Source organism: Chiloscyllium punctatum, chromosome 18 (assembly GCF_047496795.1).
Source record: "Chiloscyllium punctatum isolate Juve2018m chromosome 18, sChiPun1.3, whole genome shotgun sequence".
Classification (NCBI taxonomy): Eukaryota; Metazoa; Chordata; class Chondrichthyes; order Orectolobiformes; family Hemiscylliidae; genus Chiloscyllium; species Chiloscyllium punctatum.
This window is the reverse complement of record NC_092756.1, coordinates 95668057-95806764: the sequence shown is the minus strand read 5'-3', so window position 1 is coordinate 95806764 and position 138708 is coordinate 95668057. Positions and strand designations below refer to the sequence as shown.

The 138708-nt window shown below is 43.5% G+C and overlaps 15 protein-coding genes and 1 pseudogene across 15 annotated transcripts; all 16 read right to left on the bottom strand.

The window, feature by feature from the left end:
* Window positions 1-3979: 3979 nt before the first annotated feature.
* LOC140489121 (ferritin heavy chain, oocyte isoform-like) lies at window positions 3980-6282 on the bottom strand. Its single transcript, XM_072588356.1, has 4 exons — window positions 6181-6282; window positions 5112-5258; window positions 4371-4496; window positions 3980-4126 (listed from the first exon to the last, which is right to left on the bottom strand). Exons 1-4 carry the CDS (start codon window positions 6280-6282, stop codon window positions 3980-3982), a joined length of 522 nt encoding a protein of 173 aa, XP_072444457.1.
* Window positions 6283-11394: 5112 nt separating this feature from the next.
* LOC140489014 (ferritin heavy chain A-like) lies at window positions 11395-13711 on the bottom strand. Its single transcript, XM_072588244.1, has 4 exons — window positions 13610-13711; window positions 12550-12696; window positions 11810-11935; window positions 11395-11556 (listed from the first exon to the last, which is right to left on the bottom strand). The coding sequence occupies exons 1-4, from the start codon at window positions 13709-13711 to the stop codon at window positions 11401-11403; spliced, it is 531 nt and encodes a 176-aa protein (XP_072444345.1). The 3' UTR covers window positions 11395-11400.
* Window positions 13712-21102: 7391 nt separating this feature from the next.
* On the bottom strand, window positions 21103-23960 carry LOC140489012 (ferritin heavy chain, oocyte isoform-like). The gene is made up of 4 exons (XM_072588242.1): window positions 23859-23960; window positions 22220-22366; window positions 21526-21651; window positions 21103-21249 (listed from the first exon to the last, which is right to left on the bottom strand). Exons 1-4 carry the CDS (start codon window positions 23958-23960, stop codon window positions 21103-21105), a joined length of 522 nt encoding a protein of 173 aa, XP_072444343.1.
* A 4135-nt stretch (window positions 23961-28095) lies between these two features.
* Window positions 28096-30403, bottom strand: LOC140489013 (ferritin heavy chain A-like). The gene is made up of 4 exons (XM_072588243.1): window positions 30302-30403; window positions 29234-29380; window positions 28492-28617; window positions 28096-28263 (listed from the first exon to the last, which is right to left on the bottom strand). The coding sequence occupies exons 1-4, from the start codon at window positions 30401-30403 to the stop codon at window positions 28117-28119; spliced, it is 522 nt and encodes a 173-aa protein (XP_072444344.1). The 3' UTR covers window positions 28096-28116.
* A 5073-nt stretch (window positions 30404-35476) lies between these two features.
* LOC140489120 (ferritin heavy chain, oocyte isoform-like) lies at window positions 35477-38297 on the bottom strand. Its single transcript, XM_072588355.1, has 4 exons — window positions 38196-38297; window positions 36558-36704; window positions 35865-35990; window positions 35477-35623 (listed from the first exon to the last, which is right to left on the bottom strand). Exons 1-4 carry the CDS (start codon window positions 38295-38297, stop codon window positions 35477-35479), a joined length of 522 nt encoding a protein of 173 aa, XP_072444456.1.
* Window positions 38298-42474: 4177 nt separating this feature from the next.
* On the bottom strand, window positions 42475-44776 carry LOC140489011 (ferritin heavy chain, oocyte isoform-like). Its single transcript, XM_072588241.1, has 4 exons — window positions 44675-44776; window positions 43618-43764; window positions 42889-43011; window positions 42475-42642 (listed from the first exon to the last, which is right to left on the bottom strand). The coding sequence occupies exons 1-4, from the start codon at window positions 44774-44776 to the stop codon at window positions 42496-42498; spliced, it is 519 nt and encodes a 172-aa protein (XP_072444342.1). The 3' UTR covers window positions 42475-42495.
* A 6285-nt stretch (window positions 44777-51061) lies between these two features.
* LOC140489119 (ferritin heavy chain, oocyte isoform-like) lies at window positions 51062-60483 on the bottom strand. Its single transcript, XM_072588354.1, has 6 exons — window positions 60382-60483; window positions 59336-59482; window positions 58596-58721; window positions 52210-52356; window positions 51504-51629; window positions 51062-51229 (listed from the first exon to the last, which is right to left on the bottom strand). The coding sequence occupies exons 1-6, from the start codon at window positions 60481-60483 to the stop codon at window positions 51083-51085; spliced, it is 795 nt and encodes a 264-aa protein (XP_072444455.1). The 3' UTR covers window positions 51062-51082.
* A 5483-nt stretch (window positions 60484-65966) lies between these two features.
* LOC140489010 (ferritin heavy chain, oocyte isoform-like) lies at window positions 65967-68814 on the bottom strand. The gene is made up of 4 exons (XM_072588240.1): window positions 68713-68814; window positions 67070-67216; window positions 66377-66502; window positions 65967-66134 (listed from the first exon to the last, which is right to left on the bottom strand). Exons 1-4 carry the CDS (start codon window positions 68812-68814, stop codon window positions 65988-65990), a joined length of 522 nt encoding a protein of 173 aa, XP_072444341.1. The 3' UTR covers window positions 65967-65987.
* A 3995-nt stretch (window positions 68815-72809) lies between these two features.
* Window positions 72810-75624, bottom strand: LOC140489118 (ferritin heavy chain, oocyte isoform-like). The gene is made up of 4 exons (XM_072588353.1): window positions 75523-75624; window positions 73879-74025; window positions 73189-73314; window positions 72810-72956 (listed from the first exon to the last, which is right to left on the bottom strand). Exons 1-4 carry the CDS (start codon window positions 75622-75624, stop codon window positions 72810-72812), a joined length of 522 nt encoding a protein of 173 aa, XP_072444454.1.
* A 4084-nt stretch (window positions 75625-79708) lies between these two features.
* Window positions 79709-92391, bottom strand: LOC140489009 (ferritin, higher subunit-like). The gene is made up of 6 exons (XM_072588239.1): window positions 92290-92391; window positions 91222-91368; window positions 90484-90609; window positions 80803-80949; window positions 80112-80237; window positions 79709-79876 (listed from the first exon to the last, which is right to left on the bottom strand). Exons 1-6 carry the CDS (start codon window positions 92389-92391, stop codon window positions 79730-79732), a joined length of 795 nt encoding a protein of 264 aa, XP_072444340.1. The 3' UTR covers window positions 79709-79729.
* A 5030-nt stretch (window positions 92392-97421) lies between these two features.
* Window positions 97422-99735, bottom strand: LOC140489008 (ferritin heavy chain A-like). The gene is made up of 4 exons (XM_072588238.1): window positions 99634-99735; window positions 98574-98720; window positions 97832-97957; window positions 97422-97583 (listed from the first exon to the last, which is right to left on the bottom strand). The coding sequence occupies exons 1-4, from the start codon at window positions 99733-99735 to the stop codon at window positions 97428-97430; spliced, it is 531 nt and encodes a 176-aa protein (XP_072444339.1). The 3' UTR covers window positions 97422-97427.
* Window positions 99736-107115: 7380 nt separating this feature from the next.
* On the bottom strand, window positions 107116-109974 carry LOC140489007 (ferritin heavy chain, oocyte isoform-like). The gene is made up of 4 exons (XM_072588236.1): window positions 109873-109974; window positions 108233-108379; window positions 107539-107664; window positions 107116-107262 (listed from the first exon to the last, which is right to left on the bottom strand). The coding sequence occupies exons 1-4, from the start codon at window positions 109972-109974 to the stop codon at window positions 107116-107118; spliced, it is 522 nt and encodes a 173-aa protein (XP_072444337.1).
* A 4283-nt stretch (window positions 109975-114257) lies between these two features.
* LOC140489117 (ferritin heavy chain, oocyte isoform-like) lies at window positions 114258-116557 on the bottom strand. Its single transcript, XM_072588352.1, has 4 exons — window positions 116456-116557; window positions 115388-115534; window positions 114648-114773; window positions 114258-114404 (listed from the first exon to the last, which is right to left on the bottom strand). The coding sequence occupies exons 1-4, from the start codon at window positions 116555-116557 to the stop codon at window positions 114258-114260; spliced, it is 522 nt and encodes a 173-aa protein (XP_072444453.1).
* Window positions 116558-122072: 5515 nt separating this feature from the next.
* On the bottom strand, window positions 122073-124584 carry LOC140489116 (ferritin heavy chain A-like). The gene is made up of 4 exons (XM_072588351.1): window positions 124483-124584; window positions 123151-123297; window positions 122461-122586; window positions 122073-122219 (listed from the first exon to the last, which is right to left on the bottom strand). Exons 1-4 carry the CDS (start codon window positions 124582-124584, stop codon window positions 122073-122075), a joined length of 522 nt encoding a protein of 173 aa, XP_072444452.1.
* A 4588-nt stretch (window positions 124585-129172) lies between these two features.
* Window positions 129173-131290, bottom strand: LOC140489115 (ferritin heavy chain A-like). The gene is made up of 4 exons (XM_072588350.1): window positions 131189-131290; window positions 129768-129914; window positions 129460-129585; window positions 129173-129319 (listed from the first exon to the last, which is right to left on the bottom strand). The coding sequence occupies exons 1-4, from the start codon at window positions 131288-131290 to the stop codon at window positions 129173-129175; spliced, it is 522 nt and encodes a 173-aa protein (XP_072444451.1).
* Window positions 131291-137518: 6228 nt separating this feature from the next.
* Window positions 137519-138708, bottom strand: part of LOC140489114 (ferritin heavy chain, oocyte isoform-like) — a 1666-nt pseudogene continuing 476 nt past the window's right edge.

Here is a 138708-nt window from a genome sequence, read left to right as displayed (position 1 = left end):
CGTACGAGGATAGGTTGAGAGTTCTCGGCCTTTTCTCGTTGGAACGGCGAAGGATGAGGGGTGACTTGATAGAGGTTTATAAGATGATCAGAGGAATAGATAGAGTAGACAGTCTGAAACTTTTTCCCCGGGTACAACAGAGTGTTACAAGGGGACATAAATTTAAGGTGAAGGGTGGAAGGTATAGGGGAAATGTCAGGGGTGGGTTCTTTACCCAGAGAGTGGTGGGGGCATGGAACGTGCTGCCCGAGGGAGTGGTAGAGTCAGAATCATTGGCGACCTTTAAGCGGCATTTGGATAGGTACATGGATGGGTGCCTAATCTAGGATAGAAGTTCGGCACAACATCGTGGGCCGAAGGGCCTGTTCTGCGCTGTATTGTTCTATGTTCTATCTTCTATCTTCTAAGGGGAGTCAGTTTCTCTGCTTGTTCTGTTGGAAATGGGTGAGAAAGATGTGCAGTTTTCAATGGCGGGGAGTTCAGAGTTGGTGGTGGTGGGTGTGGGGTGACAGTGTAGTGACACGGGATAAGCTGTTTAGACCTGAGATGAGGAGAAATGTCTTCACCCAGAGAGTGGGGAGGCTGTGGAATTCTCTGCCACAGAAAACATTGAGACGAAAAGATTGAATGTTTCCAAGAAGGAGTTAGGTACAGCTCTTAGGGCGAAAGGGATCAAAATGTTGGATGGAGAATGGGAAGATGATCTGCATCTGAACAGTGTTTCCCTGCCTCTATCTCCTGACTGACCTTTCTGTGGATTGTCACCTCGCTGTGATGGAGAGCCTCGTGTGTCCCGTTGAGTCTGAGAGCGATACGTCAAGAGTTTCCACCTCCTGGCAGGGCCACCCAGGATGGTAAGGTCAGAGGGGAGGATCAGATAAAGTGCAATGCAAATCAAATCCTCAACGGCCATGCATCCAGGCAGAAGATATTTGTCTGCTAACCACGGGGGTGGGTAAAGGCTACAGCAGGAGGGAGATCACAAATCAACATTTCCTTGCCACTTGAGCTGGCTCTACCTTCTGTGAAGCACCGTGTCAGTGTTGTGAGCTGTAATTTTGTGTGCTTGTGCATGTGTGTGTGCATTCACTATCCTTCGTGTGAAGAAGCCATTCCGAACATTATCCTGGACAGTTTAGTTCTAATGTGAAGATTCTAATCCCATTCCACATCCTCAGTTCTATTTGACCCCATTGTGAAGAAACAGTTCCCCTCTGTCTACTCTGTCAAATCCATTTATCACCATAAACATTTCAATTATGCTCATCCCTTAACTTTCTACCCTGAGGAATGTGGGCAAACTGTTGATGTCATTTCACCAGCTCTTTATCTCTGAGTTCATTCAGAAATTCAGGGCTGCACCATTAATACCAGAACTGAGCACTCCAGATGTGGTTGAACCAGAATTTGACACTTTCACAAAGAACCTCCATCCATAGGGATTTGAACCTCTTTCAGATCAGGACTAATATTAAATTAGTTCCTTTGTTTTGTGTTTTTACGTCAGTTCACTACATTTCTATCCAATTGTCTGAATAATTTCATTTTGATCATTAGTTTTGATAACAAGCAGAAGATGTCACCTTTTATAAAACACTGTGAATTGTCTTTCTTGGTCAGAAGTGGATCACTTTACACTTCCCCTCAGTGTCCTGTATCTGACAGTCTCGTCCACTCCATTAAACTTTGAACATTCTGCTCTCATGGTCATGTGTCACCTGATGTAGAGTCATCATTTTATTGATGGCCCTTCATTGATACCATTTACGAATCTCATGAACCGTTCTGGCTCCCAGTGCCTCTCCTTGGGGAAAGTAATCAGATCTTGCTATTTTTAATTCACTCCCTGGCTGAGGGTGCTGTTGGCTAGGCCAGTATTTATTGCCCATCCTTAATTACCCTTGTCAAGGTGGTGGTGATTTATCTTCTTGAATTGCTGCTGTTGTCTATTTGGTAGAGGTAGACCCACAATCGTGTTAGGTAGGGAATCCAGGATTTTGACTCAGTAACAGAGGAAGAACAGCAATATATTTTCTGAGTCAAAATGGTGAGTGGTTCAGAGACAAACATGCAAGGATGGAGTTGCTATGTATCTTTGCCCTCTTCCTTCTAGATGGGAGTGGTCATGGGTTTTGAACATGTTGGCAAATTCCTACAGCATTTGGTAGATGGTACACCTTGCAGTAGTTAAGTGTCAGTGGGTGGAAGGAATGAATGTTGATGGCTATTGTGCCAATGAAGTGAGTTGCTTTGAAGTGGAGCGTGTCAAGATCGTGGAGTGGTGTTTGTACACTCCCCATTATAAAGACTGACAGTCCCTCTCCCAAGCCAATTCCCCAGCAATGATCATGAAATTCCCTGTCAATGAAATCATTAAAGGTGGCTGCTTTAAATTAAAAGATTCAAGCCTAAAATCAAAATGCACACAGGGAACCACCACCACCTGAGAACTGATGAACATAACCAAATCCATAGATAGCCTTATCACCTCGAGCATCATTTCTAATATCAACATTCAGAGCCTGCTCAAGCCTGCAAAATGGACTCTCAGTTTGCACACTGGGGGAATTGGAAAAGAACATTTGACCGAGCGGTATGTGCAAATTTAAAGCACATTATGCATTTTCAATCCCAATAGTATTGATATGTAAAGCATCAGAGCTTACATTTGTAGCAGACATTTATAGAATACCAATGGAAATGGGAAATACTGTCTCCCCAGTCCCCAAAGACACCCACCTGCCCCATATATCTCAGTTCAATCTGAGAAAAATGAACAGTGTAGCCTTATGATGATTGAGCAGTCATAACCGAGTTATTTAGTGACCCCCTTATTCTATCATGGGCTGTGATTATGATACACCCGATCAGTACTAGTCACCTGTTAGACTTCCCTAGAACTAGGTCAATGTCACAGTGACTCCACACTCCATGCAGAGTACAATCGAAGGAGAGCTGATTTCATGTAAATTAAAGGAAAAATAATTGGAACAAAAGCCTGCAAATACTACTCTGGTCCTCGAGCTGCCTTCAGTATTTGACACCCCTGCATTGCAAGAGCCGTAAAAATGGAATTGCTATATTTGTCCCACATGGGACAATGTTGGCACTGCTGCATTTCCTCACGTAGAGGATAGTTATTAACCAAGTAGACTAGAGACACTGATGCCAATCAAAAGCAGAATCTTCATTCTCCACAATAGAACGTGGATAAAAGAGAAATCATTTCCCAGCTTGGGAAAGCCACCATATAAATCATCAAGTATAGCTTATCCAAGAACAGTCAAAGGTAGTGTACCTCCAAGCAAGATATTCAACCTTTATATTCTTGTGAAAAAGGAGTAATTTTAGATGATTGGTTAAATCAGAATCTAAAAATTAAACCAAATAGCTGGAATACAGAAGAAAAAAATATCAATATTTCAGGTCGAGCAACTGTTCTCAACTGATTTCACTCCATCCATACTGCCAAACCCAAGTATTCCCAGCAGGTCTTCTTCCTGAGTTGTGGCAGCCAGTTTTTTGCTTCAGTCTTAAAAAAGTTGAAAGAATAGCTCAGAGTCTAGCAGTTGTATCAAACATTTAGACTGGGATTAGATTTCGAACTGTTGACGAGAGGCTGTTGCTGTAACCTTGTTCCAGTGAGCACAGGCAGATAGTGAGTATTCCTTCCAAGTCAAAAAGCTTAAGCTGTTGTGGAATTTCCAATTATGAGAATTGCTCACTTCGTCCAAAAGTCCCTCTACACAGAAATAAAACAGAACAAATTATTGGGACAATCATCGAAACAAGGTTGAGAGAAAAGGATTTAATAATCAGCTGTTAAACATCAAAACCCCAAGAACCCAATGAAACTAAGTAGTTACACACAGTACTCCGTTCCATGGTGAACACTATTTTAATTTTGTTCAGAGCACAACCAAAGTCATCCACGAGAATGAAGTCACCATGTCCAACAGATGGAGTCCTTGAATCCCACTCAGCTCAGGGTGAGCCTGTCAAACAGGTACTCTCCCAGGCCAGTCTCAGGGGCTCCCAGTCTCTTCAGGTTGGTGATGTGATCTCCCAGCTTCTTGATCATCTTCACTTGCTCATCCAAGTAGTGCCTCTCCAGGAAGTCACACAGCTGGAAGAGGAGACAAAGATTAGCCTCAAGGAACAAACCATGCACCTGAATGTGACATCCCATTACAGACATGACCATCACCACCACATTGTGGTGAGGGAGGGGGACAATCAGGGATGCCTTCTGAAAAGGCTTCTGGATTTCAGCCGCAGGAGGCAGGGAGATTAGATTTGGAATTGTCCCCCCCCAGGGAGTAAACAAACAGATTTCCTTCCAAACTTTTGGAGAAAAATATGAAACTCACATGAGGGTCAGTGTGGCCAGAGGAGAGTTTGTGCAGATCCAGCAGACTCTGGTTCACATCCTTCTCCATCTGCAGAGCTCTCTGCATTGCCTCCAGACCATTGCCCCACTCATCCTGCTCTGGCTTCTGGAACAAGGGAAGTCAGGAGAGAAAAAAACAGCTCATCTCAGACAGATGGATCACAGGCTACATCTGATCAGTTCAGTATTCCACCAAACATTGCAAGAGTTGGATTCCAGGCCAATTGTTTTACTGACCCCTTTAGCTTTCACTGTTCCTTGAGCTGAAAGCATTTTAGAAGATCCTACTGTAAAACTGTTTGAAGATACTATAATCCAAATGTATCTAAAAATATGCACCAATGGTGGTAATTCCTTGCTGTACTGTTCTATCCCTTTCGATCCTTTTGACCAGCCCATTAGAAACATCTTGGAGGTGCAGCTATCTTCCACCCCTATGGATTCTCCCATTCTTACCTAAGATTACTAGGTGTGTTGGAATTGACATCTGAGGTGATATAGTGGATCATTCTTACATGGGAATGTTGCTCTCCTTCCAGTATTCTGGATCATCCCAATTGTCTATTGCTGTTTCACAAGTGTTAACTAGTTGTTTTTTTTAATTCAATGCATGGTATTTGTGAACAATTTATTCAAATCTGGAGACAATAAACAGTTTGCATGATACCAGTCAATTCGAGTTCACACAAAATAAACCTTCAAAAGGTTTACAGTAGCCAACCTTGACATCCTGCAGGAGTACTCGGCCTCCACGTTTATTCTGGAATGCCATCAGTTTCTCAGCGTGTTCCCGTTCCTCATGGGACTGCTCCTTGAAGAACTCAGCGAAGTGACGCAGGGCAACATCATCCCGGTCAAAGTAAGAGGACTGCAAGTGGAGATAAAGTGGGAAGCAAATCTCAATCTTATCCACGGTTCAATCAGAAAGTGACCCATCCCACCATTTCAATTCACTTCCAATTAATTGAAGTTAGTGACAAAAGCAGAAAGTCATCTCCTGTGACTTTTGGCCCAAATAACAGACATTTGGATCTCTCTGAACTGAAGATCAAAAAACCCAACTGCAACCCCTGGCCTGTATCTTAAGGAGGCAGTGTGCTAATGTGGCACAGTACTGTGAAGGTCCCAGTTGAGGACAGCCATTAGACATCCCTGCACTGCAGTTTGGAAACATTCATGCTCAATGCTGGAAGCTGGTGAGGTCATTCACCAACTGAAACTCAGGACGTGAACATATTGATTAACATGTGAAGTCTCAGTCAGCTCTCTCATTACCAAGCTCACCCATCTGAATAAGTATCCACTCTACACAGAATTTTGACTGTGCTATTTTGTAAATCAATCATTCACATTTCAATGTGTGAAAGTGTGCCATTTAACCACCTTTCCTCATTCAAAGTTATGAAACTTACTTCAACAGAAATAGCTTTATTAGGACAACTTTTAAAATTAATACATTTGGTTGAGAGAAATTTTCTCAATAAAGTTGAGTCATAACCAACTAAAGAGAATTAAGACATCACTAGCCTCTGCAGTCAGGAGGGTAATTGCCAGTGGTTACACTGTGCAGAGTTACAATAAACTGGGGACCCTCACCCAAAGGAGGGTTATAATTTAAGGGCCATCCTAAACAGGGTTTCAGGGTCAAGTGGGTCCAGGGAAGGGGACAAGGACAACTGTCTCAACACACAATTTGCTCAGACATATGACCAAGGAAATTCCGAGGTACTCCATATAGCTACATCACAGTCTTAACTTTAAAACAGAACCTTCAAGACCACAACCCTCACCATGGAGAGGTAAACATAGGAGGAATAGAGCTCCAGGTTGATCTGCTTGTTAACAGCATCCTCACAGTCCTTGTGGTAGTTCTGACACACTTGGGCGGCCATCTTCACTATTCCTGCTCACTATCACTGAGATAACTCCAGACCTGAATCTCACTCCCATAAGCTCTTGTATTTATCCCCCACGGAACATCCAGGGAGCAGTATCACCAATGATGATTGACAATTCCTGACACCCAATCAGGAATTTCCCATGAACATAGGCCCCAATGAGAGAGTGGGGATGTGTTAACCAGAGCTGATCAGAGGTGTAGATTAGAATCAGGTCTGGATGATTATTCTGTGATTGGAACAGTAGGAGGTCACTCAGCAGAATCTCAGTCAGGTCACTATGAGATTGTGTCCTTTTGAAAGAAATAAGTTTGGATTAGGAAAGGTTTTCAAGTTTTCTTTTAAAATAAGTTGTGACCAACTGAAAGAGGGGCTCAATGAAGAAGGGGAGTCAGTTTCCATGCCTTTTGTGTTGGAAATGGGAGATTGGTGCTAGGACAAGGCAATTGTAGCAGGAGCAGATGGGGCAGAGACTATGTTCTCAATGGTGGGGAGTCCAGAATCCGGGGGGTGGGCACAGTCTCGTGACACTGGGTAGACTGTTTAGGACTAAGATGAGGAGAAATGTCTTGACCCAGAGAGTGGGGAGGCTGTGGGATTCTTTGCCACAGAAAACATTGAGACTAAAACATTGAATGTTTTCAAGATGGAATTCGGTCCAGCTCTTAGGGCTAAAGGGATCAAAGTTTATGGGGATGGAGTGGGAGATGGTACTGAGTTAGATGATCAGCTTCAATCACATGGAATGGGGGAGCAGGCCTGAAGGGCTGAATGGCCGACTCCCATTCCTTTTTTTTCTCTCATTCTATGTTTCAATAGCCTGTTTAGTAAGAGTCTTGTGGCATGGGGATGTGTCCCTTTGTCTGGGCCAGGAGGTCTCTGTACAAGACCCTACCTGCTCCAGAGGTGTCTGACAACATCTCTGGACAGGTTCATAAGGAAACAACCAGAGCTGTTGCAGGTCCAATGGACCAAATGGCCTCCTCCTGTGCCATAACAATTCTGTGATTCTGTGGATGATCTGTATCTGAACAGTGTTTCCCTGCCTCTGTCTCCTGACTGACCTTTCTGTGGATTGTCACCTCGCTGAGATGGTGAGCCTCGAGTGTCCCATTGAGTATGAGAGCGATACATCAAAAGGTTTCCACCTCCTTGCAGGACCACCCAGGATGGTAAGGTCAGAGGGGAGGATCCCGATAAAGTGCGATGCAAAACAAGTCCTCAACGGCCATCCATCCAGGCGGAAGGTATTTGTCTGCTATCCACAGGGGTGGGTAAAGGCTGCAGCAGGAGGAAGATCCCCAGTCAACATTTCCTTGCCACTTGAGCTGTACCTACCTTCTGTCAAGGACCGTGTCTGTGCTGTGAACAGTATTTTTGTGTGTTTGTGCCTGTGTGCGCGCATCCACTATCCTTCCTGTGAAGCATCCATTCCTAACGTTATCCCGGACAGTTCAGATCTAATTTGAAGACTATAATCCTATTCCACATCCTCAGTTTTAGTTGATCCATTGTAAAGAAACAGTTCCCCTGTATCTTCTCTGTCAAATCCATTCATCCTCATTAAAATTTCAATTGCACTCCTTCCTTAACCTTGTACCCTGAGGATTGTGGGCAAACTGTTGATGTCATTTAACCAGCTCTTTATCTTGGAGTTCATTCAGAAATTCAGGGCTGCACCATTAATACCTGAACTGAGCTCTCCAGATGTGGTTGAACCAGAGTTTGACAATTTTACAAAGAACCTCCATCCAGAAGGATTCAAAAGAACAAAGAGAACAAAGAAAATTTGCAGCCCAGGAACAGGCCCTCCAAGCCTGAGCCGATCCAAATCTACTGTCTAAACCTGTCGCCTGATTCATAAGCATCTGTATCCCTCTGATCCCCACCTAATTGTGCAACTGTTCAAACGCATCTTAAATGAATCTACAGTGCCTGCCTCTACCCCCTCTGCTGGCACCGCGCTCCAGACACCCACCACCCTCTGTATAAAGTACTTGCTGCATTTATCCCCCTTAAACCTTTCACCCCTCACCTCGAAAGCGTGACCTCTCGTTATTGAATCCTTCACCCTCAGAAAAAAACTTAACTCTATCTACCCTGATATTACCCTTCATCGTTTCAAAAATTATGAGGGGCATGGATAGGATAAATAGACAAAGTCTTTTCCCTGTTGTCAGGGAGTTCAGAACTAGAGAGCATAGGTTTAGGGTGAGAGGGGAAAGATATAAAAGCAACCTAAGGGGCAATGTTTTCACACAGAGGGTGGTACGTGTATGGAATGATCTGCCAGAGGATGTGGTGGAGGCTGGTACAATTGCAACATTTAAGAGGTATTTGGATGGGTATATGAATAGGAAGGGTTTGGAGGGATATGGGCCAGGTGCTGGCAGGTAGAATTAGAATTGTTGGGCTCAAGGGCCTGTTTCCACTCTGTAGATAATCTAATCTTAACGCCCCTTGTCAAGGTGGTGGTGATGATTTGCCGCCTTGAATTGCTGCTGTTGTCTATGTGGTGGAGGTAGACCCACAATCCTGTTTGGGAGGGAATCCAGGATTTTGACTCAGCAACAGGGGAAGAACGGTGACATAGTTCCAAGTCAAAACAGCAAGTGGCTCAGAGGGGAACTTGTAAGGGGTGGAGTTACCATGTATTTCTGCCCTTGTCCTTCTAGATGGGAGTGGTCATAGGTTTGGAATATTTTGTCTGAGGAGCTTTGTTGAATTCCTACAGTATTTGATCGATGGTAGACCTTGCAGTTGCTAAGTATCAGTGAATGGAAGGAATGAATCAAGGGGGCTGCTTTGAACCGGAGGGTCTCAAGTTCCTTGAGTGGTGTTGGCACACTCCCCACTATCCTGACTTTGACACCCCCTCCCCAAGCCAATTTCCCACCTCTCCCCTGTGATCATGTGATTCCCTGTCAATAGCATAATTCAGGTGGCAGCTTTAGCTTTTCACAAACTGACGCAACAGCTGCTCTCAGTATTTGACAGCACTGGATTGTTAGAGCAGTAAAAAAAAATTGTTACAGTTGTCCCACATGGGACAAGGTAGGCACTGTTGCATTTCCTCACGTCGAGGATAGTTATTAGCCAAGTAGACTAGAGACACTGATGCCAATCAAAAGCAGAATCTTCATTCCTCCAGCATGGAACGTGGATAAGAGAGAAACCATTTCCCAGCTTGGGAAAACCACCATATAGCAATCAAGTATCCACAAACTGAAGCTGATAACATCCATCCTCCAAATTAAAAGATTCAAGCCCAAAATCAAAATGCACACAGGGAACCACCACCACCACCTGAGAACTGATGAACATAACCAAATCCATAGATAGCCTTATCACTTGGAGCATCATTTCTAATATCAACATTCAGAGCCTGCTCAAGCCTGTAAAATAGACTCTCTCTGTTTGCACACTGGGGGAATTGGAAAAGAACATTTGACCGAGCGGTGCGTGCAAACTTAAAGCACATTATGCATTTTCAATCCCAATAGTATTGACGTGGAAAGCACCAAAGCTTACATTTGTAGCAGACATTTATAGACTACCACTGTAAATGGGAAATACTGTCTCCCCAGTCCCCAAAGACACACACCTGCCCCATTTATGTCAGTTCAATCTGAGAAAAATGAACAGTGTAGCCTTATGATGATTGAGCAGTCATAACCGAGTTATTTAGTGACCTCCTTATTCTATCATGGGCTGTGATTATGATACACCCAATCAGTACTAGTCACCTGTTAGATTTCCCTAGAAATAGGTCAATGCCACACTGATCTACATGTGACTCCACACTCCATGCAGAGTATAGTTGAAGGAGAGCTGATTTCATGTAAGTTAAAAAGGAAAAATAATTGGAACAATATCCTGCAGATGCTACCTCGGGTCCTATAGCTTTCTTTGCTCCAGCTGCCTTCAGTATTTGACACCCCTGGATTGCAAGAGCAGTAAAAAGGGAATTGCTATATTTGGCCCACCTTGGTTAAGGTAGGCAACTGTTGCCTTTCCTCACGTAGAGGATAGTTATTAGTCAAGTAGACTAGAGACACTGATGCCAATCAAAAGCAGAATCTTCATTCTCCAGCTTGGAGCGTGGAAAAGAGAGAAACCATTTCCCAGCTTGGGAAACCACCATATGTTATCAAGTATAGCTTATCCAAGAACAGTCAAAAGGTAGTGTACCTCCAAGCAAGATAGTCAATCTGTAAAAGGAGTAATTTTAGATGATTACATTTTGATTTTGTCAAACATTAAACCAAAGTGCTGGAAAACAGTAGCTATTGCAAGAAAAAAAAAACCCCAACATTTCAGGTCTAGCAACTGTTCTCAGCGGATTTCACATCACACATACTGCCAAACCCAAGTTTTCCCAGCAGGTCTTCTTCCTGAGTTGCAGCAGCCAGTTTTTTTGCTTCAGTTTTAACAAAGTTGAAAGAATTGGTCAGAGTATAGCAGTTGTGTCAAACATTTATACTGGGATTAGATTTCAAACTATTGACTGGAGTCTGTTGCTGTAAACTGGTTCCAGTGAGCACAGGCAGATAGTGAGTATTCCTTACAAGTCAGAAAGTTTAAGCTGTTGTGGAATTTCCAATGATGAGAATTGCTCACTTCGTCCAAAAATCCCTCTACACAGCCGAATAAAACAGAACAAATTATTGGGACAAGCATCGAAACAAGGTTGAGAAAAAAGGATTTAATAATCAGCTGTTAAACATCAAAACCCCAAGAACCCAATGAAACGAAGTAGTTACACACAGTACTCCGTTCCATGGTGAACACTATTTTAATTTTGTGCAGAGCACAACCAAAGTCATCCACTCGAATGGATTGAAGCCATCTGAAGAGCAAGCTCTCAGGATAAACTGATCCTATTTATTGTGGTAATGGGTTTTCCACAACAGGTTCCATCTCATCATACCTCTTCACAACTGACAGACATTCATCCAAACAAGTCAACAAAAGAGTACAATATTGAGCAGTTTATTTACACTTGGCATATTTCACAATAGAGGGTAGGTCACTTCTTAAGACAAGTAACCTTACTCTGCACACATCTCCCATTAATACCAAAAGTTACACAGCTTGCTCCCTGCAGTCAGTTCAGTCACTCTCCCCCAGGGTGAGCCTGTCAAACAGGTACTCTCCCAGGCCATTCTCAGGGGCTCCCAGTCTCTTCAGGTTGGTGATGTGATCTCCCAGCTTCTTGATCATCTTCACTTGCTCATCCAAGTAGTGCCTCTCCAGGAAGTCACACAGCTGGAAGAGGAGACAAAGATTAGCCTCAAGGAACGAAATGCAACTGAAAGTTATTTCTTATTACAGATGTGACAATCTCAACCACATTTTAGAGGGGGGGGGGGGGGGGGGGGTGCACTCTGGGATGCCTTTTGAACGGCTGATGGTTTTCAGCCTGAAGGAGGCAGGTAGATGATAATTGGAATCTCCCCCCAGAGAGTACACAAACAGATCATTTCCTGCTAAATTTAAGAGAAAAAAAAGAGAAACTCACATGAGGGTCCGTGTGGTCAGAGGAGAGTTTGTGCAGATCCAGCAGACTCTGGTTCACATCCTTCTCCATCTGCAGAGCTCTCTGCATTGCCTCCAGACCATTGCCCCACTCATCCTGCTCTGGCTTCTGAAGCAAGGGAGTCAGGAGAGAAAATAAACAACTCATCTCAGGCAGATGGATCACAGGCGACATCTGATCAGTTCAGTATTCCACCAAACATTGCAACAGTTGGATTTCAGGCCAATTGTTTTACTGACCCCTTTAGCTTTCACTGTTCCTTGAGCTGAAGACATTTTAGAAGATCCTACTGTAAAACTGTTTGAAGATACTATAATCCAAATGTATCTAAAAATATGTACCAATGGTGGTAACTCCTTGCTGTACTGTTCTATCCCTTTCGATCCTTTTGACCAGCCCATTAGAAACATCTTGGAGATGCAGCTATCTTCCACCCCTAGGGATTCTCCCATTCTTACCTAAGATTACTAGGGGTGTTGGAATTGACATCTGGGAGGTTATATAGTTGATCATTCTTACATGGAATGTTGCTATCCATCCAGTATTCTGGACCATCCCAATTGCCTATGGCTGTTCCACAAGTGATAACTAGTTTTTTTTTACATTCAATGCATGGTTTTGGTGAACAATTTATTCAAATAGAGAGACAATAGACAGGTGGCGTGATACCAGTCAATTTGAGTTCACACAAAATAAACTCCCAAAAGTTTACAGAAGCCAACCTTGACATCCTGCAGGAGGACTCGGCCTCCACGTTTATTCTGGAATTCCATCAGTTTCTCAGCGTGTTCCCGTTCCTTATGGGACTGCTCCTTGAAGAACTCAGCAAAGTGACGCAGGGCAACATCATCCCGGTCAAAGTAAGAGGACTGCAAGTGGAGATAAAGTGGGAAGCAAATCTCAATTTCAATCAAAAAGTGACCCATCCCACCATTTCAATTCACATCCAATTAATTGACGTTAGTGACAAAAGCAGAAAGTCATCTCCTGTGACTTTTGGCCCAAATAACAGACATTTGGATCTCCCTGAACTGAAGATCAAAAAACCAACTGCATCCCCTGGCCTGTATCTTAAGGAGGCAGTGTGCTAGTGTGGCACAGGACTGTGAAAGTCCCAGTTGAGGACAGCCATTAGACATCCCTGCACTGCAGTTTGGAAACATTCATGCTCAATGCTGGAAGCTGGTGAGGTCATTCACCAACTGAAACTCAGGACATGAGCATATTGATTAACATGTGAAGTCTCAGTCAGCTATCTCATTACCAAGCTCACCCATCTGAATAAGTATCCACTCTGCACAGAATTTTGACTATGCTATTTTGTAAATCAATCAATCATTCATATTTCAATGTGTGAAAGTGTGCCATTTAACCACCTTTCCTCATTCAAAGTTATGAAACTTACTTCAACAGAAATAGCTTTATTAGGACAACTTTTAAAATTAATACATTTGGTTGAGAGAAATTTTCTCAATAAAGTTGAGTCATAACCAACTAAAGAGAATTAAGACATCACCTGCCTCTGCAGTCAGGAGGGTCATTGCCAGTGGTTACACTGTGCAGAGTGACAATAAACTGGGGACCCTCATCCAAAGGAGGGTTCTAGTTTAAGGGCCATCCTATACAGGGTTTCAGGGACAAGTGTGTCCAGGGAAGGGGACAAGGACAACAGTCTCAACATTTAATTTGCTCAGACATATGACCAAGGAAATTCCTAGATACTCCATATAGTTACATCACAGTCTTAACTTTACAACAGAACCTCAAGCCGACAAGCCTCACCATGGAGAGATAAACATAGGAGGAATAGAGCTCCAGGTTGATCTGCTTGTTAACAGCATCCTCACAGTCCTTGTGGTAGTTCTGACACACTTGGGAGGCCATCTTCACTATTCCTACTCACTATCACCCAGACAACTCCAGACCTAAACCCCTCACCCATAAGTTCTTGTATTTATCCCCCAGGGAACATCCAGGGAGCGGTATCACCAATGATGATTGACAATTCCTGACAGCCAATCAGGAATCCCCCATGAACATAGGCCCCAATGAGAGAGTGGGGATGTGTTAACCAGAGCTGATCAGAGGTGTAGATTAGAATCAGGTCTGGATGATTTTCTGTGATTGGAACAGCAGGAGGTCACTCAGCAGAATCTCAATCAGGTCACTGTGAGATTGTGTCTTTTTGAAAGAAATAGGTTTGGATTAGGAAAGGTTTTCAAGTTTTCTTTTAAAATAAGTTGTGACCAACTGAAAGAGGGGCTCAATGAAGAAGGGGAGTCAGTTTCTCAGCCTTTTGTGTTGGAAATGGGAGATTGGCGCGAGGACAATGCAATTATAACAGGAGCAGATGGGGCAGAGAGTGGAACACTGTTCTCAGTGGTGGGGAGTCTAGGATAGGGGGGCCACAGTCTTGTGACACAGGGTAAATGCTTTAGGACTAAGATGAGGAGAAAGGTCTTCACCCAGAGAGTAGGGAACCTGTGGGATTCTTTACCACAGAAAACATTGAGACTAAAACATTGAATGTTTTCAAGATGGAGTTAGGTACAGCTCTTAGGGCTAAAGGGATCAAAGTTTATGGGGATGGAGTGGGAGATGGTACTGAGTTAGATGATCAGCTTCAATCACATGGAATGGTGGAGCAGGCCTGAATGGCTGACTCCCATTCTTTTTTTTCTCTCATTCTATGTTTTAATACCCTGTTTGGTAAGAGTTTTGTGGCACAGGGGTTGTGTCCCTTTGTCTGGGCCAGGAGGTCTCTGTACAAGACCCAACCTACTCCAGAGGTGTCTGATAACATCTCTGGACAGGTTCATAAGGAAACAACCAGAGCTGTTGCAGGCCCAATGGACCAAATGGCCTCCTCCTGTGCCATAACAATTCTGTGATTCTGTGGATGATCTGCATCTGAACAGCGTTTCCCTGCCTCTGTCTCCTGACTGACCTTTCTGTGGATTGTCACCTCTTTGTGATGGGGAGCCTCGAGTGTCCCGTTGAGTCTGAGAGCGATACCTCGAGAATTTCCACCTCCTGGCAGGACCACCCAGGATGGTAAGGTCAGAGGGGAGGATCCCGATAAAGTGCAATGGAAAACAAGTCCTCAACGGCCATCCATCCAGGCAGAAGGTATTTGTCTGCTATCCACAGGGGTGGGTAAAGGCTACAGCAGGAGGAAGATCCCCAGTCAACATTTCTTTGCCACTTGAGCTGTACCTACCTTCTGTCAAGGACCGTGTCTGTGCTGTGAACAGTATTTTTGTGTGTTTGTGCCTGTGTGTGCGCGCATCCACTATCCTTCCTGTGAAGCATCCATTCCTAACGTTATCCCGGACAGTTCAGATCTAATTTGAAGACTATAATCCTATTCCACATCCTCAGTTTTAGTTGATCCATTGTAAAGAAACAGTTCCCCTGTATCTTCTCTGTCAAATCCATTCATCCTCATTAAAATTTCAATTGCACTCCTTCCTTAACCTTGTACCCTGAGGATTGTGGGCAAACTGTTGATGTCATTTAACCAGCTCTTTATCTTGGAGTTCATTCAGAAATTCAGGGCTGCACCATTAATACCTGAACTGAGCACTCCAGATGTGGTTGAACCAGAATTTGTCAATTTTACAAAGAACCTCCATCCAGAAGGATTCAAAAGAACAAAGAGAACAAAGAAAATTTGCAGCCCAGGAACAGGCCCTCCAAGCCTGAGCCGATCCAAATCTACTGTCTAAACCTGTCGCCTGATTCCTAAGCATCTGTATTCCTCTCATCCCCACCTAATTGTGCAACTGTTCAGATGCATCTTAAATGAATCTACGGTGCCTGCCTCTACCCCCTCTGCTGGCAACACGTTCCAGACACCCACCACCCTCTGTATAAAGTAATTGCCACATTTATCCCCCTTAAACATTTCACCTCTCACCTTGAAAGCGTGACCTCTCGTTATTGAATCCTTCACCCTCAGAAAAGATCTTAACTCTATATACCCTGATATTACCCTTCATTATTTTAAAAATTATGAGGGGCATGAATAGGATAAATAGACAAAATCCTTTGCCTGGGGTCAGGGAGTGCAGAACTAGAGGACATAGGTTTAGGGTGAGAGGGGAAAGATATAAAAGCAACCTAAGGGGCAACTTATTCACGCAGAGTGTGGTACGTGTATGGAATGAGCTGCTAGAGGATGTGGTGGAGGCTGAGACAATTGCAACATTTAAGAGGTATTTGGATGGGTATATGAATAGGAAGGGTTTGGAGGGATATGGGCCAGGTGCCGGCAGGTGGAAGTAGATTGAGTTGGGATATCTGGTCGGCATGGACGGGTTGGACCAAAGAGTCTGTTTCCATGCTGTACATCTCTATGACACTACTCAACCTCTCTTCATAGCTCACACCTTCCATACCAGGCAATCTCCTCGTAAACCTTCTCTGCACCCTCTCCAAAGCGTCTACATCCTTTTGGTAATGTGGCGACCTGAACTGTACACAGTATTCTAAATGTGGCTGAACCAATGTCGTGTACAATTTTAACATGACTTGCCAGCTCTTATAAAAGAACAAAGAACCTCTTTGAGATCAGGACTAAAATTAAATTAGTTCCTTTGCTTTGTGTTTTTCCATCTGTTCACTTGTCTGAATAATTTCATTTTGATCATTAGTTTTGATAACAAGCAGGGAGAGGTCACCTTTTATAAAACACTGTGAATTGTCTTTCTTGGTCAGAAGTGGATCACTTTACACTTCCCCTCAGTGTCCTGTATCTGACAGTCTTGCCCATTCCATTAAACTTTGAACATTCTGCTCTCATGGTCATGTGTCACCTGATGTAGAGTCATCATTGTATTGATGGCCCTTCATTCCTTCATCTAGAACATTGATAAATCTCATGAAAAGCTGTTTCCCACCGCCTCTCTTTGGGAAAAGTAATCAAATCTTGCTAATTTTTAATTCACTCACACAATGAGAGTGCTCGTGGCTGGGCCAGTATTTATTGCCCACGGCACAGCGACTAGCACTGCTGCCTCACCGTGCCAGGATCCCAGGTTCAATTCCAGCCTTGGGTGACTGTCTGCGCGGGTTTCCTCCCACATTACAAAAACGTGCAGGCCAGCTGAATTGGCTATGCTAACTTGTCCATAGTTGTTAGGTGTATTAGTCAGAGGGAGAGTGGGTTACTCTTCAGAGAGTCAGTATGGACTTGTTGGGCCAAAGGGCCTGTTTCCATACTGTAGATAATCTAATCTTAACTACCCTTATCAAGCTGGTGGTGATGATTTGCCGCCTTGAATTGCTGCTGTTGTCTATGTGGTGGAGGTAGACCCACAATCCTGTTTGGGAGAGAATCCAGGATTTTGACTCAGCAACAGGGGAAGAACAGTGACATAGTTCCAAGTCAAAACGGTGAGTGGCTCAGAGGGGAACTTGTAACGGGTGGAGTTACCATGTATTTCTGCCTTTATCCTTCTGGATGGGAGTGGTCATGGGTTTGAAACATGTTGTCTGAGGAGCTTTGGTGAATTCCTACAGCATTTGATTGATGGTACACCTTGCAGTTGCTGAGTGTCAGTGGATGGAAGGCATGAATGAATTTTGGTGGCTATTGTGCCAATCAAATGGGCTGATTTGAACTGGAGAGTGTCAAGATCCTGGAGTGTTGTTAGCACACTCCCCAGTATCCTGATTTTGACACCCCCTCCCCAAGCCAATTCTCCACCCACATTCACATCTCTCCCCAGTGATCATGTCAATGACATGATTATGGTGGCAGCTTTAGCCTTTCACAAACTGACACTGATAATGTCCAACCTCCAACTTAATGGTTCAGCACAACTCAGGATGCATGCTGGGAAACACCACTTCTGACCTAATGAACATAACCAAATCCATAATAGCCTTGTCACTTGGAGCATCAGTTCCAATATCAACATTCAGAGTCTGGTCAAGCCTGTAAAATGCACCACCTCAAATTGCTCACTGGGAAGGTTGGAGAAGAACATTTGACCTCACAGTGTGCGCAAACTCAAAGCATGTGTGCATTTTCAATCCCAAAATTATGGAAGAGTTGGTAAGCAAAGTTGACATTTGTGTTAGACATCAGCACAAGAATAACATTTTAGAGAGGGAAATGTTGTCTTTTCTTCCCCTCCAAAGACAAGCACCTGCCCCATTAATCTCAGTTCAAGCTGAGAAAGATGAACAGCACAGCCTTAAGATGGCTGAGCAGTCATTGACCAAGTTACTTTGTGCCCCTTATTGTATTGTGGACTGTGTGCATCCAAAGCAAGAGCAGCATTCATCACCAATTAGATTCCCCTTGAAGTCAGACTCCACACTCACTGCAGCCTATGTATAAAAGAGATGATTTCGTGTAAATTAAAAGGAAAAAAAAACATTTGGAACAAATTACTGCAATGGCTACTTGGGACCTATAGCTTTCTTTGCACCAGCTGCTCTCAGTAGTTGACAGCACTGGATTGTTAGAGCAGTTTTTAAAAAAAAAGTGAATTGTTACAATTGTCCCACATGGGACAAGGTAAGCGCTGTCGCATTTCCTCACGTAGAGGATAGTTATTAGCCAAGTAGACTAGAGACACTGATGCCAATCAAAAGCAGAATCTTCATTCTCCAGCCTGGAACGTGGATAAGAGATAAGCCATTTCCCAGCTTGGGAAAACCACCATATAGCAATCAAGCATCACTTATCCAAGAACAAGAGGTCGTGTACCTTTGAGCAAGATAGTCAACTTTTATGTTAGTGTAAGGGAGTCAGTGTAGATGATCCACTAAATCAGAATCTAAGCATTAAAACTAATTGCTGGAAAATACTAAAGTCTGACAATAGTCAGTGACAAGTAATTAATATTTCAGGTCCAGTGACTGTTTACTGACTCCACTCCACTGATGCTGTTAAACCTCAATTTCCCCAGCTGTGTTTCTTGCTGATTTCCAGCAGCCAATGTTTTTTGCTTCAATTTTCAAAGACCTCTAAGCATTGCTTATAGTACACCAGTTGTGTCAATCATTCTAGTCAATAGTTAGAAGTCTGAGTCTGTTGCTGTAAACTTGTTCCAGTGAGCATAGGCAGATAGTGAGCACTGCTTACAAGCCAAAAACCTTAATTCCACAAATGCTTTCCAATTATGAGAGTTGGTCACTTATTCCAAAAGTCTCTCCACAGACCAGAATAAAACTGAGCAAATTACTAGGATAATCATTGAAACAAAGGATTTTGACTCAGCAACAGAGGAAGAACAGCAATATATTTTCCTAGTCAAAATAGTGAGAGGCTCAGAGACAAACATGCAAGGGTGGGGTTGCTATGTATCTTTGCCCTCTTCCTTCCACATGGGAGTGGTCATGGGTTTGGAACATGTTGGCAAATTCCTACAGCATTTGGTAGATGGTACACCTTGCAGTAGTTAAGTGTCAGTGGGCAGAAGGAATGAATGTTGGTGGCTATTGTGCCAATGAAGTGGGTTGCTTTGAAGTGGAGCGTGTCAAGATCCTGGAGTATTGGTTGTACACTCCCCATTATAAAGACTGACAGCCTCTCTCCCAAGCCAATTCCCCAGCCATGATCACGAAATTCCCTGTCAATGAAATCATTAAAGGTGGCTTCTTTGGCTTTTCACAAACTGAAGCTAATAACATCCATCCTCCAAATTAAAAGATTCAAGCCCAACTCCAAAATGCACACAGGGAACCACCACCACCTGAGAACTGATGAACATAACCAAATCCATAGATAGCCTTATCACTTGGAGCATCATTTCTAATATCAACATTCAGAGCCTGCTCAAGCCTGTAAAATGGACTCTCTCAGTTTGCACACTGGGGAAATTGGAAAAGAACATCTGACCTAGCGGTGCATGCAAATTTAAAGCACATTATGCATTTTTAATCCCAATAGTATTGACGTGTAAAGCACCAAAGCTTACATTTGTAGCAGAGATTTATAGATTACCAATGTAAATGGGAATCACTGTCTCCCCAGTCCCCAAAGACACACACCTGCCCCATTTATCTCAGTTCAGTCTGAGAAAAATGAACAGTGTAGCCTTATGATGATTGATCAGTCATAACAGAGTTATTTACTGACCCCTTTATTCTATCATGGGCTGTGAATATGATGCACCTGATCAGTACTAGTCACCTGTTAGATTTCCCTAGAAATAGGTCAATGCCACAGTGACTCCACACTCCATGCAGGGTATAATCGAAGGAGAGCTGATTTTATGTAAGTTAAGAGGAAAAAAAAATTGGAACAAAATCCTGCAAATGCCACTCAGCTCCTAGAGTAGCCTTCAGTATTTGACACCCCTGCATTGCAAGAGCAGTATAAAGGGAATTGCTATATTTGTCCCACATGGGTTAAGGTAGGCACTGTTGCATTTCCTCATGTAGAGGATAGTTATTAGCCAAGTAGACTAGAGACACTGATGACAATCAGAAGCAGAATCTTCATTCCTCCAGCCTGGAACGTAGATAAGAGAGAAACCATTTCCCAGCTTGGGAAAACCACCATATAGCAATCAAGTATCACTTATCCCAGAAAAAAATGGTCATGTACCTTTGAACAAGATATTCAACTTGGTTTTGTAAGGGGGTCACTGTTGATGATCCACCAAGTCAGAATCTAAGCATTAAAAACTAATTGATGGAAAATATTAAAGTCTGACAAATCAGTTGCACAGGAGTAATTAATATTTCTGGTCCAGTGACTGTTAACAGCATCTGTGGAGTGAAGTCTGTTAAACCCAAGCTTTCCCAGCTGTGTTTCTTCCAGATTGCCAGCAGCCAATGTTTTTTGCTTCAATTTTCAAAGACCACTAAGCATTGACACAACTGGTGTCAATGTCTGAACAATTGTCTGAACAATCATTCAGACTCCAAACTATTGGAGAGTCTGTTGCTGTAAACTTGTTCCAGTGAGCACAAGCACTGCGTACAAGCCAAAAAAAACCAAACAAACAAGCACACTTATTTCCACAACTGCTTTCCAATTGAGAGTTGCTCACTTAATCCAAAAGTCTCTCCACAGACCAGAATAAAACACTGAGCAAATTACTGGGATAATCATTGAAACAAGGTTGAGAAAAGGATTTAAGTGATCAGATGTTAAATATCAAAACCCCAAGAACCAAATAAAACTAAGATATTACACAAAGCAGTCAGTCAGTTCCATGGTGAATACTATTTTAATTTTGTGCAAAGCAGAACCAAAGTCATCCACTAGAATGAAGTCACCATGACCAACAAATGGAGTCCTTGAATCCCACTCAGCTCAGGGTGAGCCTGTCAAACAGGTACTCTCCCAGGCCATTCTCAGGGGCTCCCAGTCTCTTCAGGTTGGTGATGTGATCTCCCAGCTTCTTGATCATCTTCACTTGCTCATCCAAGTAGTGCCTCTCCAGGAAGTCACACAGCTGGAAGAGGAGACAAAGATTAGCTTCAAGGAACAAACCATGCACCTGAAAAAGTGATGTCCCAATACAGATGTGGGAAATCTCCACCACATTGTGGAGGGGGAGAGGTGCACTCTGGGATGTCTGTTGAAAAGCTTACGATATCAGCCTGCAGGAGGCAGGTCGATGATAATTGGAATCACTGCACCCCCCCTCCACCACCACCACCAAACCAAGGAGTAAACAAAGATCATTTTGTGCTAAATGTTTAGACAGAAAAAAAAGTGAAGAACTCACATGAGGGTCCGTGTGGCCAGAGGAGAGTTTGTGCAGATCCAGCAGACTCTGGTTCACATCCTTCTCCATCTGCAGAGCTCTCTGCATTGCCTCCAGACCATTGCCCCACTCATCCTGCTCTGGCTTCTGGACCAAGGGAAGTCAGGAGAGAAAAAGACCAGCTCATCTCAGACAGGTGGATCACAGGCTACATCTGATCAGTCCATTATTCCAAAGAGTTACATTTTACTGACTCCTTTAGATGTCACTGTTCCCAGAGCTTAAAATTTAGAAGCGTACCATACTGTGAAAGCACATTTTGAAAAGGTATAATCCATATGTAATTCCTTGCTTTACTGTTCTATCCCTTTTGATCAGCCCATTAGAAACATCTTGGAGATGCTGCTCCCTTCCACCCTTATGGATTCTCTCATTCTTACCACTGAAGAGGGGCCTTGGAATTGATAGCTGGAGGTTATACAGTTTATCATTCTTACAAGAGAATGATTCTCTCCATCCAGTATTCTGGATCATCCCAATTGCCTATTGCTGTTTCACGAGTGCAAAATAGTCTCCAATTCAGTGCATTGCTCACCAATACAATCTCCAATTCATATTGCATTTATTCAGTCTTGAGGCTCAACAGATTGGAGTGATACCAGTCAATTGGAGTTCACACCAAACACTAAAATCTCCATAGTTTACAGAAGCTAACCTTGACATCCTGCAGGAGGACTCTGCCTCCACGTTTATTCTGGAATTCCATCAGTTTCTCAGCGTGTTCCCGTTCCTCATGGGACTGCTCCTTGAAGAACTCAGCAAAGTGACGCAGGGCAACATCATCCCGGTCAAAGTAAGAGGACTGCAAGTGGAGATAAAGTGGGAAGAAAGCATTACTTTCATCCTTGGCACAATCAGAAAGTGACCCATCCACCATTTTAATTCCCTTCCAATTAATTGAAGTGAGTGACAAAAGCAGAATGTCATCTGTCGATTGTGATCAGAATAGCAGACATTTTGACCTCCCAGAAATGAGGATCTGAAAAAAAAAAAACTGACTGCAACCCCTGGCCTGTATCTTAGGGAGGCAGTATGCTAGTGTGGCAGATTACCGAGAAGGTCCTTATTGGAGACAACCATTTGATATCCCTGCACTGCAGGTTTGAAACATTCTTGTTCAGTGCTGAATGCTAGAGAGATCATTGACCAACTGAAACAGGACATGAACATGTCTAACAGACAGAGATCTCAGTCAGCTACCTGATTACCAACCTCACCCACCTGAATAACCACACTGTCCTACTATCTACTCTGCACAGAATCTGGACTGTGCTATTTTTAGATCATTCACATTTCAAGTGAAAGTGCCATTTAACCACCTTTCCTCATATTCAGTAAATTCACTTCATCTTCAACCAAAGACAACAGCTTCATTATTTGGGCAGCTTTTAAATTCAATACATTTGGTTTAGAGAAAGTTTTTGGAAAGAGAGATTTGTTATGGAGTCAGATGTACAGCATGTAAACAAACTTCACTCCAACTCATTACACCATCCAGATATCCCAACCCAATCTAGTCCCACCTGCCTGTATGCCTCCAATCCCTTCCTATTCATATACCCATCCAGATGGCTGTTAAATGTTGCCATTGTACTAGCCTCCACCACTTCCTCTGGCAACTCATTCCATACACATACTACCCAGAGTGGAAAAGTTGCCCCTTGGGTCTCATCTTTCCCCTCTCACCCTAAACCTATGCCCTCTAGTTCTGGGCTTCTATACCACAGTGAAATGGCTTTGTCGATCCTATCCATGCCCCACATGATTCTATCAACTTCTGATGTCACCCCTCAGCCTCCAAGACTCCAGGGAAAGACAGTCCCAGCCTGTTCAGCCTCTCCCAATAGCTCAAATTCTCCAACTCAGGCAAAATCCTTGTAAATCTTTTCTGAACCCTTTCAAACATTTCACAACATCTTTCCAATAGGAGGGAGACCAGCATTGAACACAAAATTCAAACAGTGGCCAAACCAAGTGTCCTGAACAGACTATGACTAATGAGAATTAAGACAACACCAGCCTCTGCAGTCAGGAGGGTAATTGCCAGTGGTTACACTGTGCAGAGTTACAATAAAACTAGGGACCCTCACTCAAAAGGCCAGTTATAATTTAAGAGCATTCTAAAGTTACAACAGGGCTTCAGGGTTAAGTGCATCCACGGGGGGAAAAACCCAACAACAATTTCAATATATTGAATTTGCTCAAGCATATGACCAAAGAAATTCCTAGATGCTCCAGACAGTTATAGCACAGTCACAACTTTAAAATAGAACCTTCAAGCCCACAAGCCTCACCATGGAGAGGTAAACATAGGAGGAATAGAGCTCCAGGTTGATCTGCTTGTTAACAACATCCTCACAGTCCTTGTGGTAGTTCTGACACACTTGGGAGGCCATCTTCACTATTCCTACTCACTATCACCCCAATAACTACAGACCCATACCTCACTCCTCCAGGCATTTGAATTTATCCTCCAGGGAGAGGTATCACCAATGATGATTGACAATTCCTGACAGCCAATCAGGAATCACCCATGAACATAGGCCCCCAATGAGAGAGAGGGGGTGGGTGTGTGAACCAGAGCTGATCGGAGGTGTAGATTAGAGTCAGGTCTGGATGATTTTCTGTGATTGGAACCACAGGAGGTCACTCAGCAGAATCTCAATCAGGTCACGGTGAGTTTGTGTCCTTTTGAAAGAAATAGATTTGGATGAGGAAAGGTTTTCAAGTATTCTTTTAAAATAAGGTTTGTTGTGACCAATTGCAAGAGGGGCTCAAGGAAGAAGGGGAGTCAGTTTCTCAGCCTGTTGTGTTGGAAATGGGAGAGAAAGATGTGCAGTTTTCAATGGCGGGGAGTTCAGAGTCGGGGGTGGGGGGGTGGACAGTGTAGTGACACGGGATAAGCTGTTTAGGACTGAGATGAGGAGAAATGTCTTCACCCAGAGAGTGGGGAGCCTGTAGAATTCTCAGCCACAGAAAACATTTCAGACTAAAAGATTGAATGTTTCCAAGAAGGAGTTAGGTACAGCTCATCGGGCGAAAGGGATCAAAATGTTGGATGGAGAATGGGAAGATGGTACTGAGTTAGATGATCAGCCATAATCTTATGGAATGGTGGAAGGGTGAACAGCTGACTCCCATTCCTTTTTTCTCTAATTTTATGTTTCAATAACCTGGGCAGTACGGGTCTTGTAGCACTGGGGTAGTGTGCCTCTGTCTGGGCCAGGAGGTTTGAGTGCCAGACCCTACCTGCTCCAGAGGTGTCTGATAACATCTCTGGACAGGTTCATGAGAAAACAACTGGGCTGAATGGCCTCCTGCTGTGCCATAACAATTCTGTGATTCTGTGGATGATCTGCATCTGAACAGTGTTTCCCTGCCTCTATCTCCTGACTGACCTTTCTGTGGATTGTCACCTCGCTGTGATGGAGGGCCTCGAGTGTCCCATTGAGTCTGAGAGTGATACCTCAAGAGGTTTCCACCACCTGGCAGGACCAACCAGGATGGTAAGGTCAGAGGGGAGGATCCAGGTAAAGTGCAATGGAAATCAAATCCTCAACGGCCATCCATCCAGGCAGAAGATATTTGTCTGCTAACCACGGGGGTGGGTAAAGGCTACAGCAGGAGGGAGATCACAAATTGACATTTCCTTGCCACTTGAGCTGGCTCTACCTTCTGTGAAGCACCGTGTCAGTGTTGTGAGCTGTAATTTTGTGTGCTTGTGCATGTGTGTGTGCATTCACTATCCTTCGTGTGAAGAAGCCATTCCGAACGTTATCCTGGACAGTTTAGTTCTAATGTGAAGATTCTAATCCCATTCCACGTCCTCAGTTCTATTTGACCCATTGTGAAGAAACAGTTCCCCTCTGTCTACTCTGCCAAATCCATTTATCACCATAAACATTTCAATTATGCTCATCCCTTAACTTTCTACCCTGAGGAACGTGGGCAAACTGTTGATGTCATTTCACCAGCTCTTTATCTCTGAGTTCATTCAGAAATTCAGGGCTGCACCGTTAATACCAGAACTGAGCACTCCAGATGTGGTTGAACCAGAATTTGACACTTTTACAAAGAACCTCCATTCATCGGGATTTGAACCTCTTTCAGATCAGGACTAACATTAAATTAGTTCCTTTGTTTTGTGTTTTTACGTCTGTTCACCACATTTCTATCCAATTGTCTGAATAATTTCATTTTGATCATTAGTTTTGATAACAAGCAGAAGATGTCACCTTTTATAAAACACTGTGAATTGTCTTTCTTGGTCAGAAGTGGATCACTTTACACTCCCCCTCAGTGAAACGTTATGGCTCCCAGTGCCTCTCCTTGGGGAAAGTAATCAGATCTTGCTAGTTTTAATTCACTCCCTGGCTGAGGGTGCTGTTGGCTAGGCCAACATTTATTGCCCATCCTTAATTACCCTTGTCAAGGTGGTGATGATTTATCTTCTTGAATTGCTGCTGTTGTCCATTTGATAGATGTAGACCCACAATCGTGTTCGGTAGGAATCCAGGCTTTTGACATAGCAACAGAGGAAGAACAACAATATATTTTCCGAGTCAAAATGGTGAGTGGCTCAGAGACAAACATGCAAGGGTGGAGTTGCTATGTATCTTTGCCCTCTTCCTTCTAGATGGGAGTGATCATGGGTTTTGAACGTGTTGGCAAATTCCTACAGCATTTGGTAGATGGTACACCTTGCAGTAGTTAAATGTCAGTGGGGGGAAGGAACGAATGTTGGTGGCTATTGTGCCAATGAAGTGGGTTGCTTTGAAGTGGAGCGTGTCAAGATCGTGGAGTGTTGTTTGTACACTCCCCATTATAAAGACTGACAGCCCCTCTCCCAAGCCAATTCCTCAGCAATGATCACGAAATTCCCTGTCAATGAAATCATTTAAAGGTGGCTGCTTTGGCTTTCCCCAAACTGAGGCTGATAACATCCATCCTCCAAATTAATAGATTCAAGCACAAAAATCAAAATGCACACAGGGAACCACCACCACCTGAGAACTGATGAACATAACCAAATCCATAGATAGCCTTATCACTTGGAGCATCATTTCTAATATCAACATTCAGAGCCTGCTCAAGCTTGCAATAGGGACTCTGTTTGCACACTGGGGGAATTAGAAAAGAACATTTGACCGAGCCGTGCGTGCCAACCTAAAGCACATTATGCTTTTTCAATCCCAATAGTATTGACGTGTAAAGTACTAAAACTTACATTTGTAGCGGACATTTATAGAATTTCCAATGTAAATGGGAAACACTGTCACCCCAGTCCCCAAAGAGACACACCTGCCCCATATATCTCTGTTCAGTCTGAGAAAAATGAACAGTATAGCCTTATGATGATTGAGCAGTCATAACAGAGCTATTTAGTGACCCCCTTATTCTATCATGGGCTGTGATTATGATGCACCCGCTCAGTACTAGTCACCTGTTAGATTTCCCTAGAAATAGGTCAATGTCACAGTGACCCCACACTCCATGCAGGGTATAGTTGAAGGAGAGCTGATTTCATGTAAGTTGAAAGGAAAAATAATTGGAACAAAATCCTGCAAATGCTACTCTGGTCCTTGAGCTGCCTTCAGCATTTGACACCCCTGCATTGCAAGAGCAGTAAAAAGGGAATTGCTATATTTGTCCCATGGGGGTTAAGGTAGGCACTGTTGCATTTCCTCACAGAGTATAGTTATTAGCCAACTAGACTAGAGACACTGATGCCAATCAAAAACCAGAATCTTCATTCTCCACCATAGAACGTGGAAAAGAGAGAAACCATTTCCCAGCTTCGGAAAACCACCATAAATAAACAAGTATAGCTTATCCAAGAACAGTCAAAGGTAGTGTACCTCCAAGCAAGATATTCAATCTTTATATTCTTGTAAGAGGAGTAATTTTAGATGATTTAACCAATCAGAATCTAAACATCAAACCAAATAGCTGGAAAACAGTAGCTATTGCAAGAGAGAAAAAAAAAACCAATATTTCAGGTCTAGCAACTGTTCTCAACTGATTTCACACCACACATACTGCCAAACCCAAGTATTCCCAGCAGGTCTTCGTCCTGAGTTGCAGCAGCCAGTTTTTTGCTTCAGTTTTAAAAAAGTTGAAAGAATTGCTCAGAGTATAGCAGTTGTGTCAAACATTTGGACTGGGATTAGATTTCAAACTATTGACTAGAGGCTGTTGCTGTAACCTTGTTCCAGTGAGCACAGGCAATTAGTGAGTATTCCTTACAAGCTAAAAAGCTTAAGCTGTTGTGGAACTTCCAATGATGAGAACTGCTCACTTAGTCCAAAAATCCCTCTCCACAGAAATAAAACAGAACAAATTATTGGGACAATCATTGAAACAAGGTTGAGAGAAAAGGATTTAATAATCAGCTGTTAAACATCAAAACCCCAAGAACCCAATGAAACGAAGTAGTTACACACAGTACTCAGTTCCATGGTGAACACTATTTTAATTTTCTGCAGAGCACAACCAAAGTCATCCACTCGAATGAAGTCACCATGTCCAACAAATGGAGTCCTTGAATCCCACTCAGCTCAGGGTGAGCCTGTCAAACAGGTACTCTCCCAGGCCATTCTCAGGGGCTCCCAGTCTCTTCAGGTTGGTGATGTGATCTCCCAGCTTCTTGATCATCTTCACTTGCTCATCCAAGTAGTGCCTCTCCAGGAAGTCACACAGCTGGAAGAGGAGACAAAGATTAGCCTCGAGGAACAAACCATGCACCTGAATGTGACATCCCATTACAGACATGACCATCACCACCACGTTGTGGGGAGGGAGGGGGACAATCAGGGATGCCTTCTGGATTTCAGCCGCAGGAGGCAGGTAGATTAGATTTGGAATTGTCCCCCCAGGGAGTAAACAGATTTCCTTCCAAACCTTTGGAGAGAAAAATGTGAAACTCACATGAGGGTCAGTGTCGCCAGAGGAGAGTTTGTGCAGATCCAGCAGACTCTGGTTCACATCCTTCTCCATCTGCAGAGCTCTCTGCATTGCCTCCAGACCATTGCCCCACTCATCCTGCTCTGGCTTCTGGACCAAGGGAAGTCAGGAGAGAAAATAAACAGTTCATCTCAGACAGATGGATCACAGGCTACATCGGATCAGTTCAGTATTCCACCAAACATTGCAAGAGTTGGATTTCAGGCCAATTGTTTTACTGACCCCTTTAGTTTTCACTGTTCCTTGAGCTGAAGACATTTTAGAAGATCCTACTGGAAAACTGTTTTACGATACTATAATCCAAATGTATCTAAAAATATGCACCAATGGTGGTAATTCCTCGCTTTACTGTTCTATCCCTTTTGACCAGCCCATTAGAAACATCTTGGAGATGCAGCTACCTTCCACCCCTATGGATTCTCCCATTCTTACCTCAGATTACTAGGGGTGTTGGAATTGACATCTGGAGGTTATATAGTTGATCATTCTTAAATGGGAATGTTGCTCTCCATCCAGTATTCTGGATCATCCCAATTGCCTATTGCTGTTTCACAAGTGATAACTAGTTGGATTTAAAAAAAAAAAAAATCAATGCATGGTTTTGGTGAAAAATTTATTCAAATTTTGAGACAATAAACAGTTTGCGTGAAACGAGTTAATTTGCGTGCACACAAAATAAACCTTCAAAAAGTTCACAGAAGCTGACCTTTACATCCTGCAGGAGGACTCGGCCTCCACGTTTATTCTGGAATTCCATCAGTCTCTCAGCGTGTTCCCGTTCCTCATGGGACTGCTCCTTGAAGAACTCAGCAAAGTGACGCAGGGCAACATCATCCCGGTCAAAGTAAGAGGACTGCAAGTGGAGATAAAATGGGAAGCAAATCTCAATCTCATCCATGGTTCAATCAGAAAGTGACCCATCCCACCATTTCAATTCACTTCCAATTAATTGAAGTTAGTGACAAAAGCAGAAAGTCATCTCCTGTGACTTTTGGCCCAAATAACAGACATTTGGATCTCCCTGAACTGAAGATCAAAAAACCAACTGCAACCCCTGGCCTGTATCTTAAGGAGGCAGTGTGCTAGTGTGGCACAGTACTGTGAAGGTCCCAGTTGAGGACAGCCATTAGACATCCCTGCACTGCAGTTTGGAAACATTCATGCTCAATGCTGGAAGCTGGTGAGGTCATTCACCAACTGAAACTCAGGACATGAGCATATTGATTAACATGTGAAGTCTCAGTCAGCAATCTCATTACCAAGCTCACCCATCTGAATAAGTATTCACTCTGCACAGAATTTTGACTGTGCTATTTTGTAAATCAATCATTCACATTTCAATGTGTGAAAGTGTGCCATTTAACCACCTTTCCTCATTCAAAGTTATGTAAGTTACTTCAACAGAAATAGCTTTATTAGGACAACTTTTAGAATTAAAACATTTGGTTTAGAGAAAGTTTTTCAATAAAGATGAGTCATAACCAACTAAAGAGAATTAAGACATCACCAGCCTCTGCAGTCAGGAGGGTAATTGCCAGCGGTTACACTGGGCAGAGTGACAATAAACTGGGGACCCTCACCCAAAGGAGGGTTATATTTTAAGGGCCATCCTAAACAGGGATTCAGGGTCAAGTGGGTCCAGGGAAGGGGACAAGGACAACAGTCTCAACATATAATTTGCTCAGACATATGACCAAGGAAATTCCTAGATACTCCATATAATTACATCACAGTCTTAACTTTAAAACAGAACCTTCAAGCCCACAAGCCTCACCATGGAGAGGTAAACATAGGAGGAATAGAGCTCCAGGTTGATCTGCTTGTTAACAGCATCCTCACAGTCCTTGTGGTAGTTCTGACACACTTGGGAGGCCATCTTCACTATTCCTGCTCACTATCACCCAGACAACTCCCGACCTGAACCTCACTCCCATAAGCTCTTGTATTTATCCCCCAGGGAACATCCAGGGAGAGGTATCACCAATGATGATTGACAATTCCTGACGGCCAATCAGGAATCACCCATGAACATAGGCCCCAATGAGAGAGTGGGGACATTGAGACTAAAACATTGAATGTTTTCAAGATGGAGTTAGGTACAGCTCTAAGGGCTAAAGGGATCAAAGTTTATGGGGATGGAGTGGAAGATGGTACTGAGTTAGATGATCAGCTTCAATCACATGGAATGGTGGAGCAGGCCTGAAGGGCTGAATGGCCGACTCCCATTCCTTTTTTCTCTAATTCTGCTTCAATAACCTGTTTAGTAAGAGTCTTGTGGCACAGGGGTAGTGTCCCTTTGTCTGCGCCAGGAGGTCTCTGTACAAGACCCTACCTGCTCCAGAGGTGTCTGATAACATCTCTGGACAGGTTCATAAGGAAACAACCAGAGCTGTTGCAGGCCCAATGGACCAAAGGGCCTCCTCCTGTGTCATAACAATTCTGTGATTCTGTGGATGATCTGCATCTGAACAGCGTTTCCCTGCCTCTGTCTCCTGACTGACCTTTCTGTGGATTGTCACCTCTCTGTGATGGTGAGCCTTGAGTGTCCCATTGAGTCTGAGAGCGATACCTCAAGAGGTTTCCACCTCCTGGCAGGACCACCCAGGAATGTAAGGTCGGAGGGGAGGATCCCGATAAAGTGCGATGCAAAACAAGTCCTCAACGGCCATCCATCCAGGCAGAGGGTATTTGTCTGCTATCTGCAGGGATGGGTAAAGGCTGCAGCAGGAGGAAGATCCCCAGTCAACATTTCCTTGCCACTTGAGCTGTACCTTCCTTCTGTCAAGGACCGTGTCTGTGCTGTGAACAGTATTTTTGTGTGTTTGTGCCTGTGTATGCGCACATCCACTATCCTTCCTGTGAAGCATCCATTCCTAATGTTATCCCGGACAGTTCAGATCTAATTTGAAGACTATAATCCTATTCCACATCCTCAGTTTTAGTTGATCCTTTGTAAAGAAACAGTTCCCCTGTATCTTCCTTGTCAAATCCATTCAACCTCATTAAAATTTCAATTGCACTCCTTCCTTAACCTTGTACCCTGAGGAATGTGGGCAAACTATTGATGTCATTTAACCAGCTCTTTATCTTGGAGTTCATTCAGAAATTCAGGGCTGCACCATTAATACCTGAACTGAGCTCTCCAGGTGTGGTTGAACCAGAGTTTGACAATTTTACGAACAACCTCCATCCAGAAGGATTCAAAAGAACAAAGAGAACAAAGAAAATTTGCAGCCCAGGAACAGGCCCTCCAAGCCTGAGCCGATCCAAAACTACTGTCTAAACCTGTCGCCTGATTCCTAAGCATCTGTATTCCTCTCATCCTCACCTAATTGTGCATCTGTTCAAACGCATCTTAAATGAATCTATGGTACCTGCCTCTACCCCCTCTGCTGGCAACGCGCTCCAGACACCCACCACCCTCTGTATAAAGTACTTACCGCATTTATCCCCCTTAAACCTTTCCCCTCTCACCCCGAAAGCGTGACCTCTCGTTATTGAATCCTTCACCCTCGGAAAAAAACTTATCTCTATCTACCCTGATATTACCCTTCGTTATTTTAAATATTATGAGGGGCATGGATAGGATAAATAGACAAAGTCTTTTCCCTGGGGTCAGGGAGTCCAGAACTAGATGGCATAGGTTTAGGGTGAGAGGGGAAAGATATAAAAGCAACCTATGGGGCAACTTTTTCACGCAGAGGGTGGTACGTGTATGGAATGAGCTGCCAGAGGATGTGGTGGAGGCTGGTACAATTGCAACACTTTAGAGGTATTTGGATGGGTATATGAATAGGAAGGGTTTGGAGGGATATGGGCCAGGTGCTGGCAGGTGGAATTAGATTGAGTTGGGATATCTGGTCTGCCTGGACGGGTTGGACCAAAGGGTCTGTTTCCATGCTATATATCTCTATGACACTACTCAACCTCTCTTCATAGCTCACACTTTCCATACCAGGCAACCTCCTTGTAAACCTTCTCTGCACCCTCTCCGAAGAGTCCACATCCTTTTGGTAATGTGGCGACCAGAACTGTACACAGTATTCTAAATGTGGCTGAACCAATGTCGTGTACAATTTTAACATGACGTGCCAGCTCTTATAAAAGAACAAAGAACTTCTTTGAGATCAGGACTAAAATTAAATTAGTTCCTTTGCTTTGTGTTTTTCCATCTGTTCACTTGTCTGAATAATTTCATTTTGATCATTAGTTTTGTTAACAAGCAGAAGATGTCACCTTTTATAAAACACCGTGAATTGTCTTTCTTGGTCAGAAGTGGATCACTTTACACCTTCCCCTCAGTGTCCTGTATCTGACAGTCTTGCCCACTCCATTAAACGTTGCAACATTCTGCTCTCATGGTCATGTGTCACCTGATGTCGAGTCCATCATTTTATTGATGGCCCTTCATTCCTTCATCTATAACATTGATAAATCTCATGAAAAGCTGTTTCCCAGTACCTCTCCTTGGGGAGAGTAATCAGATCTAGCTAAGTTTTAATTCACTCACAATGAAGGTGCTGATGGCTGGGCCAGCATTTATTGCCCACAGCACAGTGACTAGCACTGCTGCCTCACAGTGCCAGGAACACCGGTTCGATTCCAGCCTTGGCTGACTTTCTGCATGGGCTTCTTCCCACATTACAAAAACGTGCAGGCCAGCTGAATTGGCTATGCTAACTTGTCCATAGTTGTTCGGCGCATTAGTCAGAGGAGGGTGGGTTACTCTTCAGAGAGTTAGTGTGGACTTGTTGGGCCAAAGGGCCTGTTTCCATACTGAAGATAATCTAATCTTAACTACCCTTATCAAGCTGGTGGTGATGATTTGCCGCCTTGAATTGCTGCTGTTGTCTATGTGGTGGAGGTAGACCCACAATCCTGTTTGGGAGGGAATCCAGGATTTTGACTCAGCAACAGGGGAAGAACAGTGACATAGTTCCAAGTCAAAACGGTGAGTGGCTCAGAGGGGAACTTGTAAGGGGTGGAGTTACAATGTATTTCTGCCCTTGTCCTTCTAGTTAGGAGTGGTCATGGGTTTGGAATATGTTGTCTGAGGAGCTTTGGTGAATTCCTACAGCATTTGATCGATGGTACACCTTGCAGTTGCTAAGTGTCAGTGAATGGAAGGGAAGAATCAAGAGGGCTGCTTTGAACCAGAGGGTGTCAAGATCCTTGAGTGGTGTTGGCACACTCCCTGCTATCCTGACTTTGACACCCCCTCCCCAAACCAATTCCCCACCTCTCCCCTGTGATCATGTGATTCCCTGTTAACAACATAATTCAGGTGGCAGCTTTGGCTTTTCGCAAACTGACACTGATAATGTCCATCCACCAAGTTAAAGGAGTAGTACATATCAACATGCATGCTGGGAAACACTACCTCTGCACTGATGACTATAATCACATCAATAAATTCCCTTGGCGTATCAGTTCCAATAGCAACATTCAGAGCCTGGTCAAGCCTGTAAAATGGACCATCTCAATTTGCACACTGGGAAGATTGGAGAAGAACATTTGATTTCAGTGTGCGCAAACTCAAAGCATGTATGCATTTTCAAACCCAAAATTACAGAGGCGGTGGTAAGCATCAAAGTTGACATTTGTGTTAGACATCAGCACAAGAATAACATTTTAAGATAGGGAAATGTTGTCTTTTCTTCCCCTCCAAAGACAAGCACCTACCCCATTAATCTCAGTTCCAGCTGAGAAAGATGAACAGCATAGCCTTAAGATGGCTGAGCAGTCAGTGACCAAGTTACTTTGTGCCCCACTTATTGTATAGTGGGCTGTGTGCATCCCAACCAAGATCAGCATTCATCACCCATTAGTTTTCCCTTGAAGTCAGACTCCCCCCTCAGCACATTATAGATAAATAAAAAGATGCTGATTTCATGTAAATGAACAGAAAAAAAACATTTGGAACTAATTCCTGCAAATGCTCCTTGGGTCCTATAGCTTTCTTTGCAACAGCTGCCCTCAGTAGTTGACAGCACTGGATTGTGAGAGCAGTAAGCAAAAAGAAGAATTGCTACATTTGTCCCACATGGGACAATGTAGGCACTGTTGCATTTCCTCACGTAGAGGAAATGTATTAGCCAAGTAGACTAGAGACACTGATGCCAATCAAAAGCAGAATCTTCATTCCTCCAGCATGGAACGTGGATAAGAGAGAAACCATTTCCCAGCTTGGGAAAACCACCATATAGCAATCAAGCATCACTTATCCAAGAACAAAAAGGTAGTGTAGTGTACCTTTGAGCAAGATATTCAAATGGGTTTTGCAAGGGGGTCATAGTGGATCATCTACAACGTCAGAATCTAAGCATTAGTATTTTCCAGCAATTAGTTTTAAAGTCTGACAAATCAGTTGCACAAGAGTAATTAATATTTCAGGTCCAGTGACTGTTAACTGACTTCACTCCACAGATGTTGTTAAACCCAAGCTTTCCCAGCTGTGTTTCTTCCTGATTTCCAGCAGCCAATGTTTTTTGCTTCAATTTTCAAAGACCTCTAAGCATTGACACAACTGGTGTACTCTGAGCAATCATTCAGACTCCAGACTATTGACTAGAGTCTGTTGCTGGAAACTTGTTCCAGTGAGCATGGGCAGATAGTGAGCACTGCGTACAAGCCAAAAACAAAAAAAGCATTTAATTCCACAACTGCTTTCCAATTGAGAGTTGCTCACTTAATCCAAATGTCTCTCCACAGACCAGAATAACAACACTGAGCAAATTACTGGGATAACTCATTGAAACAAGGTTGAGAGAAAAGGATTGAAATGATCAAATGTTAAATATCAAAACCCCAAGAACCAAATGAAACGAAGAAATTGCACAAAACAGTCAGTTCCATGGTGAACACTATTTTAATTTTGTGCAAAGAACAACCAAAGTCATCCACTGGAATGAAGTCACCATGTCCAACAAATGGAGTCCTTGAATCCCACTCAGCTCAGGCTGAGCCTGTCAAACAGGTACTCTCCCAGGCCATTCTCAGGGGCTCCCAGTCTCTTCAGGTTGGTGATGTGATCTCCCAGCTTCTTGATCATCTTCACTTGCTCATCCAAGTAGTGCCTCTCCAGGAAGTCACACAGCTGGAAGAGGAGACAAAGATTAGCCTCAAGGAACAAACCATGCACCTGAATGTGACATCCCATTACAGACATGACCATCACCACCACATTGTGGGGAGGGAGGGGGACAATCAGGGATGCCTTCTGAAAAGGCTTCTGGATTTCAGCCTGTAGGAGGCAGGTAGATTAGATTTGGAATTGTGCCCCCAGGGAGTAAACAGATTTCCTTCCAAACTTGGAGAGAAAAAGATGAGAAACTCACATGAGGGTCAGTGTGGCCAGAGGAGAGTTTGTGCAGATCCAGCAGACTCTGGTTCACATCCTTCTCCATCTGCAGAGCTCTCTGCATTGCCTCCAGACCATTGCCCCACTCATCCTGCTCTGGCTTCTGGACCAAGGGAAGTCAGGAGAGAAACAAAAACAGTTCATCTCAGACAGGTGGATCACAGGCTACATCAGATCAGTCCATTATTCCAAAGAGTTACATTTTACTGACTCCTTTAGATTTCGCTGTTCCCAGAGCTTAAAATTTAGAAGCGTACCATACTGTGAAAGCACATTTTGAAAAGGTATAATCCAAATGTAATTCCTTCCTTTATTGTTCTATCCCTTTTGATCAGCCCATTAGAAACATCTTGGAGATGCTGCTACCTTCCACCCCTACGGATTCTCTCATTCTTACCACTGAAGAGGGGCCTTGGAATTGATAGCTGGAGGTTATATAGTTTATCATTCTTACAAGAGAATGATTCTCTCCATCCAGTATTCTGCATCATCCCAATTACCTATTGGGTTTCACAAGTGCAAAATAGTCTCCAATTCAGTGCATTGCTCACCAATACAATCTCCAATTCATATTGTATTTATTCAGTCTTGAGGCTCAACAGAATGACTGATACCAGTCAATTGGAGTTCACACAAAACACTGGAATCTCCAAAGTTTAAAGAAGCCAACCTTGACATCCTGCAGGAGAACTCTGCCTCCACGTTTATTCTGGAATGCCATCAGTTTCTCAGCGTGTTCCTGTTCCTCATGGGACTGCTCCTTGAAGAACTCAGCAAAGTGACGCAGGGCAACATCATCCCGGTCAAAGTAAGAGGACTGCAAGTGGAGATAAAGTGGGAAGAAAGCATTACTTTCATCCTTGGCACAATCAGAAAGTGACCCATCCACCATTTCAATTCCCTTCCAATTAATTGAAGTGCGTGACAAAAGCAGAATGTCATCTGTCAATTGTGATCAGACTAGCAGACATTGTGACCTCCCAGACAATCAGAAAAAAAACAACACACTAACTGCAACCTCTGGCCTGTATCTTAGGGAGGCAGTGTGCTAGTGTGGCAGAATACCGAGAAGGTCCTTATTGGAGACAACCATTAGACATCCCTGCACTGCAGGTTAGGAACATTCCTGCTCAGTACTGGATGCTAGAGATCATTGACCAACTGAAACAGGACATGAACATGACTAACAGGCAGAGATCTCAGTCAGCTACCCGATTACCAACCTCACCCACCTGAATAACCACACTGTCCTACTATCTACTCTGCACAGAATCTGGACTGTGCTTTTTTCACATTTACATTTCAATTGAAAAAAAAAGTGCCATTTAACCACCTTTCCTTACAATAAGTAAACTCACTTCATCTTCAACAAAAGACAACAGCTTCATTATTTGGACAGTTTTTAAATTCAATACATTTGGTTTAGAGAAAGGTTTTTGAAAAACATTGATTTGTTATGGAGTCAGATGTACAGCACATAAACAAACTTCACTCCAACCTCATTACCCCATCCAGATATCCCAACCCAATCTAGTCCCACCTGCCCATATGCCTCCAAACCCTTCCTATTCATATACCCATCCAGATGGCTGTTAAATGTTGCCATTGTACTAGCGTCCACCACTTCCTCTGGCAACTCATTCCATACACATACTACCCAGAGTGGAAAAGTTGCCCCTTGGGTCTCATCTTTCCCCTCTCACCCTAAACCTATGCCCTCTAGTTCTGGGCTTCCATACCAGAGAAATGGCTGGCAATCCTATCCATGCCCCACATGATTCTATCAACTTCTGATGTCACCCCTCAGCCTCCAAGACTCCAGGGAAAGACAGCCCCAGCCTGTTCAGCCTCTCCCAATAGCTCAAATCCTCCATCCCAGACAGATAACATCTTTGTAAATCTTTTCTGAACCCTTTCAAATATTTTTCAACATCTTTCCAATAGGAGGGAGACCAGCATTGAACAAAATTCAAACAGTGGCCAAACCAACATCCCACACAGACTATAAAAGAGAATTAAGACAACACCAGCCTCCACAGTCAGGAGGGTAATTGCCAGTGGTTACACTATGCAGAGTTACAATAAAACTAGGGACCCTCACTCAAAAGGCCAGTTATAATTTAAGAGAATTCTAACATTACAACAGGGCTTCAGGGTTAAGTGCATCCAGGGGAAAAAAAAAGAACCAACAACAATCTCAATATATTGAATTTGCTCAAGCATATGACCAAGGAAATTCCTAGATGCTCCAGACAGTTATATCACAGTCACAACATTAAAATAGAACCTTCAAGACCACAAGCCTCACCATGGAGATGTAAACATAGGAGGAATAGAACTCCAGGTTGATCTGCTTGTTAACAGCATCCTCACAGTCCTTGTGGTAGTTCTGACACACTTGGGAGGCCATCTTCACTCTTCCTGCTCACTATCACCTAGACAACTACAGACACATACCTCACTCCTGCAGGCATTTGAATTTATCCTCCAGGGAGAGGTCTCACCAATGATGATTGACAATTCCTGACAGCCAATCAGGAATCACCCATGAACATAGGCCCCCAATGAGAGAGAGGGGGTGGGTGTGTGAACCAGAGCTGATCAGAGGTGTAGATTAGAGTCAGGTCTGGATGATTTTCTGTGATTGGAACCACAGGAGGTCACTCAGCAGAATCTCAATCAGGTCACGGTGAGTTTGTGTCCTTTTGAAAGAAATAGATTTGGATGAGGAAAGGTTTTCAAGTATTCTTTCAAAATAAAGTTTGTTGTGACCAACTGCAAGAGGGGCTCAAGGAAGAAGGGGAGTCAGTTTCTCAGCCTGTTGTGTTGGAAATGGGAGAGAAAGATGTGCAGTTTTCAATGGCGGGGAGTTCAGAGTCGGGGGTGGGGGTGGGGGTGGGGGTGGGGGTGGGGGGGGACAGTGTAGTGACACGGGATAAGCTGTTTAGGACTGAGATGAGGAGAAATGTCTTCACCCAGAGAGTGGGGAGCCTGTAGAATTCTCAGCCACAGAAAACATTTCAGACTAAAAGATTGAATGTTTCCAAGAAGGAGTTATGTACAGCTCTTAAGGCGAAAGGGATCAAAATGTTGGATGGAGAATGGGAAGATGGTACTGAGTTAGATGATCAGCCATAATCATATGGAATGGTGGAAGGGTGAACAGCTGACTCCCATTCCTTTTTTCTCTAATTTTATGTTTCAATAACCTGGGTAGTAAGGGTCTTGTAGCATTGGGGTAGTGTGCCTCTGTCTGGGCCAGAGGGTTTGAGTGCCAGACCCTACCTGCTCCAGAGGTGTCTGATAACATCTCTGGACAGGTTCATGAGAAAACAACTGGGCTGAATGGCCTCCTCCTGTGCCATAACAATTCTGTGATTCTGTGGATGATCTGCATCTGAACAGTGTTTCCCTGCCTCTATCTCCTGACTGACCTTTCTGTGGATTGTCACCTCGCTGTGATGGAGAGCCTCGAGTGCCCCATTGAGTCTGAGAGAGATACCTCAAGAGGTTTCCACCTCCTGGCAGGGCCACCCAGGATGGTAAGGTCAGAGGGGAGGATCCCGGTAAAGTGCAATGGAAATCAAATCCTCAACGGCCATCCATCCAGGCAGAAGATATTTGTCTGCTAACCACGGGGGTGGGTAAAGGCTATAGCAGGAGGGAGATCACAAATCGACATTTCCTTGCCACTTGAGCTGGCTCTACCTTCTGTGAAGCACCGTGTCAGTGTTGTGAGCTGTAATTTTGTGTGCTTGTGCATGTGTGTGTGGATTCACTATCCTTCGTGTGAAGAAGCCATTCCGAACATTATCCTGGACAGTTTAGTTCTAATGTGAAGATTCTAATCCCATTCCACATCCTCAGTTCTATTTGACCCATTGTGAAGAAACAGTTCCCCTCTATCTACTCTGTCAAATCCATTTACCACCATAAACATTTCAATTATGCTCATCCCTTAACTTTCTACCCTGAGGAATGTGGGCAAACTGTTGATGTCATTTAACCAGCTCTTTATCTCTGAGTTCATTCAGAAATTCAGGGCTGCACTGTTAATACCAGAACTGAGCACTCCAGATGTGGTTGAGCCAGAATTTGACACTTTTACAAAGAATCTCCATCCATAGGGATTTGAACCACTTTCAGATCAGGAGTAATATTAAATTAGTTCCTTTGTTTTGTGTTTTTACGTCAGTTCACCACATTTCTATCCAATTGTCTGAATAATTTCATTTTGATCATCAGTTTTGATAACAAACAGAAGATGTCACCTTTTATAAAACAGTGTGAATTGTCTTTCTTGGTCAGAAGTGGATCACTTTACACTTCCCCTCAGTGTCCTGTATCTGACAGTCTCATCCACTCCATTAAACTTTGAACATTCTGCTCTCATGGTCATCTGTCACCTGATGGAGAGTCATCATTTTATTGATGGCCCTTCATTGATAACATTGACGAATCTCATGAAACGTTATGGCTCCCAGTGCCTCTCCTTGGGGAAAGTAATCAGATCTTGCTAGTTTTAATTCACTCCCTGGCTGAGGGTGCTGTTGGCTGTGCCAGTATTTATTGCCCATCCTTAATTACCCTTGTCAAAATGGTGATGATTTATCTTCTTGAATTGCTGCTGTTGTCTATTTGGTAGATGTAGACCCACAATCGTGTTAGGTCGGAATCCAGGATTTTGACTCAGCAACAGCGGAAGAATAACAATATATTTTCTGAGTCAAAATGGTGAGTGGCTCAGAAACAAACATGCAAGGATGGAGTTGCTATGTATCTTCGCCCTCTTCCTTCTAGATGGGAGTGGTCATGGGTTTGGAACATGTTGGCAAATTCCTACAGCATTTGGTAGATGGTACACCTTGCAGTAGTTAAGTGTCAGTGGGTGGAAGGAACGAATGTTGGTGGCTATTGTGCCAATGAAGTGGGTTGCTTTGAAGTGGAGCGTGTCAAGAGCGTGGAGTGTTGTTTCTACACTCCCCCTTATAAAGACTGACAACCCCTCTCCCAAGCCAATTCCCCATCAATGATCACGAAATTCCCTGTCAATGAAATCATTAAAAGGTGGCTGCTTTGTCTTTCCACAAACTGATGCTGATAACATCCATCCTCCAAATTAATAGATTCAAGCCCACAAATCAAAATGCACACAGGGAACCACCACCACCTGAGAACTGATGAACATAACCAAATCCATAGATAGCCTTATCACTTGGAGCATCATTTCTAATATCAACATTCAGAGCCTGCTCAAGCCTGTAAAATGGACTCTCTCTGTTTGCACACTGGGAGATTGGAAAAGAACATTTGACCGAGCCATGTGTGCCAACCTAAAGCACATTATGCATTTTCAATCCCAATAGTATTGACGTGTAAAGCACCAAAGCTTACATTTGTAGCAGACATTTATGGAATAAAAATGTAAATGGGAAACACTGTCTCCCCAGTCCCCAAAGACACCCACCTGCCCCATATATCTCAGTTCAATCTGAGAAAAAAAAAATGAACAGTGTAGCCTTATGATGATTAAGCAGTCATAACCGAGTTATTTAGTGACCCCCTTATTCTATCATGGGCTGTGAATATGATACACCTGATCAGTACTAGTCACCTGTTCTATTTCTTAGGGAAATGTGTCAATGTCACAGTGACTCCACACTCCATGCAGAGTATAGTTGAAGGAGAGTTGATTTCATGTAAGTTAAAAGGAAAAATAATTGGAACAAAATCCTGCAAATGCTACTCTGGTCCTAGAGCTGCCTTCAGCATTTGACACCCCTGCATTGCAAGAGCAGAAAAAAAGGGAATTGCTATATTTGTCCCATGGAGGTTAAGGTAGGCACTGTTGCATTTCCTCACAGTATAGTTATTAGCCAACCAGACTAGAGACACTGATGCCAATCAAAAGCAGAAACTCCATTCTCCACCATAGAACGTGGATAAGAGAGAAACCATTTCCCAGCTTCGGAAAACCACCATAAGTAAACAAGTATAGCATATCCAAGAACAGTCAAAGGTAGTGTACCTCCAAGCAAGATATTCAACCTTGATATTCTTGTAAGAGGAGTAATTTTAGATGATTGGTTAAATCAGAATCTAAACATCAAACCAAATAGCGGGAAAACAGTAGCTATTGCAAGAAAAAAAGAAATCAATATTTCAGGTCTAGCAACTGTTCTCAACTGATTTCACACCACACATACTGCCAAACCCAAGTATTCCCAGCAGGTCTTCTTCTGGAGTTGCAGCAGCCAGTTATTTGCTTCAGTTTTAAAAGGCAGATAGTGAGTATTCCTTACAAGCTAAAAAGCTTAAGCTGTTGAGCAATTCTCATAATTGGAAATTCCACACTTAGTCCAAAAATCCCTCTACACAGAAATAAAACAGAACAAATTATTGGGACAATCATCGAAACAAGGTTGAGAAAAAAGGATTTAATAATCAGCTGTTAAACATCAAAACCCCAAGAACCCAATGAAACTAAGTAGTTACACACAGTACTCCGTTCCATGGTGAACACTATTTTAATTTTGTACAGAGCACAACCAAAGTCATCCACTCGAATGAAGTCACCATGTCCAACAAATGGAGTCCTTGAATCCCACTCAGCTCAGGGTGAGCCTGTCAAACAGGTACTCTCCCAGGCCATTCTCAGGGGCTCCCAGTCTCTTCAGGTTGGTGATGTGATCTCCCAGCTTCTTGATCATCTTCACTTGCTCATCCAAGTAGTGCCTCTCCAGGAAGTCACACAGCTGGAAGAGGAGACAAAGATTAGCCTCAAGGAACAAACCATGCACCTGAATGTGACATCCCATTACAGACATGACCATCACCACCACATTGTGGGGAGGGAGGGGGACAATCAGGGATGCCTTCTGAAAAGGCTTCTGGATTTCAGCCTGCAGGAGGCAGGTAGATTAGAATTGGAATTGTCCCCCCGGGGAGTAAACAAACAAATTTCCTCCCAAACTTGGGGGGAAAAAAAATGAGAAACTCACATGAGGGTCCATGTGGCCAGAGGAGAGTTTGTGCAGATCCAGCAGACTCTGGTTCACATCCTTCTCCATCTGCAGAGCTCTCTGCATTGCCTCCAGACCATTGCCCCACTCATCCTGCTCTGGCTTCCGGAACAAGGGAAGTCAGGAGAGAAAAAACAGCTCATCTCAGACAGATGGATCACAGGCGACATCTGATCAGTTCAGTATTCCACCAAACATTGCAAGAGTTGGATTCCAGGCCAATTGTTTTACTGACCCCTTTAGTTTTCACTGTTCTTTGAGCTGAAGACATTTTAGAAGATCCTACTGTTAAACTGTTTTAAGATACATTTGTATTATACTATCTAAAAATATGCACCAATGGTGGTAATTCCTTGCTGTACTGTTCTATCCCTTTTGACCAGCCCATTAGAAACATCTTGGAGATGCAGCTACCTTCCACCCCGATGGATTCTCCCATTCTTACCTCCGATTACTAGGGGTGTTGGAATTGACATCTGGAGGTTATATAGTTGATCATTCTTACATGGGACTGTTGCTCTCCCTCCAGTATTCCGGATCATCCCAATTGCCTATTGCTGTTTCACAAGTGATAACTAGTTTTTTTTAATTCAATGCATGGTTTTGGTGAACAATTTATTCAAATCTGGAGACAATAAACAGGTTGCGTGATACCAGTCAATTTGAATTCACACAAAATAAACCTTCAAAAGGTTTACAGAAGCCAACCTTGACATCCTGCAGGAGGACTCGGCCTCCACGTTTATTCTGGAATTCCATCAGTTTCTCAGCGTGTTCCCGTTCCTCATGGGACTGCTCCTTGAAGAACTCAGCAAAGTGACGCAGGGCAACATCATCCTGGTCAAAGTAAGAGGACTGCAAGTAGAGATAAAGTGGGAAGCAAATCTCAATCTCATCCACGGTTCAATCAGAAAGTGACCCATCCCACCATTTTAATTCACTTCCAATTAATTGAAGTTAGTGACAAAGCAGAAAGTCATCTCCTGTGACTTTTGGCCCAAATAACAGACATTTGGATCTCCCAGAACTGAAGATCAAAAACCCAACTGCAACCCTTGGCCTGTCTCTTAAGGAGGCAGTGTGCTAGTATGGCACAGGACTGTGAATGTCCCAGTTGAGGACAGCCATTAGACATCCCTGCACTGCAGTTTGAAACATTCATGCTCAATGCTGGAAGCTGGTGAGGTCATTCACCAACTGAAACTCAGGACGTGAACATATTGATTAACATGTGAAGTCTCAGTCAGCTATCTCATTACCAAGCTCACCCATCTGAATAAGTATCCACTCTGCACAGAATTTTTGTAAATCATTCACATTGCAATGAGAGAAAGTGCACCATTTAACCACCTTTCCTCATTCAAAGTTAGGTTATGAAAAGCTTACTTCAACAGAAATAGCTTTTATTAGGACAACTTTTAAAATTAATATTTTTGTTTAGAGAAGGTTTTTCAATAAAGATGAGTCATAACCAACTAAAGAGAATTAAGACATCACCTGCCTCTGCAGTCAGGAGGGTAATTTCCAGTGGTTACACTGTGCAGAGTGACAATAAAACTAGGGACCCTCACCCAAAGGAGGGTTATAATTTAAGGGCCATCCTAAACAGGGTTTCAGGGTCAAGTGTGTCCAGGGAAGGGGACAAGGACAACAGTCTCAACATACAATTTGCTCAGACATATGACCAAGGAAATTCCTAGATACTCCATATAGTTACATCACAGTCTTAACTTTGAAACAGAACCTTCAAGCCCACAAGCCTCACCATGGAGAGGTAAACATAGGAGGAATAGAGCTCCAGGTTGATCTGCTTGTTAACAGCATCCTCACAGTCCTTGTGGTAGTTCTGACACACTTGGGAGGCCATCTTCACTATTCCTGCTCACTATCACCCAGATAACTTTAGACCTGAACCTCTCTCCCATAAGTTCTTGTATTTATCCCCCAGGGACCATCCAGGGAGAGGTAGCACCAATGATGATTGACAATTCCTGACAGCCAATCAGGAATCCCCCATGAACATCGGCCCCAATGAGAGAGTGCGGATGTGTTAACCAGATCTGATCAGAGGTGTAGATTAGAATCAGGTCTGGATGATTATTCTGTGATTGGAACAGCAGGAGGTCACTCAACAGAATCTCAATCAGGTCACGGTGAGTTTGTGTCCTTTTGAAAGAAATAGGTTTGGATTAGGAAAGGTTTTCAAGTTTTCTTTTAAAATAAAGTTTATTGTGACCAATTGAAAGAGGGGCTCAATAAAGAAGGAGAGTCAGTTTCGCAGCCTTTTGTGTTGGAAATGGGAGATTGGCGCCAGGACAAGGAAATTATAACAGGAGCAGAAGGGGCAGGGACTGGAACGCTGTTCTCAATGGTGGCACGGGGTAAACTGTTTAGGACTAAGATGAGGAGAAAGGTCTTCACTCTGAGAGTGGGGAGGCTGTGGGATTCTTTGCCACAGAAAACATTGAGACTAAAACATTGAATGTTTTTCAGGAGGAGTTAGGTCCAGCTCTGAGGGCTAAAGGGATCAAAGTTTATGGGGATGGAGTGGGAGGTGGTACTGAGTTAGATGATCAGCTTCAATCACATGGAATGGTGGAGCAGGCCTGAAGGGCTGAATGGCCGACTCCCATTCCATTTTTTTCTCTCATTCTATGTTTCAATAACCTGTTTAGTAAGAGTCTTGTGACACAGGGGTAGTGTCCCTTTGTCTGGGCCAGGAGGTCTAGGTACAAGACACTACCTGCTCCAGAGGTGTCTGATAACATCTCTGGACAGGTTCATAAGGAAACAACCAGAGCTGTTGCAGGCCCAATGGACCAAATGGCCTCCTCCTGTGCCATAACAATTCTGTGATTCTGTGGATGATCTGCATCTGAACAGCATTTCCCTGCCTCTGTCTCCTGACTGACCTTTCTGTGGATTGTCACCTCGCTGTGATGGAGAGCCTCGAGTGTCCCATTGATTCTGAGAGCGATACCTCAAGAGTTTCCACCTCCTGGCAGGACCACCCAGGATGGTAAGGTCAGAGGGGAGGATCCCGATAAAGTGCGATGCAAAACAAGTCCTCAACGGCCATCCATCCAGGCGGAAGGTATTTGTCTGCTATCCACAGGGGTGGGTAAAGGCTGCAGCAGGAGGAAGATCCCCAGTCAACATTTCCTTGTCACTTGAGCTGTACCTACCTTCTGTCAAGGACCGTGTCTGTGCTGTGAACAGTATTTTTGTGTGTTTGTGCCTGTGTGCGCACATCCACTATCCTTCCTGTGAAGCATCCATTCCTAATGTTATCCCGGACAGTTCAGATCTAATTTGAAGACTATAATCCTATTCCACATCCTCAGTTTTAGTTGATCCATTGTAAAGAAACAGTTCCCCTGTATCTTCTCTGTCAAATCCATTCATCCTCATTAAAATTTCAATTGCACTCCTTCCTTAACCTTGTACCCTGAGGATTGTGGGCAAACTGTTGATGTCATTTAACCAGCTCTTTATCTTGGAGTTCATTCAGAAATTCAGGGCTGCACCATTAATACCAGAACTGAGCACTCCAGATGTGGTTGAACCAGAGTTTGACAATTTTACAAAGAACCTCCATCCAGAAGGATTCAGAAGAACAAAGAGAACAAAGAAAATTTGCTGCCCAGGAACAGGACCTCCAAGCCTGAGCCGATCCAAATCTACTGTCTAAACCTGTCGCCTGATTCCTAAGCATCTGTATTCCTCTCATCCTCACCTAATTGTGCATCTCTTCAAACGCATCTTAAATGAATCTACAGTGCCTGCCTCTACCCCCTCTGCTGGCACCGCGCTCCAGACACCCACCACCCTCTCTATAACGTACTTGCCACATTTATCCCCCTTAAACATTTCATCTCTCACCTTGAAAGTGTGACGGCACGGTGGCACAGTGGTTAGCACTGCTGCCTCACAGTGCCAGGGACCCGGGATCAATTCCCGACTCAGGCGACTGACTGTGTGGAGTTTGCACATTCTCCCAGTGTCTGCGTGGGTTTCCTCCGGGTGCTCCAGTTTCCTCCCACAGTCCGAAGACGTGCAGGTCAGGTGAATTGGTAAATTGCCCGTAGTGTTAGGTAAGGAGTAAATGTAGGGGAATGGGTGGGTTGCGCTTCGGCAGGTCGGTGTGGACTTGTTGGGCTGAAGGGCCTGTTTCCACACTGTAAGTAATCTCATCTAATCTAACCTCTCGTTATTGAATCCTTCACCCTCAGAAAAAATCTTAACTCTATCTACCCTGATATTACCCTTCGTTATTTTAAAAATTATGAGGGGCATGGATAGGATAAATAGACAAAGTCTTTTCCCTGGGGTCAGGGAGTGCAGAACTAGAGGGCATAGGTTTAGGGTGAGAGGGGAAAGATATAAAAGCAACCTAAGGGGCAACTTTTTCACACAGAGGGTGGTAAGTGAATGGAATGAGCTGCCAGAGGATGTGGTGGAGGCTGATACAATTGCAACATTTAAGAGGTATTTGGATGGGTATATGAAAAGGAAGGGTTTGGAGGGATATGGGCCAGGTGGCGGCAGGTGGAACTAGATGAGGTTGGGATATCTGGTCGGCATGGACGGGTTGGACCGAAGGGTCTGTTTCCATGCTGTACATCTCTATGACTCTACTCAACCTCTCTTCGTAGCTCGCACCTTCCATACCAGGCAACCTCCTTGTTAACCTTCTCTGCACCCTCTCCCAAGCGTCCACATCCTTTTGGTAATGTGGCTACTAGTACTGTACACAGTATTCTAAATGTGGCTGAACCAATGTCGTGTACAATTTTAACATGACTTGCCAGCTCTTATAAAAGAACAAAGAACCTCTTTGAGATCAGGACTAAAATTAAATTAATTCCTTTGCTTTGTGTTTTTACATCAGTTCACTACATTTCTATCCACTTGTCTGAATACTTTCATCTTGATCATTAGTTTTGATAACCAGCAGAAGATGTCACCTTTTATAAAACACTGTGAATTGTCTTTCTTGGTCAGAAGTGGATCACTTTACACTCCCCCTCAGTGTCCTGTATCTGACAGTCTCGTCCACTCCATTAAACTTTGAACATTCTGCTCTCATGGTCATGTGTCACCTGATGTCGAGTCATCATTGTATTGATGGCCCTTCATTCCTTCATCTATAACATTGATAAATCTCATGAAAAGCTGTTTCCCAGTACCTCTCCTTGGGAAAAGCAATCAGATCTTGCTCATTCTTAATTCACTCACACAATGAGGGTGCTCGTGGCTGGGCCAGTATTTATTGCCCACGGCACAGTGACTAGCACTGCTGCCTCACCGTGCCAGAGTCCCAGGTTCGATTCCAGCCTTGGGTGACTGTCTGCGCGGGTTTCCTCCCACATTACAAAAACGTGCAGGCCAGCTGAATTGGCTATGCTAACTTGTCCAGAGTTGTTAGGTGTATTAGTCAGAGGAGAGTGGATTTTTTTTATTTCAAAAATATACTTTATTCATAAATGATTTGATGGTCTGTACATTGGATCATGCCATACATATGTCCATATTTACAAACACAGATTCGACTTTATTCTTGTCCTTTACAATCCTGTGCATTTTTTCAATCTTGTATATATACATATATTTGGCTGAGGCATCAGCAGAGCCCAAAAAAACGTCTGTATGGGCCCCCTGTTCTTCTTTCGGCAGGCCGATCTTACACGGTGGTCTTTCCCCACCGCGCCTTGGCGGCAGCTGCCCCAAGCTTCAGCGCGTCCCTCAACACGTAGTCTTGGACCATGGAATGTGCCAGTCTGCAACACTCGGTCGGGGTCAACTCCTTCAGCTGGAAGATCAACAGGTTTCGGACCGCCCAGAGAGCGTCCTTCACCGAGTTGATGATCCTCCAGGCGCAGTTAATGTTCGTCTCGGTGTGAGTCCCGGGGAACAGGCCGTAGTGGATTACTCTTCAGAGAGTCAGTGTGGACTTGTTGGGCCAAAGGGCCTGTTTCCATACTGTAGATAATCTAATCTTAACTACCCTTATCAAGCTGGTGGTGATGATTTGCCGCCGTGAATTGCTGCTGTTGTCTATGTGGTGGAGGTAGACCCACAATCCTGTTTGGGAGGGAATCCAGGATTTTGACTCAGCAACAGGGGAAGAACGGTGACATAGTTCCAAGTCAAAACGGTGAGTGGCTCAGAGGGGAACTTGTAAGGGGTGGAGTTACCATGTATTTCTGCCTTTATCCTTCTAGATGGGAGTGGTCATGGGTTTGGAATATGTTGACTGAGGAGCTTTGGTGAATTCCTACAGCATTTGATTGATGGTACACCTTGCAGTTGCTGAGTGTCAGTGGATGGAAGGAATGAATGTTGGTGGCTATTGTGCCAATCAAATGGGCTGCTTTGAACTGGAGAGTGTCAAGATCCTGGAGTGTTGTTAGCACACTCCCCAGTATCCTGACTTTGACACCCCCTCCCCAAGCCAATTCTCCACCCACATTCACATCTCTCCCCAGTGATCATGTCAATGACATGATTATGGTGGCAGCTTTGGCCTTTCACAAACTGACACTGATAATGTCCATCCTCCAACTTAATGGTTCAGCACAACTCAGGATGCATGCTGGGTAACACCACTTCTGACCTAATGAATATAACCAAATCCATAATAGCCTTGACACTTGGAGCATCAGTTCCAATATCAACATTCAGAGTCTGGTCAAGCCTGTAAAATGGACCACCTCAAATTGCTCACTGGGAAGGTTGGAGAAGAACATTTGACCTCACAGTGTGCGCAAACAAAGCATGTGTGCATTTTCAATCCCAAAATTATGGAAGAGTTGGTAAGCAAAGTTGACATTTGTGTTAGACATCAGCATAAGAACAACATTTTAGATAGGGAAATGTTGTCTTTTCTTCCCCTCCAAAGACAAGCACCTGCCCCATTAATCTCAGTTCAAGCTGAGAAAGATGAACAGCACAGCCTTAAGATGGCTGAGCAGTCATTGACCAAGTTACTTTGTGCCCCACTTATTGTATTGTGGACTGTGTGCATCCAAAGCAAGAGCAGCATTCATCACCAATTAGATTCCCCTTGAAGTCAGACTCCACACTCACTGCAGCCTATGTATAAAAGAGTTGATTTCGTGTAAATTAAAAGGAAAAACAAACATTTGGAACAAATTACTGCAATGGCTACTTGGGACCTATAGCTTTCTTTGCACCAGCTGCTCTCAGTAGTCGACAGCACTGGATTGTTAGAGCAGTTTTTAAAAAAAAAGTGAATGGTTACAATTGTCCCACATGGGACAAGGTAAGCGCTGTCGCATTTCCTCACGTAGAGGATAGTTATTAGCCAAGTAGACTAGAGACACTGATGCCAATCAAAAGCAGAATCTTCATTCTCCAGCCTGGAACGTGGATAAGAGATAAGCCATTTCCCAGCTTGGGAAAACCACCATATAGCAATCAAGCATCACTTATCCAAGAACAAGAGGTCGTGTACCTTTGAGCAAGATAGTCAACTTTTATGTTAGTGTAAGGGAGTCAGTGTAGATGATCCACTAAATCAGAATCTAAGCATTAAAACTAATTGCTGGAAAATACTAAAGTCTGACAATAGTCAGTGACAAGTAATTAATATTTCAGGTCCAGTGACTGTTAACTGACTCCACTCCACTGATGCTGTTAAACCTCAATTTCCCCAGCTGTGTTTCTTCCTGATTTCCAGCAGCCAATGTTTTTTGCTTCAATTTTCAAAGACCTCTGAGCATTGCTTATAGTACACCAGTTGTGTCAATCATTCTAGTCAATAGTTACAAGTCTGAGTCTGTTGCTGTAAACTTGTTCCAGTGAGCATAGGTAGATAGTGAGCACTGCTTACAAGCCAAAAACCTTAATTCCACAAATGCTTTCCAATTATGAGAGTTGGTCACTTATTCCAAAAGTCTCTCCACAGACCAGAATAAAACTGAGCAAATTACTGGGATAATCATTGAAACAAAGGTTGAGATAAAAGGATTTAAATGATCAAATGTTAAATATCAAAACCCCAAGAACCAAATAAAACTAAGATATTACACAAAGCAGTCAGTCAGTCAGTTCCATGGTGAATACTATTTTAATTTTGTGCAAAGCACAACCAAAGTCATCCACTAGAATGAAGTCACCATGTCCAACAAATGGAGTCCTTGAATCCCACTCAGCTCAGGGTGAGCCTGTCAAACAGGTACTCTCCCAGGCCATTCTCAGGGGCTCCCAGTCTCTTCAGGTTGGTGATGTGATCTCCCAGCTTCTTGATCATCTTCACTTGCTCATCCAAGTAGTGCCTCTCCAGGAAGTCACACAGCTGGAAGAGGAGACAAAGATTAGCCTCGAGGAACAAACCATGCACCTGAAAAAGTGATGTCCCAATACAGATGTGGGAAATCTCCACCACATTGAGGAGGGGGAAGAGGTGCACTCTGGGATGCCTGTTGAAAAGCTTATGATTTCAGCCTGCAGGAGGTAGGGCGATGATAATTGGAATTCCACCCCCCCCCCCCCCCCCGTCCCCAAAGCAAGGAGTAAACAAAGATCATTTCCTGCCAAATGTTTAGAGAAAAAAAAAATGGAAAACTCACATGTGGGTCAGTGTGGCCAGAGGAGAGTTTGTGCAGATCCAGCAGACTCTGGTTCACATTCTTCTCCATCTGCAGAGCTCTCTGCATTGCCTCCAGACCATTGCCCCACTCATCCTGCTCTGGCTTCTGGACCAAGGGAAGTCAGGAGAGAAAAAGAAAACTAGTTCATCTCAGACAGGTGGATCACAGTCTACATCTGATCAGTCCATTATTCCAAAGAGTTAGATTTTACTGACTCCTTTAGATGTCACTGTTCCCAGAGCTTAAAATTTAGAAGCATACCATACTGTGAAAGCACATTTTGAAAAGGTATAATCCAAATGTAATTCCTTGCTTTACTGTTCTATCCCTTTCAATCCTTTTGACCAGCCCATTAGAAACATCTTGGAGATGCTGCTACCTTCCACCCCTATGGATTCTCTCATTCTCACCTCCGTAGAGGGGCATTGAAATTGATAGCTGGAGGTTATATAGTTTATCATTCTTACATGAGAATGATTCTCTCCATCCAGTATTCTGGATCATCCCAATTGCCTATTGCTGTTTCACGAGTGCAAAATAGTCTCCAATTCAGTGCATTTCTCTCCAATACAATCTCCAATTCATATTGCATTTATTCATTCTTGAGGCTCAACAGATTGGAGTGATACCAGTCAATTGGAGTTCACACAAAACACTAAAATCTCCAAAGTTTACAGAAGCTAACCTTGACATCCTGCAGGAGGACTCTGCCTCCACGTTTATTCTGGAATTCCATCAGTTTCTCAGCGTGTTCCCGTTCCTCATGAGACTGCTCCTTGAAGAACTCAGCAAAGTGACGCAGGGCAACATCATCCCGGTCAAAGTAAGAGGACTGCAAGTGGAGATAAAGTGGGAAGAAAGCATTACTTTCATCCTTGGCACAATCAGAAAGTGACCCATCCACCATTTCAATTCCCTTCCAATTAATTGAAGTGAGTGACAAAAGCAGAATGTCATCTGTTGATTGTGATCCAAATAGCAGACATTTTGACCTCCCAGAAATGAGGATCTGAAAAAAAAAACTGACTGCAACCCCTGGCCTGTATCTTAGGGAGGCAGTGTGCTAGTGTGGCAGAGTACCGAGAAGGTCCTTATTGGAGACAACCATTTGATATCCCTGCACTGCAGGTTTGAAACATTCTTGTTCAGTGCTGGATGCTAGAGAGATCATTGACCAACTGAAATAGGACATGAACATGACTAACAGACAGAGATCTCAGTCAGCTACCTGATTACCAACCTCATCCTCCTGAATAACCACACTGTCCTACTATCTACTCTGCACAGAATCTGGACTGTGCTATTTTTAGATCATTCACATTTCAAGTGAAAGTGCCATTTAACCACCTTTCCTCATTCAGTAAACTCACTTCATCTTCAACAAAAGACAACAGCTTCATTATTTGGGCAGCTTTTAAATTCAATACATTTGGTTTAGAGAAAGTTTTTGGAAAGAGAGATTTGTTATGGAGTCAGATGTACAGCACGTAAACAAACACTTCGCTCCAACTCATTACACCATCCAGATATCCCAACCCAATCTAGTCCCACCTGCCCATATGCCTCCAATCCCTTCCTATTCATATACCCATCCAGATGGCTGTTAAATGTTGCCATTGTACTAGCCTCCACCACTTCCTCTGGCAACTCATTCCATACACATACTACCCAGAGTGGAAAAGTTGCCCCTTGGGTCTCATCTTTCCCCTCTCACCCTAAACCTATGCCCTCTAGTTCTGGGCTTCTATTCCACAGTGAAATGGCTTTGTTGATCCTATCCATGCCCCACATGATTCTATCAACTTCTGATGTCACCCCTCAGCCTCCAACACTCCAGGGAAAGACAGCCCCAGCCTGTTCAACCTCTCCCAATAGCTCAAATCCTCCATCCCAGGCAACATCCTTGTAAATCTTTTCTGAACCCTTTCAAACATTTCACAACATCTTTCCAATAGGAGGGAGACCAGCATTGAACACAAAATTCAAACAGTGGCAAAACCAATGTCCTGAACAGACTATAACTGAAGAGAATTAAGACAACACCAGCCTCTGCAGTCAGGAGGGTAATTGCCAGTGGTTACACTGTGCAGAGTTACAATAAAACTAGGGACCCTCACTCAAAAGGCCAGTTATAATTGAAGAGCATTCTAAAGTTACAACAGGGCTTCAGGGTTAAGTGCATCCGGGGGGGGGGGGGGCGGGGAAACCCAACAACAATTTCAATATATTGAATTTGCTCAAGTATATGACCAAGGAAATTCCTAGATGCTCCAGACAGTTATATCACAGTCATAACTTTAAAGTAGAATCTTCAAGCCCACAAGCCTCACCATGGAGAGGTAAACATAGGAGGAATAGAACTCCAGGTTGATCTGCTTGTTAACAGCATCCTCACAGTCCTTGTGGTAATTCTGACACACTTGGGAGGCCATCTTCACTATTCCTACTCACTATCACCTTAACAACTACAGACCCATACCTCACTCCTGCAGGCATTTGAATTTATCCTCCAGGGAGAGGTCTCACCAATGATGATTGACAATTCCTGACAGCCAATCAGGAATCACCCATGAACATAGGCCCCCAATGAGAGAGAGGGGGTGGGTGTGTGAACCAGAGCTGATCAGAGGTGTAGATTAGAGTCAGGTCTGGGTGATTTTCTGTGATTGGAACAGCAGGAGGTCACTCAGCAGAATCTCAATCAGGTCATGGTGAGTTTGTGTCCTTTTGAAAGAAATAGATTTGGATGAGGAAAGGTTTCCAAGTATTCTTTCAAAATAAAGTTTGTTGTGACCAACTACGAGAGGGGCTCAAGGAAGAAGGGGAGTCAGTTTCTCAGCCTGTTGTGTTGGAAATGGGAGAGAAAGATGTGCAGTTTTCAATGGCGGGGAGTTCAGAGTCGGGGGGGGGGGGACAGTGTAGTGACACGGGATAAGCTGTTTAGGACTGAGATGAGGAGAAATGTCTTCACCCAGAGAGTGGGGAGCCTGTAGAATTCTCAGCCACAGAAAACATTTCAGACTAAAAGATTGAATGTTTCCAAGAAGGTGTTAGGTACAGCTCTTAGGGCGAAAGGGATCAAAATGTTGGATGGAGAATGGGAAGATGGTACTGAGCGAGATGATCAGCCATAATCATATGGAATGGTGGAAGGGTGAACAGCTGACTCCCATTCCTTTTTTCTCTAATTTTATGTTTCAATAACCTGGGTAGTAAGTGTCTTGTAGCACTGGGGTAGTGTGCCTCTGTCTGGGCCAGGAGGTTTGGGTGCCAGACCCTACCTGCTCCAGAGGTGTCTGATAACATCTCTGGACAGGTTCATGAGAAAACAACCAGGCTGAATGGCCTCCTCCTGTGCCATAACAATTCTGTGATTCTGTGGATGATCTGCATCTGAACAGTGTTTCCCTGCCTCTATCTCCTGACTGACCTTTCTGTGGATTGTCACCTCGCTGTGATGGAGGGCCTCGAGTGTCCCATTGATTCTGAGAGCGATACCTCAAGAGGTTTCCACCACCTGGCAGGGCCACCCAGGATGGTAAGGTCAGAGGGGAGGATCCCGGTAAAGTGCAATGGAAATCAAATCCTCAACGGCCATCCATCCAGGCAGAAGATATTTGTCTGCTAACCACGGGGGTGGGTAAAGGCTACAGCAGGAGGGAGATCACAAATTGACATTTCCTTGCCACTTGAGCTGGCTCTACCTTCTGTGAAGCACCGTGTCAGTGTTGTGAGCTGTAATTTTGTGTGCTTGTGCATTCACTATCCTTCGTGTGAAGAAGCCATTCCGAACATTATCCTGGACAGTTTATTTCTAATGTGAAGATTCTAATCCCATTCCACGTCCTCAGTTCTATTTGACCCATTGTGAAGAAACATTTCCCCTCTGTCTACTCTGTCAAATCCATTTATCACCATAAACATTTCAATTATGCTCATCCCTTAACTTTCTACCCTGAGGAATGTGAGCAAACTGTTGATGTCATTTCACGAGCTCTTTATCTCTGAGTTCATTCAGAAATTCAGGGCTGCACCATTAATACCAGAACTGAGCACTCCAAATGTGGTTGAACCAGAATTTGACAGTTTTACAAAGAACCTCCATCCATAGGGATTTGAACCTCTTTCAGATCAGGACTAATATTAAATTAGTTCCTTTGTTTTGTGTTTTTACGTCAGTTCACCACATTTCTATCCAATTGTCTGAATAATTTCATTTTGATCATTAGTTTTGATAACATACAGAAGATGTCACCTTTTATAAAACACTGTGAATTGTCTTTCTTGGTCAGAAGTGGATCACTTTACACTCCCCCTCAGTGTCCTGTATCTGACAGTCTCGTCCACTCCATTAAACTTTGAACATTCTGCTCTCATGGTCATGTGTCACCTGATGTAGAGTCATCATTTTATTGATGGCCCTTCATTGATAACATTTACGAATCTCATGAAACGTTATGGCTCCCAGTGCCTCTCCTTGGGGAAAGTAAACAGATCTTGCTAGTTTTAATTCACTCCCTAGCTGAGGGTGCTGGTGGCTGGGCCAGTATTTATTGCCCATCCTTAATTACCCTTGTCAAGGTGGTGATGATTTATCTTCTTGAATTGCTGCTGTTGTCCATTTGGTAGAGGTAGGCCCACAATCGTGTTAGGTCAGGAATCCAGGCCTTTGAGTCAGCATCAGAGGAAGAACAACAATATATTTTCCGAGTCAAAATGGTGAGTGGCTCAGAGACAAACATGCAAGGGTGGGGTTGCTATGTATCTTTGCCCTCTTCCTTCTAGATGGGAGTGGTCATGGGTTTTGAACATGTTGGCAAATTCCTACAGCATTTGGTAGATGGTACACCTTGCAGTTGTTAAGTGTCAGTGGGTGGAAGGAATGAATGTTGATGGCTATTGTGCCAATGCAGTGGGTTACATTGAAGTGGAGGGTGTCAAGATCGTGGAGTGTTGTTTGTACACTCCCCATTATAAAGACTGACAGCCCCTCTCCCAAGCCAATTCCCCATCAATGATCACGAAATTCCCTGTCAATGAAATCATTAAAGGTGGCTGCTTTGGCTTTCCCCAAACTGAAGCTGATAAACATCCATCCTCCAAATTAAAAGATTCAAGCCCAAAATGAAAATGCACACAGGGAACCACAACCACCTGAGAACTGATGAACATAACCAAATCCATAGATAGCCTTTTCACTTGGAGCATCATTTCTAATATCAACATTCAGAGCCTGCTCAAGCTTGCAATAGGGACTCTGTTCGCACACTAGGGGAATTAGAAAAGAACATTTGACCGAGCCGTACGTGCCAACCTAAAGCACATTATGCATTTTCAATCCCAATAGTATTGACGTGTAAAGTACTAAAGCTTACATTTGTAACGGACATTTATAGAATTTCCAATGTAAATGGGAAACACTGTCTCCCCAGTCCCCAAAGACACCCACCTGCCCCATATATCTCAGTTCAGTCTGAGAAAAATGAACAGTGTAGCCTTACGATGATTGAGCAGTCATAACCGAGTTATTTAGTGACCCCCTTATTCTATCATGGGCTGTGATTATGATGCACCTGCTCAATACTAGTCACCTGTTAGATTTCCCTAAGAAATAGGTCAATGTCACAGTGACTCCACAGTCCATGCAGGGTATAGTTGAAGGAGAGCTGATTTCATGTAAGTTGAAAGGAAAAATAATTGGAACAAAATCCTGCAAATGCTACTCTGGTCCTAGAGCTGCCTTCAGCATTTGACACCCCTGCATTGCAAGAGCAGGAAAAAAGGGAATTGCTATATTTGTCCCATGGGGGTTTAAGGTAGGCACTGTTGCATTTCCTCACAGAGTATAGTTATTAGCCAACTAGACTAGAGACACTGATGCCAATCAAAAACCAGAATCTTCATTCTCCACCATAGAACATGGATAAGAGAGAAACCATTTCCCAGCTTCGGAAAACCACCATAAATAAACAAGTATAGCTTATCCAAGAACAGTCAAAGGTAGTGTACCTCCAAGCAAGATATTCAATCTTTATATTCTTGTAAGAGGAGTAATTTTAGATGATTTAACCAATCAGAATCTAAACATCAAACCAAATAGCTGGAAAACAGTAGCTATTGCAAGAGAAAAAAATAAATAAATCAATATTTCAGGTCTAGCAACTGATTTCACACCACACATACTGCCAAACCCAAGTTTTCCCAGCAGGTCTTCGTCCTGAGTTGCAGCAGCCAGTTTTTTGCTTCAGTTTTAAAAAAGTTGAAAGAATTGCTCAGAGTATAGCAGTTGTGTAAAACATTTGGACTGGGATTAGATTTCAAACTATTGACTAGAGGCTGTTGCTGTAACCTTGTTCCAGTGAGCACAGGCAATTAGTGAGTATTCCTTACAAGCTAAAAAGCTTAAGCCGTTGTGGAATTTCCAATTATAAGAATTTCTCACTTAGTCCAAAAATCCCTCTACACAGAAATAAAACAGAACAAATTATTGGGACAAGCATCGAAACAAGGTTGAGAGAAAAGGATTTAATAATCAGCTGTTAAACATCAAAACCCCAAGAACCCAATGAAACGAAGTAGTTACACACAGTACTCCGTTCCATGGTGAATACTATTTTAATTTTGTTCAGAGCACAACCAAAGTCATCCACTGGAATGAAGTCACCATGTCCAACAGATGGAGTCCTTGAATCCCACTCAGCTCAGGGTGAGCCTGTCAAACAGGTACTCTCCCAGGCCATTCTCAGGGGCTCCCAGTCTCTTCAGGTTGGTGATGTGATCTCCCAGCTTCTTGATCATCTTCACTTGCTCATCCAAGTAGTGCCTCTCCAGGAGGTCACACAGCTGGAAGAGGAGACAAAGATTAGCCTCAAGGAACAAACCATGCACCTGAATGTGACATCCCATTACAGACATGACCATCACCACCACATTGTGGGGAGGGAGGGGGACAATCAGGGATGCCTTCTGGATTTCAGCCTGTAGGAGGCAGGTAGATTAGATTTGGAATTGTCCCCCCAGGGAGTAAACAGATTCCTTCCAAACCTTTGGAGAGAAAAATGTGCAACTCACATGAGGGTCAGTGTGGCCTGAGGAGAGTTTGTGCAGATCCAGCAGACTCTGGTTCACATCCTTCTCCATCTGCAGAGCTCTCTGCATTGCCTCCAGACCATTGCCCCACTCATCCTGCTCTGGCTTCTGGAACAAGGGAAGTCAGGAGAGAAAATAAACAGCTCATCTCAGACAGATGGATCACAGGCTACATCTGATCAGTTCAGTATTCCACCAAACATTGCAAGAGTTGGATTTCAGGCCAATTGTTTTACTGACTCCTTTAGTTTTCACTGTTCCTTGAGCTGAAGTCATTTTAGAAGATCTTACTGTAAAACTGTTTGAAGATACTATAATCCAAATGTATCTAAAAATATGCACCAATGGTGGTAATTCCTTGCTGTACTGTTCTATCCCTTTTGATCAGCCCATTAGAAACATCTTGGAGATGCAGCTACCTTCCATCCCTATGGATTCTCCCATTCTTACCTTAGATTACTAGGGGTGTTGGAATTGAATTCTGGAGGTTATATAGTTGATCATTCTTAAATGGGAATGTTGCTCTCCATCCAGTATTCCAGATCATCCCAATTGCCTATTGCTGTTTCACAAGTGTTAACTAGTTGGATTTTTAAAAAAAAATTCAATGCATGGTTTTGGTGAACAATTTATTCAAATTTTGAGACAATAAACAGTTTGCGTGAAACGAGTCAATTTGCATGCACACAAAATAAGCCTTCAAAAAGTTCACAGAAGCTGACCTTGACATCCTGCAGGAGGACTCGGCCTCCACGTTTATTCTGGAATGCCATCAGTCTCTCAGCGTGTTCCCGTTCCTCATGGGACTGCTCCTTGAAGAACTCAGCAAAGTGACGCAGGGCAACATCATCCCGGTCAAAGTAAGAGGACTGCAAGTGGAGATAAAGTGGGAAGCAAATCTCAATCTCATCCATGGTTCAATCAGAAAGTGACCCATCCCACCATTTCAATTCACTTCCAATTAATTGAAGTTAGTGACAAAAGCAGAAAGTCATCTCCTGTGACTTTTGGCCCAAATAACAGACATTTGGATCTCCCAGAACTGAAGATCAAAAAACCAACTGCAACCCCTGGCCTGTATCTTAAGGAGGCAGTGTGCTAGTGTGGCACAGGACTGTGAAGGTCCCAGTTGAGGACAGCCATTAGACATCCCTGCACTGCAGTTTGGAAACATTCATGCTCAATGCTGGAAGCTGGTGAGGTCATTCACCAACTGAAACTCAGGACATGAACATATTGATTAACATGTGAAGTCTCAGTCAGCAATCTCATTACCAAGCTCACCCATCTGAATAAGTATTCACTCTGCACAGAATTTTGACTGTGCTATTTTGTAAATCAATCATTCACATTTCAATGTGTGAAAGTGTGCCATTTAACCACCTTTCCTCATTCAAAGTTATGCAAGTTACTTCAACAGAAATAGCTTTATTAGGATAACTTTTAGAATTAATACATTTGGTTTAGAGAAAGTTTTTCAATAAAGATGAGTCATAACCAACTAAAGAGAATTAAGACATCACCAGCCTCCGCAGTCAGGAGGGTAATTGCCAGTGGTTACACTGGGCAGAGTGACAATAAACTGGGGACCCTCACCCAAAGGAGGGTTATATTTTAAGGGCCATCCTAAACAGGGTTTCAGGGTCAAGGACAACAGTCTCAACATACAATTTGCTCAGACATATGACCAAGGAAATTCCTAGGTACTCCATATAGTTACATCACAGTCTTAACTTTAAAACAGAACCTTCAAGACCACAAGCCTCACCATGGAGAGGTAAACATAGGAGGAATAGAGCTCCAGGTTGATCTGTTTGTTAACAGCATCCTCACAGTCCTTGTGGTAGTTCTGACACACTTGGGAGGCCATCTTCACTATTCCTACTCACTATCACCCAGATAACTCCAGACCTGAACCTCACTCCCATAAGCTCTGGTATTCATCCCCCAGGGAACATCCAGGGAGAGGTATCACCAATGATGATTGACAATTCCTGACAGCCAATCAGGAATCCCCCATGAGCATAGGCCCCAATGAGAGAGTGGGGATGTGTTAACCAGAGCTGATCAGAGGTGTAGATTAGAATCAGGTCTGGATGACTATTCTGTGAGCAGGAGGTCACTCAGCAGAATCTCAATCAGGTTACGGTGAGTTTGTGTCCTTTTGAAAGAAATAGGTTTGGATTAGGAAAGGTTTTCAAGTTTTCCTTTAAAATAAGTTGTGACCAACTGAAAGAGGGGCTCAATGAAGAACTGGAGTCAGTTTCTCAGCCTTTTGTGTTGGAAATGGGAGATTGGTGCTAGGACAAGGCAATTGTAACAGGAGCAGTTGGGGCAGAGACTATGTTCTCAATGGTGGGGAGTCCAGAATCCGGGGGGTGGGCACAGTCTCGTGACACAGGGTAAACTGTTTAGGACTAAGATGAGGAGAAATATCTTCACCCAGAGAGTGGGGAGGCTGTGGGATTCTTTGCCACAGAAAACAATGAGACTAAAACATTGAATGTTTACAAGATGGAGTTCAGTCCAGCTCTTAGGGCTAAAGGAATCAAAGTTTATGGGGATGGAGTGGGAGATGGTACTGAGTTAGATGATCAGCTTCAATCACAATAATGGTGGAGCAGGCCTGAAGGGCTGAATGGCCGACTCCCATTCCTTTTTTTTCTCTCATTCTATGTTTCAATAACCTGTTTAGTAAGAGCCTCGTGGCACAGGGGTAGTGTCCCATTGTCTGGGCCAGGAGGTCTAGGTACAAGACCCTACCTGCTCCAGAGGTGTCCGATAACATCTCTGGACAGGTTCATAAGGAAACAACCAGAGCTGTTGCAGGCCCAATGGACCAAAGGGCCTCCTCCTGTGCCATAACAATTCTGTGATTCTGTGGATGATCTGTATCTGAACAGTGTTTCCCTGCCTCTGTCTCCTGACTGACCTTTCTGTGGATTGTCACCTCGCTGTGATGGTGAGCCTTGAGTGTCCCATTGACTCTGAGAGCGATACCTCAAAAGGTTTTCACCTCCTTGCAGGACCACCCAGGAATGTAAGGTCGGAGGGGAGGATCCCGATAAAGTGCAATGCAAAACAAGTCCTCAACGGCCATCCATCCAGGCTGAAGGTATTTGTCTGCTATCCGCAGGGGTGGGTAAAGGCTGCAGCAGGAGGAAGATCCCCAGTCAACATTTCCTTGCCACTTGAGCTGTACCTACCTTCTGTCAAGGACCGTGTCTGTGCTGTGAACAGTATTTTTGTGTGTTTGTGCCTGTGTGTGCGCACATCCACTATCCTTCCTGTGAAGCATCCATTCCTAATGTTATCCCGGACAGTTCAGATCTAATTTGAAGACTATAATCCAATTCCACATCCTCAGTTTTAGTTGATCCATTGTAAAGAAACAGTTCCCCTGTATCTTCTCTGTCAAATCCATTCATCCTCATTAAAATTTCAATTGCACTCCTTCCTTAACCTTGTACCCTGAGGATTGTGGGCAAACTGTTGATGTCATTTAACCAGCTCTTTATCTTGGAGTTCATTCAGAAATTCAGGGCTGCACCATTAATACCAGAACTGAGCACTCCAGATGTGGTTGAACCAGAGTATGACAATTTTACAAAGAACCTCCATCCAGAAGGATTCAAAAGAACAAAGAGAACAAAGAAAATTTTCAGCCCAGGAACAGGCCCTCCAAGCCTGAGGCGATCCAAATCTACTGTCTAAACCTGTCGCCTGATTCCTAAGCATCTGTATTCCTCTCATCCTCACCTAATTGTGCATCTGTGCAAACGCATCTTAAATGAACCTATGGTGCCTGCCTCTACCCCCTCTGCTGGCAACGTACTCCAGACACCCACCACCCTCTGAATAAAGTACTTGCCGCATTTATCCCCCTTAAACTTTTCACCTCTCACCTTGAAAGCGTGACCTCTCGTTATTGAATCCTTCACCCTCAGAAAAAATCTTAACTCTATGTACCCTGATATTACCCTTTGTTATTTTAAATATTATGAGGGGCATGGATAGGATAAATAGACAAAGTCTTTTCCCTGGGGTCAGGGAGTCCAGAACTAGATGGCATAGGTTTAGGGTGAGAGGGGAAAGATATAAAAGCAACCTAAGGGGCAACTTTTTCACGCAGAGGGTGGTACGTGTATGGAATGAGCTGCCAGAGGATGTGGTCGAGGCTGGTACAATTGCAACACTTTAGAGGTATTTGGATGGGTATATGAATAGGAACGGTTTGGAGGGATATGGGCCAGGTGCTGGCAGGTGGAATTAGATTGAGTTGGGATATCTGGTCTGCCTGGACGGGTTGGACCAAAGGGTCTGTTTCCATGCTATACATCTCTATGACACTACTCAACCTCTCTTCATAGCTCACACTTTCCATACCAGGCAATCTCCTTGTAAACCTTCTCTGCACCCTCTCCCAATTGTCGACATCCTTTTGGTAATGTGGCGACCAGAACTGTACACAGTATTCTAAATGTGGCTGAACCAATGTCGTGTACAATTTTAACATGACGTGCCAGCTCTTATAAAAGAACAAAGAACTTCTTTGAGATCAGGACTAAAATTAAATTAGTTCCTTTGCTTTGTGTTTTTCCATCTGTTCACTTGTCTGAATAATTTCATTTTGATCATTAGTTTTGATAACCAGCAGAAGATGTCACCTTTTATAAAACACTGAATTGTCTTTCTTGGTCAGAAGTGGATCACTTTACACTCCCCCTCAGTGTCCTGTATCTGACAGTCTTGCCCATTCCATTAAACTTTGAACATTCTGCTCTCATGGTCATGTGTCACCTGATGTAGAATCATCATTTTATTGATGGCCCTTCATTCCTTCATCTATAACATTGATAAATCTCATGAAAAGCTGTTTCCCAGTGCCTCTCTTTGGGGAGAGTAATCAGATCTAGCTAATTTTTAATTCACACACACAATGAATGTGCTGATGGCTGGGCCAGCATTTATTGCCCACAGCACAGTGGCTAGCACTGTTGCCTCACAGTGCCGGGAACACCGGTTCGATTCCAGCCTTGGCTGACTTTCTGCATGGGCTTCTTCCCACATTACAAAAACGTGCAGGCCAGCTGAATTGGCTATGCTAACTTGTCCATAGTCGTTTGGCGCATTAGTCAGAGGAGGGTGGGTTACTCTTCAGAGAGTTAGTGTGGACTTGTTGGGCCAAAGGGCCTGTTTCCATACTGAAGATAATCTAATCTTAACTACCCTTATCAAGCTGGTGGTGATGATTTGCCGCCTTGAATTGCTGCTGTTGTCTATGTGGTGGAGGTAGACCCACAATCCTGTTTGGGAGGGAATCCAGGATTTTGACTCAGCAACAGGGGAAGAACAGTGACATAGTTCCAAGTCAAAACGGTGAGTGGCTCAGAGGGGAACTTGTAAGGGGTGGAGTTACAATGTATTTCTGCCCTTGTCCTTCTAGATGGGAGTGGTCATGGGTTTGGAATATATTGTCTGAGGAGCTTTGGTGAATTCCTACAGCATTTGATCGATGGTACACCTTGCAGTTGCTAAGTGCCAGTGAATGGAAGGGATGAATCAAGAGGGCTGCTTTGAACCAGAGGGTGTCAAGATCCTTGAGTGGTGTTGGCACACTCCCCATTATCCTGACTTTGACACCCCCCTCCCCAAACCAATTCCCCACCTCTCTCCCGTGACCATGTGATTCCCTGTCAACAACATAATTCAGGTGGCAGCTTTGGCTTTTCACAAACACTCACTGATAATGTCCATCCACCAAGTTAAAGGAGTAGCACATATCAACATGCATGCTGGGAAACACTACCTCTGCACTAATGACTATAATCACATCAATAAATTCCCTTGTCACTTGGCGTATCAGTTCCAATAGCAACATTCAGAGCCTGGTCAAGCTTGTAAAATGGACCATCTCACTTTGCACACTGGGAAGATTGGAGAAGAACATTTGATCTCAGTGTGCGCAAACTCAAAGCATGTGTGCATTTTCAAACCCAAAATTACGGAGGAGGTGGTAAGCATCAAAGTTGACATTTGTGTTACACATCAGCACAAGAATAACATTTTAGATAGGGAAATGTTGTCTTTTCTTCCTCTCCAAAGACAAGCACCTGCCCCATTAATCTCAGTTGAAGCTGAGAAAGATGAACAGCACAGCCTTAAGATGGCTGAGCAGTCATTGACCAAGTTACTCTGTGCCCCACTTATTGTATTGTGGACTGTGTGCATCCCAACCAAGATCAGCATTCATCAGCAATTAGATTCCCCTTGAAGTCAGACTCACCCCTCAGCACATTATAGATAAATAAAAAGATGCTGATTTCATGTAAATGAACAGAAAAAAACATTTGGAACTAATTCCTGCAAATGCTCCTTGGGTCCTATAGCTTTCTTTGCACCAGCTGCTCTCAGTTGACAGCACTGGATTGTGAGAGCAGTAAGAAAAAAAAGAATTGCTACATTTGTCCCACATGGGACAATGTAGGCACTGTTGCATTTCCTCACGTAGGGGATAGTTATCAGCCAAGTAGACTAGAGACACTGATGGCAATCAGAAGCAGAATCTTCATTCCTCCAGCATGGAACGTGGATAAGAGAGAAACCATTTCCCAGCTTGGGAAAACCACCATATAGCAATCAAGCATCACTTATCCAAGAACAAAAAGGTAGTGTAGTGTACCTTTGAGCAAGATATTCAACTGGGTTTTGCAAGGGGGTCATAGTGGATCATCTACAACGTCAGAATCTAAGCATTAGTATTTTCCAGCAATTAGTTTTAAAGTCTGACAAATCAGTTGCACAAGAGTAATTAATATTTCAGGTCCAGTGACTGTTAACTGACTTCACTCCACAGATGTTGTTAAACCCAAGCTTTCCCAGCTGTGTTTCTTCCTGATTTCCAGCAGCCAATGTTTTTTGCTTCAATTTTCAAAGACCACTAAGCATTGACACAACTGGTGTACTCTGAGCAATCATTCAGACTCCAGACTATTGACTAGAGTCTGTTGCTGGAAACTTGTTCCAGTGAGCACGGGCAGATAGTGAGCACTGCTTACAAGCCAAAAAAAAAAGCATTTAATTCCACAACTGCTTTCCAATTGAGAGTTGCTCACTTAATCCAAAAGTCTCTCCACAGACCAGAATAAAACACTGAGCAAATTACTGGGATAATCATTGAAACAAGGTTGAGAGAAAAGGATTTAAGTGATCAAATGTTAAATATCAAAACCCCAAGAACCAAATGAAACGAAGAAATTGCACAAAGCAGTCAGTTCCATGGTGAACACTATTTTAATTTTGTGCAAAGAACAACCAAAGTCATCCACTCGAATGAAGTCACCATGTCCAACAAATGGAGTCCTTGAATCCCACTCAGCTCAGGGTGAGCCTGTCAAACAGGTACTCTCCCAGGCCATTCTCAGGGGCTCCCAGTCTCTTCAGGTTGGTGATGTGATCTCCCAGCTTCTTGATCATCTTCACTTGCTCATCCAAGTAGTGCCTCTCCAGGAAGTCACACAGCTGGAAGAGGAGACAAAGATTAGCCTCAAGGAACAAACCATGCACCTGAATGTGACATCCCATTACAGACATGACCATCACCACCACATTGTGGTGAGGGAGGGGGACAATCAGGGATGCCTTCTGAAAAGGCTTCTGGATTTCAGCCGCAGGAGGCAGGTAGATTAGAATTGGAATTGTCCCCCCCCAGGGAGTAAACAGATTTCCTTCCAAACTTGGAGAAAAAAAAATGAGAAACTCACATGAGGGTCAGTGTGGCCAGAGGAGAGTTTGTGCAGATCCAGCAGACTCTGGTTCACATCCTTCTCCATCTGCAGAGCTCTCTGCATTGCCGCCAGACCATTGCCCCACTCATCCTGCTCTGGCTTCTGGACCAAGGGAAGTCAGGAGAGAAAATAAGCAGTTCATCTCAGACAGGTGGATCACAGGCTACATCAGATCAGTCCATTATTCCAAAGAGTTAGATTTTACTGACTCCTTTAGATGTCACTGTTCCCAGAGCTTAAAATTTAGAAGCATACCATACTGTGAAAGCACATTTTGAAAAGGTATAATCCAAATGTAATTCCTCGCTTTACTGTTCTATCCCTTTTGATCAGCCCATTAGAAACATCTTGGAGATGCTGCTACCTTCCACCCCTATGGATTCTCTCATTCTTACCACTGAAGAGGGGCCTTGGAATGGATAGCTGAGGTTATCAAGTTTATCATTCTTACAAGAGAATGATTCTCTCCATCCAGTATTCTGGATCATCCCAATTGCCTATTGCTGTTTCACAAGTGCAAAATAGTCTCCAATTCAGTGCATTGCTCACCAATACAATCTCCAATTCATATTGGATTTATTCAGTCTTGAGGCTCAACAGATTTGACTGATACCAGTCAATTGGAGTTCACACAAAACACTGGAATCTCCAAAGTTTACAGAAGCCAACCTTGACATCCTGCAGGAGGACTCGGCCTCCACGTTTATTCTGGAATGCCATCAGTTTCTCAGCGTGTTCCCGTTCCTCATGGGACTGCTCCTTGAAGAACTCAGCAAAGTGACGCAGGGCAACATCATCCCGGTCAAAGTAAGAGGACTGCAAGTGGAGATAAAGTGGGAAGAAAGCATTACTTTCATCCTTGGCACAATCAGAAAGTGACCCATCCACCATTTTAATTCCCTTCCAATTAATTGAAGTGAGTGACAAAAGCAGAATGTCATCTGTCAATTGTGATCAGACTAGCAGACATTTTGACCTCCCAGACAATCAGAAAAAAAACAAAACACTAACTGCAACCCCTGGCCTGTATCTTAGGGAGGCAGTGTGCTAGTGTGGCAGAGTACCGAGAAGGTCCTTATTGGAGACAACCATTAGACATCCCTGCACTGCATGCTAGAAACATTCCTGCTCAGTACTGGATGCTAGAGATCATTGACCAACAAACACAGGACATGAACATGACTAACAGGCAGAGATCTCAGTCAGCTACCCGATTACCAACCTCACCCACCTGAATAACCACACTGTCCTACTATCTACTCTGCACAGAATCTGGACTGTGCTTTTTTTCACATTTACATTTCAATTGAAAAAAAGTGCCATTTAATCACCTTTCCTTACAATACATAAACTCACTTCATCTTCAACAAAAAAACAACAGCTTCATTATTTGGGCAGCTTTTAAATTCAATACATTTGGTTTAGAGAAAGTTTTTTGAAAAAGAGATTCATTATGGAGTCAGATGTACAGCACGTAAACAAACTTCGCTCCAACTCATTACACCATCCAGATATCCCAACCCAATCTAGTCCCACCTGCCCATATGCCTCCAAACCCTTCCTATTCATATTCCCATCCAGATGGCTGTTAAATGTTGCCATTGTACAAGCCTCCACCACTTCCTCTGGCAACTCATTCCATACACATACTACCCAGAGTGGAAAAATTGCCCCTTGGGTCTCATGTCATTCCCCTCTCACCCTAAACCTATGCCCTCTAGTTCTGGACTTCCATACCACAATGAAATGGCTTTGTCAATCCTATCCATGCCCCACATGATTCTATCAAGTTCTGATGTCACCCCTCAGCCTCCAACACTCCAGGTAAGAACAGTCCCAGACTGTTCAGCCTCTCCCAATAGCTCAAATCCTCCATCCCAGACAGACAACATCTTTGTAAATCTTTTCTGAACCCTTTCAAATATTTTTCAACATCTTTCCAATAGGAGGGAGACCAGCATTGAACAAAATTCAAACAGTGGCCAAACCAACATCCCACACAGACTATAAACTAAGAGAGTATTAAGACAACACCAGCCTCTGCAGTCAGGAGGGTAATTGCCAGTGGTTACACTGTGCAGAGTTACAATAAAACTAGGGACCCTCACTCAAAAGGCAAGTTATAATTTAAGAGCATTCTAAAATTACAACAGGGCTTCAGGGTTAAGTGCATCCAGGGGAAAAAAAACCCAACAACAATCTCAATATATTGAATTTGCTCAAGCATATGACCAAGAAAATTCCTAGATGCTCCAGACAGTTATATCACAGTCACAACTTTAAAATAGAACCTTCAAGACCACAAGCCTCACCATGGAGAGGTAAACATAGGAGGAATAGAGCTCCAGATTGATCTGCTTGTTAACAGCATCCTCACAGTCCTTGTGGTAGTTCTGACACACTTGGGAGGCCATCTTCACTATTCCTACTCACTATCACCTAGACAACTACAGACACATACCTCACTCCTGCAGGCATTTGAATTTATCCTCCAGGGAGAGGTCTCACCAATGATGATTGACAATTCCTGACAGCCAATCAGGAATCACCCATGAACATAGGCCCCCAATGAGAGAGAGGGGGTGGGTGTGTGAACCAGAGCTGATCAGAGGTGTAGATTAGAGTCAGGTCTGGATGATTTTCTGTGATTGGAACCACAGGAGGTCACTCAGCAGAATCTCAATCAGGTCACGGTGAGTTTGTGTCCTTTTGAAAGAAATAGATATGGATGAGGAAAGGTTTTCAAGTATTCTTTTAAAATAAAGTTTGTTGTGACCAACTGCAAGAGGGGCTCAAGGAAGAAGGGGAGTCAGTTTCTCAGCCTGTTGTGTTGGAAATGGGAGAGAAAGATGTGCAGTTTTCAATGGCGGGGAGTTCAGAGTCGGGGGTAGCGGGGGGACAGTGTAGTGACACGGGATAAGCTGTTTAGGACTGAGATGAGGAGAAATGTCTTCACCCAGAGAGTGGGGAGCCTGTGGAATTCTCTGCCACAGAAAACAGTGAGACTAAAACATTGAATGTTTTCAAGAAGGAGTTAGGTACAGCTCTTCGGGCGAAAGGGATCAAAATGTTGGATGGAGAATGGGAAGATGGTACTGAGTTAGATGATCAGCCATAATCATATGGAATGGTGGAAGGGTGAACAGCTGACTCCCATTCCTTTTTTCTCTAATTTTATGTTTCAATAACCTGGGTAGGAAGGGTCTTGTAGCACTGGGGTAGTGTGCCTCTGTCTGGGCCAGGAGGTCTGGGTGCCAGACCCAACCTGCTCCAGAGGTGTCTGATAACATGTCTGGACAGGTTCATGAGATAACAACCGGGCTGAATGGCCTCCTCCTGTGCCATAATAATTCTGTGATTCTGTGGATGATCTGCATCTGAACAGTGTTTCCCTGCCTCTATCTCCTGACTGACCTTTCTGTGGATTGTCACCTCGCTGTGATGGAGGGCCTCGAGTGCCCCATTGATTCTGAGAGCGATACCTCAAGAGGTTTCCACCTCCTGGCAGGGCCACCCAGGATGGTAAGGTCAGAGGGGAGGATCCCGGTAAAGTACAATGGAAATCAAATCCTCAACGGCCATCCATCCAGGCAGAAGATATTTGTCTGCTAACCACGGGGGTGGGTAAAGGCTACAGCAGGAGGGAGATCACAAATCGACATTTCCTTGCCACTTGAGCTGGCTCTACCTTCTGTGAAGCACCGTGTCAGTGTTGTGAGCTGTAATTTTGTGTGCTTGTGCATGTGTGTGTGGATTCACTATCCTTCGTGTGAAGAAGCCATTCCGAACATTATCCTGGACAGTTTAGTTCTAATGTGAAGATTCTAATCCCATTCCACATCCTCAGTTCTATTTGACCCATTGTGAAGAAACAGTTCCCCTCTGTCTACTCTGTCAAATCCATTTATCACCATAAACATTTCAATTATGCTCATTTTTAACTTTCTACCCTGAGGAATGTGGGCAAACTGTTGATGTCATTTAACCAGCTCTTTATCTCTGAGTTCATTCAGAAATTCAGGGCTGCACCATTAATACCAGAACTGAGCACTCCAGATGTGGTTGAACCAGAATTTGACACTTTCACAAAGAACCTCCATCCACAGGGATTTGAACCTCTTTCAGGTCAGGACTAATATTAAATTAGTTCCTTTGTTTTGTGTTTTTACGTCAGTTCACTACATTTCTATCCAATTGTCTGAATAGTTTCACTTTGATCATTAGTTTTGATAACAAACAGAAGATATCACCTTTTATAAAACAATGTGAATTGTCTTTCTTGGTCAGAAGTGGATCACTTTACACTTCCCCTCAGTGTCCTGTATCTGACAGTCTCGTCCACTCCATTAAACTTTGAACATTCTGCTCTCATGGTCATGTGTCACCTGATGTAGAGTCATCATTTTATTGATGGCCCTTCATTGATAACATTTCATGAGATTCGTAAATGGTATGTCTCCCAGTGCCTCTCCTTGGGGAAAGTAATCAGATCTTGCTATTTTTAATTCACTCCCTGTCTGAGGATGCTGTTGGCTAGGCCAACATTTATTGCCCATCCTTAATTACCCTTGTCAAGGTGGTGGTGATTTATCTTCTTGAATTACTGCTGTTGTCCATTTGGTAGAGGTAGACCCACAATCGTGTTCGGTCAGGAATCCAGGCTTTTGACTCAGCATCAGAGGAAGAACAACAATATATTTTCTGAGTCAAAAGGATGTGTGGTTAAGAGACAAACATGCAAGGGTGGGGTTGCTATATATCTTTGCCCTCTTCCTTCTAGATGGGAGTGGTCATGGGTTTTGAAGATGTTGGCAAATTCCTACAGCATTTGGTAGATGGTACACCTTGCAGTAGTTAAGTGTCAGTGGGTGGAAGGAACGAATGTTGGTGGCTATTGTGCCAATGAAGTGAGTTGCTTTGAAGTGGAGGGTGTCAAGATCGTGGAGTGTTGTTTGTACACTCCCCATTATAAAGACTGACAGCCCCTCTCCCAAGCCAATTCCCCATCAGTGATCATGAAATTCCCTGTCAATGAAATCATTAAGGTGGTTGTGTTGGCTTTTCAATCCCACTAGTATTGACGGTAAAACACCAAAGCTTACATTTGTCGTAGACATTTATAGAATACCATGGTAAATGGGAAATACTGTCTCCCCAGTCTCGAAAGATACACACCTGCCCCATTTATCTCAGTTCAATCTGAGAAAGATGAACAGTGTAGCCTTATGATGATTGAGCAGTCATAACCGAGTTATTTAGTGACCTCCTTATTCTATCATGGGCTGTGAATATGATACACCCGATCAGTACTAGTCACCTGTTAGACTTCCCTAGAAACATGTCAATGCCACAGTGATCTACATGTGACTCCTCACTCCATGCAGAGTATAATCAAAGGAGAGCTGATTTCATGTAAATTAAAAGGAACAAAAATTAGAACAAAAGCCTGCAAATACTACTCAGGTCCTATAGCTTTCTTTGCACCAGCTGCCTTCAGTATTTGACACCCCTGGATTGCAAGAGCAGTAAAAAGGGAATTGCTATATTTGTCCTACATGGGTTAAGGTAGGCACTGTTGCATTGCCTCACGGAGAGGATAGTTACTAGCCAAATTAGACTAGAGGCACTGATGCCAATCAAAAGCAGAATCTTCATTCTCCAGCATGGAATGTAGAAACCAGCTTGGGAAACCACCCTATAGCAATCAAGTATTGCTTATCCAAGAACAGTCAAAAGATATTCAACCTTGATATTCTTGTAAAAAAGGAGTAATTTTAGATGATTAGCTAAATCAGAGTCGAAACATCAAACCAAATTGCTGGAAAACAGGTCTAAACAGTATCTATTGCAAGAACTAATTAATATTTCAGGTCTAGCAACTGTTATCAACCGATTTCATGCCACAGATACTGCCACACCCAAACTTTCCCAGCAGGTCTTCTTCCTAATTTGCAGCAGCTAGTTTTTTTGCTTCAGTTTTAAAAGTTGAAAGAAGTGCTCAGTATACCAGTTGTGTCAAACATTTAGATTTTAAACTATTGACTAGAGGCAGTTGCTGTAAACTTGTTCCAGTGAGCACAGGCAGTTAGGGAGTATTCCTTACAATAAAAAGCTTAAGCTGTTGTGGAATTTCCAATGATGAGAATTGCTCACTTAGTCCAAAAATCCCTCTCCACAGCCGAATAAAACAGAACAAATTATTGGGACAAGCATCGAAACAAGGTTGAGAAAAAAGGATTTAATAATCAGCTGTTAAACATCAAAACCCCAAGAACCCAATGAAACGAAGTAGTTACACACAGTACTCCGTTCCATGGTGAACACTATTTTAATTTTGTACAGAGCACAACCAAAGTCATCCACGAGAATGAAGTCACCATGTCCAACAAATGGAGTCCTTGAATCCCACTCAGCTCAGGGTGAGCCTGTCAAACAGGTACTCTCCCAGGCCAGTCTCAGGGGCTCCCAGTCTCTTCAGGTTGGTGATGTGATCTCCCAGCTTCTTGATCATCTTCACTTGCTCATCCAAGTAGTGCCTCTCCAGGAAGTCACACAGCTGGAAGAGGAGACAAAGATTAGCCTCAAGGAACAAACCATTCACCTGAAAAAATGATGTCCCATTACAGATGTGGGAAATCTCCACCACATTGTGGGGAGGGAGGGGTATAATCAGGGATGCCTTCTGGATTTCAGCCTGTAGGAGGCAGGTAGATTAGATTTGGAATTGTCCCCCCAGGGAGTAAACAGATTTCCTTCCAAACTTGGAGAAAAAAAAATGAGAAACTCACATGAGGGTCAGTGTGACCAGAGGAGAGTTTGTGCAGATCCAGCAGACTCTGGTTCACATCCTTCTCCATCTGCAGAGCTCTCTGCATTGCCTCCAGACCATTGCCCCACTCATCCTGCTCTGGCTTCTGGAACAAGGGAAGTCAGGAGAGAAAAAAACAGCTCATCTCAGACAGGTGGATCACAGGCTACATCAGATCAGTCCATTATTCCAAAGAGTTACATTTTACTGACTCCTTTAGATGTCACTGTTCCCAGAGCTTAAAATTTAGAAGCATACCATACTGTGAAAGCACATTTTGAAAAGGTATAATCCAAATGTAATTCCTCACTTTACTGTTCTATCCCTTTTGATCAGCCCATTAGAAACATCTTGGAGATGCTGCTACCTTCTACCCCTATGGATTCTCATTCTTACCACTGAAGAGGGGCCTTGGAATTGATAGCTGAGGTTATATAGTATATCATTCTGACAAGAGAATGATTCTCTCCATCCAGTATTCTGGATCTTCCCAATTACCTATTGCTGTTTCACAAGTGCAAAATAGTCTCCAATTCAGTGCCTAGCTCACCAATACAATCTCCAATTCATATAGCATTTATTCAGTCTGGAGGCTCAACAGATTTGACTGATACCAGTCAATTGGAATTCACACAAAACACTGGAATCTCCAAAGTTTACAGAAGCTAACCTTGACATCCTGCAGGAGGACTCGGCCTCCACGTTTATTCTGGAATTCCATCAGTTTCTCAGCATGTTCCCATTCCTCATGGGACTGCTCCTTGAAGAACTCAGCAAAGTGACGCAGGGCAACATCATCCCGGTCAAAGTAAGAGGACTGCAAGTGGGAAGAAAGCATTACTTTCATCCTTGGCACAAAATCAGAAAGTGACCCATCCACCATTTTAATTCCCTTCCAATTAATTGAAAAGTGAGTGACAAAAGCAGAATGTCATCTGTCGATTGTGATCAGAATAGCAGACATTCTGACCTCCCAGAAATGAGGATCTGAAAAACAAAACACTAACTCCAACCCCTGGCCTGTATCTTAGGGAGGCAGTGTGCTAGTGTGGCAGAGTACTGAGAAGGTCCTTATTGGAGACAACCATTAGACATCCTTGCACTGCAGGTTAGAAACATTCCTGCTCAGTACTGGATGCGAGAAAGATCATTGACCAGACACAGGACATGAACATGACTAACGGGCAGAGATCTCAGTCAGCTACCCGATTACCAACCTCACCCACCTGAACAACCACACTGTCCTACTATCTACTCTGCACAGAATCTAGATTGTGCTTTTTTGTTTAAGATCATTCACATTTCAAGTGAAAAAAGTGCCATTTAACCACCTTTCCTTACAATAAGTAAACTCACTTCATCTTCAACAAAAGACAACAGCTTCATTATTTGGACAGTTTTTAAATTCAATACATTTGGTTTAGAGAAAGGTTTTTGAAAAACAGATTCATTATGGAGTCAGATGTACAGCACGTAAACAAACACTTCGCTCCAACTCATTACACCATCCAGATATCCCAACCCAATCTAGTCCCACCTGCCCATATGCCTCCAAACCCTTCCTATTCATATACCTATCCAGATGGCTGTTAAATGTTGCCATTGTACAAGCCTCCACCACTTCTTCTGGCAACTCATTCCATACACATACTACCCAGAGTGGAAAAGTTGCCCCTTGGGTCTCATGACATTCCCCTCTCACCCTAAACCTATGCCCTCTAATTCTGGACTTCCATACCACAGTGAAATGGCTTTGTCGATCCTATCCATGCCCCACATGATTTTGTCAACTTGAGGTCACCCCTCAGCCTCCAACACTCGAGGGAAACAAAAAAAATAGCCCCAGCCTGTTCAGCCTTTCCCAATAGCTCAAATCCTCCATCCCAGGCAACATCTTTGTAAATCTTTTCTGAACCCTTTCAAACATTCCACAACATCTTTCCAACAGGAGGGGGACCAGCATTGAACACAAAATTCAAAACAGTGGCCAAACCAATGTCGTGAACAGACTATAACTAAAGAGAATTAAGACAACACCAGCCACTGCAGTCAGGAGGGTAATTGCCAGTGGTTACACTGTGCAGAGTTACAATACAACTAGGGACCCTCACTCAAAAGGCCAGTTATAATTTAAGAGAATTCTAAAATTACAACAGAGCTTCAGGGTTAAGTGCATCCAGGGGGAAAAACCCCAACAACAATTTCAATATATTGAATTTGCTCAAGCATATGACCAAGGAAATTCCTAGATGCTCCAGACAGTTATATCACAGTCACAACTTTAAAGTAGAACCTTCAAGCCCACAAGCCTCACCATGGAGAGGTAAACATAGGAGGAATAGAGCTCCAGGTTGATCTGCTTGTTAACAGCATCCTCACAGTCCTTGTGGTAGTTCTGACACACTTGGAAGGCCATCTTCACTATTCCTACTCATTATCACCTAGACAACTACAGATCCACACCTCACTCCTGCAGGCATTTGAATTTATCCTCCAGGGAGAGGTATCACCAATGAAGATTGACAATTCCTGACAGCCAATCAGGAATCACCCATGAACATAGGCCCCCAATGAGAGAGAGGGGGTGGGTGTGTGAACCAGAGCTGATCAGAGGTGTAGATTAGAGTCAGGTCTGGATGATTTTCTGTGATTGGAACAGCAGGAGGTCACTCAGCAGAATCTCAATCAGGTCACGGTGAGTTTGTGTCCTTTTGAAAGAAATAGATATGGATGATGAAAGGTTTCCAAGTATTCTTTTAAAATAAAGTTTGTTGTGACCAACTGCAAGAGGGGCTCAATGAAGAAGGGGAGTCAGTTTCTCAGCCTGTTGTGTTGGAAATGGAAGAGAAAGATGTGCAGTTTTCAATGGCGGGGAGTTCAGAGTCGGGGGTAGGGGGTAGGGGGTAGGGGGTAGGGGGTAGGGGGAGGGGGAAAGTGCAGTGACACAGGATAAGCTGTTTAGGACTGAGATGAGGAGAAATGTCTTCACCCAGAGAGTGGAGAGCCTGGGGATTTCTCAGCCACAGAAAACATTGAGATGAAAAGATTGAATGTTTCCAAGAAGGAGTTAGGTACAGCTCTTAGGGCGAAAGGGATCAAAATGTTGGATGGAGAATGGGAAGATGGTACTGAGTTAGATGATCAGCCATAATCATATGGAATGGTGGAAGGGTGAACAGCTGACTCCCATTCCTTTTTTCTCTAATTTTATGCTTCAATAACCTGGGTAGTAAGGGTCTTGTAGCACTGGGGTAGTGTGCCTCTGTCTGGGCCAGGAGGTTTGATTGCCAGACCCTACCTGCTCCAGAGGTGTCTGATAACAACTCTGGACAGGTTCATGAGAAAACAACCGGGCTGAATGGCCTTCTCCTGTGCCATAACAATTTTGTGATTCTGTGGATGATCTGCATCTGAACAGTGTTTCCCTGCCTCTATCTCCTGACTGACCTTTCTGTGGATTGTCACCTCGCTGTGATGGAGAGCCTCGAGTGTCCCGTTGATTCTGAGAGCGATACCTCAAGAGGTTTCCACCTCCTGGCAGGGCCACCCAGGATGGTAAGGTCAGAGGGGAGGATCCCGGTAAAGTGCAATGGAAATTAAATCCTCAACGGCCATCCATCCAGGCAGAAGATATTTGTCTGCTAACCACGGGGGTGGGTAAAGGCTACAGCAGGAGGGAGATCACAAATCGACATTTCCTTGCCACTTGAGCTGGCTCTACCTTCTGTGAAGCACCGTGTCAGTGTTGTGAGCTGTAATTTTGTGTACTTGTACATGTATGTGTGCATTCACTATCCTTCGTGTGAAGAAGCCATTCCGAACATTATCCTGGACAGTTTAGTTCTAATGTGAAGATTCTAATCCCATTCCACATCCTCAGTTCTATTTGACCCATTGTGAAGAAACAGTTCCCCTCTATCTACTCTGTCAAATCCATTTATCACCATAAACATTTCAATTAGGCTCATCCCTTTGTTTTGTGTTTTTATGTCAGTTCACTACACTTCTATCCAATTGTCTGCATAATTTCATTTTGATCATTAGTTTTGATAACAAACAGAAGATATTGCCATTTATAAAACAGTGTGAATTATCTTTCTTGGTCAGAAGTGGATCACTTTACACTTCCCCTCAGTGTCCTGTATCTGACAGTCTCGTCCACTCCATTAAACTTTGAACATTCTGCTCTCATGGTCATGTGTCACCTGATGTAGAGTCCATCATTGTATTGATGGCCCTTCATTGATACCATTGACGAACCTCATGATATGTTATGGCTCCCAGTGCCTCTCCTTGGGGAAAGTAATCAGATCTTGCTAGTTTTAATTCACTCCCTGGCTGAGGGTGCTGTTGGCTAGGCCAGCATTTATTGCCCATCCTTAATTACCCTTGTCAAGGTGGTGGTGATTTATCTTGTTGAATTGCTGCTGTTGTCCATTTGGTAGATGTAGACCCACAATCGTGTTAGGTAGGGAATCCAGGCTTTTGTCTCAGCAACAGAGGAAAAACAGCAAGATATTTCCCTGAGTCAAACTGGTGAGTGGCTCAGAGACAAACGTGCAAGGGTGGAGTTGCCATGTATCTTTGCCCTCTTCCTTTTAGATGGGAGTGGTCATGGGTTTGGAACATGTTGGCAAATTCCTACAGCATTTGGTAGATGGTACACCTTGCAGTTGTTAAGTGTCAGTGGGTGGAAGGAAGGAATGTTGGTGGCTATTGTGCCAATGAAGTGGGTTGCTTTGAAGTGGAGGGTGTCAAGATCCTGGAGTGTTGTTTGTACACTCCCCATTATAAAGACTGACAGCCCCTCTCCCAAGCCAATTCCCCAGCAATGATCACGAAATTCCCTGTCAATGAAATCATTAAAAGGTGGCTGCTTTGTCTTTCCCCAAACTGAAGCTGATAACATCCATCCTCCAAATTAAAAGATTCAAGCCCAAAATGAAAATGCACACAGGGAACCACCACCACCTGAGAACTGATGAACATAACCAAATCCATCGATAGCCTTATCACTTGGAGCATCATTTCTAATATCAACATTCAGAGCCTGCTCAAGCCTGTAAAATGGACTCTCTCAGTTTGCACACTGGGGGAATTGGAAAAAAACATTTTACCGAGCCGTGCGTGCAAATTTAAAGCACATTATGCATTTTCAATCCCAATAGTATTGACGTGTAAAGTACCAAAGCTTACATTTGTAGCAGACATTGATAGAATTTCCAATGTAAATGGGAAACACTGTCTCCCCAGTCCCCAAAGACACCCACCTGCCCCATTTATCTCAGTTCAGTTTGAGAAAAATGAACAGTGTAGCCTTATGGTGATTGAGCAGTCATAACCGAGTTATTTAGTGACCCCCTTATTCTATCATGGGCTGTGATTATGATGCACCTGCTCAATACTAGTCACCTGTTAGATTTCCCTAAGAAATCGGGAAATGTCACAGTGACTCCACACTCCATGCAGGGTATAGTTGAAGGAGAGCTGATTTCATGTAAGTTGAAAGGAAAAATAATTGGAACAAAATCCTGCAAATGCTACTCTGGTCCTAGAGCTGCCTTCAGCATTTGACACCCCTGCATTGCAAGAGCAGGAAAAAAGGGAATTGCTATATTTGTCCCATGGGGGTTTAAGGTAGGCACTGTTGCATTTCCTCACAGAGTATAGTTATTAGCCAACCAGACTAGAGACACTGATGCCAATCAAAAACCAGAATCTTCATTCTCCACCATAGAACATGGATAAGAGAGAAACCATTTCCCAGCTTCGGAAAACCACCATAAATAAACAAGTATAGCTTATCCAAGAACAGTCAAAAGGTAGTGTACCTCCAAGCAAGATATTCAATCTTTATATTCTTGTAAGAGGATTAATTTTAGATGATTTAACCAATCAGAATCTAAACATCAAACCAAATAGCTGGAAAACAGTAGGTATTGCAAGAAAAAAAAAATCAATATTTCAGGTCTAGCAACTGTTCTCAACTGATTTCACATCACACATACTGCCAAACCCAAGTTTTCCCAGCAGGTCTTCTTCCTGAGTTGCAGCAGCCAGTTATTTGCTTCAGTTTTAAAAAAGTTGAAAGAATTGCTCAGAGTATAGCAGTTGTGTCAAACATTTGGACTGGGATTAGATTTCAAACTATTGACTAGAGGCTGTTGCTGTAACCTTGTTCCAGTGAGCACAGGCAATTAGTGAGTATTCCTTACAAGCTAAAAAGCTTAAGCTGTTGTGGAATTTCCAATTATAAGAATTTCTCACTTAGTCCAAAAATCGCTCTACACAGAAATAAAACAGAACAAATTATTGGGACAATCATCGAAACAAGGTTGAGAGAAAAGGATTTAATAATCAGCTGTTAAACATCAAAACCCCAAGAACCCAATGAAACTAAGTAGTTACACACAGTACTCAGTTCCATGGTGAACACTATTTTAATTTTGTACAGAGCACAACCAAAGTCATCCACTCGAATGAAGTCACCATGTCCAACAAATGGAGTCCTTGAATCCCACTCAGCTCAGGGTGAGCCTGTCAAACAGGTACTCTCCCAGGCCATTCTCAGGGGCTCCCAGTCTCTTCAGGTTGGTGATGTGATCTCCCAGCTTCTTGATCATCTTCACTTGCTCATCCAAGTAGTGCCTCTCCAGGAAGTCACACAGCTGGAAGAGGAGACAAAGATTAGCCTCAAGGAACAAACCATGCACCTGAATGTGACATCCCATTACAGACATGACCATCACCACCACATTGTGGGGAGGGAGGGGGACAATCAGGGATGCCTTCTGGATTTCAGCCTGTAGGAGGCAGGTAGATTAGATTTGGAATTGTCCCCCCAGGGAGTAAACAGATTCCTTCCAAACTTTTGGAGAGAGAAAAAAAAAATGAGAAACTCACATGAGGGTCAGTGTGACCAGAGGAGAGTTTGTGCAGATCCAGCAGACTCTGGTTCACATCCTTCTCCATCTGCAGAGCTCTCTGCATTGCCTCCAGACCATTGCCCCACTCATCCTGCTCTGGCTTCTGGAACAAGGGAAGTCAGGAGAGAAAAAAAACAGCTCATCTCAGACAGATGGATCACAGGCTACATCAGATCATTCCATTATTCCAAAGAGTTACATTTTACTGACTCCTTGAGATGTCACTGTTCCCAGAGCTTAAAATTTAGAAGCATACCATACTGTGAAAGCACATTTTGAAGAGGTATAATCCAAATGTAATTCCTCGCTTTACTGTTCTATCCCTTTTGATCAGCCCATTAGAAACATCTTGGAGATGCTGCTACCTTCTACCCCTATGGATTCTCATTCTTACCACTGAAGAGGGGCGTTGGAATTGATAGCTGAGGTTATATAGTATATCATTCTGACAAGAGAATGATTCTCTCCATCCAGTATTCTGGATCATCCCAATTACCTATTGCTGTTTCACAAGTGCAAAATAGTCTCCAATTCAGTGCCTAGCTCACCAAGACAATCTCCAATTCATATAGCATTTATTCAGTCTTGAGGCTCAACAGATTTGACTGATACCAGTCAATTGGAATTCACACAAAACACTGGAATCTCCAAAGTTTACAGAAGCTAACCTTGACATCCTGCAGGAGGACTCGGCCTCCACGTTTATTCTGGAATACCATCAGTTTCTCAGCGTGTTCCCGTTCCTCATGGGACTGCTCCTTGAAGAACTCAGCAAAGTGACGCAGGGCAACATCATCCCGGTCAAAGTAAGAGGACTGCAAGTGGAGATAAAGTGGGAAGAAAGCATTACTTTCATCCTTGGCACAAAATCAGAAAGTGACCCATCCACCATTTCAATTCCCTTCCAATTAATTGAAGTGAGTGACAAAAGCAGAATGTCATCTGTCAATTGTGATCTGAATAGCAGACATTTTGACCTCCCAGAAATGAGAATCTGAAAAAAAAACACCAACTGCAACCCCTGGCCTGTATCTTAGGGAGGCAGTGTGCTAGTGTGGCAGAGTATCGAGAAGGTCCTTATTGGAGACAACCATTAGGTATCTCTGCACTGCAGGTTAGGAACATTCCTGCTCACTACTGGATGCTAGAGATCATTGACCAACTAACACAGGACGTGAACATGACTAACAGGCAGAAATCTCACTCAGTTCCCCGATTACCAACCTCACCCACCTGAATAACCACACTGTCCTATGATCTACTCTGCACAGAATCTGGACTGTGCTATTTTTAGATCATTCACATTTCAGGTGAAAAAAAGAGACCCATTTAATCACCTTTCCTGACAATAACCAAACTCACTTCATCTTCAACAAAAGACAACAGCTTCATTTGGGCAGCTTTTAAATTCAATACATTTGGTTTAGAGAAAGTTTTTTGAAAAAGAGATTAGTTATGGAGTCAGATGTACAGCACGTAAACAAACTTCGGTCCAACCTCATTACCCCATCCAGATATCCCAACCCAATCTAGTCCCACCTGCCTGTATGCCTCCAAACCCTTCCTATTCATACACCTATCCAGATGGCTGTTAAATGTTGCCATTGTACTAGCCTCCACCACTTCCTCTGGCAACTCATTCCATACACATACTACCCAGAGTGGAAAAATTGCCCCTTGGGTCTCATGTCATTCCCCTCTCACCCTAAACCTATGCCTTCTAGTTCTGGGCTTCCATACCACAGTGAAATGACTTTGTCAATCCTATCCATTCCCCACATGATTCTATTAACTTGAGGTCACCCCTCAGCCTCCAACACTCCAGGGAAAAACAGTCCCAGCCTGTTCAGCCTCTTCCAATAGCTCAAATCCTCCATCCCAGGCAACATCCTTGTAAATCTTTTCTGAACCCTTTCAAACATTTCACAACATCTTTCCAATAGGAGGGAGACCAGCATTGAACACAAAATTCAAACAGTAGCCAAACCAATATCCTGAACAGACTATAAACTAAAAAGAGAATTAAGACAACACCAGCCTCTGCAGTCAGGTCACGGTGAGTTTGTGTCCTTTTGAAAGAAATAGATTTGGATGATGAAAGGTTTTCAAGTATTCTTTTAAAATAAAGTTTGTTGTGACCAATTACAATAGGGGCTCAAGGAAGAAGGGTCATTTGAGTGGGAGCAGCGGCCGAGTAAAAGTGAACCCAGGAGACTACAGCTAAGGTAAGATAGTTTGTTTTAAAATTACTTACCTGAAGCGGGCAGCGGTGTTTTTTTTTCTCTCTCTCTTCACGGAAAGAGCGGGAGCAGCAGAGGAAGTGACAGCAAGCAGAGGGGCAGCCGGGAAGGAGAACAGTGAGTATAAATACTCACCCTTTAACACCAACGGTCATTTGAGTGGGAGCAGCGGCCGAGTAAAAGCGAACCCGGGAGACCTTTCACCGCAGAGAGCGGCGCGAGCTGGGCGGAAGTGAGGTTGGAGCGCAGAGCTGGGCGGGAAGGTAAGTGATTAGTATTTGAGTGGGTGCGACCACCGATACTCCTGCCGACTTCGTCTGCAGGAAATGCAGTCAGATCCTGCTCCTCACCGAACGAGTTAGGGAAGTGGAACTGGAGCTGGATGAACTGAGGATTATTCGAGAGGCTGAGAGAGTGATCGATAGAAGCTACAGGGACATAGTTACGCCAGAGAACAGAGGTAGCTGGGTAACAGTTAGAGGTGGGAAGGGGAAGAAGCAGGCAGTGCAGGGATCCCCTGTGGTCGTTCCCCTCAACAATAAGTATACAGCTTTGGAAACTGTTGGGGGGGACAGCCTTGCAGGTGTAAGCTGCAGTGAAGGGGTCTGTGGCGTGAGGTCTGGCTCTGAGACTCAAAAAGGAAAGGGGGAGAGGAGGAGAGCGCTAGTTATAGGAGAATCTCTAGTTAGAAGGACTGACAGGCGGTTCTGTGGACATGGGTGAGACTCTCGGATGGTTTGTTGCCTCCCGGGTGCCAGGGTCCGAGACGTCTCGGACCGTGTCTTCAGAATCCTTAAGGGGGAGGGTGTGTAGCCAGAAGTCGTGGTACACATTGGCACCAACGACATAGGTAGGAAGAGGGGTGGGGAGGTCATTCAGGAGCTCAGGGAGTTAGGCTGGAAGCTAAAAGCTAGGACAGACAGAGTTGTCATCTCTGGGTTGTTGCCAGTGCTACGTGACAGTGAGGCAAAGAATAGGGAGAGAGTGCAGTTGAACACGTGGCTGCAAGGATGGTGTAGGAGGGAGGGCTTCAGGTATTTGGACAATTGGACTGCATTCTGGGGAAGGTAGGACCTGTACAAACAGGACGGGTTGCACCTGAACCAGAAGGGCACCAATATCCTGGGGGGTAGGTTTGCTAGCACTCTTCAGGGGGGTTTAAACTAATTTGGCAGGGGGATGGGATCCAGACTTGTAGTCCAGCAAGTAGGTTAGTTGTTTTTCAGGATGTCCAAGAATGTCGTGAGGCTGTGGAGAAGGTAGCACTGACAGGGAATACTTGCGGACACAGAGATGGGCTCAAATGCGTATACTTCAACGCAAGGAGTATCAGAAATAAGGTGGGTGAACTTAAGGCGTGGATCGGTACCTGGGACTACGATGTTGTGGCCATCACGGAAACATGGATAGATGAGGGACAGGAATGGCTGTTGGAGGTTCCTGGTTACAGATGTTTCAGTAAGATTAGGGAGGGTGGTAAAAAAGGAGGGGGGGGTGGCATTGCTAATTAGAAATGGTATAACGGCTGCAGAAAGACAGATCGAGGGGGACCTGCCTCTGGAGGTAGTATGGGCTGAAGTCAGAAATAGGAAAGGTGCAGTCACCTTGTTGGGTGTTTACTATAGGCCCCCCAATAGCAGCAGAGATGTGGAGAAACAGATTGGGAAACTGATTTTGGAAAGGTGCCGAAGCCACAGGGTCGTAGTCATGGGCGATTTCAACTTCCCAAATATTGATTGGAAGCTCTTTAGATCAAGTAGATTGGATGGGGCGGTGTTTGTGCAGTGTGTCCGGGAAGCTTTTCTAACGCAGTATGTAGATTGTCCAACCAGAGGGGAGGCCATATTGGATTTGGTACTCGGTAATGAACCAGGACAAGTGATGGGCTTGTTAGTGGGTGAACATTTTGGTGATGGTGACCACAATTCTGTGACTTTCACCTTGGTTATGGAGAGAGATAGGTGCGCACAACAAGGTAGATTTTACAATTGGGGGAAGGGAAATTACGATGCTGTAAGACAGGATTTGAGGAGCATACGTTGGGAGCATAGGCTGTCAGGGAAGGATGTGGTGGAAATGTGGAACTTTTTCAAAGAGCAGATACGACGTGTCCTTGATATGTATGTACCTATCAGGCAGGGAAGAGATGGTCATGTGAGGGAGCTTTGGTTGACGAGGGAGGTTGAATGTCTAGTAAAGAGGAAGAAGGGGGCTTACATAAGGTTGAGGAAACAGGGTTCAGACAGAGCAGTGGAAGGATACAGGATAGCCAGAAGGGACCTGAAGAAAGGGATTAGGAGAGCTAAGAGAGGGCATGAAAAATCCTTGGCAGATAGGATCAAGGATAACCCCAAGGCATTTTATGCGTATGTGAGAAACCTGGGAATGACGAGAACGAGGGTAGGTCCGATCAAGGACAGTAGTGGGAGATTGTGTATTGATTCGGAAGAGATAGGAGAAGTCTTGAACAAGTACTTCTCTTCAGTATTTACGAACGAGAGGGACCGTATTGTTGAAGAGGAGAGTGTGAAACGGACTGGTAAGCTAGAAGAGATACTTGTTAGGAAGGAAGATGTGTTGGACATTTTGAACAACTTGAGGATAGACAAGTCCCCCAGGCCTGACGGGATATATCCTAGGATTATGTGGGAAGCAAGAGAGGAAATTGCAGTACCGTTGGCAATGATCTTCTCGTCTTCACTGTCAACAGGGGTGGTCCCAGGGGACTGGAGAGTAGCGAATGTTGTGCCCCTGTTCAAAAAAGGGAATCGGGATAACCCCGGGAATTTCAGGCCAGTTAGTCTTACTTCTGTGGTAGGCAAAGTAATGGAAAGGGTACTGAGAGATAGGATTCATGAGTATCTGGAAAGACACTGCTTGATTAGGGACAGCCAGCACGGATTTGTGAGGGATAAGTCTTGCCTTACAAGTCTTATTGAATTCTTCGAGGAGGTGACCAAGCATGTGGATGAGGGTAGAGCAGTGGATGTAGTGTACATGGATTTTAGTAAGGTATTTGATAAGGTTCCCCATGGTAGGCTTATGCGGAAAGTCAGGAGGCATGGGATAGAGGGAAATTTGGCCAATTGGATAGAAAACTGGCTAACCGGTCGAAGTCAGAGAGTGGTGGTAGATGGTAAATATTCTGCCTGGAGCCCAGTTAAAAGTGGAGTTCCGCAGGGATCAGTTCTGGGTCCTCTGCTGTTTGTAATTTTTATTAATGACTTGGATGAGGGAGTCGAAGGGTGGGTCAGTAAACTTGCAGATGATACGAAGATAGGTGGAGTTGTGGACAGTGAGGAGGGCATTTGTCGTTTGCAAAGGGACTTAGATATGATGCAGAGCTGGGTTGAGGAGTGGCAGATGGAGTTCAACCCTGCCAAGTGTGAGGTTGTCCATTTTGGAAGAACAAATAAGAATGCGGAATACAGGGTTAATGGTAGGGTTCTTACTCAGGTGGAGGAACAGAGGGATCTTGGGGTCTATGTTCATAGATTTTTGAAAGTTGCCACTCAGGTGGATAGAGTTTGTAAGAAGGCCTATGGAGTATTATCGTTCATTAGCAGAGGGATTGAATTCAAGAGTCGTGAAGTGATGTTGCAGCTGTACAGGACCTTGGTTAGGCCACATTTGGAGTACTGTGTGCAGTTCTGGTCGCCTCACTTTAGGAAAGATGTGGAAGCTTTGGAGAGGGTGCCGAGAAGATTTACCAGGATGTTGCCTGGAATGGAGAATAGGTCGTACGAGGATAGGTTGAGAGTTCTCGGCCTTTTCTCGTTGGAACGGCGAAGGATGAGGGGTGACTTGATAGAGGTTTATAAGATGATCAGAGGAATAGATAGAGTAGACAGTCTGAAACTTTTTCCCCGGGTACAACAGAGTGTTACAAGGGGACATAAATTTAAGGTGAAGGGTGGAAGGTATAGGGGAAATGTCAGGGGTGGGTTCTTTACCCAGAGAGTGGTGGGGGCATGGAACGTGCTGCCCGAGGGAGTGGTAGAGTCAGAATCATTGGCGACCTTTAAGCGGCATTTGGATAGGTACATGGATGGGTGCCTAATCTAGGATAGAAGTTCGGCACAACATCGTGGGCCGAAGGGCCTGTTCTGCGCTGTATTGTTCTATGTTCTATCTTCTATCTTCTAAGGGGAGTCAGTTTCTCTGCTTGTTCTGTTGGAAATGGGTGAGAAAGATGTGCAGTTTTCAATGGCGGGGAGTTCAGAGTTGGTGGTGGTGGGTGTGAGGTGACAGTGCAGTGACACGGGATAAGCTGTTTAGACCTGAGATGAGGAGAAATGTCTTCACCCAGAGAGTGGGGAGGCTGTGGAATTCTCTGCCACAGAAAACATTGAGACGAAAAGATTGAATGTTTCCAAGAAGGAGTTAGGTACAGCTCTTAGGGTGAAAGGGATCAAAATGTTGGATGGAGAATGGGAAGATGATCTGCATCTGAACAGTGTTTCCCTGCCTCTATCTCCTGACTGACCTTTCTGTGGATTGTCACCTCGCTGTGATGGAGAGCCTCGTGTGTCCCGTTGAGTCTGAGAGCGATACGTCAAGAGTTTCCACCTCCTGGCAGGGCCACCCAGGATGGTAAGGTCAGAGGGGAGGATCAGATAAAGTGCAATGCAAATCAAATCCTCAACGGCCATGCATCCAGGCAGAAGATATTTGTCTGCTAACCACGGGGGTGGGTAAAGGCTACAGCAGGAGGGAGATCACAAATTAACATTTCCTTGCCACTTGAGCTGGCTCTACCTTCTGTGAAGCACCGTGTCAGTGTTGTGAGCTGTAATTTTGTGTGCTTGTGCATGTGTGTGTGGATTCACTATCCTTCGTGTGAAGAAGCCATTCCGAACATTATCCTGGACAGTTTAGTTCTAATGTGAAGATTCTAATCCCATTCCACATCCTCAGTTCTATTTGACCCATTGTGAAGAAACAGTTCCCCTCTGTCTACTCTGTCAAATCCATTTATCACCATAAACATTTCAATTATGCTCATCCCTTAACTTTCTACCCTGAGGAATGTGGGCAAACTGTTGATGTCATTTAACCAGCTCTTTATCTCTGAGTTCATTCAGAAATTCAGGGCTGCACCATTAATACCAGAACTGAGCACTCCAGATGTGTTTGAACCAGAATTTGACACTTTCACAAAGAACCTCCATCCATAGGGATTTGAACCTCTTTCAGATCAGGACTAATATTTAATTAGTTCCTTTGTTTTGTGTTTTTATGTCAGTTCACTACATTTCTATCCGATTGTCTGAATAATTTCATTTTGATCATAAGTTTTGATAACAAGCAGAAGATGTCACCTTTTATAAAACACTGTGAATTGTCTTTCTTGGTCAGAAGTGGATCACTTTACACTTCCCCTCAGTGTCCTGTATCTGACAGTCTCGTCCACTCCATTAAACTTTGAACATTCTGCTCTCATGGTCATGTGTCACCTGATGTAGAGTCATCATTTTATTGATGGCCCTGCATTGATACCATTTACGAATCTCATGAACCGTTCTGGCTCCCAGTGCCTCTCCTTGGGGAAAGTAATCAGATCTTGCTATTTTTAATTCACTCCCTGGCTGAGGGTGCTGTTGGCTAGGCCAGTATTTATTGCCCATCCTTAATTACCCTTGTCAAGGTGGTGGTGATTTATCTTCTTGAATTGCTGCTGTTGTCCATTTGGTAGAGGTAGACCCACAATCGTGTTAGGTAGGGAATCCAGGATTTTGACTCAGTAACAGAGGAAGAACAGCAATATATTTTCCGAGTCAAAATGGTGAGTGGTTCAGAGACAAACATGCAAGGATGGAGTTGCTATGTATCTTTGCCCTCTTCCTTCTAGATGGGAGTGGTCATGGGTTTTGTACATGTTGGCAAATTCCTACAGCATTTGGTAGATGGTACACCTTGCAGTAGTTAAGTGTCAGTGGGTGGAAGGAATGAATGTTGGTGGCTATTGTGCCAATGAAGTGAGTTGCTTTGAAGTGGAGGGTGTCAAGATCGTGGAGTGGTGTTTGTACACTCCCCATTATAAAGACTGACAGTCCCTCTCCCAAGCCAATTCCCCAGCAATGATCACGAAATTCCCTGTCAATGAAATCATTAAAGGTGGCTGCTTTAAATTAAAAGATTCAAGCCCAAAATCAAAATGCACAGGGAACCACCACCACCTGAGAACTGATGAACATAACCAAATCCATAGATAGCCTTATCACTTGGAGCATCATTTCTAATATCAACATTCAGAGCCTGCTCAAGCCTGCAAAATGGACTCTCAGTTTTCACACTGGGGGAATTGGAAAAGAACATTTGACCGAGCGGTGTGTGCAAATTTAAAGCACATTATGCATTTTCAATCCCAATAGTATTGACATGTAAAGCATCAGAGCTTACATTTGTAGCGGACATTTATAGAATACCAATGGAAATGGGAAATACTGTCTCCCCAGTCCCCAAAGACACCCACCTGCCCCATATATCTCAGTTCAATCTGAGAAAAATGAACAGTGTAGCCTTATGATGATTGAGCAGTCATAACCGAGTTATTTAGTGACCCCCTTATTCTATCATGGGCTGTGATTATGATACACCCGATCAGTACTAGTCACCTGTTAGACTTCCCTAGAAATAGGTCAATGTCACAGTGACTCCACACTCCATGCAGAGTACAATCGAAGGAGAGCTGATTTCATGTAAATTAAAGGAAAAATAATTGGAACAAAAGCCTGCAAATACTACTCTGGTCCTCGAGCTGCCTTCAGTATTTGACACCCCTGCATTGCAAGAGCCGTAAAAATGGAATTGCTATATTTGTCCCACATGGGACAATGTTGGCACTGCTGCATTTCCTCACGTAGAGGATAGTTATTAACCAAGTAGACTAGAGACACTGATGCCAATCAAAAGCAGAATCTTCATTCTCCACAATAGAACGTGGATAAAAGAGAAATCATTTCCCAGCTTGGGAAAGCCACCATATAAATCATCAAGTATAGCTTATCCAAGAACAGTCAAAGGTAGTGTACCTCCAAGCAAGATATTCAACCTTTATATTCTTGTGAAAAAGGAGTAATTTTAGATGATTGGTTAAATCAGAATCTAAAAATTAAACCAAATAGCTGGAATACAGAAGAAAAAAAAAATCAATATTTCAGGTCGAGCAACTGTTCTCAACTGATTTCACTCCATCCATACTGCCAAACCCAAGTATTCCCAGCAGGTCTTCTTCCTGAGTTGTGGCAGCCAGTTTTTTGCTTCAGTCTTAAAAAAGTTGAAAGAATAGCTCAGAGTATAGCAGTTGTATCAAACATTTAGACTGGGATTAGATTTCGAACTGTTGACTAGAGGCTGTTGCTGTAACCTTGTTCCAGTGAACACAGGCAGATAGTGAGTATTCCTTCCAAGTCAAAAAGCTGAAGCTGTTGTGGAATTTCCAATTATGAGAATTTCTCACTTAGTCCAAAAATCCCTCTACACAGAAATAAAACAGAACAAATTATTGGGACAATCATCGAAACAAGGTTGAGAGAAAAGGATTTAATAATCAGCTGTTAAACATCAAAACCCCAAGAACCCAATGAAACGAAGTAGTTACACACAGTACTCCGTTCCATGGTGAATACTATTTTAATTTTGTACAGAGCACAACCAAAGTCATCCACTGGAATGAAGTCACCATGTCCAACAGATGGAGTCCTTGAATCCCACTCAGCTCAGGGTGAGCCTGTCAAACAGGTACTCTCCCAGGCCATTCTCAGGGGCTCCCAGTCTCTTCAGGTTGGTGATGTGATCTCCCAGCTTCTTGATCATCTTCACTTGCTCATCCAAGTAGTGCCTCTCCAGGAAGTCACACAGCTGGAAGAGGAGACAAAGATTAGCCTCAAGGAACAAACCATGCACCTGAATGTGACATCCCATTACAGACATGACCATCACCACCACATTGTGGGGAGGGAGGGGGACAATCAGGGATGCCTTCTGAAAAGGCTTCAGTATTTCAGCCGCAGGAGGCAGGTTGATTCGAATTGGAATTGTCCCCCCCCAGGGAGTAAACAAACAGATTTCCTTCCAAACTTTTGGAGAGAAAAATATGAAACTCACATGAGGGTCCATGTGGCCAGAGGAGAGTTTGTGCAGATCCAGCAGACTCTGATTCACATCCTTCTCCATCTGCAGAGCTCTCTGCATTGCCTCCAGACCATTGCCCCACTCATCCTGCTCTGGCTTCTGGAACAAGGGAAGTCAGGAGAGAAAAAACAGCTCATCTCAGACAGATGGATCACAGGCTACATCTGATCAGTTCAGTATTCCACCAAACATTGCAAGAGTTGGATTCCAGGCCAATTGTTTTACTGACCCCTTTAGCTTTCACTGTTCCTTGAGCTGAATACATTTTAGAAGATCCTACTGTAAAACTGTGAAGATACTATAATCCAAATGTATCTAAAAATATGCACCAATGGTGGTAATTCCTTGCTGTACTGTTCTATCCCTTTCGATCCTTTTGACCAGCCCATTAGAAACATCTTGGAGATGCAGCTACCTTCCACCCCGATGGATTCTCCCATTTTTAACTAAGATTACTAGGTGTGTTGGAATTGACATCTGAGGTTATATGGTGGATCATTCTTACATGGGAATGTTGCTCTCCTTCCAGTATTCTGGATCATCCCAATTGTCTATTGCTGTTTCACAAGTGTTAACTAGTTGTTTTTTTTAATTCAATGCATGGTATTTGTGAACAATTTATTCAAATCTGGAGACAATAAAAAGTTTGCATGATACCAGTCAATTCGAGTTCACACAAAATAAACCTTCAAAAGGTTTACAGTAGCCAACCTTGACATCCTGCAGGAGTACTCGGCCTCCACGTTTATTCTGGAATGCCATCAGTTTCTCAGCGTGTTCCCGTTCCTCATGGGACTGCTCCTTGAAGAACTCAGCAAAGTGACGCAGGGCAACATCATCCCGGTCAAAGTAAGAGGACTGCAAGTGGAGATAAAGTGGGAAGCAAATCTCAATCTCATCCACGGTTCAATCAGAAAGTGACCCATCCCACCATTTCAATTCACTTCCAATTAATTGAAGTTAGTGACAAAAGCAGAAAGTCATCTCCTGTGACTTTTGGCCCAAATAACAGACATTTGGATCTCCCTGAACTGAAGATCAAAAAACCCAACTGCAACCCCTGGCCTGTATCTTAAGGAGGCAGTGTGCTAATGTGGCACAGTACTGTGAAGGTCCCAGTTGAGGACAGCCATTAGACATCCCTGCACTGCAGTTTGGAAACATTCATGCTCAATGCTGGAAGCTGGTGAGGTCATTCACCAACTGAAACTCAGGACGTGAACATATTGATTAACATGTGAAGTCTCAGTCAGCTCTCTCATTACCAAGCTCACCCATCTGAATAAGTATCCACTCTACACAGAATTTTGACTGTGCTATTTTGTAAATCAATCATTCACATTTCAATGTGTGAAAGTGTGCCATTTAACCACCTTTCCTCATTCAAAGTTAGAAACTTACTTCAACAGAAATAGCTTTATTAGGACAACTTTTAAAATTAATACATTTGGTTTAGAGAAAGTTTTTCAATAAAGTTGAGTCATAACCAGCTAAAGAGAATTAAGTCATCACTAGCCTCTGCAGTCAGGAGGGTAATTGCCAGTGGTTACACTGTGCAGAGTTACAATAAACTGGGGACCCTCACCCAAAGGAGGGTTATAATTTAAGGGCCATCCTCAACAGGGTTTCAGGGTCAAGTGGGTCCAGGGAAGGGGACAAGGACAACAGTCTCAACATACAATTTGCTCAGACATATGACCAAGGAAATTTCTAGGTACTCCATATAGCTACATCACAGTCTTAACTTTAAAACAGAACCTTCAAGACCACAACCCTCACCATGGAGAGGTAAACATAGGAGGAATAGAGCTCCAGGTTGATCTGCTTGTTAACAGCATCCTCACAGTCCTTGTGGTAGTTCTGACACACTTGGGTGGCCATCTTCACTATTCCTGCTCAGTATCACTGAGATAACTACAGACCTGAATCTCACTCCCATAAGCTCTTGTATTTATCCCCCAGGGAACATCCAGGGAGCAGTATCACCAATGATGATTGACAATTCCTGACACCCAATCAGGAATTCCCCATGAACATAGGCCCCAATGAGAGAGTGGGGATGTGTTAACCAGAGCTGATCGGAGGTGTAGATTAGAATCAGGTTCTGGATTATTATTCTGTGATTGGAACAGTAGGAGGTCACTCAGCAGAATCTCAATCAGGTCACTGTGAGATTGTGTCCTTTTGAAAGAAATAAGTTTGGATTAGGAAAGGTTTTCAAGTTTTCTTTTAAAATAAGTTGTGACCAACTGAAAGAGGGGCTAAATGAAGAAGGGGAGTCAGTTTCCATGCCTTTTGTGTTGGAAATGGGAGATTGGTGCTAGGACAAGGCAATTGTAGCAGGAGCAGATGGGGCAGAGACTATGTTCTCAATGGTGGGGAGTCCAGAATCCGGGGGGTGGGCACAGTCTCGTGACACTGGGTAAACTGTTTAGGACTAAGATGATGAGAAATGTCTTGACCCAGAGAGTGGGGAGGCTGTGGGATTCTTTGCCACAGAAAACATTGAGACTAAAACATTGAATGTTTTCAAGATGGAATTCGGTCCAGCTCTTAGGGCTAAAGGGATCAAAGTTTATGGGGATGGAGTGGGAGATGGTACTGAGTTAGATGATCAGCTTCAATCACATGGAATGGTGGAGCAGGCCTGGAGGGCTGAATGGCCGACTCCCATTCCTTTTTTTTCTCTCATTCTATGTTTCAATAACCTGTTTAGTAAGAGTCTGACAACATCTCTGGACAGGTTCATAAGGAAACAACCAGAGCTGTTGCAGGTCCAATGGACCAAATGGCCTCCTCCTGTGCCATAACAATTCTGTGATTCTGTGGATGATCTGTATCTGAACAGCGTTTCCCTGCCTCTGTCTCCTGACTGACCTTTCTGTGGATTGTCACCTCGCTGTGATGGAGAGCCTCGAGTGTCCTGTTGAGTCTGAGAGCGATACCTCAAGAGGTTTCCACCTCCTGGAAGGACCACCCAGGATGGTAAGGTCAGAGGGGAGGATCCCGATAAAGTGCAATGCAAAACAAGTCCTCAACGGCCATCCATCCAGGCAGAAGGTATTTGTCTGCTATCCGCAGGGGTGGGTAAAGGCTGCAGCAGGAGGAAAATCCCCAGTCAACATTTCCTTGCCACTTGAGCTGTACCTACCTTCTGTCAAGGACCGTGTCTGTGCTGTGAACAGTATTTTTGTGTGTTTGTGCCTGTGTATGCGCACATCCACTATCCTTCCTGTGAAGCATCCAATCCTAACGTTATCCCGGACAGTTCAGATCTAATTTGAAGACTATAATCCTATTCCACATCCTCAGTTTTAGTTGATCCATTGTGAAGAAACAGTTCCCCTGTATCTTCTCTGTCAAATCCATTCAACCTCATTAAAATTTCAATTGCACTCCTTCCTTAACCTTGTACCCTGAGGATTGTGGGCAAACTGTTGATGTCACTTAACCAGCTCTTTATCTTGGAGTTCATTCAGAAATTCAGGGCTGCACCATTAATACCTGAACTGAGCTCTCCAGATGTGGTTGAACCAGAGTTTGACAATTTTACAAAGAACCTCCATCCAGAAGGATTCAAAAGAACAAAGAAAATTTGCAGCCCAGGAACAGGCCCTCCAAGCCTGAGCCAATCCAAATCTACTGTCTAAACCTGTCGCCTGATTCATAAGCATCTGTATCCCTCTGATCCCCACCTAATTGTGCAACTGTTCAAACGCATCTTAAATGAATCTACAGTGCCTGCCTCTACCCCCTCTGCTGGCACCGCGCTCCAGACACCCACCACCCTCTGTATAAAGTACTTGCTGCATTTATCCCCCTTAAACCTTTCACCCCTCACCTCGAAAGCGTGACCTCTCGTTATTGAATCCTTCACCCTCAGAAAAAAACTTAACTCTATCTACCCTGATATTACCCTTCATCGTTTCAAAAATTATGAGGGGCATGGATAGGATAAATAGACAAAGTCTTTTCCCTGTTGTCAGGGAGTTCAGAACTAGAGAGCATAGGTTTAGGGTGAGAGGGGAAAGATATAAAAGCAACCTAAGGGGCAATGTTTTCACACAGAGGGTGGTACGTGTATTGAATGATCTGCCAGAGGATGTGGTGGAGGCTGGTACAATTGCAACATTTAAGAGGTATTTGGATGGGTATATGAATAGGAAGGGTTTGGAGGGATATGGGCCAGGTGCTGGCAGGTAGAATTAGAATTGTTGGGCTCAAGGGCCTGTTTCCACTCTGTAGATAATCTAATCTTAACGCCCCTTGTCAAGGTGGTGGTGATGATTTGCCGCCTTGAATTGCTGCTGTTGTCTATGTGGTGGAGGTAGACCCACAATCCTGTTTGGGAGGGAATCCAGGATTTTGACTCAGCAACAGGGGAAGAACGGTGACATAGTTCCAAGTCAAAACAGCAAGTGGCTCAGAGGGGAACTTGTAAGGGGTGGAGTTACCATGTATTTCTGCCCTTGTCCTTCTAGATGGGAGTGGTCATAGGTTTGGAATATTTTGTCTGAGGAGCTTTGTTGAATTCCTACAGTATTTGATCGATGGTAGACCTTGCAGTTGCTAAGTATCAGTGAATGGAAGGAATGAATCAAGGGGGCTGCTTTGAACCGGAGGGTCTCAAGTTCCTTGAGTGGTGTTGGCACACTCCCCACTATCCTGACTTTGACACCCCCTCCCCAAGCCAATTCCCCACCTCTCCCCTGTGATCATGTGATTCCCTGTCAATAACATAATTCAGGTGGCAGCTTTAGCTTTTCACAAATTGACGCAACAGCTGCTCTCAGTATTTGACAGCACTGGATTGTTAGAGCAGTAAAAAAAAATTGTTACAGTTGTCCCACATGGGACAAGGTAGGCACTGTTGCATTTCCTCACGTAGAGGATAGTTATTAGCCAAGTAGACTAGAGACACTGATGCCAATCAAAAGCAGAATCTTCATTCCTCCAGCATGGAACGTGGATAAGAGAGAAACCATTTCCCAGCTTGGGAAAACCACCATATAGCAATCAAGTATCCACAAACTGAAGCTGATAACATCCATCCTCCAAATTAAAAGATTCAAGCCCAAAATCAAAATGCACACAGGGAACCACCACCATCACCTGAGAACTGATGAACATAACCAAATCCATAGATAGCCTTATCACTTGGAGCATCATTTCTAATATCAACATTCAGAGCCTGCTCAAGACTGTAAAATAGACTCTCTCAGTTTGCACACTGGGGGAATTGGAAAAGAACATTTGACCGAGTGGTGCGTGCAAACTTAAAGCACATTATGCATTTTCAATCCCAATAGTATTGACGTGGAAAGCACCAAAGCTTACATTTGTAGCAGACATTTATAGACTACCACTGTAAATGGGAAATACTGTCTCCCCAGTCCCCAAAGACACACACCTGCCCCATTTATCTCAGTTCAATCTGAGAAAAATGAACAGTGTAGCCTTATGATGATTGAGCAGTCATAACTGAGTTATTTAGTGACCCCCTTATTCTATCATGGGCTGTGATTATGATACACCCGATCAGTACTAGTCACCTGTTAGATTTCCCTAGAAATAGGTCAATGCCACACTGATCTACATGTGACTCCACACTCCATGCAGAGTATAGTTGAAGGAGAGCTGATTTCATGTAAGTTAAAAAGGAAAAATAATTGGAACAATATCCTGCAGATGCTACCTCGGGTCCTATAGCTTTCTTTGCTCCAGCTGCCTTCAGTATTTGACACCCCTGGATTGCAAGAGCAGTAAAAAGGGAATTGCTATATTTGGCCCACCTTGGTTAAGGTAGGCAACTGTTGCCTTTCCTCACGTAGAGGATAGTTATTAGTCAAGTAGACTAGAGACACTGATGCCAATCAAAAGCAGAATCTTCATTCTCCAGCTTGGAGCGTGGAAAAGAGAGAAACCATTTCCCAGCTTGGGAAACCATCATATGTTATCAAGTATAGCTTATCCAAGAACAGTCAAAAGGTAGTGTACCTCCAAGCAAGATAGTCAATCTGTAAAAGGAGTAATTTTAGATGATTACATTTTGATTTCGTCAAACATTAAACCAAAGTGCTGGAAAACAGTAGCTATTGCAAGAAAAAAAAACCCCAACATTTCAGGTCTAGCAACTGTTCTCAGCGGATTTCACATCACACATACTGCCAAACCCAAGTTTTCCCAGCAGGTCTTCTTCCTGAGTTGCAGCAGCCAGTTTTTTTGCTTCAGTTTTAACAAAGTTGAAAGAATTGGTCAGAGTATAGCAGTTGTGTCAAACATTTATACTGGGATTAGATTTCAAACTATTGACTGGAGTCTGTTGCTGTAAAATTGTTCCAGTGAGCACAGGCAGATAGTGAGTATTCCTTACAAGTCAGAAAGTTTAAGCTGTTGTGGAATTTCCAATGATGAGAATTGCTCACTTAGTCCAAAAATCCCTCTACACAGCCGAATAAAACAGAACAAATTATTGGGACAAGCATCGAAACAAGGTTGAGAAAAAAGGATTTAATAATCAGCTGTTAAACATCAAAACCCCAAGAACCCAATGAAACGAAGTAGTTACACACAGTACTCCGTTCCATGGTGAACACTATTTTAATTTTGTGCAGAGCACAACCAAAGTCATCCACTCGAATGGATTGAAGCCATCTGAAGAGCAAGCTCTCAGGATAAACTGATCCTATTTATTGTGGTAATGGGTTTTCCACAACAGGTTCCATCTCATCATACCTCTTCACAACTGACAGACATTCATCCAAACAAGTCAACAAAAGAGTACAATATTGAGCAGTTTATTTACACTTGGCATATTTCACAATAGAGGGCAGGTCACTTCTTAAGATAAGTAACCTTACTCTGCACACATCTCCCATTAATACCAAAAGTTACACAGCTTGCTCCCTGCAGTCAGTTCAGTCACTCTCCCCCAGGGTGAGCCTGTCAAACAGGTACTCTCCCAGGCCATTCTCAGGGGCTCCCAGTCTCTTCAGGTTGGTGATGTGATCTCCCAGCTTCTTGATCATCTTCACTTGCTCATCCAAGTAGTGCCTCTCCAGGAAGTCACACAGCTGGAAGAGGAGACAAAGATTAGACTCAAGGAACGAAATGCAACTGAAAGTTATTTCTTATTACAGATGTGACAATCTCAACCACATTTTAGAGGGGGGGGGGGGGTGCACTCTGGGATGCCTTTTGAACGGCTGATGGTTTTCAGCCTGAAGGAGGCAGGTAGATGATAATTGGAATCTCCCCCCAGAGAGTACACAAACAGATCATTTCCTGCTAAATTTAAGAGAAAAAAAAAAGAGAAACTCACATGAGGGTCCATGTGGTCAGAGGAGAGTTTGTGCAGATCCAGCAGACTCTGGTTCACATCCTTCTCCATCTGCAGAGCTCTCTGCATTGCCTCCAGACCATTGCCCCACTCATCCTGCTCTGGCTTCTGAAGCAAGGGAGTCAGGAGAGAAAATAAACAACTCATCTCAGGCAGATGGATCACAGGCGACATCTGATCAGTTCAGTATTCCACCAAACATTGCAACAGTTGGATTTCAGGCCAATTGTTTTACTGACCCCTTTAGCTTTCACTGTTCCTTGAGCTGAAGACATTTTAGAAGATCCTACTGTAAAACTGTTTGAAGATACTATAATCCAAATGTATCTAAAAATATGTACCAATGGTGGTAACTCCTTGCTGTACTGTTCTATCCCTTTCGATCCTTTTGACCAGCCCATTAGAAACATCTTGGAGATGCAGCTATCTTCCACCCCTAGGGATTCTCCCATTCTTACCTAAGATTACTAGGGGTGTTGGAATTGACATCTGGGAGGTTATATAGTTGATCATTCTTACATGGAATGTTGCTATCCATCCAGTATTCTGGACCATCCCAATTGCCTATGGCTGTTCCACAAGTGATAACTAGTTTTTTTTTTTAAATTCAATGCATGGTTTTGGTGAACAATTTATTCAAATAGAGAGACAATAGACAGGTTGCGTGATACCAGTCAATTTGAGTTCACACAAAATAAACTCCCAAAAGTTTACAGAAGCCAACCTTGACATCCTGCAGGAGGACTCGGCCTCCACGTTTATTCTGGAATTCCATCAGTTTCTCAGCGTGTTCCCGTTCCTCATGGGACTGCTCCTTGAAGAACTCAGCAAAGTGACGCAGGGCAACATCATCCCGGTCAAAGTAAGAGGACTGCAAGTGGAGATAAAGTGGGAAGCAAATCTCAATTTCAATCAAAAAGTGACCCATCCCACCATTTCAATTCACATCCAATTAATTGACGTTAGTGACAAAAGCAGAAAGTCATCTCCTGTGACTTTTGGCCCAAATAACAGACATTTGGATCTCCCTGAACTGAAGATCAAAAAACCAACTGCATCCCCTGGCCTGTATCTTAAGGAGGCAATGTGCTAGTGTGGCACAGGACTGTGAAAGTCCCAGTTGAGGACAGCCATTAGACATCCCTGCACTGCAGTTTGGAAACATTCATGCTCAATGCTGGAAGCTGGTGAGGTCATTCACCAACTGAAACTCAGGACGTGAACATATTGATTAACATGTGAAGTCTCAGTCAGCTATCTCATTACCAAGCTCACCCATCTGAATAAGTATCCACTCTGCACAGAATTTTGACTATGCTATTTTGTAAATCAATCAATCATTCATATTTCAATGTGTGAAAGTGTGCCATTTAACCACCTTTCCTCATTCAAAGTTATGAAACTTACTTCAACAGAAATAGCTTTATTAGGACAACTTTTAAAATTAATACATTTGGTTGAGAGAAATTTTCTCAATAAAGTTGAGTCATAACCAACTAAAGAGAATTAAGACATCACCTGCCTCTGCAGTCAGGAGGGTCATTGCCAGTGGTTACACTGTGCAGAGTGACAATAAACTGGGGACCCTCATCCAAAGGAGGGTTCTAGTTTAAGGGCCATCCTATACAGGGTTTCAGGGACAAGTGTGTCCAGGGAAGGGGACAAGGACAACAGTCTCAACATTTAATTTGCTCCGACATATGACCAAGGAAATTCCTAGATACTCCATATAGTTACATCACAGTCTTAACTTTACAACAGAACCTCAAGCCGACAAGCCTCACCATGGAGAGATAAACATAGGAGGAATAGAGCTCCAGGTTGATCTGCTTGTTAACAGCATCCTCACAGTCCTTGTGGTAGTTCTGACACATTTGGGAGGCCATCTTCACTATTCCTACTCACTATCACCCAGACAACTCCAGACCTAAACCCCTCACCCATAAGTTCTTGTATTTATCCCCCAGGGAACATCCAGGGAGCGGTATCACCAATGATGATTGACAATTCCTGACAGCCAATCAGGAATCCCCCATGAACATAGGCCCCAATGAGAGAGTGGGGATGTGTTAACCAGAGCTGATCAGAGGTGTAGATTAGAATCAGGTCTGGATGATTTTCTGTGATTGGAACAGCAGGAGGTCACTCAGCAGAATCTCAATCAGGTCACTGTGAGATTGTGTCTTTTTGAAAGAAATAGGTTTGGATTAGGAAAGGTTTTCAAGTTTTCTTTTAAAATAAGTTGTGACCAACTGAAAGAGGGGCTCAATGAAGAAGGGGAGTCAGTTTCTCAGCCTTTTGTGTTGGAAATGGGAGATTGGCGCGAGGACAATGCAATTATAACAGGAGCAGATTGGGCAGAGAGTGGAACACTGTTCTCAGTGGTGGGGAGTCTAGGATAGGGGGGCCACAGTCTTGTGACACAGGGTAAATGCTTTAGGACTAAGATGAGGAGAAAGGTCTTCACCCAGAGAGTAGGGAACCTGTGGGATTCTTTACCACAGAAAACATTGAGACTAAAACATTGAATGTTTTCAAGATGGAGTTAGGTACAGCTCTTAGGGCTAAAGGGATCAAAGTTTATGGGGATGGAGTGGGAGATGGTACTGAGTTAGATGATCAGCTTCAATCACATGGAATGGTGGAGCAGGCCTGAATGGCTGACTCCCATTCTTTTTTTTTCTCTCATTCTATGTTTTAATACCCTGTTTGGTAAGAGTCTTGTGGCACAGGGGTTGTGTCCCTTTGTCTGGGCCAGGAGGTCTCTGTACAAGACCCAACCTACTCCAGAGGTGTCTGATAACATCTCTGGACAGGTTCATAAGGAAACAACCAGAGCTGTTGCAGGCCCAATGGACCAAATGGCCTCCTCCTGTGCCATAACAATTCTGTGATTCTGTGGATGATCTGCATCTGAACAGCGTTTCCCTGCCTCTGTCTCCTGACTGACCTTTCTGTGGATTGTCACCTCTCTGTGATGGGGAGCCTCGAGTGTCCCGTTGAGTCTGAGAGCGATACCTCGAGAATTTCCACCTCCTGGCAGGACCACCCAGGATGGTAAGGTCAGAGGGGAGGATCCCGATAAAGTGCAATGGAAAACAAGTCCTCAACGGCCATCCATCCAGGCAGAAGGTATTTGTCTGCTATCCACAGGGGTGGGTAAAGGCTACAGCAGGAGGAAGATCCCCAGTCAACATTTCTTTGCCACTTGAGCTGTACCTACCTTCTGTGAAAGACCGCGTCTGTGCTGTGAACAGTATTTTTGTGTGTTTGTGCCTGTGTGTGCGCACATCCACTATCCTTCCTGTGAAGCATCCATTCCTAACGTTATCCCACAGTTCAGATCTAATTTGAAGACTATAATCCTATTTCACATCCTCAGTTTTAGTTGACCCATTGTGAAGAAACAGTTCCCCTGTATCTTCTCTGTCAAATCCATTCAACCTCATTAAAATTTCAATTGCACTCCTTCCTTAACCTTGTACCCTGAGGATTGTGGGCAAACTGTTGTCATCATTTAACCAGCTCTTTATCTTGGAGTTCATTCAGAAATTCAGGGCTGCACCATTAATACCTGAACTGAGCACTCCAGATGTGGTTGAACCAGAGTTTGACAATTTTACAAAGAACCTCCATCCAGAAGGATTCAAAAGAACAAAGAGAACAAAGAAAATTTGCAGCCCAGGAACAGGCCCTCCAAGCCTGAGCCGATCCAAATCTACTGTCTAAACCTGTCGCCTGATTCCTAAGCATCTGTATTCCTCTCATCCCCACCTAATTGTGCAACTGTTCAGATGCATCTTAAATGAATCTACGGTGCCTGCCTCTACCCCCTCTGCTGGCAACACGTTCCAGACACCCACCACCCTCTGTATAAAGTAATTGCCACATTTATCCCCCTTAAACATTTCACCTCTCACCTTGAAAGCGTGACCTCTCGTTATTGAATCCTTCACCCTCAGAAAAGATCTTAACTCTATATACCCTGATATTACCCTTCATTATTTTAAAAATTATGAGGGGCATGAATAGGATAAATAGACAAAATCCTTTGCCTGGGGTCAGGGAGTGCAGAACTAGAGGACATAGGTTTAGGGTGAGAGGGGAAAGATATAAAAGCAACCTAAGGGGCAACTTATTCACGCAGAGTGTGGTACGTGTATGGAATGAGCTGCTAGAGGATGTGGTGGAGGCTGAGACAATTGCAACATTTAAGAGGTATTTGGATGGGTATATGAATAGGAAGGGTTTGGAGGGATATGGGCCAGGTGCCGGCAGGTGGAAGTAGATTGAGTTGGGATATCTGGTCGGCATGGACGGGTTGGACCGAAGAGTCTGTTTCCATGCTGTACATCTCTATGACACTACTCAACCTCTCTTCATAGCTCACACCTTCCATACCAGGCAATCTCCTCGTAAACCTTCTCTGCACCCTCTCCAAAGCGTCTACATCCTTTTGGTAATGTGGCGACCTGAACTGTACACAGTATTCTAAATGTGGCTGAACCAATGTCGTGTACAATTTTAACATGACTTGCCAGCTCTTATAAAAGAACAAAGAACCTCTTTGAGATCAGGACTAAAATTAAATTAGTTCCTTTGCTTTGTGTTTTTCCATCTGTTCACTTGTCTGAATAATTTCATTTTGATCATTAGTTTTGATAACAAGCAGGGAGAGGTCACCTTTTATAAAACACTGTGAATTGTCTTTCTTGGTCAGAAGTGGATCACTTTACACTTCCCCTCAGTGTCCTGTATCTGACAGTCTTGCCCATTCCATTAAACTTTGAACATTCTGCTCTCATGGTCATGTGTCACCTGATGTAGAGTCATCATTTTATTGATGGCCCTTCATTCCTTCATCTAGAACATTGATAAATCTCATGAAAAGCTGTTTCCCACCGCCTCTCTTTGGGAAAAGTAATCAAATCTTGCTAATTTTTAATTCACTCACACAATGAGAGTGCTCGTGGCTGGGCCAGTATTTATTGCCCACGGCACAGCGACTAGCACTGCTGCCTCACCGTGCCAGGATCCCAGGTTCAATTCCAGCCTTGGGTGACTGTCTGCGCGGGTTTCCTCCCACATTACAAAAACGTGCAGGCCAGCTGAATTGGCTATGCTAACTTGTCCATAGTTGTTAGGTGTATTAGTCAGAGGGAGAGTGGGTTATTCTTCAGAGAGTCAGTGTGGACTTGTTGGGCCAAAGAGCCTGTTTCCATACTGTAGATAATCTAATCTTAACTACCCTTATCAAGCTGGTGGTGATGATTTGCCGCCTTGAATTGCTGCTGTTGTCTATGTGGTGGAGGTAGACCCACAATCCTGTTTGGGAGAGAATCCAGGATTTTGACTCAGCAACAGGGGAAGAACAGTGACATAGTTCCAAGTCAAAACGGTGAGTGGCTCAGAGGGGAACTTGTAACGGGTGGAGTTACCATGTATTTCTGCCTTTATCCTTCTGGATGGGAGTGGTCATGTGTTTGAAACATGTTGTCTGAGGAGCTTTGGTGAATTCCTACAGCATTTGATTGATGGTACACCTTGCAGTTGCTGAGTGTCAGTGGATGGAAGGCATGAATGAATTTTGGTGGCTATTGTGCCAATCAAATGGGCTGATTTGAACTGGAGAGTGTCAAGATCCTGGAGTGTTGTTAGCACACTCCCCAGTATCCTGATTTTGACACCCCCTCCCCAAGCCAATTCTCCACCCACATTCACATCTCTCCCCAGTGATCATGTCAATGACATGATTATGGTGGCAGCTTTAGCCTTTCACAAACTGACACTGATAATGTCCAACCTCCAACTTAATGGTTCAGCACAACTCAGGATGCATGCTGGGAAACACCACTTCTGACCTAATGAACATAACCAAATCCATAATAGCCTTGTCACTTGGAGCATCGGTTCCAATATCAACATTCAGAGTCTGGTCAAGCCTGTAAAATGCACCACCTCAAATTGCTCACTGGGAAGGTTGGAGAAGAACATTTGACCTCACAGTGTGCGCAAACTCAAAGCATGTGTGCATTTTCAATCCCAAAATTATGGAAGAGTTGGTAAGCAAAGTTGACATTTGTGTTAGACATCAGCACAAGAATAACATTTTAGAGAGGGAAATGTTGTCTTTTCTTCCCCTCCAAAGACAAGCACCTGCCCCATTAATCTCAGTTCAAGCTGAGAAAGATGAACAGCACAGCCTTAAGATGGCTGAGCAGTCATTGACCAAGTTACTTTGTGCCCCACTTATTGTATTGTGGACTGTGTGCATCCAAAGCAAGAGCAGCATTCATCACCAATTAGATTCCCCTTGAAGTCAGACTCCACACTCACTGCAGCCTATGTATAAAAGAGATGATTTCGTGTAAATTAAAAGGAAAAAAAAACATTTGGAACAAATTACTGCGATGGCTACTTGGGACCTATAGCTTTCTTTGCACCAGCTGCTCTCAGTAGTGGACAGCACTGGATTGTTAGAGCAGTTTTTAAAAAAAAAGTGAATTGTTACAATTGTCCCACATGGGACAAGGTAAGCGCTGTCGCATTTCCTCACGTAGAGGATAGTTATTAGCCAAGTAGACTAGAGACACTGATGCCAATCAAAAGCAGAATCTTCATTCTCCAGCCTGGAACGTGGATAAGAGATAAGCCATTTCCCAGCTTGGGAAAACCACCATATAGCAATCAAGCATCACTTATCCAAGAACAAGAGGTCGTGTACCTTTGAGCAAGATAGTCAACTTTTATGTTAGTGTAAGGGAGTCAGTGTAGATGATCCACTAAATCAGAATCTAAGCATTAAAACTAATTGCTGGAAAATACTAAAGTCTGACAATAGTCAGTGACAAGTAATTAATATTTCAGGTCCAGTGACTGTTTACTGACTCCACTCCACTGATGCTGTTAAACCTCAATTTCCCCAGCTGTGTTTCTTGCTGATTTCCAGCAGCCAATGTTTTTTGCTTCAATTTTCAAAGACCTCTAAGCATTGCTTATAGTACACCAGTTGTGTCAATCATTCTAGTCAATAGTTAGAAGTCTGAGTCTGTTGCTGTAAACTTGTTCCAGTGAGCATAGGCAGATAGTGAGCACTGCTTACAAGCCAAAAACCTTAATTCCACAAATGCTTTCCAATTATGAGAGTTGGTCACTTATTCCAAAAGTCTCTCCACAGACCAGAATAAAACTGAGCAAATTACTAGGATAATCATTGAAACAAAGGATTTTGACTCAGCAACAGAGGAAGAACAGCAATATATTTTCCTAGTCAAAATAGTGAGAGGCTCAGAGACAAACATGCAAGGGTGGGGTTGCTATGTATCTTTGCCCTCTTCCTTCCACATGGGAGTTGTCATGGGTTTGGAACATGTTGGCAAATTCCTACAGCATTTGGTAGATGGTACACCTTGCAGTAGTTAAGTGTCAGTGGGCAGAAGGAATGAATGTTGGTGGCTATTGTGCCAATGAAGTGGGTTGCTTTGAAGTGGAGCGTGTCAAGATCCTGGAGTATTGGTTGTACACTCCCCATTATAAAGACTGACAGCCTCTCTCCCAAGCCAATTCCCCAGCCATGATCACGAAATTCCCTGTCAATGAAATCATTAAAGGTGGCTTCTTTGGCTTTTCACAAACTGAAGCTAATAACATCCATCCTCCAAATTAAAAGATTCAAGCCCAACTCCAAAATGCACACAGAGAACCACCACCACCTGAGAACTGATGAACATAACCAAATCCATAGATAGCCTTATCACTTGGAGCATCATTTCTAATATCAACATTCAGAGCCTGCTCACGCCTGTAAAATGGACTCTCTCAGTTTGCACACTGGGGAAATTGGAAAAGAACATCTGACCTAGCGGTGCATGCAAATTTAAAGCACATTATGCATTTTTAATCCCAATAGTATTGACGTGTAAAGCACCAAAGCTTACATTTGTAGCAGAGATTTATAGATTACCAATGTAAATGGGAATCACTGTCTCCCCAGTCCCCAAAGACACACACCTGCCCCATTTATCTCAGTTCAGTCTGAGAAAAATGAACAGTGTAGCCTTATGATGATTGATCAGTCATAACCGAGTTATTTACTGACCCCTTTATTCTATCATGGGCTGTGAATATGATGCACCTGATCAGTACTAGTCACCTGTTAGATTTCCCTAGAAATACGTCAATGCCACAGTGACTCCACACTCCATGCAGGGTATAATCGAAGGAGAGCTGATTTTATGTAAGTTAAGAGGAAAAAAAAATTGGGACAAAATCCTGCAAATGCCACTCAGCTCCTAGAGTAGCCTTCAGTATTTGACACCCCTGCATTGCAAGAGCAGTATAAAGGGAATTGCTATATTTGTCCCACATGGGTTAAGGTAGGCACTGTTGCATTTCCTCATGTAGAGGATAGTTATTAGCCAAGTAGACTAGAGACACTGATGACAATCAGAAGCAGAATCTTCATTCCTCCAGCCTGGAACGTAGATAAGAGAGAAACCATTTCCCAGCTTGGGAAAACCACCATATAGCAATCAAGTATCACTTATCCCAGAAAAAAATGGTCATGTACCTTTGAACAAGATATTCAACTTGGTTTTGTAAGGGGGTCACTGTTGATGATCCACCAAGTCAGAATCTAAGCATTAAAAACTAATTGATGGAAAATATTAAAGTCTGACAAATCAGTTGCACAGGAGTAATTAATATTTCAGGTCCAGTGACTGTTAACAGCATCTGTGGAGTGAAGTCTGTTAAACCCAAGCTTTCCCAGCTGTGTTTCTTCCAGATTGCCAGCAGCCAATGTTTTTTGCTTCAATTTTCAAAGACCACTAAGCATTGACACAACTGGTGTCAATGTCTGAACAATCATTCAGACTCCAAACTATTGGAGAGTCTGTTGCTGTAAACTTGTTCCAGTGAGCACAGGCACTGCGTACAAGCCAAAAAAAACCAAACAAACAAGCACACTTATTTCCACAACTGCTTTCCAATTGAGAGTTGCTCACTTAATCCAAAAGTCTCTCCACAGACCAGAATAAAACACTGAGCAAATTACTGGGATAATCATTGAAACAAGGTTGAGAAAAGGATTTAAGTGATCAGATGTTAAATATCAAAACCCCAAGAACCAAATAAAACTAAGATATTACACAAAGCAGTCAGTCAGTTCCATGGTGAATACTATTTTAATTTTGTGCAAAGCAGAACCAAAGTCATCCACTAGAATGAAGTCACCATGACCAACAAATGGAGTCCTTGAATCCCACTCAGCTCAGGGTGAGCCTGTCAAACAGGTACTCTCCCAGGCCATTCTCAGGGGCTCCCAGTCTCTTCAGGTTGGTGATGTGATCTCCCAGCTTCTTGATCATCTTCACTTGCTCATCCAAGTAGTGCCTCTCCAGGAAGTCACACAGCTGGAAGAGGAGACAAAGATTAGCTTCAAGGAACAAACCATGCACCTGAAAAAGTGATGTCCCAATACAGATGTGGGAAATCTCCACCACATTGTGGAGGGGGAGAGGTGCACTCTGGGATGTCTGTTGAAAAGCTTACGATATCAGCCTGCAGGAGGCAGGTCGATGATAATTGGAATCACTGCACCCCCCCTCCACCACCACCACCAAACCAAGGAGTAAACAAAGATCATTTTGTGCTAAATGTTTAGACAGAAAAAAAAGTGAAGAACTCACATGAGGGTCCATGTGGCCAGAGGAGAGTTTGTGCAGATCCAGCAGACTCTGGTTCACATCCTTCTCCATCTGCAGAGCTCTCTGCATTGCCTCCAGACCATTGCCCCACTCATCCTGCTCTGGCTTCTGGACCAAGGGAAGTCAGGAGAGAAAAAGACCAGCTCATCTCAGACAGGTGGATCACAGGCTACATCTGATCAGTCCATTATTCCAAAGAGTTACATTTTACTGACTCCTTTAGATGTCACTGTTCCCAGAGCTTAAAATTTAGAAGCGTACCATACTGTGAAAGCACATTTTGAAAAGGTATAATCCATATGTAATTCCTTGCTTTACTGTTCTATCCCTTTTGATCAGCCCATTAGAAACATCTTGGAGATGCTGCTCCCTTCCACCCTTATGGATTCTCTCATTCTTACCACTGAAGAGGGGCCTTGGAATTGATAGCTGGAGGTTATACAGTTTATCATTCTTACAAGAGAATGATTCTCTCCATCCAGTATTCTGGATCATCCCAATTGCCTATTGCTGTTTCACAAGTGCAAAATAGTCTCCAATTCAGTGCATTGCTCACCAATACAATCTCCAATTCATATTGCATTTATTCAGTCTTGAGGCTCAACAGATTGGAGTGATACCAGTCAATTGGAGTTCACACCAAACACTAAAATCTCCATAGTTTACAGAAGCTAACCTTGACATCCTGCAGGAGGACTCGGCCTCCACGTTTATTCTGGAATTCCATCAGTTTCTCAGCGTGTTCCCGTTCCTCATGGGACTGCTCCTTGAAGAACTCAGCAAAGTGACGCAGGGCAACATCATCCCGGTCAAAGTAAGAGGACTGCAAGTGGAGATAAAGTGGGAAGAAAGCATTACTTTCATCCTTGGCACAATCAGAAAGTGACCCATCCACCATTTTAATTCCCTTCCAATTAATTGAAGTGAGTGACAAAAGCAGAATGTCATCTGTCGATTGTGATCAGAATAGCAGACATTTTGACCTCCCAGAAATGAGGATCTGAAAAAAAAAACTGACTGCAACCCCTGGCCTGTATCTTAGGGAGGCAGTATGCTAGTGTGGCAGATTACCGAGAAGGTCCTTATTGGAGACAACCATTTGATATCCCTGCACTGCAGGTTTGAAACATTCTTGTTCAGTGCTGAATGCTAGAGAGATCATTGACCAACTGAAACAGGACATGAACATGTCTAACAGACAGAGATCTCAGTCAGCTACCTGATTACCAACCTCACCCACCTGAATAACCACACTGTCCTACTATCTACTCTGCACAGAATCTGGACTGTGCTATTTTTAGATCATTCACATTTCAAGTGAAAGTGCCATTTAACCACCTTTCCTCATATTCAGTAAACTCACTTCATCTTCAACCAAAGACAACAGCTTCATTATTTGGGCAGCTTTTAAATTCAATACATTTGGTTTAGAGAAAGTTTTTGGAAAGAGAGATTTGTTATGGAGTCAGATGTACAGCATGTAAACAAACTTCACTCCAACTCATTACACCATCCAGATATCCCAACCCAATCTAGTCCCACCTGCCCATATGCCTCCAATCCCTTCCTATTCATACACCTATCCAGATGGCTGTTAAATGTTGCCATTGTACTAGCATCCACCACTTCTTCTGGCAACTCATTCCATACACATACTACCCAGAGTGGAAAAGTTGCCCCTTGGGTCTCATCTTTCCCCTCTCACCCTAAACCTATACCCTCTAGTTCTGGGCTTCTATACCACAGTGAAATGGCTTTGTCGATCCTATCCATGCCCCACATGATTCTATCAAGTTCTGATGTCACCCCTCAGCCTCCAAGACTCCAGGGAAAGACAGTCCCAGCCTGTTCAGCCTCTCCCAATAGCTCAAATTCTCCAACTCAGGCAAAATCCTTGTAAGTCTTTTCTGAACCCTTTCAAACATTTCACAACATCTTTCCAATAGGAGGGAGACCAGCATTGAACACAAAAAATTCAAACAGTGGCCAAACCAACATCCCACACAGACTATAAACTAAAAGAGAATTAAGACAACACCAGCCTCTGCAGTCAGGAGGGTAATTGCCAGTGGTTACACTGTGCAGAGTTACAATAAAACTAGGGACCCTCACTCAAAAGGCCAGTTATAATTTAAGAGCATTCTAAAATTACAACAGGGCTTCAGGGTTAAGTGCATCCACGGGGGGAAAAACCCAACAACAATTTCAATATATTGAATTTGCTCAAGCATATGACCAAAGAAATTCCTAGATGCTCCAGACAGTTATATCACAGTCACAACTTTAAAATAGAACCTTCAAGCCCACAAGCCTCACCATGGAGAGGTAAACATAGGAGGAATAGAGCTCTAGGTTGATCTGCTTGTTAACAACATCCTCACAGTCCTTGTGGTAGTTCTGACACACTTGGGAGGCCATCTTCACTATTCCTACTCACTATCACCCCAATAACTACAGACCCATACCTCACTCCTGCAGGCATTTGAATTTATCCTCCAGGGAGAGGTCTCACCAATGATGATTGACAATTCCTGACAGCCAATCAGGAATCACCCATGAACATAGGCCCCCAATGAGAGAGAGGGGGTGGGTGTGTGAACCAGAGCCGATCAGAGGTGTAGATTAGAGTCAGGTCTGGATGATTTTCTGTGATTGGAACCACAGGAGGGCACTCAGCAGCATCTCAATCAGGTCACGGTGAGTTTGTGTCCTTTTGAAAGAAATAGATTTGGATGAGGAAAGGTTTTCAAGTATTCTTTTAAAATAAGGTTTGTTGTGACCAACTGCAAGAGGGGCTCAAGGAAGAAGGGGAGTCAGTTTCTCAGCCTGTTGTGTTGGAAATGGGAGAGAAAGATGTGCAGTTTTCAATGGCGGGGAGTTCAGAGTCGGGGGTGGGGGGGTGGACAGTGTAGTGACACGGGATAAGCTGTTTAGGACTGAGATGAGGAGAAATGTCTTCACCCAGAGAGTGGGGAGCCTGTGGAATTCTCAGCCACAGAAAACATTTCAGACTAAAAGATTGAATGTTTCCAAGAAGGAGTTAGGTACAGCTCATCGGGCGAAAGGGATCAAAATGTTGGATGGAGAATGGGAAGATGGTACTGAGTTAGATGATCAGCCATAATCTTATGGAACGGTGGAAGGGTGAACAGCTGACTCCCATTCCTTTTTTCTCTAATTTTATGTTTCAATAACCTGGGCAGTACGGGTCTTGTAGCACTGGGGTAGTGTGCCTCTGTCTGGGCCAGGAGGTTTGAGTGCCAGACCCTACCTGCTCCAGAGGTGTCTGATAACATCTCTGGACAGGTTCATGAGAAAACAACTGGGCTGAATGGCCTCCTGCTGTGCCATAATTCTGTGATTCTGTGGATGATCTGCATCTGAACAGTGTTTCCCTGCCTCTATCTCCTGACTGACCTTTCTGTGGATTGTCACCTCGCTGTGATGGAGGGCCTCGAGTGTCCCATTGAGTCTGAGAGTGATACCTCAAGATGTTTCCACCACCTGGCAGGACCAACCAGGATGGTAAGGTCAGAGGGGAGGATCCAGGTAAAGTGCAATGGAAATCAAATCCTCAACGGCCATCCATCCAGGCAGAAGATATTTGTCTGCTAACCACGGGGGTGGGTAAAGGCTACAGCAGGAGGGAGATCACAAATTGACATTTCCTTGCCACTTGAGCTGGCTCTACCTTCTGTGAAGCACCGTGTCAGTGTTGTGAGCTGTAATTTTGTGTGCTTGTGCATGTGTGTGTGCATTCACTATCCTTCGTGTGAAGAAGCCATTCCGAACATTATCCTGGACAGTTTAGTTCTAATGTGAAGATTCTAATCCCATTCCACATCCTCAGTTCTATTTGACCCATTGAGAAGAAACAGTTCCCCTCTGTCTACTCTGTCAAATCCATTTATCACCATAAACATTTCAATTATGCTCATCCCTTAACTTTCTACCCTGAGGAACGTGGGCAAACTGTTGATGTCATTTCACGAGCTCTTTATCTCTGAGTTCATTCAGAAATTCAGGGCTGCACCGTTAATACCAGAACTGAGCACTCCAGATGTGGTTGAACCAGAATTTGACACTTTTACAAAGAACCTCCATTCATAGGGATTTGAACCTCTTTCAGATCAGGACTAACATTAAATTAGTTCCTTTGTTTTGTGTTTTTACGTCTGTTCACCACATTTCTATCCAATTGTCTGAATAATTTCATTTTGATCATTAGTTTTGATAACAAGCAGAAGATGTCACCTTTTATAAAACACTGTGAATTGTCTTTCTTGGTCAGAAGTGGATCACTTTACACTCCCCCTCAGTGTCCTGTATCTGACAGTCTCGTCCACTCCATTAAACTTTGAACATTCTGCTCTCATGGTCATGTGTCACCTGATGTAGAGTCATCATTGTATTGATGGCCCTTCATTGATAACATTTACAAATCTCATGAAACGTTATGGCTCCCAGTGCCTCTCCTTGGGGAAAGTAATCAGATCTTGCTAGTTTTAATTCACTCCCTGGCTGAGGGTGCTGTTGGCTAGGCCAACATTTATTGCCCATCCTTAATTACCCTTGTCAAGGTGGTGATGATTTATCTTCTTGAATTGCTGCTGTTGTCCATTTGATAGATGTAGACCCACAATCGTGTTCGGTAGGAATCCAGGCTTTTGACATAGCAACAGAGGAAGAACAACAATATATTTTCCGAGTCAAAATGGTGAGTGGCTCAGAGACAAACATGCAAGGGTGGAGTTGCTATGTATCTTTGCCCTCTTCCTTCTAGATGGGAGTGATCATGGGTTTTGAACATGTTGGCAAATTCCTACAGCATTTGGTAGATGGTACACCTTGCAGTAGTTAAATGTCAGTGGGGGGAAGGAACGAATGTTGGTGGCTATTGTGCCAATGAAGTGGGTTGCTTTGAAGTGGAGCGTGTCAAGATCGTGGAGTGTTGTTTGTACACTCCCCATTATAAAGACTGACAGCCCCACTCCCAAGCCAATTCCTCAGCAATGATCACGATATTCCCTGTCAATGAAATCATTTAAAGGTGGCTGCTTTGGCTTTCCCCAAACTGAGGCTGATAACATCCATCCTCCAAATTAAAAGATTCAAGCCCAAAAATCAAAATGCACACAGGGAACCACCACCACCTGAGAACTGATGAACATAACCAAATCCATAGATAGCCTTATCACTTGGAGCATCATTTCTAATATCAACATTCAGAGCCTGCTCAAGCTTGCAATAGGGACTCTGTTTGCACACTGGGGGAATTAGAAAAGAACATTTGACCGAGCCGTGCGTGCCAACCTAAAGCACATTATGCTTTTTCAATCCCAATAGTATTGACGTGTAAAGTACTAAAACTTACATTTGTAGCGGACATTTATAGAATTTCCAATGTAAATGGGAAACACTGTCACCCCAGTCCCCAAAGACACACACCTGCCCCATATATCTCTGTTCAGTCTGAGAAAAATGAACAGTATAGCCTTATGATGATTGAGCAGTCATAACAGAGCTATTTAGTGACCCCCTTATTCTATCATGGGCTGTGATTATGATGCACCCGCTCAGTACTAGTCACCTGTTAGATTTCCCTAGAAATAGGTCAATGTCACAGTGACCCCACACTCGATGCAGGGTATAGTTGAAGGAGAGCTGATTTCATGTAAGTTAAAAGGAAAAATAATTGGAACAAAATCCTGCAAATGCTACTCTGGTCCTTGAGCTGCCTTCAGCATTTGACACCCCTGCATTGCAAGAGCAGAAAAAAGGGAATTGCTATATTTGTCCCATGGGGGTTAAGGTAGGCACTGTTGCATTTCCTCACAGAGTATAGTTATTAGCCAACTAGACTAGAGACACTGATGCCAATCAAAAACCAGAATCTTCATTCTCCACCATAGAACGTGGAAAAGAGAGAAACCATTTCCCAGCTTCGGAAAACCACCATAAATAAACAAGTATAGCTTATCCAAGAACAGTCAAAGGTAGTGTACCTCCAAGCAAGATATTCAATCTTTATATTCTTGTAAGAGGAGTAATTTTAGATGATTTAACCAATCAGAATCTAAACATCAAACCAAATAGCTGGAAAACAGTAGCTATTGCAAGAGAGAAAAAAAAAACCAATATTTCAGGTCTAGCAACTGTTCTCAACTGTTCTCACACCACACATACTGCCAAACCCAAGTATTCCCAGCAGGTCTTCTTCCTGATTTGCAGCAGCCAGTTTTTTGCTTCAGTTTTAAAAAAGTTGAAAGAATTGCTCAGAGTATAGCAGTTGTGTCAAACATTTGGACTGGGATTAGATTTTAAACTATTGACTAGAGGCTGTTGCTGTAAACTTGTTCCAGTGAGCACAGGCAGATAGTGAGTATTCCTTACAAGCTAAAAAGCTTAAGCCGTTGTGGAATTTCCAATGATGAGAATTGCTCACTTAGTCCAAAAATCCCTCTACACAGCCGAATAAAACAGAACAAAATATTGGGACAAGCATCGAAACAAGGTTGAGAGAAAAGGATTTAATAATCAGCTGTTAAACATCAAAACCCCAAGAACCCAATGAAACTAAGTAGTTACACACAGTACTCAGTTCCATGGTGAACACTATTTTAATTTTGTTCAGAGCACAACCAAAGTCATCCACGAGAATGAAGTCACCATGTCCAACAAATGGAGTCCTTGAATCCCACTCAGCTCAGGGTGAGCCTGTCAAACAGGTACTCTCCCAGGCCATTCTCAGGGGCTCCCAGTCTCTTCAGGTTGGTGATGTGATCTCCCAGCTTCTTGATCATCTTCACTTGCTCATCCAAGTAGTGCCTCTCCAGGAAGTCACACAGCTGGAAGAGGAGACAAAGATTAGCCTCAAGGAACAAACCATGCACCTGAGTGTGACATCCCATTACAGACATGACCATCACCACCACATTGTACCCCTCCCTCCCCACAATCAGGGATGCCTTCTGAAAAGCTTCTGGATTTCAGCCGCAGGAGGCAGGTAGATTAGATTTGGAATTGTCCCCCCAGGGAGTAAACAAACAGATTTCCTTCCAAACCTTTGGAGAGAAAAATGTGCAACTCACATGAGGGTCCGTGTGGCCAGAGGAGAGTTTGTGCAGATCCAGCAGACTCTGGTTCACATCCTTCTCCATCTGCAGAGCTCTCTGCATTGCCTCCAGACCATTGCCCCACTCATCCTGCTCTGGCTTCTGGAACAAGGGAAGACAGGAGAGAAAATAAACAGCTCATCTCAGACAGGTGGATCACAGGCTACATCTGATCAGTTCAGTATTCCACCAAACATTGCAAGAGTTGGATTTCAGGCCAATTGTTTTACTGACCCCTTTAGTTTTCACTGTTCTTTGAGCTGAAGACATTTTAGAAGATCTTACTGTAAAACTGTAAGAAGATACTATAATCCAAATGTATCTAAAAATATGCACCAATGGTGGTAATTCCTTGCTGTACTGTTCTATCCCTTTTGACCAGCCCATTAGAAACATCTTGGAGATGCAGCTACCTTCCATCCCTATGGATTCTCCCATTCTTACCTTAGATTACTAGGGGTGTTGGAATTGACATCTGGAGGTTATATAGTTGATCATTCTTAAATGGGAATGTTGCTCTCCATCCAGTATTCCAGATCATCCCAATTGCCTATTGCTGTTTCACAAGTGATAACTAGTTGGATTTTTAAAAAAAAATTCAATGCATGGTTTTGGTGAACAATTTATTCAAATTTTGAGACAATAAACAGTTTGCGTGAAACGAGTCAATTTGCATGCACACAAAATAAACCTTCAAAAAGTTCACAGAAGCTGACCTTGACATCCTGCAGGAGGACTCTGCCTCCACGTTTATTCTGGAATGCCATCAGTCTCTCAGCGTGTTCCCGTTCCTCATGGGACTGCTCCTTGAAGAACTCAGCAAAGTGACGCAGGGCAACATCATCCCGGTCAAAGTAAGAGGACTGCAAGTGGAGATAAAATGGGAAGCAAATCTCAATCTCATCCATGGTTCAATCAGAAAGTGACCCATCCCACCATTTCAATTCACTTCCAATTAATTGAAGTTAGTGACAAAAGCTGAAAGTCATCTCCTGTGACTTCTGGCCCAAATAACAGACATTTAGATCTCCCTGAACTGAAGATCAAAAAACCAACTGCAACCCCTGGCCTGTATCTTAAGGAGGCAGTGTGCTAGTGTGGCACAGGACTGTGAAGGTCCCAGTTGAGGACAGCCATTAGACATCCCTGCACTGCAGTTTGGAAACATTCACGCTCAATGCTGGAAGCTGGTGAGGTCATTCACCAACTGAAACTCAGGACATGAACATATTGATTAACATGTGAAGTCTCAGTCAGCTATCTCATTACCAAGCTCACCCATCTGAATAAGTATTCACTCTGCACAGAATTTTGACTATGCTATTTTGTAAATCAATCATTCACATTTCAATGTGTGAAAGTGTGCCATTTAACCACCTTTCCTCATTCAAAGTTATGCAAGTTACTTCAACAGAAATAGCTTTATTAGGATAACTTTTAGAATTAATACATTTGGTTTAGAGAAAGTTTTTCAATAAAGATGAGTCATAACCAACTAAAGAGAATTAAGACATCACCAGCCTCCGCAGTCAGGAGGGTAATTGCCAGTGGTTACACTGGGCAGAGTGACAATAAACTGGGGACCCTCACCCAAAGGAGGGTTATATTTTAAGGGCCATCCTAAACAGGGTTTCAGGGTCAAGTATGTCCAGGGAAGGGGACAAAGACAACTGTCTCAACATACAATTTGCTCAGACATATGACCAAGGAAATTCCTAGGTACTCCATATAGTTACATCACAGTCTTAACTTTAAAACAGAACCTTCAAGCCCACAAGCCTCACCATGGAGAGGTAAACATAGGAGGAATAGAGCTCCAGGTTGATCTGCTTGTTAACAGCATCCTCACAGTCCTTGTGGTAGTTCTGACACACTTGGGAGGCCATCTTCACTATTCCTACTCACTATCACCCAGACAACTCCAGACCTGAACCTCTCTCCCATAAGCTCTTGTATTTATCCCCCAGGGAACATCCAGGGAGCGGTATCACCAATGATGATTGACAATTCCTGACAGCCAATCAGGAATTCCCCATGAACATAGGCCCCAATGAGAGAGTGGGGATGTGTTAACCAGAGCTGATCAGAGGTGTAGATTAGAATCAGGTCTGGATGATTATTCTGTGATTGGAACAGTAGGAGGTCACTCAGCAGAATCTCAATCAGGTTACGGTGAGTTTGTGTCCTTTTGAAAGAAATAGGTTTGGATTAGGAAAGGTTTTCAAGTTTTCCTTTAAAATAAGTTGTGACCAACTGAAAGAGGGGCTCATTGAAGAAGGGGAGTCAGTTTCTCAGCCTTTTGTGTTGGAAATGGGAGATTGGTGCTAGGACAAGGCAATTGTAACAGGAGCAGTTGGGGCAGAGACTATGTTCTCAATGGTGGGGAGTCCAGAATCCGGGGGGTGGGCACAGTCTCGTGACACGGGGTAAACTGTTTAGGACTAAGATGAGGAGAAATATCTTCACCCAGAGAGTGGGGAGGCTGTGGGATTCTTTGCCACAGAAAACATTGAGACTAAAACATTGAATGTTTACAAGATGGAGTTAGGTACAGCTCTAAGGGCTAAAGGGATCAAAGTTTATGGGGATGGAGTGGGAGATGGTACTGAGTTAGATGATCAGCTTCAATCACATGGAATGGTGGAGCAGGCCTGAAGGGCTGAATGGCCGACTCCCATTCCTTTTTTCTCTAATTCTGCTTCAATAACCTGTTTAGTAAGAGTCTTGTGGCACAGGGGTAGTGTCCCTTTGTCTGCGCCAGGAGGTCTCTGTACAAGACCCTACCTGCTCCAGAGGTGTCCGATAACATCTCTGGACAGGTTCATAAGGAAACAACCAGAGCTGTTGCAGGCCCAATGGACCAAATGGCCTCCTCCTGTGCCATAACAATTCTGTGATTCTGTGGATGATCTGCATCTGAACAGCGTTTCCCTGCCTCTGTCTCCTGACTGACCTTTCTGTGGATTGTCACCTCACTGTGATGGAGAGCCTCGAGTGTCCCATTGACTCTGAGAGCGATACCTCAAAAGGTTTTCACCTCCTTGCAGGACCACCCAGGAATGTAAGGTCAGAGGGGAGGATCCCGATAAAGTGCAATGCAAAACAAGTCCTCAACGGCCATCCATCCAGGCTGAAGGTATTTGTCTGCTATCTGCAGGGATGGGTAAAGGCTGCAGCAGGAGGAAGATCCCCAGTCAACATTTCCTTGCCACTTGAGCTGTACCTACCTTCTGTCAAGGACCGTGTCTGTGCTGTGAACAGTATTTTTGTGTGTTTGTGCCTGTGTATGCGCACATCCACTATCCTTCCTGTGAAGCATCCATTCCTAACGTTATCCCGGACAGTTCAGATCTAATTTGAAGACTATCATCCTATTGCACATCCCTAGTTCTATTTGACCAATTGTGAAGAAACAGTTCCCCTGTATCTTCTCTGTCAAATCCATTCATCCTCATTAAAATTTCAATTGCACTCCTTCCTTAACCTTGTACCCTGAGGATTGTGGGCAAACTATTGATGTCATTTAACCAGCTCTTTATCTTGGAGTTCATTCAGAAATTCAGGGCTGCACCATTAATACCTGAACTGAGCTCTCCAGATGTGGTTGAACCAGAGTTTGACAATTTTACAAAGAACCTCCATCCAGAAGGATTCAAAAGAACAAAGAGAACAAAGAAAATTTGCAGCCCAGGAACAGGCCCTCCAAGCCTGAGGCGATCCAAATCTACTGTCTAAACCTGTCGCCTGATTCCTAAGCATCTGTATTCCTCTCATCCTCACCTAATTGTGCATCTGTGCAAACGCATCTTAAATGAACCTATGGTGCCTGCCTCTACCCCCTCTGCTGGCAACGCACTCCAGACACCCACCACCCTCTGTATAAAGTACTTGCCGCATTTATCCCCCTTAAACCTTTCACCTCTCACCTTGAAAGCGTGACCTCTCGTTATTGAATCCTTCACCCTCAGAAAAAATCTTAACTCTATCTACCCTGATATTACCCTTCGTTATTTTAAATATTATGAGGGGCATGAATAGGATAATTAGACAAAGTCTTTTCCCTGGGGTCAGGGAGTCCAGAACTAGATGGCATAGGTTTAGGGTGAGAGGGTAAAGATATAAAAGCAACCTAAGGGGCAACTTTTTCACGCAGAGGGTGGTACGTGTATGGAATGAGCTGCCAGAGGATGTGGTGGAGGCTGGTACAATTGCAACACTTTAGAGGTATTTGGATGGGTATATGAATAGGAAGGGTTTGGAGGGATATGGGCCAGGTGCTGGCAGGTGGGACTAGATTGAGTTGGGATATCTGGTCTGCCTGGACGGGTTGGACCAAAGGGTCTGTTTCCATGCTATACATCTCTATGACACTACTCAACCTCTCTTCATTGCTCACACTTTCCATACCAGGCAATCTCCTTGTAAACCTTCTCTGCACCCTCTCCCAATTGTCGACATCCTTTTGGTAATGTGGCGACCAGAACTGTACACAGTATTCTAAATGTGGCTGAACCAATGTCGTGTACAATTTTAACATGACGTGCCAGCTCTTATAAAAGAACAAAGAACTTCTTTGAGATCAGGACTAAAATTAAATTAGTTCCTTTGCTTTGTGTTTTTCCATCTGTTCACTTGTCTGAATAATTTCATTTTGATCATTAGTTTCGTTAACAAGCAGAAGATATCACCTTTTATAAAACACTGTGAATTGTCTTTCTTGGTCAGAAGTGGATCACTTTACACTTCCCCTCAGTGTCCTGTATCTGACAGTCTTGCCCATTCCATTAAACTTTGAACATACTGCTCTCATGGTCATGTGTCACCTGATGTCGAGTCATCATTTTATTGATGGCCCTTCATTCCTTCATCTATAACATTGATAAATCTCATGAAAAGCTGTTTCCCAGTACCTCTCCTTGGGGAGAGTAATCAGATCTAGCTAATTTTTAATTCACTCACAATGAAGGTGCTGATGGCTGGGCCAGCATTTATTGCCCACAGCACAGTGGCTAGCACTGCTGCCTCACAGTGCCGGGAACACCGGTTCGATTCCAGCCTTGGCTGACTTTCTGCGTGGGCTTCTTCCCACATTACAAAAACGTGCAGGCCAGCTGAATTGGCTCTGCTAACTTGTCCATAGTTGTTAGGTGCATTAGTCAGAGGAGGGTGGGTTACTCTTCAGAGAGTTAGTGTGGACTTGTTGGGCCAAAGGGCCTGTTTCCATACTGAAGATAATCTAATCTTAACTACCCTTATCAAGCTGGTGGTGATGATTTGCTGCCTTGAATTGCTGCTGTTGTCTATGTGGTGAAGGTAGACCCACAATCCTGTTTGGGAGGGAATCCAGGATTTTGACTCAGCAACAGGGGAAGAACAGTGACATAGCTCCAAGTCAAAACGGTGAGTGGCTCAGAGGGGAACTTGTAAGGGGTGGAGTTACAATGTATTTCTGCCCTTGTCCTTCTAGATAGGAGTGGTCATGGGTTTGGAATATGTTGTCTGAGGAGCTTTGGTGAATTCCTACAGCATTTGATCGATGGTACACCTTGCAGTTGCTACGTGTCAGTGAATGGAAGGGAAGAATCAAGAGGGCTGCTTTGAACCAGAGGATTTCAAGATCCTTGAGTGGTGTTGGCACACTCCCTGCTATCCTGACTTTGACATCCCCTCCCCAAACCAATTCCCCACCTCTCCCCTGTGATCATGTGTTTCCCTGTCAACAACATAATTCAGGTGGCAGCTTTGGCTTTTCACAAACTGACACTGATAATGTCCATCCACCAAGTTAAAGGAGTAGTACATATCAACATGCATGCTGGGAAACACTACCTCTGGACTAATGACTATAATCACATCAATAAATTCCCTTGTCACTTGGTGTATCAGTTCCAATAGCAACATTCAGAGCCTGGTCAAGCCTGTAAAATGGACCATCTCAATTTGCACACTGGGAAGATTGGAGAAGAACATTTGATCTCAGTGTGCGCAAACTCAAAGCATGTATGCATTTTCAAACCCAAAATTACAGAGGAGGTGGTAAGCATCAAAGTTGACATTTGTGTTAGACATCAGCACAAGAATAAACATTTTAGAGAGGGAAATGTTGTCTTTTCTTCCCCTCCAAAGACAAGCACCTGCCCCATTAATCTCAGTTGAAGCTGAGAAAGATGAACAGCACAGCCTTAAGATGGCTGAGCAGTCATTGACCAAGTTACTTTGTGCCCCACTTATTGTATTGTGGACTGTGTGCATCCCAACCAAGATCAGCATTCATCACCAATTAGATTCCCCTTGAAGTCAGACTCCCCCCTCAGCACAGTATACATAAATAAAAAGATACTGATTTCATGTAACTGAACAGAAAAAAACATTTGGAACGAATTCCTGCAAATGCTCCTTGGGTCCTATAGCTTTCTTTGCACCAGCTGCTCTCAGTAGTTGACAGCACTGGATTGTTAGAGCAGTAGGAAAAAAAAAAGAATTGTTACAATTATCCCACATGGGTTAAGGTAGGCACTGTTGCATTTCCTCACGTAGAGGATAGTTATTAGCCAAGTAGACTAGAGACACTGATGCCAATCAAAAGCAGAATTTTCATTCCTCCAGCATGGAACATGGATAAGAGAGAAACCATTTCCCAGCTTGGGAAAACCACCATACAGCAATCAAGCATCACTTATCCAAGAACAAAAAGGTAGTGTAGTGTACCTTTGAGCAAGATATTCAACTGGGTTTTGCAAGGGGCTCATAGTGGAACATCTACAACGTCAGAATCTAAGCATTAGTATTTTCCAGCAATTAGTTTTAAAGTCTGACAAATCAGTTGCACAAGAGTAATTAATATTTCAGGTCCAGTGACTGTTAACTGACTTCACTCCACAGATGTTGTTAAACCCAAGCTTTCCCAGCTGTGTTTCTTCCTGATTTCCAGCAGCCAATGTTTTTTGCTTCAATTTTCAAAGACCTCTAAGCATTGACACAACTGGTGTACTCTGAGCAATCATTCAGACTCCAAATTATTGACTAGAGTGTTGCTGTAAACTTGTTCCAGTGAGCACGGGCAGATAGTGAGCACTGCTTACAAGCCAAAAACAGAAAGAGCATTTAATTCCACAACTGCTTTCCAATTGAGAGTTGCTCACTTAATCCAAAAGTCTCTCCACAGACCAGAATAAAACACTGAGCAAATTACTGGGATAATCATTGAACCAAGGTTGAGAGAAAAGGATTTAAGTGATCAGATGTTAAATATCAAAACCCCAAGAACCAAATGAAATGAAGAAATTGCACAAAGCAGTCAGTTCCATGGTGAACACTATTTTAATTTTGTGCAAAGCACAACCAAAGTCATCCACTCAAATGAAGTCACCATGTCCAACAAATGGAGTCCTTGAATCCCACTCAGCTCAGGGTGAGCCTGTCAAACAGGTACTCTCCCAGACCATTCTCAGGGGCTCCCAGTCTCTTCAGATTGGTGAAGTGATCTCCCAGCTTCTTGATCATCTTCACTTGCTCATCCAAGTAGTGCCTCTCCAGGAAGTCACACAGCTGGAAGAGGAGACAAAGATTAGCCTCAAGGAACAAACCATGCACCTGAATGTGACATCCCATTACCGACATGACCATCACTACCACATTGTGGGGAGGGAGGGGGACAATCAGGGATGCCTTCTGAAAAACTTCTGGATTTCAGCTGCAGGAGGCAGGTAGATTAGAATTCGAATTGTTCCCCCAGGGAGTAAACAAACAGATTTCCTTCCAAACTTAGAGAAAAAGATGAGAAACTCACATGAGGGTCAGTGTGGCCAGAGGAGAGTTTGTGCAGATCCAGCAGACTCTGGTTCACATCCTTCTCCATCTGCAGAGCTCTCTGCATTGCCTCCAGACAATTGCCCCACTCATCCTGCTCTGGCTTCTGGAACAAGGGAAGTCAGGAGAGAAAATAAACAGTTCATCTCAGACAGGTGGATCACAGGCTACATCTGATCAGTCCATTATTCCAAAGAGTTAGATTTTACTGCCGCCTTTAGATGTCACTGTTCCCAGAGCTTAAAATTTAGAAACATACCATACTGTGAAAGCACATTTTGAAAAGGTATAATCCAAATGTAATTCCTTGCTTTACTGTTCTATCCCTTTTGATCAGCCCATTAGAAACATCTTGGAGATGCTGCTCCCTTCCACCCTTATGGATTCTCTCATTCTTACCACTGAAGCGGGCCCTTGGAATTGATAGCTGAGGTTATCAAGTTTATCATTCTTACAAGAGAATGATTCTCTCCATCCAGTATTCTGGATCATCCCAATTACCTATTGCTATTTCACAAGTGCAAAATAGTCTCCAATTCAGTGCATTGCTCACCAATACAATCTCCAATTCATATAGCATTTATTCAGTCTTGAGGCTCAACAGAATGACTGATACCAGTCAATTGGAGTTCACACAAAACACAAATCTCCAAAGTTTACAGAAGCTAACCTTGACATCCTGCAGGAGGACTTGGCCTCCACGTTTATTCTGGAATGCCATCAGTTTCTCAGCGTGTTCCCGTTCCTCATGGGACTGCTCCTTGAAGAACTCAGCAAAGTGATGCAGGGCAACATCGTCCCGGTCAAAGTAAGAGGACTGAGGTGAGGAAAAATAAAAAGAAGAGGGCAGAGTCAGGGAAGCTCCAGATCTCACCCATTGAGAACCTCACTAACACCCATGTGGCTTGTTTTCAGCTTAAAAAAGAATGAAGTATATAAAATGGTACAGATGAGATAGGAATATATTGAGGAAGTTCAGAACTAGAGATTGAGTTTAGGAATAAAAAAAGGTGATTTTTTTTTCCAAGAGACTAAAATGAGAAGCTTAGATTGAGATACAAAATTAGAAGGTAGGAGTTTTTCATTGACTATTTTAAAAGGAAGATTATTCAGCAGAGTTACTGGTTATCCAGAGAAAACTTGTAGAATACAAACCAAGTGAACATGTCTTAAAGTTGGTCATATTTTCAGGGGCCATGACCTGGTCATCAATTCACATAAGCAAAGGAGATCATTGATCCCTATAAAATAAAAAGGTCTCCAACTGTGAGCCCTATTTTGATATGGGGAAAAGTGGGCAAGCCCTCACCACTGAGTGAACTAGGAATGGGAACTAACTTGTTACAGCTTGTACCCATCACCTCACTTGCCATTACTTCCTCAGAGGGAAAAAGTAAATCCCAACCCCCATTTCAGGAAGCCCCGATTTAACAGGGAGCCTAAAATCAGGATACTCAATCCAAGTCACAAATCGTTAGAGACCCTTTCACCAAAACCGTCGGTCAGTCAGTCAAGAGAAAGATCTTTTCACATTGAAGTAATAATGCAAGATATTGTCATGGAAGCCAGTATGAAGACCAACACAAGAGGATTTTATTCCTTTAGAAACAGAAAGAGGGCTCAAATATAGTTAGTATTTGACTAATTAATCACCCAATTAATTGGAGGCAAAAGTTGAATAAAGATTAGGTTTACACATCATGAAAAGCCATCTTCCAAGAGGCTGGCATGAACCTTGGATTTAATTCCAACATAAAAACTTTAGAATATAGACTAGTCAATTAACAAGGCAACCAAAAACACTTCACATTAATCACTTGAGTGGATAAGTGATTAGTGGAGGGAAAAAGATATTCAAAAGTCAAACACTTTTGATTGAAAGAAATTCTACCAATCCAAAATTAAATTTAAAAAAAAAATTGATTACCACCACATTGCCCATTCCCAGTTGCTTGTGGCAGGGTGGGGAGAAAGAATGGACCATCAAGACCACAAGCCTCACCATGGAGAGATAAACATAGGAGGAATAGAGCTCCAGGTTGATCTGCTTGTTAACAGCATCCTCACAGTCCTTGTGGTAGTTCTGACACACTTGGGAGGCCATCTTCACTATTCCTGCTCACTATCACCCAGACAACTTTAGAACTGAGCTTTTCTCCGATTAGCTCTTGTATTTATCCTCCTGGGACACCCTGCACTCAACCAGGGAGTGGCAGCACCAATGATGATTGACAATCCCTGACACAATCAGGAATCCCCATGACTCCAGGGACCAATGAAGGGCATAGGGTGGAGTGAGATACCCAGAGCCAATCAGAGCTTTGAAATGGAGGCAGATTTGGATCATTCAGTGATTGTAACAGAGGAACAGGAGGAGGATGTTTGGCTCTGTCAGCCTGTGCTGCCATTTAATGATGTCGTGGCTGGTCTGTTGCTTCCTGCCACTGTCCACATTGGTCCTGCATTCCCTTCACACCATTAACCAGCAAGCATCTAACTATCTCAGATCTGAACACTTTATTTTCTCCCAATGTTTCTGGGAAAGAGATTCCTTTTTATGAGGAGATGATTCCTAGCAACTACTCTGAATAGCCGTATGATAATTACAGCATTCTGCTCCTTAGTCACGGTGCAATCATTCCTCTCCATCTGTCTCCTCAAACCCATTCGTTATTTTCCAAACCTCGAGTATAGTCACCCGTTAATCTTTGATACTCAAGTCCACTGTTTGCAAAGTGTCCTCACAATTTAAGCCTTTCAGCCCTGGTATCATTCCGGTGAATCTACACTGTAAGGGAACGATGGTATTGTCACTGAGCCAGTCACTGAGAGGCTCAGATTAACACCATGAGGACATGAGTTCAAACCCCACCATGGCAGCTGGGTAGAATTTGACTTCAATTAATTAATCTGGAATACAAAGCAAGTCTCAGTGATGGTGCTCACGAGAACAATTGTTATTTGTCATAGAAATCCATCTGGTTCAGTGGTATCCTTTAGGGAAATAAATCTGCTCTGGCCTATCTGTGACTACAGAACCACAGCAATGTTGTTCATTCTTGACTTGCCTCTGAGATGGTCAGAAACCTTTTAGTTAGCAGGGATTAGCCTTCCAAGCGACATACTCTTTCATGAAATAAATTTTAAAAGCATGCTCCAAGGTCAATGTATCAAGACTGAATACAATTCTCCAGATGAGGTTTGCACAGCACTTTCCACAACTGTAACACAACCTTCATGGGTGATACTGTGGCTCAGTGGTTAGCACTGCTGTCTCACAGGGACCAGGTTCGATTCCACCCTCGGGCAACAGTGTGTGAGGTTTGCACATTCTCCCTGTGTCTGCGTGGGTCCCCTCCAGGTGCCCTGGTTTCCTCCTACAATCCAAAGATGTGCACGTTAGGTGGATTGGTTGAGGATGCGTTTAGGGCGAGGATAGTTAATGGCGGCACGGTGGCATAAAGGGTGACACGGTGGCACAATGGTTTAGCACTGCTGCCTCACAGTACCAGATACCCGGGTTCAATTCCCGCCTCAGACAACTGTCTGTGTGGAGTTTGCACATTCTCCCTGTGTCTGTGTGGGTTTCCTTCCACAGTCCAAAAATATGCAGGTTAGGTGAATTGGCCATGGGAAATTGCCCATAGTGTTGGGTGCATTAGTCAGAGGGAAACGGGTCTGGGTGGGTTACTCTTTGGAGGGTTGGTGTGGACTTGTTGGGCCGAAGAGCCTGTTTCCACACTGTAAGTAATCTAATCATGCTCTTCAGAGGATTGGTGTGGACATGATGGGCTGAATGGCCTGCTTCTATGCTGCCTTGCGATGAAGACTGTAATGCAATTAGCATTTTAAAATCATCTCTTTTGCTCTCCACAAGTTTTAATAATTTCTGCACACAAGTCCCCAACTCTCTCTGTGCCTGTTTCTCACCTAGCTCCTCCACTTCAAAACCACTCTGATTTCTCCACCTTGGTCTTCCTCAGATTAAATTCTATTGATCAATATTGTCCACTCGCTATATTAGTGTCCTCTGCTTCTGTGTGGCAGAGGCAGGTTGAACAGAAGTGTTCAAGTGGGCACTGAGCAATTAAACAGGAACCACAGGCCAGGTGGCAGGGAAAGGGCAGGAGAAGGTAAAATGCTCAGAGAGCTGGTGCAAATGTGATGGGCAGAATGGCCTTCCTCTGCATCATGACAATTCTGTCAATGATATTTACGAGCTCACCTCATTGGGAAACATGGATATGTATCTCTATTTCTTCATTGGTATCATTTAGAAATACAGTATAATGAAAGGCTGAGATTCCTGGAGGAGAGATGACTAATCCCCTCCTGCCCATTGGAGTACACCACCTACTCCCAGTCTCCCATCTCTGAACCAATTCCTAATAATCTTGTGTAACAGCCTTACTCATTATGTAACGTGTGTTGGTTTCCTTGGACTTTCTTTAGAGCTTCCTGATCTTCAGCTTTTCTGACTTACCTCCTTCCGAAATCATCACATTGGGTGGGGTTTATTGCAGCCCAACTTTAACCCTTTCAGAACCAGTACCTTGCCAACATCAAGCAGAGTTGGACTCCAGTTAACAATAGACAATCCGATCCCCTCTCGGTCTTCTAAACTCAAGGGTATACAAATGCAGTCGCTCCAGTCTTTCAGTGTAAGATAGTCCCGCCATTCCAGGAATTGACCTCGTGAACCTACGCTGCACTCCCTCAATAACCAGAATGTCATTCCTCAAATTTGGAGACCAGAACTGCACACACTACTCCAGGTGTGGTCTCACCAGGGCCCTGTACAGCTGCAGAAGAACCTCTTTGCTTCTATACTCAATCCCTCTTGTTATGAAGGCCAGCATGCTATTAGCCTGCTTCACCACCTGCTGGACCTGCATGCTTACCTTCATTGACTGGTGTACAAGAACACCCAGATCTCTCTGTACTGCCCCTTTACCTAAATTGATTCCATTTAACCAAAGAAACTCTTCAGGATTCCCAAACCAGCCCCAATAACAGCATTCATACGTTGATCCCAAACTGAAAGGGAACAGACTGTCTTTCAGAAAGCCTGCAGTGAATGTATAACCAGCAATACATTGTAAGGTAAGAGGTTATATGTGGAATGTGTGCATGCTTTGGCTAATTACAAATATTTCTGCATTTCCTCCTCAACTTTAAGTCAAGACCTTTGTGACTAGATTTGCTGTTTGTTGCATGTCAGCCTGTCCAAAGACAAGTACAAAGTGCTTATGTAAATACAGCACTCCCCAAAATGGGATCCTTTTATGACAATCTTAATAAATTGCACACATTGCATCCTCTCTGTCCTGACAGAGGAAGCAGAAGTAGATCTTCACAGAATAAGGAGAAACAGGATTATAGAAGTGTCAGTCTCCCTTTTCCCCAATTTCTGATATGCCCTTAGATTCCCTACAGAGTGGAAATGGGCACTTTGGCCCAACAAGTCCACACTGACCCTCTGAGGAGTATCCCATCCAAACCCATTACTTGGCATTTCTCCCTGACTAATACATCTAACCTACACATCCCTGACAGTATTGGCAATTTAGCATTTAGCTAATTCACTTTAACCTACACATCTTTGGATTGTGCAGAAAACCCACACAGACAGCTTACTTCAGACTGCCTATGCTAAAACCCCTGCAGGGGTAGGGTAGGCCATTGAAGCTTGTTCCACCACGACTCAAAAGTTGCAATCTCAATTTCCCCAATCAGGCCCTCACCCTCTTATCCCTCAAGGTGTAAAAGGGTGACAGATGCAAAGGAAGTCACTACCACTATCAAAAACAGGATTTGTTGACAAACTGTCCAACTATGACATTTGCTGAGGGGCTATGTCTTATCTCAATGACCTAGCTTTGGGTTAGTCAACACAAGTGAAACAGCCTTTCAGAAATCTACACTATTAAAAGTTCTATTCAGAAACATCCTTCTAGACCATTTCACCCTCAACTTGATTTTATACAAGCCTGGCCTTTTCCAAAAGGAGGCTATTACTTTCAGCAAATCAGAGATAGAAACTAGTGGCCCTCTAACATGAAGTTGTAACAAGAGGTATTTACAACAAAAATCAAAGTGGACAGTACTCCAATTGTAGAGCATCTAGCTGAGGCCCTGATCAACTGCAGTAACATGTCATAGTCAAATCACTGTTTTGATTTGGCCACCAAACAGTACCATTGAGCTGAAGCACATGCACTAGACCTGCAGAAAATACTGGGCATCAGAAAGCCCATCTACTACAGAAATAAGGGCTGCAGTTTCCTTTTATTGAAAAAAGGAACCGGTTCTTCCTGACAGCACTTAAAACAAGTAACTCCCCTACATACAGAGCTAGAGGTTTGGCCACTCATTTACCCTGAATGGAGTTTGTTCTTCCCTCCCTCTTGACATTGCCATCCATCTGTTCCAAGGAATTTGGCTACCATAAAAAGGTTCACTCCTTACATCTAAACTTGTGGACATGGACAAACAGTAACCAATCCTTGGAGACTTGGGCAGAACAGTCATGGTGTCAGGTCAGTTAGGCAAATCAATTCATTCAGTTCAAAGTTTTGACTATGGTTAAAAAACTAGAAGTAGTATTGATTAAGTGATAAATTGTTTATTTCTATATAAATTAGAAGAGAAGCATATTGGATTTTATTTAGGGAAAACTTCCAAAATCCCACTCAGCTCAGGGTGAGCCTGTCAAACAGGTACTCTCCCAGGCCATTCTCAGGGGCTCCCAGTCTCTTCAGGTTGGTGATGTGATCTCCCAGCTTCTTGATCATCTTCACTTGCTCATCCAAGTAGTGCCTCTCCAGGAAGTCACACAGCTTCAAGGGAAAACGAGGGAGCATACTTTATTCAAAACAGCATAGATCTCTGCACTATGTCAGTGCAAATAGTTACATTTAGCCTTAAGGACCAACTTCATATCACATTCAGCTGATAATGCATTACATGAGAAACTCACATGAGGGTCCATGTGGCCAGAGGAGAGTTTGTGCAGATCCAGCAGACTCTGGTTCACATCCTTCTCCATCTGCAGAGCTCTCTGCATTGCCTCCAGACCATTGCCCCACTCATCCTGCTCTGGCTTCTGGAGGGAGAAACAGGCAAATGTTTCACTCAGTTGGATCAAAGTAAAAACAAACAAGCTAGGCATTTACAAAGAGGAACCAGTCATAAAAAGTGAAATTGTGCATTACACTTAGTCCAAAAAAATTTAAATAAGTCTGAAGGGAATCCAGGCCAGGGGCCACTCATTGCATTAAACCCAACCTTGACATCCTGCAAGAGAACTCTGCCTCCACGTTTATTCTGGAATTCCATCAGTTTCTCAGCGTGTTCCCGTTCCTCATGGGACTGCTCCTTGAAGAACTCAGCAACGTGACGCAGGGCAACATCATCCCGGTCAAAGTAAGAGGACTGGGGGTGGAAAGAGGGGAGAATCAAGTTAGAGCAGACACCAGAACCTAAAACACTAAGCATATTACCCATTCTCTGCCTAGAATTAAGTTAACCAAAATAAAAAAAGACACTTCATTTTTTGGTAATGCTACTGGCTTATGAACTGCTTTAAAAATGTTTGAATATATTGCAAAGGCCTGGTCAGGTTAGAAAGTGGTATCTGTTAAAAATCCAGATACAATTTAAGCTCTTATTAGATTCCCTACAGTGTGGAAACAGGCCCTTCAACCCAACAAATCCACACACCCTCCAGAGGGGAACTCACCCTGACCCAGTCCCCTACCCTATATTTACCTCTGACTGACCTAACAATGGGCAGTTTAGCAAGGCCAATTCACCTGACCTGCATATCTTTGCATTGTGGGAGGAAACCCACACAGACAGGGAGAATGTGTAACCTCCCCACAGACACCCAGGATGGGACTCAAGCCCAGGTCCCTGGCACTGGGAGGCAGCAGTGCTAACCACTGAGCCACCATATCACACTAGATTTGCTGTAACCTTTCAGCTTACAGTCCATTTAGTAATCAGGAGGTCTTCCTTCCTTACTACAGGAAAACAGAAGAGACACAGTTAATCATAAAGAGCAATTTAACTCTTAGAATTACCTCTTCATGCAAGAATTTAGATTTCAGCATACTTATTTAGGAAGGGGAAATTAAAACAGCTTTCCCCAGTGGACACAATTACATTCAGTTTTACCATTAAAAAAGTTAATTGACCAGTTGTATGCATTAAGATAGTGGTGTTTAATGCACAAAGTAGAAGTTTAAAAACATTTCAGAGGAGGATAGTGTCATTGCAGACCAGAGATCAGACTGCTAGTTTAGCTGATTAGGGTTAGAGAAATACATCCTAGACTACAGGTCACCGATCAAGCAACTACCTGCTCAGAATGCAGTGAAATAGATTAGATTCCCTACAGTGGGGAAACCAGCCCAACAAGTCCACACTGACCCTCTGAAGAGTAACCCACCCAGACCCATTTCCCTCTAATGAATGCACCTAAAACTATGGTCAATTTAACATGACCAATTCACCTGACCCACACATCTTTGGGCTGTGGAAGGAAACCGGAGCACCCAGAGGAAACCCACACAGACAATCACCCAAGGCTGGAATCAAACCTGGGACCCAAGTGCTATGAGGCAGCAGTGCTAACCACTGAGCCACCATACCACCCATTATAGTAACCATTTTCAAAAATAGGACCCAACAGATAAAAGGCTTACCACAGAGAGGTAAACATAGGAGGAATAGAGCTCCAGGTTGATCTGCTTGTTAACAGCATCCTCACAGTCCTTGTGGTAGTTCTGACACACTTGGGAGGCCATCTTCACACTTACTAACAGAAGGTAAACTCAAACAACAAGCTAACAGCAGCTGCTAGGAGCTTAGTATTTATACCAATGGGAATCCTGCATTCCAACAGGAAATGTTATCAGCAGTATTGATTGGCTATTGGGGATTACCATTCAGGAATCTCCTGTGAATCCAGGTACTAGAGAGAGGTATTGGGGGGAGCTATGTGCAAACCAGAGCCAATCAGCACAGTGTAAAACTAAGCAGATCTTTTAACAATTTAGGACCAAAGGAACAGGAGAAAGCCATTCAAGCCCTCTGACCTGTTTCACTGTTTAACTACACCTTGGTTCGTTTCCATTTCTATGCCATATAAACCACCCTCTTCCAGATTGCAGAATCATAGAATTCCGACACAAATTCACCAAAGATCCTCAGACAAAACCATCCAAATCCACAACCATCTAGAAGGACAAGGGCAACAGATTCATGGGAAAACCATTCACAGGTTTCCCTCTGGGCCACCCACCATCCTGGCTTGGAAATATATGCAGTCCCTTCAGTGTCACTGGGTCAAAATCCTGGAATTCCCTCCCTAAGGGCATTGTGGGTCAACCTACAGCACATGGACTGCAAGGGTTCAAGAAGGCAGCTCACCCCCATCTTCTCAAGGGGGTGAATAGGGACGGGCAATACATGCTGGGCTAGCCCACTGACATCCAATTCCCACAAGTGAACATAAAGATATTTCAGTGCCAAAGGAGGCCGTTCGGCCGAATGTGCTAATCTCTTGCCTTTTCTCCATATCCCTGCACACTGCTACTGTCCCAATGCTCTCTTGAATGTTTCAATTGAACCTGCCTCCACCATATTTCCAGGAAGCACGTTCCATACCCTAACTACTTTCTGAGTAAAAATGTTTTTCTCATGTCACTCTTGCTCTGTTTCTACATTGCTTTAACTAGCCCTTCACCCATTTACTGAACAACAGCCAACAATCTCCGACCGAAATGTACAATTGATTCCCAAGGAGTTGGTAGAGCAAGGTTTACATTTTCAGTATTGTGTCTGTGTCTGAGGAAGTGTTTCTGAACACACCCCTAATGAATGGGCTCTAACCTTTAGGTTATGCTGGAGGTTTAGTGGGGATTTGAGGAAAACATCTGTTACCCAGAGGGTGGGTGGGCTGCCAGGCAGGGGCGGAGAGATGGGAAATCCCACAACCTTTAAAAAGTACATGAAGGAACACGAAGTGTAATTACGTTCAAGTCCACTGGCTAATTGCTGGAAAGTGGGACCAGTGTAGATAGGTTAGCACAGACCCGATGGAATGAAGGGCCTCTTCTGTATTGAGAGATTGTGTGACTCGAACATCGAGCTCTTTGTATTCCAGGCTTTTCCATTAGATTTTGTAATTTCTCTGGATCAGTCCCACCACCTCTTCAGTTCCTCTCATGTCACAGTTTAACCGATTTCTCTTTCTTGTTCCAAAGCGGAAAGCCTCACTCTTCCTCACGTTGAGTCCTGTCTGTTAGTGTTTGCTCATTCATTTTAACAATGTCTTGTTGCAAACCTTCAGCGCCCAACCTCCCAGAAACGTGGACATACATCACTCTATTCCCCTTCATCTAAATCGATCTATCAATATGAAACTGAAGCCCATGCAGAGATCGATGGGAGGGAAGAGACAAATTTTGTCAAAGTTAGCAGCCATGCTCTCTATCCCCACCCTTCCTGATTTCCAACCATGTCCAAAAGGTATTTTCCTATTCAATATGCACACATTCTTCCTAATTATCTCATCAGCAATGGAATTGATTTTAGTTGCTTTGACTCTCCTCAAACTGATTGCATCAGTCATCCAGATCAGAACTCCCCAATTCATCAGTGTTTGACAAGTTTGTCAGTGGATATTTCTCCCTGTATGTAATGTTGAATACAATGACATCTGAACTGATTCACCTGCTGTCAGATCCAGGAAAAGGCAAGGTTACTGATATTGACCACAGCTGTTGAAGGATATGGATCTATACTGGATCCACTGCACAAATCTGTAAACCAACCAATCACATTGTAGAGATGGACAGTACAGTGATGAGATGCTTCTATTTAAAGAATTTTATTTCCATTGTTGTGTTTCATCTGGAGCTTGATCCTGACAATCTCAGGATCTCTACTATCCATCCCTTCTCCTTCTGTAATGAGATGGCTATTGTATTAAGTTACAAAAAAAAAGAACACATGCACTATTTCAGGACAGCAGTCCATTCTTTCTACAGCCAGAAGGGTAGCATCCTTGGACAGTGGAGTACAAGAAATTGACCCCAAAAAAAACCCAGTGTAAATCTGCACTTACAGCCAGGGCAGCACTGCTGTGACTCTGGAGTTATTTAGGCCAAACCAGGTAAGGACAGCAGCTTACATTCCTGATGATACTGCTGTCTTAGTGAAAGAGATGGGTCTTTCATATTTGACAGCTTCAGATATTTATCTACAATGATTAAAAACCCCATGAGACTGCTGTTGTATGTTGCTGAAAACTTCAATAAGCTTAAAACATGGAGGAAGTTAGACTTAGTTTGGTCAAAGAAGGGCAAGCAACTTAGAATGTTTAAACAGGCTCTTATGGTGCTGTTGTAGTGTCCCTTCCCTGGGCTAGGATGTCTAGGTATAAGCCCCACCTGCTTCAGGTATAGAAAAAACCCTGAATAGGGCGATTAGGAAAAATAAATCAAAGCAAGTTAAAGGTTTCAAATGTCATGCAGCTAAGAACCATAGATATGAAGGTAATTAATAACTGAATTTTACCAAAGGTGATTTATCATGATATGTTTTATTTGCAATTCAATGTGAATTCACAATTTAGTACCATACATGGTAAAACTGCAATATGAAGTTATTCCAGGAATCCCACTCAGCTCAGGGTGAGCCTGTCAAACAGGTACTCTCCCAGGCCATTCTCAGGGGCTCCCAGTCTCTTCAGGTTGGTGATGTGATCTCCCAGCTTCTTGATCATCTTCACTTGCTCATCCAAGTAGTGCCTCTCCAGGAAGTCACACAGCTGGGAAAAGAGAGGGAACAGTAGTTCACTCAAAACAGGGATCTTAGTACTGGAGATCAGAGCCAATATGCAAATTCTTGAGGACCAACTCCATATCCCCTTCAGCTGAAAATGCATGACATTAGAAACTCACATGAGAAATTCACCCATTTACTTAACAACAGCCAACAATCTCTGACTGAAATGTTCAATTGATTCCCAAGGTGCTGGGAGAGCAGGGCTTACATTTTCAGTTGTGTATGTGTGTGTGTAAGTGTTTCTGAACACCATCCCTCATGGATGGGCTCTCACCTTCAGGATCTGCTGCTCCCCTGATAGTCCCCTCAAGTCTGGAAATATCCCACTCGAGGAAACTATTTTTCTCCATTGACCTGATCGAATCAATGAATCACTTTCAAATCTTAATTATAATTATTTGCTTTTTTTGTACTCATGGAAACACAACAATTTTTGAAAATTCTGTCATTGGCTTCACTGGCTGGGTCAGCATTTACTGCCCATCCCTCGTTGTCCCTTGAGAAGGTGAGGATGAGCTGCCTTCTTGAACTGCTGCAGTCCGTGGTGTGTGAGGACACCCATTATGGCTGTTAGGGAGGGAATTCCAGGACTTTGACCCAGCAACACTGCGGAATGGTCAGATATTTCCAAGTCAAGATGGTGAACGGCTTGGAGCAAGTCTTGTGGGTGGTGTTCCAATGTATCTGCTGTCCTTGTCCTTCTAGATGGAAGTGGGTGTGGATTTGGAAGGTGCTGTCTAAGGATTTGAATTGTATCTTCAATGCAAATGGCCCTCATTTTTAGCTCTGCTGTCACCCCAGTGAATCGGTGCTGCCTTCCCTCAGAGATGAATAGATCAGGACTGAATACAATATTGTAGATGTGCACTCACTGGCATTTAATAAAACTGTAACAGAACTGTCAGATGCATAACCTGAGGGGACATCATTTAAAGGTGAAAGGCAGGACAGGTCGAAGAAAGCATTTGACACCCAGAGGGTGGGTGGGTTGCCAGGCAGGGGCGTAAAAAGTACACGGAGGAACACTTGAAATGACATTATTTTTTTTAAACAATTCAGCTAGTGGAGCAGCCACACTGCTAAAATTCAGCACAAACTTTCGGTAAAATCCACTCAACCCCAGGAACGGTAGTACAGCTTTTTTCGACAACGATGTGGGAAATTCCCAAACTACTTTTGTTTTCACATCCCATGGGGCCATTTGTCCATGTCCAATAACATGGCCCAGAAAGGTGACAAATTCACTTTTAGCCTGGTTTACCACCTTCCGAAGTCGACTGACCAAGTCCAATAAATGTTCCTTGCAGAAGTGACTGAAAATCACCAGATCATCAATATACACCACACAGTTGGTTCATCTGGCAATGACCTTATTAGTCAGTCTCTGAAATGTGGCTGGAACATTTTTCATACTAAATGGCATGACTTTGAACTGATATTGTCCATCTGGCGTTACGAAAGCCAAAATTGCCTTTGCTCTCTCTGGCAGAGGTACTTGCAGGTAGCCTCTGAGCAAGTCCTACTTAGTAATGTAAGTTGCTTGCTCCACTTTTTCGACACAGTCCTCCGACTGTGGATATGCGTCAATCTCTGTAACAGCATTGATTTTGTGATAGTCCACACGTAACCGTTGGGTATTATCTGGCTTTGTCACCATGACTATGGGTGAGCTCCAGTCACTCTAACTCACTTTGATTATGCCATCTTGGAGCATGCGCCCTAGCTCCGTCTGAACCTGTGCCAACTTTAGATTGTTATGCCCATAAGGATGTTGCTTAATCAGAACAACATCTCCTATATCTACATCATAGACAGTTAGGTTAGGACTTCCCAACAGAAAGCCTCACTCTTCCTCACATTGAGTCCTGTCTGTTAGTGTTTACTCAGTCATTTTTACAATGTCTTGTTGCAAACTTTCAGCTCCCAGCCACAGCACTTACTTTATCACCCAGAAACGTGGACATACATCTCTCTATTCCCCTTCATCTAGATTGATCTATAAATGAGAAACTGAGATTGCTGGGAGGGAGAGACAAATTTTGTCAAAGTTAGCAGCCACACTCCCTGCCCCCTTCTCCCTTCCCGAATCCCAACCACATCCAAAAGGTATCTTCCTATTCCCCATACACACATTTCATCCCCCCACCCCCCCCCATTATCTCATCAGCAACGGAATGGATTTTGGTTGCTTTGATTTTCCGCAAACTGATAGCATCAGTCGCCCAGAATCAGAGCTCCCCAATTCATCTTAGTGTTTGACAAGTTTGTCAATGGAGATTTCTCCCTGTACACAGTGTTGAATACAATGACACCTGAAGAACTGGTTCACCTCAGTTAAGGGTCACTGATATTGATCGCAGCAGTTGAAGGATATTAATCTGTACTAGATCGACTACACAATCTATAAACCAATCATGTTATGGAGAGGGACAGTAGAGTGGTGGGATGCTTCTATTTGATGAATGTTATTTCCATTGTTGTTGTTTCAGTTGGATCTTGATCCTGACAAGCTCAGCACCTCTACTATCCATCCTTTCTCCTTCTATACTGGAGACATCTATTGTCTTTGCGGTAAGATATGAACACATGCATTATTTCAGGACAGAAGTCTATTCTTTCTGCTTTTCCCAATGCTAGGAGGGCATCATCCTTGGACAGTAGAGTACAGGAAATTGTTTAACAATAAATGTAAACCTGCATTTACATCTAAAGTCACAGATTTCATTCCCACTGATGCACTATTGGTGAAACAGAGGTGTTTAATATTTGACAGCTTCAGCTATTTATCCACAATGATTAAAAACCCCATGAGACTGCTGTTATATGTTGCAGCAATTGTCATTAAAGTGACACTTGGGAGGATGATTAACCACCAAAGTCTAAAGGAGGACAAGAAACTTCAGAAGAATGTTAAAACAGACAGTGGTAGTGTCCCTTCCCTCGTACAAGACCTACCTGCTCCACCTGTGTAACATCTGAACAGGGGGAATTAAGAAAAATAGTTCAAAGCAAGTTAAAGGTCTCACATGTCATAGAGACAAGAACCATAGATATGAATGCAATCATTGAATTTTATAAAGGTGTTTTGTCATTCAGATTTTATTTCCAAATTCAATGAGAATTCACAATTTCGTACCATACATGGTAAAACTGCAAATATGCAATTATTCCAGGAATCCCACTCAGCTCAGGGTGAGCCTGTCAAACAGGTACTCTCCCAGGCCATTCTCAGGGGCTCCCAGTCTCTTCAGGTTGGTGATGTGATCTCCCAGCTTCTTGATCATCTTCACTTGCTCATCCAAGTAGTGCCTCTCCAGGAAGTCACACAGCTGGGAAGAACAAAGGGGAACCAATTATGTCAAGATCAAATACACCTTTTTCCTCCCTCAAGAATTAAATTCCGATAATACAGGGAGCGGGCAATTAAGTGATGTCACAGATTGCTGAAAAGCCTCCAGAAAGTGGTCAGATTTTGGCAACACCAGTATGTCAGTCCACCCCTGCACAACACCCTCTGCAATGGAGGGAAGATGGAGACTAAAGAGCCAGTGTCTTATCCATTTAAAAGCTAGAAGCACAGATTAGAAATACCAAGAACTCACATGAGGGTCAGTATGGCCAGAGGAGAGTTTGTGCAGATCCAGCAGACTCTGGTTCACATCCTTCTCCATCTGCAGAGCTCTCTGCATTGCCTCCAGACCATTGCCCCACTCATCCTGCTCTGGCTTCTGGGAGGAGAGAGAAATGTAGGGGCTTCACATTCCACAGTTGCATTTAGAGAACTACAGTATCAGAGTTACTGTAATAAACCATAGATACAGATGTGAAGCATTTTAATTCTCAGAATCACTGTCCTTCTACAATAAACACCAAACCCAACCTTGACATCCTGCAGGAGGACTCTGCCTCCACGTTTATTCTGGAATTCCATCAGTTTCTCAGCGTGTTCCCGTTCCTCATGGGACTACTCCTTGAAGAACTCAGCAAAGTGACGCAGGGCAACATCATCCCGGTCAAAGTAAGAGGACTGGGGGAAGATGGATGGAGAAAGAAAAGACCAAGTTAGGACAGACCCATATCTGGCTCAGAAACTCAAGAGGGGTAAACATCTCATTGCTCATTTTGTACCTGCCTGCAAAATTAGAGATATTTCATAGTTAGACACTACTAGCCTAGCAGCATCTTTAAGCAAGAAGGTTTGAACATATTGGAAAGGCCATCCCTGATCAGGTTAGGAAATGGTTTGGGTTAGAAATCCAGAGACAGCAATAATGTTTGCTGTAACCTATTCAGCATACAATCTCATTCTCGAGAACTCATCCCTCGTTATCAGGGTCACATAAAAGGGAAGTGAAGAATCTGTTAAACAGTA

Coding starts and splice junctions, on each gene's coding strand:
- LOC140489013 (XM_072588243.1), bottom strand. CDS start 30,403: ATGGCCTCCCAAGTGTGTCAGAACTACCACAAGGACTGTGAGGATGCT. Junction 29,381..30,301: donor CCTATGTTTACCTCTCCATG/GTGAGGCTTGTG, acceptor CTCCACTTGCAG/TCCTCTTACTTTGACCGGGA. Junction 28,618..29,233: donor TCCTCCTGCAGGATGTAAAG/GTCAGCTTCTGT, acceptor CCCTTGGTCCAG/AAGCCAGAGCAGGATGAGTG.
- LOC140489117 (XM_072588352.1), bottom strand. CDS start 116,557: ATGGCCTCCCAAGTGTGTCAGAACTACCACAAGGACTGTGAGGATGCT. Junction 115,535..116,455: donor CCTATGTTTACCTCTCCATG/GTGAGGCTTGTG, acceptor CTCCACTTGCAG/TCCTCTTACTTTGACCGGGA. Junction 114,774..115,387: donor TCCTCCTGCAGGATGTCAAG/GTCAGCTTCTGT, acceptor CCCTTGTTCCAG/AAGCCAGAGCAGGATGAGTG.
- LOC140489010 (XM_072588240.1), bottom strand. CDS start 68,814: ATGGCCTCCCAAGTGTGTCAGAACTACCACAAGGACTGTGAGGATGCT. Junction 67,217..68,712: donor CCTATGTTTACCTCTCCATG/GTGAGGCTTGTG, acceptor CTCCACTTGCAG/TCCTCTTACTTTGACCGGGA. Junction 66,135..66,376: donor CTGGCCACACTGACCCTCAT/GTGAGTTTCTCA, acceptor CTCCTCTTCCAG/CTGTGTGACTTCCTGGAGAG.
- LOC140489121 (XM_072588356.1), bottom strand. CDS start 6,282: ATGGCCGCCCAAGTGTGTCAGAACTACCACAAGGACTGTGAGGATGCT. Junction 5,259..6,180: donor CCTATGTTTACCTCTCCATG/GTGAGGGTTGTG, acceptor CTCCACTTGCAG/TCCTCTTACTTTGACCGGGA. Junction 4,127..4,370: donor CTGGCCACACTGACCCTCAT/GTGAGTTTCATA, acceptor CTCCTCTTCCAG/CTGTGTGACTTCCTGGAGAG.
- LOC140489115 (XM_072588350.1), bottom strand. CDS start 131,290: ATGGCCTCCCAAGTGTGTCAGAACTACCACAAGGACTGTGAGGATGCT. Junction 129,586..129,767: donor TTCTCTTGCAGGATGTCAAG/GTTGGGTTTAAT, acceptor TTCTCCCTCCAG/AAGCCAGAGCAGGATGAGTG. Junction 129,320..129,459: donor CTGGCCACATGGACCCTCAT/GTGAGTTTCTCA, acceptor TTTCCCTTGAAG/CTGTGTGACTTCCTGGAGAG.
- LOC140489011 (XM_072588241.1), bottom strand. CDS start 44,776: ATGGCCTCCCAAGTGTGTCAGAACTACCACAAGGACTGTGAGGATGCT. Junction 43,765..44,674: donor CCTATGTTTACCTCTCCATG/GTGAGGCTTGTG, acceptor CTCTACTTGCAG/TCCTCTTACTTTGACCAGGA. Junction 43,012..43,617: donor TCCTCCTGCAGGATGTCAAG/GTTGGCTTCTGT, acceptor TTGTTCCGGAAG/CCAGAGCAGGATGAGTGGGG.
- LOC140489012 (XM_072588242.1), bottom strand. CDS start 23,960: ATGGCCTCCCAAGTGTGTCAGAACTACCACAAGGACTGTGAGGATGTT. Junction 21,652..22,219: donor TCCTCCTGCAGGATGTCAAG/GTTAGCTTCTGT, acceptor CCCTTGGTCCAG/AAGCCAGAGCAGGATGAGTG. Junction 21,250..21,525: donor CTGGCCACACGGACCCTCAT/GTGAGTTCTTCA, acceptor CTCCTCTTCCAG/CTGTGTGACTTCCTGGAGAG.
- LOC140489118 (XM_072588353.1), bottom strand. CDS start 75,624: ATGGCCTTCCAAGTGTGTCAGAACTACCACAAGGACTGTGAGGATGCT. Junction 74,026..75,522: donor CCTATGTTTACCTCTCCATG/GTGAGGCTTGTG, acceptor TCCCACTTGCAG/TCCTCTTACTTTGACCGGGA. Junction 73,315..73,878: donor TCCTCCTGCAGGATGTCAAG/GTTAGCTTCTGT, acceptor CCCTTGTTCCAG/AAGCCAGAGCAGGATGAGTG.
- LOC140489116 (XM_072588351.1), bottom strand. CDS start 124,584: ATGGCCTCCCAAGTGTGTCAGAACTACCACAAGGACTGTGAGGATGCT. Junction 123,298..124,482: donor CCTATGTTTATCTCTCCATG/GTGAGGCTTGTG, acceptor TCCTCACCTCAG/TCCTCTTACTTTGACCGGGA. Junction 122,587..123,150: donor TCCTCCTGCAGGATGTCAAG/GTTAGCTTCTGT, acceptor CCCTTGTTCCAG/AAGCCAGAGCAGGATGAGTG.
- LOC140489009 (XM_072588239.1), bottom strand. CDS start 92,391: ATGGCCACCCAAGTGTGTCAGAACTACCACAAGGACTGTGAGGATGCT. Junction 91,369..92,289: donor CCTATGTTTACCTCTCCATG/GTGAGGGTTGTG, acceptor CTCCACTTGCAG/TCCTCTTACTTTGACCGGGA. Junction 90,610..91,221: donor TACTCCTGCAGGATGTCAAG/GTTGGCTACTGT, acceptor CCCTTGTTCCAG/AAGCCAGAGCAGGATGAGTG.
- LOC140489007 (XM_072588236.1), bottom strand. CDS start 109,974: ATGGCCTCCCAAGTGTGTCAGAACTACCACAAGGACTGTGAGGATGTT. Junction 108,380..109,872: donor CCTATGTTTACCTCTCCATG/GTGAGGCTTGTG, acceptor CTCCACTTGCAG/TCCTCTTACTTTGACCGGGA. Junction 107,665..108,232: donor TCCTCCTGCAGGATGTCAAG/GTTAGCTTCTGT, acceptor CCCTTGGTCCAG/AAGCCAGAGCAGGATGAGTG.
- LOC140489008 (XM_072588238.1), bottom strand. CDS start 99,735: ATGGCCTCCCAAATGTGTCAGAACTACCACAAGGACTGTGAGGATGCT. Junction 97,958..98,573: donor TCCTCCTGCAGGATGTCAAG/GTTGGCTTCTGT, acceptor CCCTTGCTTCAG/AAGCCAGAGCAGGATGAGTG. Junction 97,584..97,831: donor CTGACCACATGGACCCTCAT/GTGAGTTTCTCT, acceptor CTCCTCTTCCAG/CTGTGTGACTTCCTGGAGAG.
- LOC140489120 (XM_072588355.1), bottom strand. CDS start 38,297: ATGGCCTCCCAAGTGTGTCAGAACTACCACAAGGACTGTGAGGATGCT. Junction 36,705..38,195: donor CCTATGTTTACATCTCCATG/GTGAGGCTTGTG, acceptor CTCCACTTGCAG/TCCTCTTACTTTGACCGGGA. Junction 35,624..35,864: donor CTGGCCACACTGACCCTCAT/GTGAGTTTCTCA, acceptor CTCCTCTTCCAG/CTGTGTGACTTCCTGGAGAG.
- LOC140489014 (XM_072588244.1), bottom strand. CDS start 13,711: ATGGCCTCCCAAGTGTGTCAGAACTACCACAAGGACTGTGAGGATGCT. Junction 12,697..13,609: donor CCTATGTTTATCTCTCCATG/GTGAGGCTTGTC, acceptor CTCCACTTGCAG/TCCTCTTACTTTGACCGGGA. Junction 11,936..12,549: donor TCCTCCTGCAGGATGTCAAG/GTTGGCTTCTGT, acceptor CCCTTGCTTCAG/AAGCCAGAGCAGGATGAGTG.
- LOC140489119 (XM_072588354.1), bottom strand. CDS start 60,483: ATGGCCTCCCAAGTGTGTCAGAACTACCACAAGGACTGTGAGGATGCT. Junction 59,483..60,381: donor CCTATGTTTACCTCTCCATG/GTGAGGCTTGTG, acceptor CTCCACTTGCAG/TCCTCTTACTTTGACCGGGA. Junction 51,630..52,209: donor TCCTCCTGCAGGATGTCAAG/GTTAGCTTCTGT, acceptor CCCTTGGTCCAG/AAGCCAGAGCAGGATGAGTG.